The sequence below is a fragment of the Anastrepha ludens genome, chromosome 4 (assembly GCF_028408465.1).
Source record: "Anastrepha ludens isolate Willacy chromosome 4, idAnaLude1.1, whole genome shotgun sequence".
Classification (NCBI taxonomy): domain Eukaryota; kingdom Metazoa; phylum Arthropoda; class Insecta; order Diptera; family Tephritidae; genus Anastrepha; species Anastrepha ludens.
Window position 1 is genome coordinate 21,413,269 of NC_071500.1, and position 144,179 is coordinate 21,557,447.

Sequence of the window (144,179 nt, forward strand, 5' to 3'; positions counted from 1 at the left end):
ACGCGAAATTGCTGGAATTTCGGCCGATTTATGCAAAAGAGTGGTCGAAAATTGGGTTCAACGATTGGACTTCGTAAAACGTGCACGCGGTGGTCATGCAAAAGAAATCGAATTTCATACTTAAATGTATATGTTCAAACTCGATAATAAAAAAAAAATTTGTTAAAAAAGTCAAACCGTTTGTGTTTTATTAAAAAAAAAAAAGTTGAAGCGCTCTTACTGAAAAACGCTTTATATTTCAACTTTTTTTCACATGAAGGTATATACGAAACTACGAGTCGCAATTACTCAATAAACATCTTCTTCAATCTTTGAACCAGCTTTTCTGCGTAGCTCGTCGACAAATAGGATTAGATTTTGCGAACTTGACGCACGAGTTCCTTTAAACCATGGACTGGCTTTCCGGCAAGATGCGTTTTCATAATTCCACACACTTTTTCAATAGGGTTGGCGTCTGGTGACTGGGAAGGCCAGTCCAATATTGTAACGTTACTTTCTTGTTTTGTTGTTTCTCAATGTGATTTTCTGAGAGCAGTGGTTTTGATGATGTCGGACCGTAGGATATGTTCGCTCCTTCAGTCAACGTTCGATGGTGTTGATACTCACATCTATTCCCTTTTTAGCAAGAATTGTGCGTGCTTGGCGTAGTCACAAAGAAGGGTCCCGCTTAAAAGGTTGAATGATTTATCCTGCTTTTTTGTCGTCACTTGCTTCAAGCCGCGCTCGTAAAAGGCATCAACATTTTTGTACACTTTATACCGCTGCTTCCACATCACAACAAACTTTTTGGATTTTTTAATTACTTTTGCAGCCGCGGCGTAAGATAATTTTGGCCCATTCGAATGCGTGCATAAAAATACCGTCTCAAAACGCTTCGTGTACTTTTCACTCATTTTTGTTTGGTTACGTTTACGGGAAAGTTTCGAACGACAATAACCTGAGTTAGCATTGGCGTCGTAGCCCTTGAGTGGGACTATTGTGCAGCCTGCTTTTATATACTATAAATATATACTATATATATATTTTTTATATATAATACTATATATATAGTATATCTTGAAGTTACAAGAAAAAAACCGGTGCCTTGCTTCTGACACAGACTGTATGTATATGTCCATATGTACATACATACATGTATGTATGTGTATGGATATTGTTGTTATTTTCATTATATATTTCAGTTATTTTATTTGTGTAATATATAAGCCGTTATGAATTTTGGAAGTAAAGCCAAATATGTATTTAATTTCATTTCATGTGCGAACATTTCTTTTGTGGAGATTATTTTGAAATTTCACAAAATTCTATAGACGAAGTTACAGTAATTAAAAAAATTAAATAATTACAATTAAAATAAATAAAAGAATTTAATCTGTTTTAGCATATACAAACATATACACATGTGACGTGAGGAATTTGTTTGCCTGTAGCCTATAGAAATGGCACCGGCCATGCCTGGTGATTTATCTATGCTTTCCATACGTTTGACTGCAGTTTTCTTATTGATGTTTGCTTTTGATAATTTTGATAACATAACTGCATTCCGTAATGGTCATCGCACGATTAGTGAACCGAACGCATATCACTCGCCATACAATGCACTAGAACGGAGAGAGAACTGGTTCGCGCAAAAACTTGATCATTTTGATAAGGAACAGCAGAATGTAACTTGGAAACAGGTAAGAATTTTTGCATTCATCTTTGATTTGTTGGCCATATTTGCTAAACAATTAAATTTTTACAACTGATAATATCAACGTCAATATGAATGGTATCCTGTTGTCTTTAGCGATATTTTATGAATGATATATTAAGTTTTATCGGAATGGTAGCGATGCACCTATTTTTCTTACGATTGGTGGTGAACTTCCAATATCGTCACGTTGGGTAGCAACCGGAGCTTGGATTCGATTTGCAGAGCACTTTGGAGCGTTTTGTTTTCACTTGGAGCATCGATTTTATGGAAAAAGCCGTCCAAAAAGGTGAGAACATACACATTTACAGTATGCACATATGTATGTATGTATGTATGTTAAGGGGATTTTCATAATCATGGTGAAATGGGTTTTTCAGGTAAATGTTAAAAATATTTAAAAACAATACGCTCGATCACTGCATACTTCCAAGCTTATAAGGGGTGATCAATTTAGTGGTATCGGATTTTAAATTGAAAGAAAAGAATGAAAATTCCAATTGATTGTGCAATCTTTATTACCATATTTATGGCTATCCGTAAGCACCAATTTTGAATGACTCGTTGGAGGACTTTGGTCTGTACCTCGTGAATAACTGTAGTTGTTGTTGTTGTAGCAGTAACTTTGCCCTGCCAGTGTAGTGTAATCACCGGTCGTCTTCGTCTAGCTCATCTAACGGCAGGCCCAGGAAATTTGCTGTTTCGACAGGTTGGGTCCATAGTTAGAGGGGTATTAGATGAGCGGGTTTGGTGGGGCATGTGAAAAGGTGGTTAGTGTCGTGCGGGGTGCCTTCACATGCAGGACATATGTTTGGTATGTCGGGGTCGATTCTGGATAAGTAGGAGTTTAAACTGCTACAGTATCCAGAACGTAATTGTACCAATGTTACGCGGGTCTCATGGGGAAGCTGGAGCTCTTTATCTGCTGCAGACGGTGGTTGGACTCCGATTACGGCATTCGGTGGTCGGAAGCTTAAGAAGGTGGTAAGGATATCTCGATGAATACCGTTTATTGTCTGTTTAAACACTGTCTGGTCCAGTAGTTGTCTGTTCCTTTTGTCCTGGGTACCGTCGGCATAATTGAGAAGGTGTCTCCTGATGTGCTTTTCTTGAATGGCGTAGGGTTGCTCTTCAACCCAAATATAGTAATTTTGTTTATTAACGTAGCCATTAAGCCAAAAATGGGCCTCCATAAGTGGACCATACGTTGGCCTGAGCACGCGACGAATGCTTTTCATAGAGCGTCGATTTTCATAATCCAACGTTGTAAACGTTGCTGAGGGAGGTGAGCTTCGCATCAACTTAGCGAGCGCCGGACAAGTATATAAACAAAATCTCAGCACCCGAATTTCGTTGGGTACCCTTAAAGGACATTGGCCGAGAGGTGTACATGCTGTAAGACTCGGCATTACTTCGAGTCCTTTTTGCGTCAGGTGCATGGAGGATGAGGCGGAATCATCTCAGCACTTTCTCATTAACTGCTCTGTTTTCGCAGGTCTAGCCCAGAGCCTAGTATTGAGAAGAGTAGCGGTCACAAGATATCTTAAAGTCGAAGTGTTAACCTCTATTTTCATTCATTAATTTAAAACAAAGGCATGCACTTTTAATAAATATTAACATTTTACATTGAAAAAGTCTGATCTTTCTCGATGCGGGCAAGGCAAATGGCGTATACTGATGGGCAAATGCCAATCATATCCGACAAGGAGGTCCCATTTTCATCTCTAGAGATTAGTGAAAGATGGACCCTCTAAAATATTGTAGATGATGCCATGAGCTTAATCCAGCTTTAGCTTTTCGATGTCTCCCATTGATAGAAGAAAGTTGTGAACGGAAGTTTTCTTAGATAAGTATGCGGCTCTTCCACCAGCTTTTCTTCTATGGTGCATAAAAAATACATGGAAATATCTACAGTATTTCATTCGATAAAAATATGTTTTTACTTTCACTTAGAGAGAAGCGTAGTAAATTTAAAACTGTTTTTCAAAATTTTTTTGATTTGTTGAGTTATGATGTTCTTGCCACAAACAACTGATATGTACGAAAAATTAATAACATTTTTTTTTATTTTAATTACTTTGAATACTACCACTTATTCCTGTTTTAGCTAATATTTTATATTTCTTTACAGTGATCTTTCATTTGAAAATTTGAAATTTCTTTCCTCGAAACAAGCACTTGCTGATGTGGCCAATTTCATTCAAAGCATGAACAGCAAATACCAGTTTAATACGAAACAGAAATGGATTGCTTTTGGTGGCTCTTACCCGGGTGCTTTGGCTGCCTGGGCGCGCGAAAAATACCCGCACTTAATACACGGCGCCATCAGTTCAAGTGCCCCGCTTTTGGCGAAAGTGGATTTTTCTGGTAGAATAGCATAAAAATCTCTCGATTACTTTAATTAGCTACTTTATTTTAGAGTTTTTTGAGGTAGTTAAAGCGTCTTTGAAAACACATTCCACGAACTGTTTGGAGGTTATCGGGCAGGCCATTTTGGAGATGGAAACTCTCACCCGTCACGAGAGTGGCCAGCGTAATTTGGATGAAAAGTTCAAGTACTGAAATTTATTGTAGTGCTTGAGGAAATATTGTTCAACTTTTAAATATTTTATATAGCACTTGTACGCCGCTTAAAGATTCAGTTGAAAATTCTTTGGATATGTCGAATTTCTTTCAAATATTGGCCGATAACATAGCTAGCGTGGTGCAGTTCAATAAGAACAACCGACTCGATGTCGGTTCCTCGATCGATGATGTAAGTACGGTTCAAAATAAATATAAGTACATATCGCATGTACAGGGTGAACGATATGAAGTGTTACCTATTCAAAACACCATAACTTTTTTGTGTGAAATTAGTTTTTATTGATTTCAAAGACAAAATTGTTCAAAAATGATTACAATTTTAACATATATTCACTTTAGCTCGATATGACCACCTTTTGCTTTGCGCTTTTTTCACCGCACCCATACTGTCATATTTTTTAGTCCTCACCTTGCTCTCCAAAATGGACCAGGTGGAATAGTCCATCGGACTTGCGTCTGGCGAATTCGAAAGCCATTGTGTGGTCGAAATGAAGTGTGGAACATGATTTTTTAACCATTCTTGGTTCACACAAGCTTTATGAGACGGTGCCGAGCCCTGTTGGAACGTCCACGGTCTACGACCAAGATGTTTGCGTTTCTACGGCTCTAAAACAGTTTCCCGATAATAAGTCGCATTCACTTTGACACCTGGCTCGATAAAAACGATTAGAGAGCGTCTATCAGCGGTCACTGCGGCTCAAACCATTACTTGCCATGGGAAATTGCTTCGAGTGGCCATACGCAAGCTCAAATTCTCGTATGAGCGTTCGGTCAAGTAAACACGATCGTTTTGAGTGTTTATGAACTGCTCAATTGGGAAATTTTTTTCATCAGAAAACACAATGTTAGGAAATTCGCCACGTTCGTGCAAGCGCAACAACTCCTTTGCTCTTTCTCATCGAACTTTTTTTTGCTGGGGTGAAAAATCGTGTACTTTTTGGAACTTTTAAGCCTTGACCTTGAGCTCATTTTTCAATATGCGTCGAATGCTGTCTTCCGATATTTTCAGTTCTTTGGCCATTTTTCTTTCACTTCGACGTGGATTTCGTTCAAGTCGAGCCTTCACTTTCCGAACCATTTCTGGCGTTGTTGCAGTTTTTTTTGGTCCACCTCGATAGCGTTTTGCAATGCTACCAGTATCATTGTAACGTTTTATAGTGCGATACACAAACATTTTATTCACTTTGAGGTGACTGAGCTCACGAACAATGGCTGGTTGTGATTTTCCAGCCAAACAGATATAACACAATCATACTATTACGTTTGAATTCCATCACAGAAAAAAAAAAATTCAACAAAACTGAAACGCAAATGCTTTTAATGGCTTATAAACAATATTGAACTGTCATTAGAACAATTTTGACGTTGATGTCATGAGCTGTTTTACAGATACAAGTAGTGTGAAGTTGGTAGCACTTCATATCGTTCACCCTGTACATACATTTAATTGATCAACTATGTTTTAAAAGATTTGCAATGTGATGGTAAATACAACAATTGGATCCCCGGTTTCACGCTTGGGCATGGTCAATGGCATGCTTTTGAATGAGTCAAAAGAAAAGTGCTTCGATTATAAATACGACAAAATGGTTGCTGAAATGAGGAAAACCTCCTGGTTTGCTAAAGCAGGCAACGGTAGGCGACAATGGACCTATCAGACATGCAATGAATTTGGTTTCTACCAAACATCAAATAATAAGAATGACACTTTCGGTGACAGATTTAAAGTTGACTTTTTCATAAAGCAATGCATGGATATTTACTCAGAGAGGTACTATTAAGGGGTTATATAAAGGGTTTTCCAAATAAGAGGTGTTATTCCCGTAAAAGATTAATGGTTTCGTTATTTGTGTGGCACGTAGCGCCGTCTTGTTGAAAATAAACGTTGTCCAGATCAATACTATTCAAATCCGGCCATAAAAAATCGAAAAAGTAACGTCCAATGACTCCGCCGCACCAAAAACCGCACCAGTCACACGTTGAGGATAGAGAGGCTTTTCAACAATAACTCTTGGATTTTCTGAGTCCCAGATCCGACAATTTTGTTTGTTGACGAAGCCACCGGAATGGAAATGGGCCGCATCACTCAAGAAGATTTTTCGAAGGAATTCCGGATTATTTTCATGCATTTCAACGACCTAATTAGCAAAGACACGAAGTTGTTGATGATCGGCCGGCTTGAGTTCTTGTGTTAACTGGACTTTATAAGCCTTAAGACCCAAATCTTTATGCAAAATACGGTGTAATGACGTTTGTGGAATGCCTAGTTCCAAAGAACGACGAGGAATGGACAAACTTGGGGTTTCTTCAACACTTTAAGCTACAACAGCAATAATTTCGACTGTTCTTGAGCGACGTTTACGGGTTTTATTCTTCATATCACTAACTTGTCCCAACAGCTCGAATTTTTTCAACAATTTCTGTATTGCGGTCCGACAAGGTGCTTCACGATAACCCAAAAATGTTTAACGAACCGTCTCTGTCAAATTTTCACCTTTTTTATAGTGAATTGTTTAAGCGTGTATCATTCCAGTTTTATTAATGGCGTAGTTTCTACTTGTCAAATATCAAGAAATGACAGCTTCAAAAGTGACATCTACCGAAATAGCGGGATATTCAAAATAACATCTGTTGTTGAAAAAGCCTTTATAATTAGAAGGCCGAAAAAATCGAATTTTCCGGAATTTTGTTTCGAGAAAACTTTTAAATTTATTGATCTAAAAATTTGTACACATATTATTATATGTTATGATCTCCGGGAGCTCCTCTCAAAAAAGACGTTTTGCGGTGACCACTATATCTCTGAACTGGATCCTCTGAAATTAAAAAACCGAACAGATTTCGTTAAAGTAATTTTAAATTTAGTAATTAATCGAAGGAATTATCAAAATAAATTCTTTTGCCAAAAAGGCGTTTTCTCAAAAAAAAAAAAAAATCGATTTTTGACCAAAATTTCAGCCTTAAATTGTTTATAAAAAAACTACAGGGTGGCTGATGAATTTTGCTACATTAAGAAACTCAAATAACTTTTTTTTTAGTGTATGGAATTCATTTATTTTTTTTTTTCAAGTTGAAGGTCATTAAATTTTATTAAAAGGCGCTTAACTAGTTTTAAAAATAATTGAATTTAAATGCCCCCCATGCTCGTTGACACAAGTGCGGCAAGAAAAAGTCAGGTGCAGTAAGATCAGGCGACCTGGGGGGCCAACGAAATTCGGAGTTTCTTGAAATCAGTTTATTGGGAAATTTTCGTCGCAACTCTGTCATAACAGTCTGGGCTATGTGAGACGTTGCCCCATCTTGTTGAAACCACACAGAGTTGAAAGGAATTCTCTTTCGGCGTAGTTCTGGATAGAAAAATTCTTTCAGCATTTTCAAATAACGGTCTCCAGTAACCGTAACGGTGTGACAATTTTCTTCAAAAAAATAAGGCCCGACAATACAGCGTGAAGAAACCGCACACCACACTGTCACGCGAAGAGGATGCAATTCCGTCTCGTGGAGTATCTGTGGGTTAGAAGTACTCCATATTCGACAATTTTGTTTGTTCACATTGCCGTTTAAATTGAAATGGGCCTCATCAGACATGAAAAGGCAGTTTAACATGTTTTGGTCTTCTTCCACCATTTGCAGGATCTTCTGGCAAAATTCCAAGCGAATCGGCAAGTCTGCTGCATTCAGTTTGTTATCCATTTGAATTTTGTAGGGAAATAAGTCTAAATCTTTGTGCATTATTGTTTGCAAAGACTGTCGGCTGACACCAAGTTGAGCAGATAAGCTTCTTGTTGAAACCCTTGGATTGCTTTGTATAGCTGCAGCTACAGCAGCGATCGTTTCCTCCGTCCGAACTGGTGGGTTTCGAAGATAAGGCCTTCTTGCGACTGTTCCTTGCTCAGCAAAATTATTCACCAGTCTCATTATGGTCCATCTGCTCGGGGGATCGCCGCCAAACATCCGCCTGTACTCTCTCTGTACCAAAACTACGGACTCCAGTGCGTGATAGCGGCGGACTATCCAAATTCTTGTTTGCGTGTCCCAGTTATCCATTTTAATAAATTTTAAAGATCAATCTGCAAATTAAAACAAAAATGGAACAGATAACTTAAAAAGAAAAAAAGTTATTCAATTTTTTTTTGGTAGCGGCTTTCATCAGCCACCCTCTATTTATCGGTAAGAAAAACTCTTCCATTAATTACTAAAAAATATTTTAAGAAGCTCGTGTTAAAATTTGAGAGTAATCGGTTTAACCGTTTTCGAGTAATGTTGGACACCGACTTCGGAAACTCCATTTTGAGAAAAACGCGTTTAAAATTTGAAAATAACTTTCAAGCGCTCTGAAACGTCTTTTCAAATTTGCGTGTAACTTCGAAAATATTCACCGTAACGATATTAAATTTTCTGTGTGTATCCTTAAATATATGCACATTAAGAAAAAAAATTAAAAAAAAAAAATCGATTTTTTGAAAATTTTAATTGTATATAACCCCTTAAATTTCAATTTTCAAATCACTTTTTTCTTTATCACTGAAAAATCTATATCTATTCGCCACAGCATGAACGCAAAATTCTTGGAACAGGTTGTTTCACAGACGAATGCGTACTATGGAGCTCTGCATCCGAACACAACCAATGTGCTCTACGTCCATGGTTCCATTGATCCATGGCATGAGCTCGGTTTGACCACATCTAAGAATACGGAATTGCCCACTATTTACATTGAAGGTACATATCTCTTTTTTCAAAATTTTTTTTTTATAATATTAATAGTTAAATGATTCTGTTTTGCAGGTACTGCACACTGCGCCGATATGTACGAACCGGCTAAAACCGATCCACCACAATTGGTGGAGGCACGTAATAAAATAATTAAATATCTTGCGCAATTGTTGGACAATTTTGAAAAGGAAAGAATTTAAATAGATATGAATATACATACAAACATTTACATATATATTTTTAAATTACAATAAAACCTAAAGATAATTGAATCTGAAACCTTTAAACGAGGCACTAAAAAAAGTTATTGATTTTCAGTTGTAAGCAGGAGGCCGCTCTCGCTCATCCAACAACACCACACCACACGTTGTTGGGTTCCCGGCCACTCTGGAGTGGAGGGAAATGAAAGAGCTGATGAGTGTCCAAGGATAGGTTATGAGCTGGACCTTCAGCGAGCGGTAAAGGATATGAGCATTTCTCTAAACGTTTTATACACTACGATTGACCTGAGCGTAATCGCGGCAACCAGTAGAAGATGGTCTAACTGCAGGGTCTTCAAAGCGCTCTGGCCGAAACTGCATCTTAAAAGTACTAAATATCTGCTTGGATTCAACAGATCAACTACCAGCGTTCTCACAGGTGCTATAACGGGTCACTGCACTTTTAGCACCCTTGCCAGTAAAATGGGTGTAGCTCACAATGACTTCTGCTGGAGCTGTGGAGATGAAAAAGAAATTGAGTCGGTACAATGTCCTGCACTTCAAAGAAGCCGTGCCAAATATCTTGGCGATTCTTTCTTTGAGGACCTAGGAAATTAACAAAATGTCTTACTGGAGGGACTAGTTACGTTCTTAAAAAGATCTAAGTAGTTTAAGCAACTTAGTTAGGGGATGGAAATCAAATGCAGGTATCACAATTTGTCTTAGCGCCACCGAATGTCTTGTGCTAAACAAGCAATCTGACTAACCTAACCTAACCTAATGGTAATAGGTAATGGTTGTACGGGTTAGGCTAAGGCCTTTATGCACTGCGACCAGATTGATCTATTGTGCCCCCCTAATTACTTAATTATAATTATTTAGTATACCAAGGAATCGAACCAGCTCCTTAGGAGGGAGCAATTGTAGGTCTTCCTCCTCTAGTAGGTACGAGCCCACGATTCTGTGTCTCCTGTGGCCTAATGCCTCACAGTTGGTTATTAAGTGTTCCATAGACTTCTCTTCATGACAGCAGAACCAGCATGATCTTTTACTATTGTGTTAAAGTGACTATTACAAACAAAGTGACCTGTAAGTGCTCCACAGAGTAATCTGAGGCCCTTTTTATCTAGGGTTAGAACAGATTTTTCTCTGTTGGCATTGAAGTTAAAAACTTTATACAGGTGACATTTTTGGACCTATAGGGTGTGTATCGTTTTTCATGCGCGGAACTCATTTCCTATTAGGTATGTCCTTTCTTAGCCAAAGTTACGAATTATTTAAACAATTAAATAATAAATGATATTATGTGAAGTATGTGCCATTGGAAGCTACAACTTTACTCCATCTTTCAGGCAGCATACGGATTCTTCTGACGAAAAATTCGATTTCTTTTTAGTTGATCCATTTTGCGATAAGAAGCCATTGAGCCAGTTTGCGATAAGAAGTGAACCGTTCTCTAATAACGGCTGACTGCGTTGATCGGAACAGATGGTAATATGAAGGTGCGATTTCTGGCGAATACGGCGGGTGGGGACAGATTTCCCAATTCAATCCCTCTAAATATTTTTTAGTTCTTAAATATTTAGCATCGTACGGCTTGGAGTTGTCATGCAGCAAAATCAGTTTGTCATGTCTACCGTCCCACTCCGGCCGCTTTACTTTGAGAGCTCGATTCAAACGCATTAGCTGCAGTTGGTAACGATCGTCAGTGTTGGTTTCAGATGGTTTAAGGAGTTCATAAAAGATGACACACTTCTGATCCCACCAGACGCACAACAGAACCTTTGAAACATGCATTTTTTTCGCTGTCGATGGACCTGGTTCACTTGGCACGCTCCAACTTTTTCAAGAAGCATCTCACACGTCACCAAACACTTCTCGATATCCCTCCCCTCCAATTGATGTGGCACCCTGTTACCTGCTTTCTGGACCATTTCCATAGCGTGCAAACGTTTACCGACGGTTGATCTGTCAACATCCAACTCTTCAGACATATCATGAAAGGTTTCACATGCGTCTTCATCCAATAATTGTTGTAATTGGGTATCTTCGAATTTTTTCAGTGCCTTTTCGCGATCTTTATGCCTCACGTCCAAATTGTCACTTTGGAGTCTTTACAAGTTGTATTTGATGGAGATGTGATTACCCTCTTTTACGAGGGCGGACCTCTAATTCCTATACTCCATAAAAACAATGTACACTTTCTACATTTCTCGAACTCCACAACGCTTATTTCGTAAAGGATACACTTATTTAGCAGCTTTAATTTTTTTTATAATTTGCCGATTACGCTTTTGTTAGACATACAGTATACCAAAAAGCCGATGACTCTGAGGTATGCAGATGATGGTGACGACATTAGCCTCGTCAACAGACCCGTTAACGTAGCTGATGCATGCACCTCATTAATTATTCCACTTTCGGCTTTGAACAGCTCAGCCGGGAGAACGTCGCACGTTGGGTGTGGGGCAGGACGTGTTGCTATTGAGTGGGGTCATCTCCGAATCTCAGGTATAATCTGCGCGCCTGTTGGCAAACAACAATTACAAATTTTTTCCTACGAACTAAATCCTTCGTTTGGCAATAATGGATATTCAACGACCCATTGCAATATAGAAGTATTACAATAACGTTTAGCTTTGATCGATATTCTCCTTTCTTTAACATTATTTGTTTTTTATTTTAAATACAAAAGTTTTATTAAATATTTAATATCTTTTTTGTTTTTTTTTTTTAAATATTAAAAATTGTAACATGAGTACTAAATATTAAGATCGTCCACTCAAATACATAATATGTAATAGCTAACTAAAAATGAAAGTGAACTTCACATAAAAATAATAAGTGACAATGTCTTCTTGTCAACATTTATAAATGTAAATGTGTAAATGTTTCTGGCTCTTCGAAATCGACACACAATTCACCACTCCTTCTTAGCCTGCTCCATTCGTTCATGCAATCGCTTCCAATACCATTGTACGGAATCATTGGCTACAATGTGGGTATCAATAGCTTTTTTGGTATTAAAATAAGTCCATATGCTTATATCCCAAATAAGTGCAAGCACACGAAAAAAGAATCTTTCTACTTGTTTACGATCTGGCAAACTGAGGGCTGGGGCATTTGGTGTCGATCTGGAGCTCTGTTGTTCCCGCTTGGCATCGTCCGCATAGAAACGAACGGCTGTCGGTGCACCTGGAGCAATCAGAAAAAATGATGAAATGCATACATACATACACACATAATTTAGTGTTGTTGCGAATTAATTGTATTTAAAAGCGCTTGACTTACCGATCAATCCATTGGACAATACTTTGTTTGTAAGAATCAAGTTCCTGTGTTGTTCAAGACTTGCCACTAGACTTGGGCCTCTAATTCTGGCTGTTGTACTAACCAGGGTTGGCGCTTTTCGAACGGATTTTAAGAGCAACATTTCTCAGTGGTTGTTTACTATTTATAGCTATGTAAAAGGAAAAGCAAAACTATTTATTTTAATTGTTGAAAATCAAAATAAATTACAAAAAGAAAAAAAAAATAACATTTACTTCGTGTACGCCTCAGCCGGTTTAAAATAATTTGTTTTTGCGGTGATGAGATCACTGAACAACTGATTTTATTTGCACTTTTGCCTCGCTTCTGGTGTTGCTTTCGGTTACGCGCTGCGTTAGTTTAATTGAAACTTCTGCTTCGTCTGATTTTACTAATTTCTTGTTTTCTTTTTGCTTGTAAGAAGCTATTTACAAGTTCACAATTTGAGTGCTTTTGTGTATACACTTTTTCTAGCTTTTGACAAATTCGTTTTCAATTAATTTAAATTTCTAAAGCTACTTAGTTTTTTGTAATTTTTTGAGGAATTATTATTTGTTATTTACGTATACAGTTACTAAACAAAATAATCAAGAGGCGTTTTCTACAGATAGAAGAGAAAATAAGGGTATTTTTTTGCTGGGTCATGTCATCCGAATGGATGCAAACGCTCCGGCTCTGAAAGTATTCGATGGGGTACCATCTGGCGGTAGTAGAGGAAGAGAAAACCTCCTCTGCGTTGGAAAGATCAGGGGTCGAATCGTGACAGTCGTTAACGAAACGACAATCGTTCGAACACAAATTACGTGAGTCGATAATCGAATGAACGAGTTGGGATCATAACAGTCGAAAGAAGACGTATCGTAATTGTAATTTTGTTTATCGATTATTTTTCTCATCTTCTTCGTTTTTTTAAGTCACAATAGAATTTGAAGTGTCAAAATAAACCGCAGAAAGTAACGAAAATATAAAAAGTTTAAATGGATCCGAGTATTTTCTTTTATTTAAGTTCCAGCGATGAAGAAAATAATGAAAGAGTTGTGCGAAAACAACTTCGAGACAAAATCAATCCGCTAGCATTATCAAACAATGCGTAAGTACTTTATATATGACGAAAAATAGGTAATAAAATATCCTTCGATTTATAAGTTCCTCAGGTTTATCAAAAGGTTTCGCTTAAGCAAAGAAGCATTTAATTATGTTTTAAATAATATAAATATAAATTGCCAAGACACAAAAGCTGTCCCGGCGGTGCTCCAACTGGCTGCGTGTCTCAGCCTACTCGCAAGTGGTGGCTATCAGCATGCAATAGGCAATGACTATTTGATAGGAATATGCCAGAGCACTGTCTCGAAATTAACGGGCAATGTTTTGGAAGAAATTGAAGCCAAATTGTGTCCTAAACATATTAAATTTGAGCCAGATGATTCGAGAAGGTGCAAAGATTGGTTTGTTGAGAACTATCAAATTCCAGGAGGTAAATTCAATCCATGTTTTAGCTGTGAAAAATTTATTTAATGTTCGTTTTTTAATAATAGTGGTTGGATGCATTGATGGCACCCACATTGGACTACAAAAGCCCACGGTCAACGAGCACATGTATTTCAACAGGAAGGGTTTTCATAGCATAAATGCGATGTTGGTGAGTTTTTTAATAAAGAGATGGAATGTTACTTTAAGGTTGTTTCTGTTAGATTTGCGACCACACTACGAAAATTCTCGCAATAAACTGCCAATATGGGGGTGCAGCCCACGACTCATTCATATGGAAGCATTCAAACGAACGAATGGTTATGGAACATCGTTTTTTGCACAATAGGAGTGACAATGCCTGGCTGCTAGGTATGTGTTATACATATATAATTACAATTGATTTAGATTGTGCTAAATTACGTGTTGTTTGTTTTCAATAGGGGACTCTGGATATCCACTTGAGCCGTGGTGCATAACACCGTACAGAAATCCATCGGACGGATCAGGTGAAGCAAGGTTCAATGAAATTCATTCCAAGGCACGGTGCATCATTGAACGAACTAATGGTGTACTGAAAGGTCGGTGGAGAATCCTAGAATACAACAAAAGAGGAAAATATGATCCTATAAAAGTGGCTAGGTTTGCGAATGTGTGTGCAGCGCTTCACAACATTTGTATACAATTCAATGTGAGCTTTACAGCAACAAATTCAGAGAGTCAAACCGCATCTGACATAGTGTCTGGAGAAGGTCAGTATACTAGAATCGGCCAAACAATCAGAGATCAAATTAAAATCTCGTTGATGAACTCGACATAACCATCTTGTTTTCATATTGTACTATTATGCTATGCATTTAATGCTTTTTTTTACTCCATTTAAAAACGTAAAATTTAGTTAATTTAAACTAGAACAAAACTTCAGGTATAGTTTTTTAAAAAGAACTGAAATAAATATTCAAATGCATATATACATATTTACAAAAACCTTAAATAAAACTTAAATATATACATACTTACAAAAACTTAAATAAAACTTCAAATATATATATACATAAAACTTAAGTACAACCTAGAATATATACATATTTACAAAAACTTAAACAAAACTTCGATCACATATATACATATTTACATAAAACTTGAATAAAAGTTTGGAATATATACATATTTACAAAGAGGATTTTAATTCAGAAGGAGGGACACTATTTTTTTTCTTTTTCATTGACCTTCAATTGGTTTAATTCAATACTCTTTATTTTCAAATTAAGTTCTTTTACAGCTATTATAGCTCGGTGCTTCTCCTCCTTCATCGCCAAAATCCTCCTAGAGACAGCTAGCTGTCGTTCACTTATTTCAAGCTGCCTCTCGTCAATCTCTAGTTGCCTCTCCTTAATTTGAAGCAGCCTATCGATTTTTTGCCCCATAGCTTTATGGTGATCTGCTGTCAGTTTTATGTTTTCTTCCAGCAGCGAAGCTTTATTTATTGTTCTTCTTCGTGGAGTTGGAGCGACTGGACGAGAAGGCGTACAGGAAGCAGGGCTGTTGGAGGAGGAACGACTTGGAACACTACTAGTTGAATGGTTCGAATTACGTCCACTGCTCCTGCTTGAGGCCGAAGCACTTGATGCTGGTCTTGAAGCAACTGCGACTGGTGCAGGTTGTGAACTACCATATGTTTGCATCATGCTGTTTCCTGAAACAGATGCTTCAAGACCAGCAGCTTCAACTATTACCTCCTCAGCTGGAGTTAAAGCCCTCTGCTGGTAAGGTCCTCCGCCTGTTTGCCTTTTTGAAATTTTGTTGAAGGACAACTTTCTTTTCGCATTGTACTTCTGATCTGCGTATACCTAGAAAGAAACTAATAAGTTTCATTTTAATAACATGATTATAATATATGTACTAACTTTTTTCCATAACTTCGCATTTTTTATTGGCGGTCCTTCCGCATTTAACTGCTTGCTGAGCTCTTCCCAAAGTCGGTTGGCAGTCGACCTTCCTTGTGCACAATTCGGCAAGGAATTTTTGGGCAAATGTGTGTGCTCACTCATGAAATGTGCCAATATATCCTTCTGCTTGTTGATTAATTTATTACAGTTTGTCCTGAAATTATAAAACTTCATTTAAAGTTACACAATTTACATATATTTTAGTTATTCTTACATTTTTCGTTAATACTTTGAAATTCTGCGCATTGACGTTTATAAATAACCGATCGAATGACAATTCGAACGAACAAGTTGTTCGATTACTCGATGACGTTTGTCATCATACCGAATTACGATAGCGATAACACGTTCACGATAGTTATAATCCGATTTGCGTTCTTTTACGTGACGACTTGCTCGTTCACGACTGTTACGATTCGGCCCCAGGTGGAGAAGGACTTGGCTTCACTTGGTATGTCCAACTGGCGCCGGTTAGTACCACAAAGAAATGCTTTGTTAAGCTCGGTCAAAATCGCGTAAGCGTTATCGCGTCAATTAAGAAGAAGAGAAGACTATATTGAAAAATAAAAAAATTATTTTGAAAAAAATGGTGTCTTCACTTCTAGCACGGGTACTTATTGTACCAGTCTCGTATATAGTTTAAAAACAAACTGTTTCCAAAATATCGAACTCGCTGATTCATCATCACATGCATAGAGTACCCGATTTCGGAATATCATACGCTACCACCACAAACTTTTTAGTTAAAGCGAAGGTATATTTATATGAAATCAATGACATTTTACCTATTTAATAAAATTTTATCGACATTAGATAATTTCTAATTTGTTACCTAAAACATGGTTATTGTTGTCATTATACTTTTTACAAATCTCTACCAACGAAAATATGATTTATTTTTTTTTTGTAAGAGCATAAACATTCCCCCTACATATTGCTGCTGGAGTGACATTCCTTGGCCGCATATAAATCCGTTAACGTAGAACTGACTCTCGTGGGAACCTCTATTCAAGTTTGTGTGAGTTAGAAATATCATTAGCTCAGAAAAATGGCGTCAAGTTTACTTATTTAAAATCACGTTCTTATTTCCACTAAATTTCTTTAAAAATACCTTTATTTTCTCTTCTATCTGTAGAAAACGCCTCTTGATTATTTTGTTTAGTAACTGTATACGTAAATAACAAATAATAATTCCTCAAAAAATTACAAAAAACTAAGTAGCTTTAGAAATATAAATTAATTGAAAGCGAATTTGTCAAAAGCTAGAAAAAGTGTATACACAAAAGCACTCAAATTTGGAACTTGTAAATAGCTTCTTACAAGCAAAAAGAAAACAAGAAATTAGTAAAATCAGACGAAGCAGAAGTTTCAATTAAACTAACGCAGCGCGTAACCGAAAGCAACACCAGAAGCGAGGCAAAAGTGCAAATAAAATCAGTTGTTCAGTGATCTCATCACCGCAAAAACAAATTATTTTAAACCGGCTGAGGCGTACACGAAGTAAATGTTATTTTTTTTTCTTTTTGTAATTTATTTTGATTTTCAACAATTAAAATAAATAGTTTTGCTTTTCCTTTTACATAGCTATAAATAGTAAACAACCACTGAGAAATGTTGCTCTTAAAATCCGTTCGAAAAGCGCCAACCCTGGTTAGTACAACAGCCAGAATTAGTGGCCCAAGTCTAGTGGCAAGTCTTGAACAACACAGGAACTTGATTCTTACAAACAAAGTATTGTCCAATGGATTGATCGGTAAGTCAAGCGCTTTTAAATACAATTAATTCGCAACAACACTAAATTATGTGTGTATGTATGTATGCATTTCATCATTTTTTCTGATTGCTCCAGGTGCACCGACAGCCGTTCGTTTCTATGCGGACGATGCCAAGCGGGAACAACAGAGCTCCAGATCGACACCAAATGCCCCAGCCCTCAGTTTGCCAGATCGTAAACAAGTAGAAAGATTCTTTTTTCGTGTGCTTGCACTTATTTGGGATATAAGCATATGGACTTATTTTAATACCAAAAAAGCTATTGATACCCACATTGTAGCCAATGATTCCGTACAATGGTATTGGAAGCGATTGCATGAACGAATGGAGCAGGCTAAGAAGGAGTGGTGAATTGTGTGTCGATTTCGAAGAGCCAGAAACATTTACACATTTACATTTATAAATGTTGACAAGAAGACATTGTCACTTATTATTTTTATGTGAAGTTCACTTTCACTTTTAGTTAGCTATTACATATTATGTATTTGAGTGGACGATCTTAATAATTAGTAGTAATAATTAGTACTCATGTTACAATTTTTAATATATAAAAAAAAAAACAAAAAAAATATTTAATATTTAATAAAACTTTTGTATTTAAAATAAAAAACAAATAATGTTAAAGAAAAGAGAATATCGATCAAAGCTAAACGTTATGAAATCATGTCATTTTTCAATCGTATAATTTTTTTTTAATTTTAATTTATTATAAAGTATTTTGTACAGTAAAACTAAAGTTACGAAATTCTTCCCTATCGTAAAATATGAACTAATTAATTATGAATATTAAATAGCAAACTGCACTTACATCTGCAGTAGCAAGAATTAATATGTATTACTTAAAAATAAGATGTCGAATTGGTTTTATTTTGCAAAATAAAAAAAAGTAAATTTCTTTATAAAAAATATTAATATTCGATACACTTCACTTCCTTATGAAATGGAACAGATATGCGATGGAATGCAGAAAAACATTGATTTTAGACTATACATAATAATTGTTCATGTAAAAATTGTTGTTACAAATTATGCACATATGCTCGTACATATGTATGTAAAAATTTCTATGTGGGGTAAAGCGTGGACTGTATAAGAATGAATGTATCTAAATATACATATATTTTTTTGACTCAATAAATATTTTTGTTTTGCGTGTTCAACTCTTCGTTTGACCAGAGCAAATTATTGTCACACCTTCCGGGGAGTAATAATAAGACTTTGCGACGTTTTTTCTACTTAAATATCTACACAAAAGCTACAAATTTGAAACTGCATTCTCAAGTAGTGTTATTATAATACTTACATTACATACATACATATATTTTAATGTCATATGCATGCCTATGCAACATTCAAAGACCTCGAAAAACAAGACCTTTACAAACAGATCTGTGCTGGTTCTCAGCACATGCCGTTAAATAATTTTGAGGTACATACATAAATACTACCTATGTAAGTTGTAGGCATAGTGGCTTCAGGCGATTTAATATCGCTAAACCATTGGAATGTATAGATAAATGAGCTTTAATGAAAACCAGCTGACGCATTGAGTTTGCAATGAAAATTGCCACGATAAGCATACATAAAGCACTACTCAAATACATACATACAAACGCATTCATGGTTATGCATGTGCAATAGTGTGGAGAAGACTGACTTAAATGCAAACATATCAATAAGTGTAAATGTGTGTAACTTAAAAGAGGCCACAATCTCTGAGATTGTTCTTAATGATAACATCGGTGACGACATCGAATACAAAGCGTACGTTGTTCGTATCGGTGGCACATGTTAGATGTGTATAAATCTCTTTCTGATCTTTTCGTTTGTTGAGACTTTCGAATTTGATGCGTATATAATTGGTAGCGTCCTCAAATGTGTTGGGGCCTGGAAAGGGTAATCAAATTCAATTAATTTGCATGGCACTTGTTTGAAATTTTGCACTCACCTGTGTACTCCGGAAAGCAGATGGTGAGTGGAGATCGCTTAATTTTCTCTTCGAATAAATCTTTCTTATTCAAAAACAATATTATAGATGTTTCCACAAACCATTTAGAATTGCAAATTGAGTCGAAGAGTTTAAGCGATTCGATCATACGATTCATTTCCTCGTCTTCGGCAAGCACCAAATCGTATCCTATAGTGAATAAATAAAAGTTATGAACATTAATTTTTGTAAGTATATCGTGAGCGAAAAATAAATTTTTGACAGAATTTCTGATCGAACTCGTTATATTTTCCCTATTCCTGCTCATCGCAGCTTTTTTCTAACAAACATTTAATGACCGAATAGTTAAAAAACAAAAAAAAATCATAATAAATCGAAAACGCGCTAATATTGGGTTTGGGAATAAGTTCATAGCGGTTTTATATTTTCTTTCATTTTACACCGATTTGCTTGCTGTTGGGCAAAGGTCTAAGTATTCATTCGATAGAACTCTTTCTGCTCTGCAAGAGTACTATATGTCAATCGAATCGTAGAAATGGAATACCCAGGAGGCTAAAATCAACACATTCGACACCTGTTCTTCCTTGCTTTTCATCGAGGTCAATAAGCTGCCGAAGCGGCCCGGGACATATGCGAGCCTACAGTACGGAAATGGTATGCAAAGTTCAAAATGGCGACTTTGACGTCGATGACACGTCCCGCAGCGGAAGACCTTCTGAATTCGATGAACAACATCTTAAATCACTTTTGAAGGAGAACGGTCGCCAAAGAAGTCGTGAATTGGCGGAAAAAATGAACTGCGATCGTAAAACGATTCTTAATTACCATTCAATGGGATTTACCGAAAAATTGGGAGCCTGGGTGTCTCATGAGCTCAACGAAAAAAAACAAAGAAAATTATTTCTCAGCATCTCGCCCGCCATCGAACAACACTTTTTGTACCGAATCGTCACGGAAGATGATAAATGTTGCCTATAGATCAATATGAAGCAAACAGAGGCGTGGGTAGCTCCAGGAGATACGCCAAAGCTGAGAGTGAAGCGGGATTGTTTCTAAAGAAGAGCTTGATATGTGTTTGGTGGGGCTGGAAGGGCATGGTATACTAGGAAATGCTAGAAAAGAATGCCACGGCCAACAAGGAGCTCTACCAAAACATGCTCCTTCATTAGAACGCCAGACCCCATGTTGTACAAGTCGTCAAAGCCGCACTCCAAGAGCTCGAATGAGAGGTCTTTCAACATCCGCCGTATTCTACGCACCTTGCATCGACCGATTACCATCTTTTTCGCTCCCTGATTGTTTTTTGTTTAAATAAAACTCTTCGGTAAAAACGCTACGAAGTTATTCCTTCACTCATGCCGACGAGTTCGGCCATTTTGAATATTCAGTTAATTGTTGATAGCTGCTTTGCTTGCACGTGTTCCGGCTTGTCTTCGATTTTTACCTATTCAAAAAGATGTATCAAAGAACCTATATCAAATTTTGTGTGAAAAACGAAATTACGTTTATCGGTGGTACAAAATGTTCTCATAAGGCCGAGAAGATGTGAACGACGAAAAGCGTGTCGGATGCCCGAGCACTTCAACAACAAACAAAAAAAATTGACGAAGGGAAGAAAATGATATTGGCCAATCGTCGAATTACCGTTAGAGAAGTTGCTGAGGACCTAGACATATCGATTGGCTTGTGCTATTTGATTTTTTTCAATGATTTGGGCATGAGACGGGTCGCCGCAAAATTCGAACCAAAACTGCTCAATTTCGACCAAAAGCAACATCGCATGAACATTGCTAATGAGATGTTGGACTCTGTCCGCGACGACCCAAATTTGCTCCAGAGAGTCATAACTGCCGACGAATCGTGGGTTTATGGTTATGACGTGGAAACCAAAGCTCAATCATCTCAATGGAAGCTGCCGCACGAACCAAGACCGGAAAAAGCGCGCCAAGTTCGGTCGAATGTAAAGGTTTTGCTTACCGTCTTCTTCGATTGCTGGGGCGTTGGGCATCATGAGTTCTTGCCACAGGGTAAAACGGTCAAGAAGGAAATTTGCCTACAAGTTATGCGCAATTCGCGCAAAGCAATCCGCCAGAAACGCTCGGATTATTGGAAGAACAAAAATTGGGTATAAATATATAGATTAATTTGATGGCATAAATATCATTATCGTTAATACTACGGTTGAGTTTAAGGCGTTATGGTATGGCCCACCTCTACTTTGAGCTAAAACTCGAGTTTATGGGGCAATGTGAACATAATTTATTCCTCTTGCATTAATGGCTTACACGTCAAAGTGTTTTGCATACTTTCACGCACAACGAAAATATAATTAATAAATAATTTAAGGCAAATGCCGCCTCAACACATTTTTACTTTTTATCTATTGGACTATTGCTATTTTTACTTACCCGATAATGCGACACAAAATATAATTGCCGTTACACCTTCGAAGCAGTGAATCCATTTCTTGCGCTCCGATCGCTGTCCACCAACATCAAACATTCTAAATATGTTTACAATAAAATAGTTAAAAAACAATTCAATACATTTTTTGTTTATATTCCTTTTACTCACTTGAAATGCATGCCTTTACATGTGAAATGTGTCTCCACGATGCCCGTAGTCTTTACACGTGTCCGCAACACATCCTCCAACGTTGGTATGTAATTTGGCTTCGAGATTTCATCCAACAAATTCAAGTAGTAAGCAGCCGAATCGTTCAATTGGTATTCACGAGAACGCGAGAAGGACTGTTGCACGCCGGCATCGGCCCAGAGTTTCTTCATGAGCAATACAATTTCCGGTAGTAGTATGCCCTCCTCCGCTGTCGATGCATATGTGAAGAATTGACGTGCGATTTCCGTTTTCGAAGGATCCGCAAAATCGATTTTCAAATGACCCATAGCACGTATGATAGCCATCATACTCTGTATGGTGTTGCTGTAGACAACGCGACGATACTGTTCGCACTCCTCTTGTGAGTAGCCTTTGTCATGGATGATTTTCATCTGTTTAACAATAGTGGATTTTCCAGATTCGCCAGCACCTGAAAAAGGCGGGAAAAGACGGCATTTTACTACGCTCTCAGTTTTAGAAAAAAAAATTATAAATGCTACTGATTTAAACTCCTCGGGCTCGCTAAAAAACGGTGCTTAGAAAAATTAGACTATAAATAAACTGTAATATTTTACTGGTTCCCGATTAAAGGTATTTTAACATGACTCATGCGAAAATGACCAGAGAATAACAGAAAAGGGTAATTTTTCCATTATTTTGCATCATTGATACTTGAATGTCCAACTAAATTCATCCATCAAAAAAAAAAAAAAAAAAAAAATTGCCTATCCCATTGCTCATGACAACTGAATTTAAAACTTTTGCTCTCAAAAGCTGCGCATTTCAATGTCGACGATTTCAGCCACATTTGCCACACCTTCGTGATCGAATAACATGCAAACATGCTGTGCATGTATGTATATATGTATGTATGTACTATGTACAATTTTTCATTCAGACATTTTTACTGTTTTTGGGTGATCTTCGAGTATACCCGCTGACAACTAATTAGAAACGTGATACAGTTTTGACTACGTTTATTTTGCTTTTTTTAATTATCATTCATTTTTAATAAAAATAAATTTTATTTAAATATCATCTGCTTCAAAATATAGAGCTTAGTACAAGATTTATAAAAAATCGAGAAAGTTTCATTTAAAACCAAGTGCAAAATGAAGTCGTTTGAAATTCTCGTTGTTTTCTGATCATTTTTTTTCGCCTGGGAGTAGGTCTGTTCATGAAGCAAATTATTTGTAACTAGTGCTCATGTATCCAAAAAACTTGCAAAGTACGGGAAAGTGAGAGAACAAAATGATATTTCATTTTGAGGGGAAGTTGCAAGTTTTTACTGGATACATTTTTGCTTGTAGGAATCTGCAAGTGAGAAAACCAGCTGATCGCAAAGCAAAAATAAATACGAATAAAAATTAAAATTCCCGAACTAAGTCAGAGTTCTAAATTTAAGTAAAAATGGCGATTGAAATAGAGAATGTAAGTAAATCTACCATATTTTAGATACAACTTATATAGTTTATTTTAAGTCATATATTAAATAGGAATCGGCAAATGATATAGATGTATGTACTTCTGAACCACAGCCCCCAGCTGCCGTTGCTGCAGTTTCCGAAAAACAAATCGAAAGAATTGAAGGTATCTTTTGTGTTTTATGCCTGCACTTCCTAATTATTAACGAATATGACAAAATGGCTTTAAACATCATCAGGCCGGTACATCACCAAGCGGCGCGAACGAGTATTTTTACACTTCGCACAACTTCAATAAAAAACCTTTTAGCAGAGGCTGGCCTATCAACAATTGAAGAAAGAATTCATCAGATTCAAGCGAGACTCAACCTTAAACTTCTTTCCCATCCAACTCAAGCATCGACAAAGACATCTCAAATATAAACCGATCCAAAAGTCCACAAAAAGTTACTTCTGTTATGCATCAAATATTTCGCCAACAAGCTAGAGTTATCCAAGCTGGTGGTAAACTACCAAGCAAAAAACCCACATTGGGAGATAACGAAAGTATTCTGTGACCGCAGCCTATCCAAACTTGCAAAAAAAAACTACATCAACCGAAGCATTTCATTCTATATTCCAGGAGAGCAAGACATGATATGAAGCTGACAATTGGACTTTGTGGTTCACAGATGGAACAAAATCTGATAACGTACCAGTCAGCTTTGCAGTGGTTGACACAAACGGAGACAATCTACAGGTGCAAACTTTGCTGGTTTTCTGTTTTTACTGCAGAAGCAGTCGCTGTTTGTCATGTTCTAAACATGGCATTGGAAAATGGTTGTAAAACCCTCATATGCACCGACAGCAAATCTGTTCTAAAAGCAGTTCTAAACCTTCTATCCAATTCATCCACCATTACTTTGGATACCAAGTCATGTAGGAATTCACGGGAACGAAATGGGAGAGAGTGTGACCAAACAAGAATCCTTAGCTCCGATAACAAAAGATCCTACATGCGAAAAGAGAGATATTCTGTCAGCAATTAAACGATATCTCAACACCAAAACGAAACTAGAGTGGCTAAACTAAACCCATCACCACTACACTACCATAAACCAAGAGCATAACCCCCACAATAGCCCACCGGCATAGGGAAAACAAAAATCAAATATTTCTCCCGGCTACGTCTTGGCCACACTACTGACACATCAATACATACTGACTGGGGAGCCATCTCAAGTTTGCGCACACTGCGGAGGAGCTTTCTCTTTAAACCCTTTATTCCAGTATTGCCCCGTTTTGGTAGACACCAGTAACCATTACCTGAGCAAGAACTGGATTAAATTGTTAAAAAACCCTACATTCGATAATATCATCGTTATCAACAACTTTATAAAGCGCATCCGAGATCGAATTTCAATTAAGTATACATTTTTCGTATTTAGTTTTTTGTATATAAGTTTATAAGTATCATACATACATACCTAGACGCGAGCAAGGAAAATCTGAAGAAAGCTGTGATTTCCACAATACAATTGCTAAAGGAATGTTCTTCAGCTGACAGCGATGATGAAATGGGACAAATTATTTTGGACAAAATAAAATCATGTGTTGTTAAGCTCATTATTTTGCATTTTATTTGCTTTATTTGTAGTGCCCCTCCTACCCTCGAGGGAAGACTGGGAACGGGACATGGTAAGACAGGGCGAATCCATCCTTGTATACACAGATGACTCAAAGCTCGATGGCAGGGTGGGAGGTGTATATTCCCAGCATCTGGGGATCTCCTTCAGTTTTCGGCTTCCCAACTACTGTAGTGTCTTTCAGGCTGAACTGATGGCAATAATGAAAGCCGTTACACTTGTACAGTGTGATGCGATACTTGGAGATGATATCTACATTTTCACTGATAGCCAGGCGGCGATAAAATCCTTCACAAAACAGTCGACAACCTCCAAGGTAGCCATGAAATGCCGCCTAATGATAGCATGGGTTCTATTGCGACATTGAGGCGCACTGCAGGGCCGATGAATTAGCGAAAATCGGTACCAAATTGACTGATGAGTATATAGACAATGATATAGGCATACCCTTGCAAACATGTAGACTACGTATCTGCGAGGAAATTGTAGCGAGTAGCGAATGAAAGATGGCGTAACGAAGCCACTTGCGAAATAGCCCGACAGCTGTGACCTACTCTCAACTGATTTCAGTTATTACGGGGCACTACCCAATCGGTAGGCACGCCCAGAGAATGGGTGTGCAAACACATGACTTCTGCAGAAGTTGTCTAGGCGAGGAAGAGACGATCCTGCACCTTCTGTGTCACTGTCCTGCTCTATCCAGACGTAGACTCGCAATTTTGGTCTGACATTTCTTTAACGAATTAGAAGACCTCGGCTCTGTCGAAATGAAGGATCTTGCGAAATTTTTGAATAGTATGCATTGGTTTCAGGAGGGCTAAGGGCTAATTCCCCACGCAGCAACACAATGGGGCATGAGCCTGAGTGTGTCCTACAATGGACAACCGCTTTAACCTAACCTAAGCTAGAGCTAAGTTCGACATTTTTTGCACAAAGTTTTGGGTATATGGTTTTTGTTGTTAATTAAAAAAAATATTGTCGAAACTTGGCGAAATGTCATTGTGCTATTATTGTGACCACCGCTGTACGTACATACCCAACATGTACATATGTATATACTCACCCAAAAACAATAAAAAATATATATAAATTTATGAATGAAAAAATGTGGCTTTCCATGAATGAATTTAGCAATTCCTTAAATTAAAGAGTTCAAAGTGGCAAAGCGAGAGTAATTTACACAACAAACAACATTAAAAAGAACAAATGAAACTGCGCCAAAGTGTCCAAAGGCACAGCTAAATTAAACCATTCCATCGAACAAAAAGGGGATGGAGGGGAGAGCGCGGGAGAGCGAAGTGCTACATCAGCTACAATCATGAGACAATACAAACCTATATGTAGGCGAACTTGTTAGGAGCGACAAAGGCGACATGAGATACTACACTAATTACATTCAAATACTGAATGTCTGGTTAGTCAGCAGCTTGGAAAAGCTACTGGTAATTTCATGCGCTAATCATATGTGCGCACTCGCGTTCGCCTGACGCTGACTGCGCATATGTCAATTGGCCTCTGGAGACGATACAGCATGCTTGACTGAGCTTTGTGTGTGTTAGTGCAGTCGGGTGTCGTCGTGTCACACATACTTGTTGTCGGCTTTTGAATGATGAAAATCAAAAATTTTAGATATTAGCGTCAAGCACCCGACACGCACACATATAAAGTTCTTGTCAAAAATGTTTGACCGTCTCCAGAGGCCAAATGACTAAGCGCGGTGCTGAACAACACATCGACACACACAGGCGCACGCACAAGCACAAATACACATAAGTTGAGCGAGCAACTGGACCGTGTACAAATATGATAGATTAAATTCGCCCGAATCGATCTTCAGCGGCGCAATGAGTACGTATTATAATATATATTATTGGGGTGTGTACATAAAATTTGTAGAATATTAAAAAAATATAAATGACTCAATTAATTTTGTAAATTGTAAATAAAGTGGGGAGCATCATCAGCGCGAATGAGGTACTTTACCAAAATATTCAAGGGATAAGGGGAATTCGTATCAAAAGGGGAAATGGAACAAATTTCGCAAAACGTACAGTTTTTTAGTTAAAAAGGTGTTAGTTAAAAAAAAATTAATACTCGTAATAATGCAAAATAAAATGTAGACTTGAATTTGTTTAGTCAGAATAGGCATGAATTTAAAATATGAGTTGCTCTGGAGACGAAACTTGAGTTCTTCACTAATGTCCTGGTTTGATGCAGTGACACAAAACTGTAGACCCCCTCAGAATTTCAGAATGATGGCTATAGTTTTTCGATATTCATAAGTCTTTTTATTGGCCGATTATAAGGACACAAAGACAATAATACTCCCGTGCCAAGATTCATGTTGCTCTGGTTATCACCGAAACCACACTTCGAAACATGGTAATGGTTGTACACGTTAGGCTAAGGCCTTTATGTACTGCGACCAGATTGATCTATTGTCCGCCTCTAATTACTTAAGGGTTATATACTTTGTGAGCCCGAAAAAATGGACGATTGTCATATTTTTTTTAAATATGTTTTAGAACTTTTATTGAAATGAGGCATACATCATACTGAAGGGTAACTCTCGAAGAATACATTTTAGTGTTTTTATTTTAAAAAGTGTTATTATTTATTGTTGATATCGCCCCTCCCCCGAAACGCCGTCTTTTAGAAGAGGCTTGCGGTGATCACGGTAGCGCATGAGCAACTGAGATCAAAAAAGGTAAATGATTATTGTAGAAAAATGTGGTTTTGTGAAACTGAACGGTTTATTTATAAAAAAAAAAAAAATTTCTCGATATGAAAACCGCTTTGCACCAAAAAACGATTTTTGAGGGGTTGAAAAAGTAAAAAAAAAAATTTATTCCAAGCGAACTATGCAAATATTTATAAAAAGTGAACCGTTCAGATTCACGAGGTTGTAACTTCGATTAATTTAAAAACAGTTTATGCAAATCGGTGAAATAGTTTTTGATAAATAATATTTACCGCGATGGTAATTTTCCAAAAACACGACTTCGAGATAATCGCGTCTAAAGTTTTGCGTGCACTTCATTTATGGATAATTTGCGAGGAATCTACGTTCTAGTGCTCCGATCTTTATGATTTTTAGAATTTATATTTTTAAGATAATGTACTTTTAGAATTTTCCATAAAAATAAAATTTCGATTTTTTAGTCCAACACAAGGTATATAACCCCTTAATTATAATTATTTAATATACCGAGGAATCGAACCAGCTCCTTAGGAGGGAGCAATTGTAGGACTTCCTCCTCTAGTAGGTACGAGCTCAGGATTCTGTGTCCGCTGTGGCCTAATGCCTCACAGCTGGTGAATAAGTGTCCCATAGACTCCTCTTCATCACAGCAGAACCTGCATGATCTTCTACTAGATGACCCTATTGTGTTTATTACAGGCAAAGTGACCTGTAAGTGCTCCACAGAGTAATCTGAGGCCCTTATTATCTATGGTTAGAGCAGATTTTGCTCTGTTGGCATTGACGCTCAAAAACTTTTTGGAGTCATTAAGGCCGCTTCTACCGTTCCAGTGTTCCCTGATTTGGGTTAAAGCCGAAAAATGGAGTTGGTCCAATAAACAGCTCTTCTTGGAATAAAAGTCTGTCTTTTCGTTTCCTTCGTGTCCATCATGTGCTGGTACCCAAATCAGTGAGACCTGACTATGCGTGGCCAGTTTGTTGAGTGCATTGTTACACTCTATTAGGACTTTTGACTTGAATGTGAAGCTTTTCAAGACTTTGAGCATCAATTGGCAGTCTGAAAGTATTTTAATTTGTACTTTCCCATTTTTGGGATATGATTTACACTGCTTCCATTATGGCGAAGAGCTCCGCATGGAAAATTGTGGAAACATTTAACCAGCATCCCTATAGCCCGATGTTAGACCCTTCGGATTATGATTTATTTTGAAAAATTAAAAAAGAGCTTTGAGGTAAAATTTCACTGTTGAAGAAGCGAAGGTCTAGACATCGGTTTTTTTTATTAATAGAAACTTTCTGACAGATCTGCAAAACGTATCAGACTTAAAGCGTATAAATGAAAAAGTAATTTCATATTTAATCTCACACTATTCTCTATTCATTCCACGCACTTTGCAGCCCGCTCGTAAGTTAAAAATTATTAAACTCATCTCAAGGGCAACTTGAATCTAATTCGGTGTAATATTCAATGAGATCCGTCCTATTCAGATATCAGTTGTGAGAAGTTGGAATCGATATGTCACGCACAATCACACTTGAGTACAGTAGGACAGGTTTTTTCCCATCAAGTATATGCATTTTCTTTATGGTAAAAAGAAAAATGGTGAAATAAAACTTCAGAATGATGCAATGCGACATAAGATGAAGAAATACTGATCAGCAGAGGGTTAAACTTAGAAGTTAGTTAATTAACTCATTAAAATTTGTACACATATTATGTTATCTGATGCTGATCTCTGGGAGCTCTTCTCAAAAAAGCCGTTTTGGGGTGGCCACTAATCTCTGAACTTGATCCTCTGAAATTAAAAAAACCAAACAGATTTCGTTAAAGTAATGTTAAATCTTGTAATTAATCGAACGAACAAGCAAAACACATTTTGTTTTTGAAAATTTCTAAAAAAAAAATCGATTTTTGATCAAAATTTCGGCCTTAAATTATTTATAAAAAAAATATTTATCGGTGATAAAAAATCTTCCATTAATTACTCAAAAATATGTTAAAGAAGCTCGTGTTAAACTTCTAGACTAATCGGTTAGCCGTTTTCGAGTAATGTTGGTCACCGTCTTTGATAATACCATTTTTAGAAAAACGCTCTGCCGCTCCGGCCTTGTACTTTCAAGCACTCTGAAGCGCCTTTTCAAATTTGTGTGTAACTTCAGAAATACACGTCATACACCAAGCTTAGACATATGGTAAAGAAACTGCTTCGAAACATTAGTGATTTTGTTTTGGTATCATATACTTTTGGTTTTGTGAAAATGTCTGATTTTGTGCCGAATAATCGTCATTTGCGGAAAGGAAAGTGTTGATTTTCCTCTTTCATTCGAAAAAACCGGCGGCTGAAGCGCATCGAGAGCTACGAAAAGTTTATGGAGATGCTGCTTTAAGTGAAACAACAAGCCGAGATTGGTTCCGTCGCTTTAAAGACGGTGATTTTAAAGTTGACGACCGTCCGCGTGAAGGAAGTCCAAAAACCTTCGAAGACGCTGAATTGGAGGCATTGCTCAATGAGGATCCGTGTCAAACGCAAGAAGAGCTTGCTTCAGTATTAGGAGTTACCCGTCAATCCACTTCCAAGCGATAGCGTGCTTTGGGAATGATTCAGAAACAGGGGACTTGGGTTCCTTATGAGTTAAAACCAAGGGATGTTGAACGTCGTTTTTTCGCCTGTGAACAACTGCTCCAGCGCAAAAAAAGAAGGGGTTTCTTCATCGCATCGTGCCGGGTGATGAAAAATGGATTTATTACAACAATCCAAAGAAAAGAAAGTCATGGGCCATGCTTCTACGTTGTCGACTCGGTCGAATTTTGTGGAACCAAGTTGCTGTTATTTATTATGAGTTGTTAAAACCAAGCGAAACCATCACTGGGGATCGATATCGACTTGATGCAATTAATTGAGCCGAGCACTGCGCTAGAAGCGGCCGCAATACGCGGCATGAAAAAGTGATTGTACAGCATGACAACGTTCGGCCTCACGTTGCCAAACCCGTTAAAACCTACCTGGAAACACGGAAATGGGAAATCCTACCCCACCTGCCATATTCTCCAGATATCCGTCCGATTATCACCTGTTTCGATCGATGGCGCATGGTCTAGCTGACCAGCAGTTGCATTCATATGAAGACATCTAAAAATGGCTTGATCCGGATAGCCTCAAAAGATGAACAGTTTTACCGCAACGGTGCACGAGATCTGCACTACTTTCAATGGTTCACTTGTAACAATTTTTTTAGAATAAAGTTGTATTTTCATCAAAAAACCGCGAGAACTTAGTTGCGCACCTAATAAAAATGTATTTAAACAGCAAGTGCATCCTTTACTTGCGAATGCCTAAATACTAACGCAGACGTAGTGCGAAAAAATGCAACATAAATAATTTTTACCTCAGCACACAACATATCTATGTTGTTTTCTGTGGTCGGCATAAATCTACGTAAAGCAGGATCAAATTATTGCATCTGTTTTCCTCAGTAAATAATAAATATGACAGTGCACGGCATAGTGGCAAAAACAACACCTCTTCGCCTCTCGGTTACCACAAAACAAACTACTGGTATTGTATGAGCTACGAATACCTACTCATACAATAAGTGGCAACACACGCGAAGGGCTTATTAAATTCCCGCATTGTTATTATTTAATTACATGTCACGTATTAAATTGCCATACTTAGCGCAATTAGTCGATGTCAAAACGTCCGACCAGCCAGTCAGCCAGCTAGCCAGCCAAAGCCACAACCAGTGGCACATGCGCCTAAGTGGCGAACGAATCGACCGCACCATAAAAACTCAGCTACACGTATTTTATAGATTGGGGGTCGCGGGGCCCAACACTGCAGCACTCGGTGTTGGGTGGATGTCTCAGTACAATCAAGTAAGGCTAATATAAAAAATAGTTATACTTTCACTTTTTGCTGCGATGTGCTGATATTCATTGGTATATCTGTACGTATGCATTCACACGACTGTACATATGAACATAGTGCATAACATAGCGTACATAAAAATGTATTGTATTGGCTTTTTCCTCAATTGTTGCTGCGCATAGTTCCACTGGCTTTTTGTTATGTTGTGGTGCATACTTGTTTACAATAAACGACCGATTTAAATACGAGTAGCCGTTGGCAGAGGAGCATTGTTAGCGATAGCGTGCACAACATTTGAATACTAAAATTAAAATTAAATAACCACAAAAAATTGTATTGAAATAAGCTTTAATCGTTGTTGTTGCAATTACATACATCTGAGGTTAGGTCAGTGCTGTTGAGCAGTAACACGAAAGCAATCTGACTGTGCACCATCTATGTGGAAGTCAAGGGTACAGCAACACGGCCAGTGATAAAAACAATATTTGCATCAAAGAAGCTCTGGTACAATGCGTCGCTCTTGATCACAGACAAGTCTGTTATCTAGATTTCCCCCAACATCTGCGCTTATTACTCATGAAAGCAGTTCTTTGTTGCAAATAGTTATATTAAGTTGGATTTATACTAAGTATATAGTATATAAGGAGGACCGAAAAGTAATGTCGTTTCTGCGCATGTCAATGCTTCTTTACCTTTTATGAGTTCATTGCATGGTTGAAAGTCGTGCCAGGGATATTTCAAAGTTAAAGCGCCTTGTTTAGTTTAGTTGTAAAAGCTTTAACTTTAAATTTTCTTTCGCTATTTTGAGTGAAATGGCTAGCCATGCTTTTGGAGTTTCACCAGGGTAGTTAGTAATGTAATAGTTGTAACAGAAGTAATGTTCGTAAGGCCAATAATCCGAATCAGGAATCATGAAGTGGATCAGCGATTATGTACGCAATTTACATAAGGGGAGACCATCGCCCTTTAGGTCTAGAACGCTACAGAACTGCAAAGTAAATATTTTGTGATAAGCCCGAACAGAAAACTGTCCCACTTTCTTCTAAAACTTGAAAGAAAAGGAGTTCGGTATGATTACAGAACACAGACAATGGGGTCAACATATGACCACCATTGGAATCATTGACGACCCGATTTGCAGGCTTTGCTTAGAGGAGACGGATAGCACTGAACACTTACTCTGTGAGAGTCCTGCAAATGCTAGAGCAAGGCTGCGAATTTTAGGTTCCTATGTCATCAGTACGAGTAAAATTCGTTCTCTCAAAGTGGAGGATATTCTCAGATTTACCAAAGAAACAGGAAAATTCTCACAGGCCTAAGTACCTCTATTTCTCTATTCTATCCTATCTTTTTCCTTCTTTTACTTCCTTCCTTTCCTTCTTGACTATCTGCCCTTTCACTTTCCAGAGCCTAAAACACAATGGGCTTTTTAGCTTGAGTGTTTTAGGAGTTACCAAATCTCTCGGAGCTTCTTGGTTCGACTTTTCAAATTTCAATTTTCAATGTTCGTAAGCGCCAAAAGTGGTTTTCTCCGTTCAAATCCGATAACTTCAATTTTTCCGACTCACATCGATCAGCAAGACCAACAAGTTGCGTATTAAAGGTGAAAGAGGAAGCAAATCCGTGCCAGATAATCAAAGAATTTCTCGACCGTCGACCATCCAAGAACATTTGCTACAAATTTGTGAAATAAGTAGAGCACGAGTTTGGGTTCTGCATTATCTGTATGAAGAAAACAGAGCTAACCGATTCACGACTTGCAACTTACTGCTTCAACAGTACAATAAAGAACTGATTTTCGATTGCTTGATCGCTGGAGATGAAAAATTGTATGATAATCCAAAACGCAAAAGGCAGTGGCTCTCTACGAATGAACCGCCGCGAAGGACTGTTTAGCCAGGTTTACATCCGAAAAAGTACTTAAACCTGGAGAAACTGTTAAAGCAGACCTTCTTCTTTTTTCGCAGCATTACAACGCGGGATGCGTCAAAACTTCCTTTACAAAGCTCCTCTAAAGCGTTCGATCTTAAGCTTTTGCTTCGTGAGATCGTTTTCCACTGTGTCTATCTATCGGTTCCTCGGTCTACCTTTAGCTTTTACGCCCATTAGCTCTCCTCTCATGACTTTCTTCACGGCACAGTCAGCAGGCATGCGGGTAACATGACCCAGCCACCTTCTGCGCTCCGGTTTCACAAAACGCACAGCTGGCTCGTTCTGAGAGAGATCGTTTGGTTCAGCGGGCAGTCAGAAACTTTAAAGACTCCATATCTCACATCCAAGGAAAAACTGTTCATAAAAAAATCCGGAAAAAGGAAGAAGACGTCCATAAAGTTCGGAAATACTGATCAAGTTGTTATGATGAATATTCAATATTATTTGGGTTTAAGAAAGCAAAAAATTTAACAAGAAAAGTTGTTACCTTTAGTTAAATCCCAGCCACATTGCTGCTAGAATGCTTCAAGAAAACTCATTTAAAATATATTTGACTACATTTATTCAGGTTGCATTTATCTTTTAACGTTAATACTGTCGGTCGCACGAAAAATATAACAACGGTCCCCAGCGACCGAGGTCGCGCTCAACGTGTTAACGAACCATGGATATATTGCCGGTACTCCGCTATCAATCCAATGACTTCACGTAATTATCTGCTACATTTTTAACCTCACAGTTCAAGCAAGTCGCAATTTGTGTTATTCTTTCGCTCAGCTAGGGTACATATGCAATTCTCAATATATTTCCACTTAGTGCGTGCTTACCAACTCTACTCTGACTCGCCCCCCAAACGCCTACTCATAGTGAATATTTGCTTAGCAACCCAAGATGGTGTTGATTCTTAGAGCTTTTGAACTGAATCGCTAAATGTTTAATCTCACCAAGAAGTGCGAATTAACATACTTCCGCTTCAAGTTCATCGTCTTAACTTAAACAAATTAATCTTGAAACATTCCATCGCAAGCCATTCTTTTAACATAATTTAAACGAACGCCACATTTAATAAAAATGTATTTCCCTAAGTGCTGCTGATTATGCAATTCGTTGAAAATAAAAATAATCATTAAGTCTTATCTCCCCATATATGTGTGTTTGTATGTAAACGTATAATGTGCTAAAAATATGATATGCTATTGCAGTATATGTAGTTACAAACGTCGATAAAACAAACTGCAACATAAACAAATAAGAGAAACACTTTTTCAAGCGCCAATAAGGGATTACCCGGCTTGGTTACTTAAGTGAATGCATTGTGTGATTGTGTGGTGTGTGCAAAGGGAACGAGTTGTTCATAAATTTGATATTTTGACGAAAGTGCTTTGAAGTGCAACAAATAGCGGCAACGCTGTTTTTTCTATTCAAAAGCACTTTTTTGTGACATTTCTCGATGTAGTTGTCTGTTTTTTCGTCAAGTACTTACTACCACTTACAAATCACGTACACACATATACATACATACATATATATGCACAAAGTGTAAAAAAGACAAAATAGCTTCTTGGAGAACAGCAGAGATTCTATTGTATTCCACCCAACTCCCAAATTCAAGATATTTCAAGTGGATCTTCTAAATAAAAGAAAGATCTGTGGGTCAAAAGTATTGAGCACGCATTGTTGACTGGTGCGGTTATCGCAAAGCAGCCGACAATATGGACCAATCGAAAAAAAGTAATTGCATAATTTATTGCCCTATTACAATGGTTCGGCGAGAAACAGTTAACTGCGTTAACAATAGTCGCCAAGTGGCGCACAATAAACAACAATGCGGGTTCAATACTGCCGACTTTAAGTTAGGCAACAAACAATACATCAATACATACAAATATTACAACAAACTCTTAATACATCATATGTGAGCGCTCTTTTGAAATGTATATTTACACATATGTACAAACACCTGTACACATATGCAAATGAATATTAATGACCAATCATCGCCGATCCAAATTATAGGTCAGCTAACAATCACTCTTTTGTTAGTTACCTCCTTTAGTATGGAAAGGTTAAAAAAAAGAAATAATGAAAATAAAAAAATATATGTATATATACCGCTTTGAACCTAACTTGCCGGCAAAACTTAAACACGTGAGTTTAATTTTTCATTAATCTATACTATAAAGGTGAATGTCTGTACGTTGTCCGCGCATCACTACGAAACGACAACACCAAATGACGTAAAAATTTGTATACATTCATCTTTTCACCCAATGAAGGTTATAGGCATGTTTTTATGAAGGAACTCCCTTCCTACAGCACCCAGGCCGCGCCGCCACTCTCATTCGTCACTAATAATCGAATATTTGCTTAAATTTAATCTAAAAAATTTTAGTTTTTCCTAATTCCCACTATTTATAGCACACTCTAGACTTCATAATTCGCATAAGCTGTTCAACTATGACCCAAATGCAAAGTTCAAAAACGGTTTGAGATAGAAAATTATAAAAATAATTTTGCTTGATATTTTTCTGATTGGTTGTTTTGATTTTATTCAACGAGGCATAGCAACGGATGTCGGGTATTGCAATAATATAGTTATTAATAAAAAATGATTTTCTATGAAATTATTGTTTGTAATTCTTTTATATACATATCCTAAATCCCTCAAAACTACTCCTACGCGAGAGGGGCCGCGGGTTAAAGCGAGAATTTATATTTTTACAAAACGAGTCCATTAGGTGGTGCATAAAATTTATCGTCAGTCGAAACGAGACCAAAGGTGTTCTAAGAACCACTAGTAGTAGTAATATACGAGTATATTTATTTTTCAAAAATTAAAAAAAAAAAGTACACTTCAATGTGCTTATAACATAACTATCCAAATATAAATAAAATAAGCAGAACTCTGCTATCAAATAATTTTTATAGCTCAAAGGTGAATACAAAAAAACCTAAAATGTTTCTCTAATTTTCATTGTTTTTCTCTAAAGTTTCTATATTTTCTTTTATTTTACAACGATTTGTTTGCTGTTTGGCAAAGGATAAGTATTCATTCGATAGAGCTCTTTCTGCTCTAGAAAACTATGTTAATTGTATTTTTGAGTTATTTAATTTTTTATTAATTTTGAGGTTTAGAAATGGAATACCCAGGAGGAAAAAATCAACATTTTCACCACCTTCCTTTACTTTTCATCGAGGTCAAAAAGCTGCCGAAACAGCGCGGGACATTTGCGACGTGTATGGAGAAGTCTTCATAGCCGAATCTACAGCACGGAAGTGGTTTGCAAAGTTCAAAATGGCGACATGACAAATTGAAATTATGTTGGTGCTATAAGAAAAAATCAACGCATCTACTGCTCATTTTACTGCGTTGCGGTCTGAACAACGACTGATTGGAAGAACGTGAGAATACGTACGAAGATGGCAGGCACAATTCTACTACGGACTCCCCTCTACATGGCAGCCGAAGTTACTCTCATATTTTTGCTTAGGATGGCCAAACTTTGTAATCTATCATCCTTGAGGAAGAAACAAAGAGAAAATTTGACAGATTTTCCAGCATCACTATGACAAAGTGAAAAATCGAATTGAAAATTATCGAATACAACAGCAAAGTGGTTATATTTAGTAAGACGGCCGTCGGAGATGAAGTGAGTAAATTGAAAGAATCTTGGAGTGGAACATGTGCGTACTTAGTACATTTCTAGTCAGAAAATACTTTGGCGGCATTTGCATAAGGCAGAAATCAAGAAGCACGATGTATGGGTGCCACACGAACTGACGCAAAATAACTCTTCGAACCGAATTTAGGCCTAAGACTCTTTGCTGAAACATAGCGAAGTCGACTGGCCTCAAATAAGGCTTGTCAAAATGAGCTAGTCAAGTTTTTTACCGATAGGATTGGTTTACTTCTGCTATTGCGGCATCATAAAATTACCTTCAAAATGTACAAAGTTTTTCAGCTTCATTCCCTTAAAAGTAACTGCCCTTTTCCTATTTTAATGTTTCTTCCAGCCTAGAATCGTTTTTAACTTCTGCGAACTATTTTTTTTTACTAATTTTAGGGTATTATAAAGATGAGAAGAGTTGATTTATCTCTCCTTCCGTCCGTGCGCACTATAGCTCGATTAATAATTAATATTTTTCAATGAAATTCGTTTAACGTAGTTAGACATACCTTCCATATTTAATTTTCAAAAAAGAAAAACGTGTTATCTCTGTTATAAATGAAGCAAAACTAATTACTTTATGATAGTAATAGAAAAATGCGTTTATCTCGATAACGGCTTGATAAAACTCATCAAAACTCGATACCTGCATTGCTACCTGCTTTAGTTAGATCTGACATAAATATTATATTATTGGGACCAAATAAAAACCATGCCTCTTTTTAGATGTTAAAACTAAATTCCCGTCTATCAGTCCATCCGCAAGATATACAAGCTAAAACTTTGCCCACGAGTTTGTATAATTCCAAAAATTAATAACTTGTCCATAATAAATTTTACTAAACTTTGCACGGGTATATAAAATTCCGTCAGAGCCAAATTTAGCACTTCCTCGATGCAGCAGTGAGACATACATACATTAGGCCGGGTCGATTTGTGAGGAGGCAAAAAAATCGCCCATTGCTGTTCGACCCAAATTGGGTGACATCAGAATTCGTTTTAGAGGTATGGTTCCTTCGGCAAAGTTTCTTATTTTGATCCCTAGAATATGATTTTCACAGAGCAATGAGCGATTTTTAAATCGATCCGACCTAACATACATACATTCATAATAGGCGCTTTACACCCTTTTTGGGTGTTTGGCCGAGCTCCTCCTCATGTTTGTGGAGTGCGTTTGATGTTGTTCTACAAATGGAGCGACCTACAATTATAAGCCGACTCCGAACAGCAGATATTTTTTATAGGGAGATTTTTCATGGTAGAAATAGACTCGGAGGTTTACCATTGCCTGTCGAGGTAGTCACGCACCAAACCATTCGGCTACGGAGGCAGCAATGAGACAACTTATGTTTATTAAAACACCACTATGCAAAAACCATTAAATACTTGTACAGAAACGAGAGAAATTCGGTTCCGAAATCACTAGAGGGTTATCAATTTGGTTTGTGTATACGCTTCAGTTGACGAGTTAATAGAATAATTTTATGGATTATTAAGGGGTAACACCACTGTACACGCGTATAATAAAGACGATTTTTAAAGAATTTTTTTGTATAGAAGGAAAGGGAAAACAATCACTCTGATTTGGGAAGTTATTACTTATATACTAAAATACAAAACTACAAAGTTTGATCGAAAAATTTTACAAAATGGCGGCATAGGAGACATTTTTGTAATGTGGTTTCTCTTGAAAGAGCTCCGCGGCACGCAGCACAGAGGGTGCAAATTTTAATCTGGAACAAAGAAACATTTTTTTTCTTAATCTAGATAAGAATAGCTAGAGAAACACGTAGGGGATTTAAAAAATATTTATTTTTGTGGAATTAGCAAGCATTTGAAGGAAAATACTCTATTTTGGGCTAAAAAAACGGCACTTAAATAATTATAACAATCGTTTAAATTAATCTATCGAAAATCCCCTACGCTCTTCTCTTAAGAAGGTTATTATACAGACGTAGTGAAAACCCTGATTAAAAATATTTAAAATTGTTTGAGTTATGCTGCGTGCCAATTTCAGAAAACGTGTTTTGAGAAAAACGCGTTTAAAGTTTGGAAATTTGGAAAAGTCGTTAGGTAGCAGTCACTAACGCTTGGTTAAAAGCTTAAAATATGTATGAAATAAACTTCGGTAACGTATAAAACTTTTTGTTCTGTATTTTAAAAGGTTCAAAGAATTTTTTAAGCTTATAAAAAAAAAATCAATTTTTTGAAATTTCTACAGTGGTGTTACCCCTTAAGTGTCTATTTTATAATGTTGAACGACATTGCTTATCATACATACTATTTCCTAGAAATTAGCAACGGGTGTTTTAAATTATATTTTTGATATTTCAGTGCAATATATTATGGCAAATTTTCACATTCAAATACTTATACAATGTTTATTATATTCACTCGTGTGGATAATATTCGCCCAATACGAGCTCGAGCTAAGTATCAAAGAAGCAATTGTTGCTGTAGAAGTGAGTGCAGAAGATTTTGAGGAAACATATAGCCCTACATTCGCAGAAGAGCCAACTGATCAAGTGAAAATCTATTGCGAGTTAAACCTCTAAACTATTTTTTAGACGTTGTGCTCATTTCGGGCTGTTACTGTTCGTTCCCGATGAACAGAATGCGGAGGTGTGAAAACCATCCGACCGTTAACCGGCTATCAGCGATTTTGAAGCAAACAACTGATTGGCTGTTGTAATCGGCGTCATGAGAGCGGCTTATTTACGATAAAACTGAGATTGTGTTGGTGATATACGAAAACTAAACAACACAGCCAGTCCCTATGCTACTTCGTAGCCGTCTGAACACGACTGATTGGACGAGTTAGTGAATACGCGCGAAATGAGCGGACAGAATTATGCTGTCAAGTACCCGGTGACGTGGCAGGCGAAGTTACCTTCACAATTTTGCTTAGGATGGTCTAACCTGGTACTCGTAATTTATGTAGTTTGTAATTATAGTTTGCCAACTGAGAGCATCAGTGGTCCCTACCTTTTCAAAACAGAAGACGGAGCTAACGTTGTCGATAATCGTGTTACAACGCGCTGCTAAATTGTTTTAGCAAGCAGATGACTTCTTAGAACTATTGGGGTTATGTCAAAGCACTGACCTTTCCTAATAATTTAGGTACGGACTTGAAAGTAAAAATTCGATGAGTTATTAGCAGGAGAAACTTGGTTGACTTGAAACTCAAAATTCAACGAATTATTAGCGAGATAAGGCTGGTTATTTAAGTGGACGTACCGTTTGTGTACCACTAATCAACCGATTGAATGACTTTCAAAAGACACAGTCGAGTCAGAAATAATCACTAAGGCACATAAAACCAGAATATTTGCCATCTCATAAATTTGCTTAAATTTTATTAAAAAAAAAGTAAATTATGCTTTAAAAAACGGAACACACCTTATCTAAAAGGTGAAACAATATTTACTTCCTTTGTCATGCAAGTAGGTTTCAAGAAAAATATATCATAAAAAAAATCCATTGGCATTTATGTATGTGTGTGTATTGTATGTATATTTGTCTTAGATAGGATAATTTTTAGTTGTTAACATTTTTGAGTTAACATTCATAAATTACTTTCAGAATTTTATAATTAATATTCATCATAATTACTTAGGTATTCCTGCGTCATCTCTTGATAGCTGGCGGGAAATAATCTATTAAATAATTTCTGCCTCTCTTTCGCGCTAACATTTAAAACTGATAAAATATGCGAACACAAAACATTTGTACTTAGAAAGGAAAGCATTTACCTTCACCTCTAATCAGGAAATCAGCCGAGTTCTACTTAAATAATGGATTACTTTTACTAGCAGCACAAGTACGCATGCGAGGGATGATATTTTTATTTTGCAACTGAGCACTGCTGGTCTTGACACATGCCATCTAAAATGTTCATAAACCGTAAGCTAAGAGCCATTCTTTACGACTGGTACTTCAGCCAGTGTCTATAAATCTACTCGTGGTTTTCAGAAATCGTTTGTTGTGCAGAGCAACACGAAGTGTTGTGCAAAAACTGATAGTACCAGATGGCTTTTGGCGTATCTAAATCGTACACGCCTCTAGGTTTTTTGCGTCAAATAGTTCCAATTTCTCAGATCCTTACACTGCCTTACTCATTTTTCGTTCGGCCCAAGCCGGAAAATACTGCATTTATTTGGAGACCTCAAAATTTCCCATTGATAGAATAGAGCGTATTCAAAAGATCTTCCTCAGATACATATGTCTTTATATACAAGGTGGCGCAAAATTAATACACGGGCACCAGCTGTCTGTTAGTTGGCTAAATGACAGTCCAGAGTATTGTTTGAAAGCGCGCGGAAGCATTTTGCCGAGAGCAAACGCGAAAAAAGAGAATGAGTAATGGATTTCAAACGTAATAGTGTGATTGCATTATATTTGGCTGGAAAATCACAACCAGCGGCTGTTCGTGAGCTCGAGCACTTCAAAGTAAATAAAGTTTTTGTTTATCGCACTATAACTCGTTACAATGATACTGGTAGCATCGCTAAACGTCATGGAGGTGGTCATCAAAAGACTGCAATGTCACGTGAAATGGTTCAAAAAGTGAAGAAGCGACTTGAGCGAAATCCCCGACGAAGTACCAATCAAATGGCGAAACAACTGAAAATATCTGACCATAGCATCCGCCGCATACTGAAAAATGATCTGAAAGTTAAGCCTTACAATATCCAAAAGGCGCATGATCTCACGCCAAAGCAGCAATAAGGCAGCTTGAGAGAGCGAAATAGGAACTTCGCTTGGCCGAAAGTGGTCAATTTCCGAGCATTGTGTTTTCTCACGAGAAAATTTTTGAAATTGAGCAATTCGTAAACTCACAAAACGATAGGGTTTATTTGGCCGACCGTTTGAGTCATCGGTTGGCCACCAGGAGGCAGCACCCGCCACAAGTAATGGTTTGGGCCGCTGTAACCGCAGATAGGCGCTCTCCAATCGTTTGCATCGTGGGCAGACAAACATTTTTGTAGCAGACCATGGACGTTTCAACAGGACTCGGCACCGTCTCTCAAAGCTCGAGTGAACCAAGAATGACTAAAAAAAAACGTTCCGAACTTCATAACATCCACACATTGGCTCTCAAATTCATCAGACGCGAATCCGATGGATTACTCTCTTTGGGCCATTTTGGAGAGGAAGGTCCGATTCACCAGTCTCGAGGCGCTGAAAAATGTCATTGCCCGCGAGTTGGCCAAAATACCTGAAAATCACATTCGGGTAACTTGCAATTCGTTTCTGGACCGTCTCAAGTCCAGAGTCAAAGCAAAAGGTGGTCATTTCGAGCAAAAGTAAATTTATTCTTAATTTTGTATTATTTTCACATATTTTTTACTTTGAGTTGAATAAAAGTAATTTTCCAAACAAAGTGTATGGCCTTTTTAATTGGTTACACTTCGAGTGCCGAATCCTGTACATCTTGATGTTGATTCACGAGAGGAGGGATCTACAGTTTTATGACACCTCTTTTTTATGAGGAGATTTTGCTAATAGCGGTCACCATTCGGCAAGCAATGGCAATCCTACGACTGTATATCTGCCATGAAAATGTACTCATAAAAAATATCTACCGTTCGGAATCTGCTTAAAACTATAGGTTCCTATATTTGTGGAACAACATCAAGACGCACACCGCAAATAGGAGGAGGAGCTCGTCCAAGCACCCAAAACGGGTGTAAGCGTCAATTATATAATATATGTATACTTTTCCGAATAAGTCGACAATTCAATGGTGGGTGAACAAAATTTCAAGAAACTAGTTTTTTCGAGAATAGAAAAAGACTTCCAGATCAAAAACAATGAAATTAAATAACTGTTTGTCAAAACGGAAATAAGGCAGTGCTGTCAAATCATATGCAATGTTAGATTGAATGAAATTTTTTGTTTTATTCACTAGACAGGTATTAGATGAATGTAGAGAATCCAGCTTTTAGTACATACTTAACAAAAGAAATTGTTTTGAGTGATGATGTCTAGTTCACATGCATACGTCAAGAAAAGGGTATTTCAGTAGACGCGCCTAGATGTTGTTTTAAACTAATAAATAAAACATGTTAAGATTTATACTCTTTCAGGTTTCATTGTTTTTATTACAAATGCAGCTTTTAGCAATTATATGTGAAAAATGACATCATTTAATTGTCCACCATGAGCACGTCTACAGGTAAAATCCGCCAAACAGACGAGATCTCGATGTTGAAGGTTGTTGAGCAACACTTCGCACTATAGCAGCAATATTCTTAACAGGACTTCCGGTTTTTGGACTGCCACTCCTAAACTGTTGTTGCTTTCACAGTAGAGAAGTGGTGAATTGATAGTAACTAGAATTTGCCTTGGAAGTTGGCGATGAAGAAGCAATAATTGCATTTGAGAAAAATCGCTTAGCGCTTGGAATTTTGCAGATTTTTAGTGGCTTAGCAATAGCGAATGCTGGGATCTGGCTGCAGGGCTATTATGCATTGGTTTCTCTGAAGATTTATCGCATTTAAAAATAAATAATATATTATGATTTTTTTATAATACGTCATTGGCTCATTCTGGCTGCGTGACTACAAAAAGCGCTATTTATAAACAAGTTGTGGTAATCTAAATTTTAAGTATGAGTAATTTTGGTTTCCAGCGAAGGCAGTCTTGTTGGGTTGTGACGACATCAGGCTGATTGTGTGCATATTACACCGGTGGCGAGACATTGATATCTTTGGCGGCGCGTCGCCAATGTGTAAACATATTGCTTCAGCTTTCTGAGACCAAATAGTGGAAAACAATAATAGTAAGTAAACAAATAAAAATATGCAGATTAAAATAACGAGTACAACATACAAAATAGTATACCTACAAAATTTTTAGAAATGCCAACGCCACATATAACATTTTTGGTTTTGTTTTGGTGTCGGGACAGACTAGAAAGTACAGTACTCAGACAACATTAAGTCCATTGTCCATTACTCATTGTGCTGCACTCGTATTCACGGTAATTTTCTTTAAATCTATCCGACCTCCGTGAAATCTGAGTAGATCTTGTGGTGCCAAGGAGCCAACGTGGAAGCCAAAGACCTCAAGCCTGATTCGAACGAAGGCCGCGCAGGCGCGCAGAAAGTGGTACGCCGTCTCATCCTCCTCTCCACATGCTGGGCAGAGTGCACTGCTTCGCCCATAGAAAATGGTCTGGTGGTTTGGTTTAGTTCACCTGCTGACGTACTCACTTTAATGCCAAATAATTTTCTTCCATTTAACCCTTTGTCCGATTTCCGATTAGGGGTAGGATAAACTCTCTGTGGAACCTGACAGTCAATAATCTTCTTCCGGAACTTGAAAAGGTGGGAGGTAAGAAAATTTCATATAACTTTGGTATAAAAGTCGAGGACTAGAAGTAAATCCGGCAAAAAGGAACCGATACTGTTAGACAAGAGGTAAAAAACGCTTGCTCTTAAACAAATATTCTTGGGAGAAAACCCCTTTAGATAAGCAGAAAGGGATAAATAGAAAGCCTTGTACTCAATAGGAAGCTAAATTGAGGGCTCACGGTCGTAGATAGAGTACGCAAAGCTATGGCGGCGACAAAGCCAGAATGATACATTGGCTCTACACAGCGGTGGATAGACCAATTCTCTTCAGTGGTATTGTAATGGTGGAATGGCATTGAGAAGGAAGTGAATATTAAAAGAGTTGATAAGGTTAAAAGATTCGCATCTGTTCTGATAGACTATGCAGACGCGCCTACACTTGTCATTACAACGTTCACAACCTTCCTACCCTGAAGGGATGACAGGACGAATCCATCCATGTATGCACAGATGGCTCAAAACTCGAAGACAAGGAGATACATGGAGATGATATCTTTTTTTTCACGGATAGCCAGGCGGTCAGGAAATCTCTCACAAAGCAGTTGACAACCTGCAAGTTAGCTAAGATGGTAAAAGATAAGTATCGTTCGGTAATTCGCTTTTTGTTTTCGGATGGGAAAAATGCGGGGAGATAAAAGCAAAGTTGGATGCTTTCTATGGACACGCTTCGACATCTATTAACACTGTTAGATACTAGTTCAACGAATTTAAACGTTGGCGAACATACGTTTTTGAAGAGGAGTGACCAGGACGTCCGGCAGACGTGGTTACTTACCGAGTAAATCATTCGTCGAGTTGTCACCGTTGATGAAACCTGGATTCATCATTACACAGCAGAAACTAAACAACAAAACAATGGATTTCCCCCGGTGAATCTGCTCCAAAGAAGGCGAAAACAGTCCCATCGGCCGAAAAGGTTATGGCGACGATATTTGGGACGCGAACGGCGTCATCGTCATGGATCTTCTAGAAAAACGAAGAATGATCACTGAGCAATACTACAGTGAGTTAAATGGGATCGCTTTCACAAAAAATTGAAGGAGACATGGCCGCATTTAACGAAAAAGAAGGCACTGTTTCACCACGATAACGCACCAGCACATTCATCCGGAGTTGTCGCCGCCAATCAGCATGAATTGCATTATGAATTGCTGACGCACGCCCCGTGTTCACTCGACCTGGCTCCCTCAGACTTTTTCGTTTTTCCTAACATGAAGAAATGGCTTGCGAGTAAAAAAATTTGGTTTAAAAAAATGGCTGGAGCGTTGGGAGAAGTGTATCTTTATAAAAGGGGATTACGTTGAAAAATAAAATTTGTTTTTTGGAAAATAAAGAAAAAAAAAATGGTGTCTTCATTTCTAACACGGCTACTTATTGAACCCCATCAAGCTACTTATCTTTGAGAAAATTGTAAAAGCAGCGAATGAGAGATGGCGAAATGAAACCACATGAAGAAACGCTCGACAATTGTGACCGACTCTCAATGCTAAGCGAATATATTTTATGCTAAGCCGATTTCTGATTTCAGTTATAACGGAGTACTTCTCGCACCTTCTATGCCATTGTCCTCGCAATGGACTATGAGCCAGAGTGCGTCCCACAGTGGACAACCGCTTCAACCTAACCTAATCTAACCCCTTCTCTATCGCCAAAGAAAAAAAAAATGGCATTACCTACCATCCGTATGGTAGTTCCCTCCAGAAAAATTTTATTAGCTTTACAAATTACACAGGTCTGCAAAAGAATGAGTTCGGAATGTCCTATAAAAGTGTAGTGTCATTTCCGAAGTAATTTTTTGCGTAGAATCCGAATCCGGGGTTTAAATTGCTCTATCACGTCAGGATTTTGAGATATCCTAACCTAAAAGTGCAAAAAACGCTGTTTTTGCCCATTTTTGAGGTTATGTAGCTACGAAGATTTTGATCTTCAAAAAAAAAATAGATGTGGTATTTTAAATAATAAGTCTTCCTCTTTTAAATGCCGTTGAGTTTGCTTAAATATCTTAATTTTTCACTGAGATATCGCATTTTGAAGTCTCCATATTTGTTTTTTGTGCGACTATGTAATCGACCGTATCACGTCTCATGTTATCTCAATGGATTTTCGAATATCGAAAAATTCACAAACATGGAAACTTCAAAATGCGATATCTCAGTGAAAAATAAAGATATTTAAGCAAACTCAACGGCATTTAAAAGAGGAAGACTTATTATTTAAAATACCACATCTATTTTTTTTTTGAAGATCAAAATCTTCGTAGCTACATAACCTCAAAAATGGGCAAAAACAGCGTTTTTTGCACTTTTAGGTTAGGATATCTCAAAATCCTGACGTGATAGAGCAATTTAAACCCCGGATTCGGATTCGACGCAAAAAATTACTTCGGAAATGACACTACACTTTTATAGGACAAAACATTGCCGACTTGTGTTATTTTAAAAAAAAAAAGAAGAATATTGAACTACATCGCCGGTAGACAAAGGGTTAATGGACGCGTGGTTTTTTTCTTTTTCAGAGCATTTTTGCTTTTATAAAAAAAGAAAGGTAAACCATGCAATTATTGAAACTTATCAATACTGCATTTTTCCCCCACTTCACCGCCCCGCATACGTATAAAAACACGTACATACTTCTTATCAATATTTATTTTCCTCTTCTTTTGATTTGATTTCACTTACTGGCTAAGCCAACTCAGCTCAGCAAATAAGTATTCTGAAATGCTTGCGCGTACGTGTACCGGCTACTTTTTTCAGTATCTTTGTAATAAATTTATCAAATCAAAATACCTACGTAGATATGTAATCAGTTAAGTAAGTAAAATTTTTTGTGAAGTGCTTGAGCTCAAATGTAGCCACTGTATCTCGGTTTGCGTTCAATTTATTGGGAGCTGTGCAATACTACTTCCGTGGCGACTTGAATTGATAAGGGATTCTGTGGAAATTGACTTGAAAAAGCAAAAGCGGTTAATACATAACATTTTTCGAGATCTCGCTATGATTTAGAGATATGAATTACATTAAATATTTTTTAGCTGGGAAATATAAACAGTCATGTGAAGAGTAATAGGGACTCTCGAAACAAAATATTTCAAACTCAACGGCGTTTAAATTAAAAAAAAATCGATTAAAAATTCCATATTAAATTACATACTGGGCATTGATGAAGCATTAAAATTGATAAGAATGTCAGCCTTGAAATCCAACGTAGAATCTGTCTTGCCAACAAGTGTTACTTTGGACTAAGCAGGCAATTGAGTAGTAAAGTCCTCTCTCGACGAACAAAACTTACACTCTACGAGGCTCTCATAATGCCCGTCCTATCGTATGGCGCAGAAGCTTAAACGATGACAACAACACTTGGAGTGTTTGAAAGAAAGATTCTGCGAAGGATTTTTGGACCTTTCCACGTTAGCGACGCTGAGTATGGTAGGCGATGGACCGACGCGGGGTATGAGCTTTAAGACGACATAGATATTTTTTTTTTTTTTTTTTCCCATTTATTTTATACATCTGTCCTTTGACATTAAGTATGTTGTTTAACAATTTGGTCAGGATTTATATACATCGCTTAATGGCCAGTGTCAAAAGCGATAAAATGTAAATAAACGAAATAATAGCAATTAAATAATATACAATAATACAATACAAGTTTCACTTTACATGATTACATTTTAGAACTATTTTAAATTATTTTTTTTTTTTTTTTTTTTTTTTTTACATATTTATGGTTTTTTAGCATAGATAGATATAGCGCAGCGAATATAGATTCAGCGGCTGTGTTATCTGGGTTATAGTATGTCGTTCGAATGGATACAAACTCTTCGGCTTTGCAAGTATTCTATGCAGTATCAGCTGGTGGTAGCAGAGGAAGAAGAAGCCCTCCTCTGCGTTTGAAAGATCAGATGAAGAAGGATTTGGCTTCACTTGGAGTGTCCAATTGGCGCCAGTTAGCACGAGAAAGAAACGACTGGCACGCAAAATCCATTGTTTTTATCATTATAGAATGCAAAGGTGTGGTCAACATATCGGCGCTTAGCGTAATTGAAGGAACCAAGCTGATTTCCTGATAAAACAGGGGTTATGATAGCGGAGAGACTGATATTGTGTTGATGATATACGAAAAAATCAAAGCAGCCATCGCTTATGTTACTACGTTGACGTCTAAATAACGACTGATTGGAAGAGCGTAAGAATGTACATTCTGACAAAAAAATATCGGGAATTGTTCAAAAAAACGATGGATGAAAACGTCGACAAAGTCAAGGAAATGGTGCTGGAAAACCATCATTTATGTTTGAGGGAGCTAGCTCGTGACCTTAGCGTGTTTTACGAATCAATTCGCCACATTTTACGCCATCAATTGGGCCTGAGAAGTGTGGCTGCTAGACTCGTTCCAGGACAGTTGAATTTTTTTCAAAATATTCATTGGAAGAAGGTGGCTGAAGAAATGCTTGAGCAAGTGAATTCGGACGCAACGTCAATCCAGCGCATCATAACAGGTGATGAGACATGGGTATATGAGTTTGACATGCAAATCAATCAACAGGCGGCTGAATGACGCTATCCACATGAGCCGAAACCCAAAAAACCACGTCAAAGTCGGTCAAAGTGAAAGTCATTCTACTCGTTTTCTTAGATTGTGGTCTGGATCATGGTGTTGTGCACTCGCAATTCGTTCCAAATGGTTCTACGGTAAATAAAGAATATTATTTGGAAGTTATGCGATGTTTGAGAGAGAAGGTGCGTAGGAAACGGCCCAATTTGTGGAAAGAAAACTCATGGATCTTGCACCATAATAACGCATCGTCTCACAAGGCTCATATTGTGAACACTTTTATGACCTCAAACTCGACAAATATCATCGAACAACCACCGTATTCACCGGATTTAGCCCCCCTGTGACTTTTTCCTTTTCCAAAACTAAAATTGCCACTCTGCGGGCGCCGTCTTGAGTCGATAGAGGCCATTAAGGAGAATTCGCTGAAAGAGCTGAAGAAGATCTCTTCAAACGCGTTTAAAAGGTGCTTTGATGACTTGACTAATCGTAGGCATATGTGAATTGCTTCGAATGGAGCCTATTTTGAAGGGGGCCAAATAAATTTCGATGATCAAAGAATTATTTTGCGTTTTATTGAACAATTCCCGGTACTTTTTTCACAGTATGTTTGAAATGACCGGGCACAATTCCGCACAGCCCAAGTTACCGTCACAATTTTGCTTTGGATGGCCTGATCTTGTATTCTATCATCCTAACATCAATACAATCGATGTTTTTTATGCAGATAATACTCCCTAGAGTTTTACGACGACATAGACATAGCGCAGCGAATAAAGATCCAGCGGCTACGTTGGCTGGGTCATGTCGTCCGAATGGATACAAACGCTCCGGCTTTGAAAGTATTCGACGCGGTACTAGCTGGTGGTAGTAGAGGAAGAGGAAACCTCCTCTGCGTTGGAAATATCAGGTGGAGAAGGACTTGGCTTCACTTGGTGTGCCCAATTGGCGCCGGTTAGCACGAGAAAGAAACGACTGGCACGCTTTGTTAAGCTCGGCCAAAATCGCGTAAGCGGTTATCGCGCCAGTTAAGAAGAAGAAGAATACACCCTAGTTTCAAGTCAACAATTACGTCTTCGGTTACTAGGTTATGTTGCAAAACAATGTTTATAAATCCATGCAACTTCTGGTTGCTCCTTAAATTTAAGTGCCCATTCGGATTTTAAACATCGTTACGAAACAGATTAGGAAGAATGAATAAAGATTTTATAAGTTATCGCTTATCGACTAACTTTTTGTATTACACACCCCCATACACACATATGCACTTTCTACAATCTATTATTATTTTTAATATTAAATTGGCACTCAACCGACATTTACTGGGAGACCTACATACATAAATTTAATTTTAACTAACCTCAACTAACAAGCGGCCACCCTAAATAACGTATATTTATTCAACGGTGGTGCAGAAAGTCACCATTAAGCGTAACGGAATTTGAGATTCCCGCACACACATACACACACACAAAACAGAAAACAGAAAACTAAAAAAATAACACAAAGTGACTTCCTGATGCAACAATTGCGAAAACTTAACTAAATTGAGGCTAATATATAGAAACTACAGCTATGAGCAAGCGAACCCAAACATGAAAATTTAATATAACGGTTACAAAAACAAAACAAAAAAATATTTCAATGTAGCCACACACGTCTTATATAGTGAAATTTAAACCCTATTTGGCAATAAAGCCAATCGCCCGCGTAATGGGAGAACAAATTAAATATTGCTGCGCTGTAAAGAAAAAAAAAACTAAATTTATTTCGAATAAAACTTCTAGTTATAATAATAAGAATACTAAGAAGAATACCGAGTCCAGTACGAGAAGAACATGGGGTTTATCGCATGAGATATAACAGCGAGATAGAGGAATTCCTGCAACGCGAAAACGTTGTGCGGTTTGACAAATTGCAGCGCATCCGATGTCCAGGGCACGTTTGCAGAATTCTAGATGAAAGAATCCCTCGCAAAGTTCTAGATGCGCGCATGCTTGATGAAAAGCGAAGAAGACGGCAGCGGTAACGATGGTTAGACGATGTTGAGGACGACCTCAGAAGCATAGGAGTGACCAACTATCGTGGTCTGGCTATGGACCGAGAAGCATGGACAGGAATTTTGGAGGAAACTAAGACTCACAACGAGCTGTGATGCTATGAATGATAATGATGATAATAATAATAATTCTCGACCATAGCTTTTTCAATAGGTTCCAAAAATTATTTAGCATATACAGCGAAACCTCTCTTGGGCCGACAATCACGGTCGGTCAGCTTTTGTCTGTTCAAGAGAGGAGGTGTCTACTCAAAAGAGCGTTACTTCTTCCGATATAGTATAGTATAACTTTGGTATAGAAAAAAATGTCTGCTAAAGGGAGGTGCCCTTTAGGAGAGGTTACACTGTAAACAACATAAAATTATTTTTACCACTTAAGTAGGGCAAATTGTTGCAAACACTATGAATTCGTAAAGTTTTTTCTGCCAAAAATGTTTTATGTTTAGTAATATCATTTGCTATCTGTTAATCGAACCTAATCTAATCCATGAACGAAATTAGTTAAGTAAATCTTGGCCGAACCCTCTAACCAGCTGAGCATCTTAATAACCTTAAATATTTATGTAAAGCTGCAAAAATTTAGAAAAAAGTGAAATATTATAATATTGCTGATAAATAATATAAATTTTGTGTGGAATTGATAATCCCCCTTTTTTAAGGCCGTTAAAAATGAAGTTCAACGGCAACGGTCGCCGCGAAAATCTACCGAGTGAATGATTTTTTGTGCAGTGGGAAGCGTTTGCGGCTACTGTAACATCGAGCGAACAGCATAAATAGCACTTACGTGCACACACAAACATACATATGTATGCATAAATGTTAAATTAAACTACAGCGCTTCATTTTTTCCCCTTTATAAGACCCGAAACAATGCAAATACTACTAGTGTGGGAGATACCCGAACATGGATGTACATCTGTATGCATGTATGGTAAGTATTAAACAGCAAATGAAAATGGCGTAAAAAATGTATATAAAAAAAGAAGATGAAACTTTGTGCAGCGTGTAATTTAAATGAATTTTGCTACTCTTTATGTGGTGAAAAATTAGTGCGGCGTTAGCACTTTGCTATCGGCGTCCTTACCCACAACTGCGGCCACAACATCGTAGCGTACTTATGTATGTACATACGTGTAGGTAAATTGGTTGATATGCTAGTGTGGCGCATTTCCATTTAACTTCAATTTATGTGTTGTGACGAGTCTGTCAGAGACAAAGATTGTAGTGTTGATTATGAAGACTACAAATTAAATAAATAAGACTATTTCCAAAAAAACAAAAACGTTAACCTCCATCAAATAGCGTCGTTGTCAGGATCAAATTGAGTGAAGGCGGTTAAATTGTAGGTGATTAACAAAAAAAACTACCCGACCTATTTAAGTCCAATCCAATAAATGGAATGGACTAAGAAGTCAACAATTACAGCCGCATTGCATATAAAGAAACCATCATTTATTTTATCTAAAGTAATTTGCGTGTTTCCTTGGGTTATCCAGCTCAATTCCCGCTGGAACGATAGGGTAATTTTTATGGGTGTTTGCGCCACGGATATAAACTTGGTAGTACGAAGAAGACGAAAAACATAAACAATTTGTTACATGCTTCCACAAGCATTGTTGCCGAAAATTCATTCGAGATGCCCAAAACAAGATTCAGACTAAAGATTAGGTAGGTAGGTAGGTGGATAGGGTGGCTGCCGCAATGACACACTTAGACTTGTCGTAGGTGCATTGTGATACCACTGGAACTTATCGTTACACTATGGATCCCTTTTCAACCCATTTGGTAACTTTAATAAACGAGCAAAGCTTCGTTAGTTTTAGATGCGCTATGTCCGCTACATCAGTTAAAAATGCCGTATCAAGAGTGCGGAGCCTCTTTATAGCTAAGCTTTCACATTCACAATAAAAGGTGCCTCGACTATTTCCTCTTCTTCTGTGTTAAAATAGCTTCTACAGAAATCATAGTACGGGAGTCCTAACCTTCTAGCGTGGCTGCCTATTAATCAATGATCAGTTATACTGCTGATTACTTCAGAGAAACTTGGAATTACTAATACAGACTTGGATCGTTAAAATATTTATATGTGGGTGATTTGTAGAGCACATTTGCAGTTCGGAAGATGACAGCATTGAAGATGAAGGACCTATAAAGAAAACATATTTTCAAAGAAACGATATTTCGTCTTCTAAGCTTCTAGCTAATCGCTTCAAAAACCTTACTGAACATGAAATTTATCTCTGATTTTTATAATTTATAATTTACTTCATATAACTTCATCTTCAATCTTCATTTATGTATGCAATCACTTGTCAGTGCTACCAATTACAAAATGCTGTGCTGCCAAACTAATGAAAAACAAAGTGAAACGAACAGATCATAAATGGAACCAGATCTTTATCAGGATCACATCGTTGTTGTTGCATTTGCGTGTAAAAGAGTTTGCGGATCCCGCTTTTTGACCACTGGAACACGGCCATTTTTTGTTGCCGCACTGGTTGAATGCGATGAAAAACCAACCGAAAAAGCAATAAACAAGAAATAGCTCGATAATAAATTTTTGATTGCTTTCAATGGCCAGTTTCAATGAAACTGCCGATCGCGAGACGGCAAATTGAATGAATGCATTCAATCAAATTTGACAGTTGTTATAAAATGAGCAATTGAGTGTTGAGCAATAGTCTAGACTTAATTCGGAATTATATCAGGAATTAAGTGCAATTAAAGCGGATTGGTAATTAGACTTAATTCTAACATTGCGAGGAATTGCAGTTAATATTTATTGTGAATGAAAAATAAAGGAATATTTAAAGATTAGAACAAAAAAGACTGCAAGCAATGCTAGTTTGCACTAATACGTCCGAAATTACTTAATTGTTTTTGTCGTTTTGTTTTTGTTTTTTGTATATAAATATATATATTTTTTTTGGTACCAGGGCAACTAATACCCGTACTTGTTGCCTGCGGTCTATCCTTTACTGACATAACTATCCAATAAGCAAATCAGCTGTTCACTAATCCGCGTAACAACCATCTGTCACACTACAATTTTAATCAGAATTAACTGCGTCGGTAATCCCGAATAACTATAGGCTTTTAAGAATATACTGTCACATTTTTGGTAGGATATTCCCAGTATTCCCGATTCTACAGCCGTTTTAGCAGGTAGAGTCAGATTTGTCATGCGGCCACTATCAAAACTTTAAACTCAATTATCTCAAAACTAATTTTTTCGGCCTATTGTTGTAAAAAAAAAAAAAACTATTCAACAAAATTGTCTGGAATTTTAATCTAGAATCATATTATTATATCAATTACTTCGTTTTTTTTTTTGTTTTTTTGATTAAAAAACTGAAAAACCCCGATTTTTAGAGTGTCAAATTCAAAAACTCGCCATTTAGTGAAATTTTCAGATAAATAGAAGAGCCAAAATGGATAACACCATCCAGGTCCAATTTTTCGGGAGGGTCAACTTCAGCAACATTTTTAAAATTATTAAAATTAAAATTGTTTTTTTTTTCATTTTTGTATGAAAAAGAAGGTTAATAAAAAGCTTAAAAAATCTAAACATCGTTTTTGTTTTTGTTATTGTAAAAAAAAAATCCTGAAAATACCCTAAATTTTCGTGCTAAAGACCACCGGAACCCCTTAAAATACGTCTTTCGGTCAACCCTGTGTTTTCTCTGTTATCGGTAATTATTAGTACGAATGAAAGGAGAAACGTCAATTTAAAAACTAAATAAAATAGATGCTGGCAAAAAGCGAGGTTTCTAGACATACTTCTATTAAAATTTTTGTTAGATATTATTAATTATGCATTCACATTACAGAAAAAATCGTTTGTCCATAGACGCTTTGGCCTGTTATTGCTTATTATGAAATGTAATATCGAATTTCGCTTGCGTATTGCTGCCATAATTTTTTGCAACCTCAGTTGACGCCGTTTACGGATTTCCTCCAAATGGCTATTACTAGCTGCAAATTTTGCAATTAAATTGCTAATTGCTTCGCTTTGCGTTTTCTTCATATCGTTAATAATAATTAAAAAACCAAAGACACTAAAATATTCCACCAAACCAATTTCTATGAAGTAAACCCATTCAAAACAGTCTCGACGGATGATTGCCAATTTTGCAGCTAATTCGCCGTATGTGAACGGGAGATTAGTTTTTCTTGAGTTATTGATAATCATTGAATATGTGAACTTACTTTTAGAGGGTTCAAATGGTAGTGTCTCACTTCATGTTTTATATAAGATTCATATCTAACCCCCCAAAGGCTGGGCCAACGAACTAAAAAATGTCCCGTCGTGCCTTTTTTTTTCAAGACAAGTAGGGAAAATGTGGTTGCCATGTACATATGGTGTCCACATTCAGTACCAGTCGCGATACCACCGCCATTGCTTGTCTAAAAAGCTTGGAGCAGGACCCTTTCTAGCCAAACAATCAGATATCTTAGTCAGATTAAAAACTCCCATATACCAATACTAAGCTGTAACTTAAATTGCCTAACCAGTTAAAATATCGCGGAAATGCTTTCCAAGCTCTGGCTTTTATTTGCAACCAACTAAAAGATATTCTCAATATTTTAAGTAACTCCCTTAATATACAATATATTGACTCTGTAGTGAACAGTCAAGATTTGCTTCCATAAAATGTACTAAAGGGTTTTCCAATAACAGGTGTTATGAATGAATGAATTGCGCTATCGATCTGGACAACGTTTATTTTCAACAAGACGTCGCTACGTGTCACACAAGCAACGAAACCATTGATCTTTTACGGGAAAAGTTTCCGGACCGTGTTATCTCTCAAAGAGGTGATCACAATTGGCCACCGATATCTTGTGATTTAACACCTTGTGACTTTTTTCTTTGGAGCCACGTGAAAGAGATGGTCTATGGCAACAGCTCAGGGTCGGTTTAAGACTTCAAAGATGGATTTCGTAAGGCTATCGAGGACATAGGGCAGCCACTTTGCAATTCGGTTATGGAAAATTACTCGAAAAGGATATTGCCCTTTAAGCGTGGTCGTGGTGGCCATTTCCACTATTAACGGTATACCTTCCCCTTTATAATGAAATAAACATCCGATCATTTATATTAAAAAATAGCATTTTTGTTTGAATATCAAAATAACACCTCTTATTGGAAAACCCTTTTATATGCTCTACGTACATTTAATGTATTTAGGCTACAGCAACTGATGTGCTTTCTTACTTATCGTATTGCGATTTCCTCACCGGCTACATATTTACACCGATTTATTTATTGTATTTCCTATCTCTATTTCTTACTGTTGAATACATAAATTAGCTTTTTACTTAGTAGTGCATACATACATAACTACATTCATGGCAAATTCCAGATGTATTTGTTTTAAAGCTTTCCATTGTTCAGTTTGAATTGTACGTGCACACGAGAGTAGTAATAATTAAACTTACTGCTACTTCACTCACTATCTAACCTCTTGAAGTTTCGGGGTCAATGAAATTAAAGCGAAGATTCTTATCTCTAACAAGATCAAAAGTTTGTCATGGTAACACCTTCACTGGAAACTGCATAATTCATTATCCCATAAAACAACAAAAAGCTTCACAAAAATTCCGCCAACATTTACTTAAGATTTATCAGGGCAACAACAATCGAGAAAAGACGAAAGCGATGGAGGTTGCCTCCTTTTTGATAGTTATTAAATGAGTTTTTGAGTCACGCTTAAGGCATTCTTAGGGGAAATTTTAGCGGCTTAAAAAAAAGGAAAATAAAATAGTAGAATGCGTATACATGGGTGTATGTATGTATGCATGCATGTATTCCAATGCACTACATCTGTGCTGCTCAACACTGAGCTCATCGTATATCAACGAGTAGTATTGCGAGTACCATCAACATTTCCCCTTTCTCCTTTATTCCCCCTTAACATGCAAGTGTACGTTGGCAAATATTTTGTAAATAAAAATATAAAAATTTGTATTGTTTTCTATTCGGTTGTTGGCAATGAAATAGTTAATTGTCGTTGTTTATCTTGTAGATTCAACTTTTGTAGTTTGTACAAAGGCCCAAACAAGTGAGACTTGGTTGCAACTATAACATGCGCACACAGTGTTGCAATAAATTGTAGAAGCGCAAGATGATATTAGGATTTTTTTTTCTAAATTTCGTAGATATTAATATTTTAATTTTTTATAATATATTATATTTATCTAATATTATTTGAGCGGTTTTCAATTCCGGTCTGAAGCAAATATACGTAGTAAAAAAATAGCTTACATAAATGCAATAAAGTTAGTAATATTAACCGCATAAGCATTTCGATCTGACATCTTACTAGTGTTAATGCCAGGTAAACGAAGTCTCTTCCTATTTCCTAAATATTACTAGTAACATTCATACATCTAACATACGAGCAAACAAAAAGAAAAATTCCCACGACGATCGATTCTACGTTATTAGAACGTTTCGGATTTTCATATCGGGCTAAGGACTGTCACGTCAGTAGCACTTCATAAACATATGACTGTTTGATGACAGAAGATGCTTAATTTCCCATTTCTTCAGGTCCCATCCGCCTTGCTTTTTCCCCAATTAGAGCAGGCAAATTGATTTTTTACGGTTGTTATAATGCACGCTCTTGTAGGCTAAAGAGGGGCATGATAGATTTAGTTCTGTAGCTTGGATTATTTTCACCAACATCAGATTGGGGAAATCGAATGAAAGAGTCACTGTCACTCTATCAAACGGCTCGGAGAGTTTCTTCCAAATCCTAATGATGCTGTTGGCTTTTCTTATAGACGTTTAAAATTTGTCAATATACAAAATTCATACATCACCATTTCTCTGGTCGCTTAACGAAAAAATTGTTCATACGAAAGCTTCTCGAAGACGATTGAAGCGCACAATGCTTGCAGACCTTATGGAGAGGGAATAGTGTTTATACTGTAAAAAGCTTCTCAAAACAAGTTAAATTATCAAATTAAAATTGTTTATTAGCATCATTTTTACATATGCTCGGCGCAATAGTACAATACTTCTAAAAGTATAAAAAATCGTTTATAAAAAATAAAATCAGAAATTAAACAGGCAGAATTCATTCTATATTTTTAATATTTCTACTTTTCTAAGCGAGTGTTTAAAGAGCTTAGTAAGTAAGCACTTTCCTAATTCAGTGCTTCCCAGTACATATATGTACATATGTACGTCTGGTATTGCAAAAACTTGGCTTATCTGGAACTGCCCACATGTAGTACAGACACCTGCACAGAGCCCACATCTCAACGTTATGGAGAATTTGTGGTCAGTGGTGGAAAATAAAATAAAACACCACAATATTTCTAATGCTTCTGATCTGAAACGGGTACTACAGCAAGAATGGAATAAAATTAGTTCCGATTATACAGCAAACTTGTAGAATCTATGAATTCCCGATTAAAAGCTGATCTGAATCAAAAGGGATACCCCACTAAGTATTAGCCGTAATCATGAACTCGAAAGATTAATGAGTTAATGTTTTTTGAATACTTTTAATTTAGTGCACCATTTCAGCTGTGACCTTAAAACTGTAACTGAATTATTTTAATTTGCAATATCATTCTTATGAAGAAATATTTTTTGTTATTAAATAAAACATGTTATTTAACAATAAAAAATATATTTTAAATTTTTTTCTGTAATGGAAATACCATAATATATATTTTATATTTTAATATTTTTTTTTGGCTGCTGTGAGTCCCTGCAGTATATATAGGGATATTATATTATTCGTTGCCATAGACATAATTCAGTACTGCCATTATTAAAATATATACAACAAAAGAGTTTTGTTTGATGCGCAACTTGCCAAGTGATAGATAAATCGAAAACAGCTGATGCAATAAAAACACTATGAACAAAAAAAAAGAAAAAACAAAATTACTATTGTATTTTTTTTTTCGAATCGATATACCCGCGTAAATTTAATTGGAAAGTCTGCAGTATTTTTTTGTTATTTACTAATTTCAAAAGGTTTTGAATACTAAACGGAAATATTTAAATTTCAATAAACAAAATTAGCCAAACATTTCTATTAGGTAATTGAACAAACTGCAGTAAGTCGCTGCTTTTATTGTCCCCCTCAACAGTGTAGCCAAATACAAAACCAAATTTATGTGTATGTATGTTTTAAGTGTGTGAACATTTTTTAATAGCGCATTGTATGTTAAGAAACAACCAGCTGCTGCTTTTATACATATTTGATCATCAACACACTTGAGATCAAAGTTGACCATTGTTACAAATGTGTGTACGAGTATATAGCAACCAACAGGTGAATAGGCAATTGCGTGGTGAAATTGAGCAGCCAAAAAAAAAAAAGCAAGCAAACAGCTGCATAATTATAAGTACAGTGAAGTAATTTAAATTATATTTTAGATTCGTCCTTCTTTAGTATTAAAAACAGTTGAGTAACACCTGTGTATGCAATTGTAGGCAATGAGGCTGAACGACATACATTGGTTTTAGGTTTGGCAGCCGCATCGCACATTGAGACAACGCTGCCACTTAGACCACGAAATGGGTCCGTTGTGAAAACGACATCCATACGTTTTTATATTTTACTCTTAACAATACATATGTATGAACTTCCCACGACATTCGGTTCAACGTTACCGAAACGACCCGAATTTATATCCGGTCAAGGACTGGCACTTCGGCACCAAACATTTATGGGGAAAGCTAATGCTGTTACAACAGCTGTTAAAGTGAATGCATCAACCTGATCCAAGGCGAATTTATTACAGGTGACAGCAAACACGTATAAGTAAAACCCTACATGTATTTGTTGTTGCGTTTGGGCCAAGCATCACGTCAAAATCAGCAAGCAAATGTAAACATACGAATGTAAACATACCAATACATACAAACAAAGCATATCATTTTGACGTAAGCCATACCTACGGCGAAAAATTCAGCTGGGTGAATGCTGTCACCTTAATAAATCCACCTTGACCTGATCTATGCTTCGTATGGACAAATGTAGGCCGACTGGGATCAATAATATTGCAAACTGCGGCAGAAATAGCCTTCATTCTGTAGGGAGCGTTATGTGAAAGTTTGAAGCAGAATGTCAGCAGACTGATCGTATTTTATCAGTGTGACCTCTGACATGATCTATCTACTCTAATTGCTTTTTACTCTTTTTCCCCCGCTTAAGTATCATATTGTTTATAAATATGCGTGATTTACGTGGCATTTTATTAAATAATAAAACGGCTGTAGATAATTTAAGGGGCGTTGATAATTAAAAATTTACTTGATGATAAGAAATATGAACACTGACAGCTCGTTGATAGCAGCAATGCCTTAAAATACCACGAGACTACAAGTCAGTATATTTTTCTTAATCTGTTTTTTTTATAATTTTTTCATATTTTTCATATCACCATTTATCGACAAAATTATTGAAGTCCGCCAAGTTTCTCAATCTACGTGCGATATCACTGTGAGTTGGCGGACATAGAGTACCGGCACTAATAGTTCATATCATATCTTGCAATATACTAGCTTCTCGAGAGCGATGCCATATCGAGAAGACATAAGTAAACATCTCGACCTAGTACGGCCGGAAAAGAGGTACATGCGCTCCGTCCAACTCAATTCAGTCCTAGGTTAATTGAAGAGAAGAAGGCACAACAGATCGTAAGTTTAATGTTCCAACCTTTATTCATTCAATCATATTCTTGAAAACACGATGTATAGCTTATTATTAATCTAAAATTAATTATAATACATTTTAAGTAAGCATTTTTTTAATTGTTACAGTTATTCAAAAATATCTATGCAAATGGTCATCAGATTGGGCGTACTTTTCCGAATAGGATTGACATTTTATCATGGAAAGACTTACATCTCAACAAGGATTACAAATCGTATAATTGTCTCAAAAAAGGGTTCGTGAGGGCCTGAGCGCGCAGGTCAACTTCAGCCCATTTTTGGCTTAATGGCTACGTTAATAAGCAAAATTGGGCTGAAGAGCAATCCCAAAGCATTCAAGAAAAACCTTTACATCCATTGAATACAACCGTTTGATGCGGCCTATGGGCTGGAGGAATCATCGGTCCATATTTCTTCAAAGACGAGGCTAGCGCAAATGTCACAGTAAATGGTGAATGCTATAGCGTCATGATAAACATGCCATGACTTTTAGAGGCCGGAAATTGAAGACCGTGATCTCCACAACATTTGGTTCCTACTTGCTATAAAGCCCGGAAGTAATTACTTACAATTTATGCGTCGTCGTTTCGGTGAGCTGATTATTTCTCATCTCGGACCAATGGATTGGCCACCAAGGTCGACTTTTATTTGAGGGTGTATGTAAAGTCTAAACGCTTCTTGGATAAACTAGCTTCGATTGGGGTATTAGAAGCCAACATTACTAAAGTTATTCTGAAGTTCGACTGAAGTACTCCAGCGAGTCATTCAAAATTGGTGTTTACGGATGGCCGAATTACGGCGCAGGTGCGACAAACACTTGAAAGAGATTATCTTTATAAAATAAGGGTCATGAATAGTTCTATACAAAATTAATAAAGATTGCCCAATAAATTTGAATCTTCGTTGTTTACTTTCAATTTAAAATACCTCTAAATTGATCACCCTTTACATACATATATCTCCCTAAATTATACTACAGTCGGTCGCGCAAATAAGATTTGCGTATATTGAAAGTTTATTACCTAATTCACGTTTTATGAATTACTACCTTCAAGTGCAGGGTGGTTCGAACAATTTTTTTTGTTTTTTCATACATTTTTGTTAAGATAACAATAACAGTTGTTTCCCCGCTGAAAATATTGACAGATAGATATTGGCTTTCCATATCATATCTCCGCGGAACGCAATGACTTTTAAAGTCAATGAGAATTATGGAGGAATTATAAACCATTTTTTTGGGGCGGGAATTTAAGAGATGGACTTGGACGATCTTTGATTTTAGCAAAACGGCGCGCCATGCCACCATCGATCTCAAGTACGTTGTGATGAAGAGCCGATGTTATGCAAATAATCCACTAACAATTCAGGTCCTTAAGGCGAATACTGACCATAGCAATCGTAAGATAGACCCAGAAACTGTCATCAAGGCCTAGGAAAACTGCGTTCATAGGATAGGCTACTCCGTTTCGATAATACTCTTTCGGGTTAATCCAAAAATATACCGAAAGAAAATGATTTTTGCAAACTTCGTAAAAGAAACCACGCATGGACTACAAATCTGTGCGTCTATCAGCATTTGAAAACAGCTTATTTCTGTTTGTTCACTGCGGGTTCCAGTAATCGACAAAATTAGGCTTATACGAGCACAAGCAACGTTTAAGTTAAGACACATTAAACTGCTAGCAGCAGCAGGGTTGCAATTTTAATTTTTTCTATTTATTTAGCCTCTAAATTGTTAAATTTCGTTTAAATTACTCTAAACTTTCAAACTTTGTTTATAGATTTTTACAATACATTCTTTTTTTGCTCTGCTGCTACTACCTGTTTAATGTGCCTTGGTTTAAGTATAACAGCACACGAGGATGACATCTTTCAAATACTTCAAGACAATTACTTACACGACAGCACTACATTTGGGGTGCAGGAATTCAATTGCCGACGTCGTCAAATAAAGTCTATTCCTAATTTGGCCGGCGCCAGTGAGCCGATGTAGTGCTGCCAATTCAAATCGACTGATATTTATTTAAAAAAAAGCATAAAATAATTATGCTCCATTAAATGAAATAACAATCAATGATTTTAAGCAAATAACTTAGTTTAGTTTCTTTTTCTTACACTAAAGGTTTGCTATAGCGCTGCCGCTTCGAAAATTTTAAGCAAGTGGTTTTATGACGACATTTGTGAAAAAAGAAATTTGTCGCCCCTCACTTCGTGAAATGTCATCTTCAAATGTATTTATACCTAAGTACATTACGGACCCATATCAATATCACTGATACCTTTCTTCTTAAAACTGTCAAACTTGTGTGGACAAGGCTCTGTTCCACAGATTACTTGCATGACTCAATAAAGTAAAAAATATAAATTCAAAATTTTGTGATATATGCCAAACTATACAAGCCCACAGTCACCTGGGCAGGTTGGACAAAAGGTTGTGCCATGTATAGTATGGTTGTACAATAATACAAACGATTTCCATGTTGGCCCAACGGTTGCATGAAAATTAAAAACTTTTATTGTATTGTAATTTTTGGGGGGAGGAGTTAGCGGTGGTGCAAGGAGTTTGAACGTGTATACGCAGATTGTACAACCAACTTGGCTTACGGTTTTCTTTATAGATATTTACACAGAAAATAAATTTAAACAAAATAAAAATAAAAAATTAGAAAAAAAATTAATAAATTAAACAAAAAAATTAAAAAATATTTGAACAAAAAAAAATTATTAAAAAAAAATATAATAATAATTAAAAAATAATAATAATTAAAAAATAATAATAATTAAAAAATAATAATAATTAAAACAATTATAATAATTAAAAAAAATAATAATAATAAAAAAAAATTTTCTTCAACTATGATTATTGAACAAATTCCATTTCCGAATGGGGTTGGCTTTCCATTGCTACCACGATAAATTTACTTATAATGTCTAAGTGCGTAGATCGAATTTGAAAATTATAACACACAAATGTAGTCACTATATCAGCCCTTTGATTTATAGTACTTTTTAAAAGCTACCATTAAGAATTAATAGTAATATTTAACGTTAAATATGTTTAATTTCTGCACAAGCCTGAACAACATTCCCTATTACAGACTCTTATTTTACTTAAATACAAACACAGACAAGTAACAATATTTATTTATAAACCCTCCTTATTAATTCAAGATATGATTTAAAGATATTTTTACTCAATAATACTACGAGTTTTATTAAAATTCGTTTATTATAAATTTTGTTCTAAACGTTTGTAATACCGTGCAAATTAAATGTGCGAGACAACTGTCAAAGGAACGATAGTGAGAAAAGAATAAAGTGAAACCCAAAAAACTCAGTCAACCGACAATGAGGTTCGATATAACTTTTGTAGTTTTTAAAGAGTTAAATTAACCTTTGACCCTCGGTATATCATTATTTCCGAAAATAGTGAAAATTTGGACTAAAAAATCGCGATAAAAAATATTTTCACAAAAAGTGAATATTTGGAATACAAAACCGCGCGATGAATCGATAAATCTCTATTTTCAAAATAGTCAAAATTTGGACTCAAAAATCGCATGATTTTTATTCCAAATTTTCCCCTGCGGCGCTTTTTTGTTTCGAAATGCACAGATACAGGGCCGTCGGGGTAAATCCGGAAAACATTTCGAAAGCTCTGGAGCAGTAGCGTTAAGTCGAAAACCGCTGATAAAGGGACATATTTTTAGTGTATTGTTTCCCGATTGACATTGGAGTGCCGGAGTAAGTACTAGTGAAACGATGAGTCGAGAGCAGGACAGAAGAGCTGCGATACTAAAGTCACTTCGCGCCGGAAAAAGCCCTAAAGAGATAATTGAGTGTTTGGCTACAAAAAAAAAAACGCAACCCTGGATGGACCGCGTGGCTGCTGGAAGAGACTGTGTTTCAGCAGGACTCCGCACCTGCTCACAAGGCAAAGAAGACTAAGGCTTGGCTCCAGAACAACCTACCCTACCACTGGTCACCAGATTTTTGGCCACCTTCAGCCCAGACTGCAATCCTCTTGATTATTACGTGTGTGGCACAGTTGAAGCAAAAGTTAACGCGAAGCCTCATAACACTAAGGACGCTCTGAAGACAACCATCGAGGAAGTGATGACACAATGGACAAAGAGGAGGTAGCTCGCGCATGTGGGCGCTTCAGGCCCCGGGTGGAGCAGGTAATTGCACGAGATGGAGGTTACATTGAATAATTTTCAACTATGATATGTGTACTCACATTATACAAAGTTAAGTGCAAATAAAATTATTTTTGAGTAAATATCCAATAGTTTTGTTTTTAAGTTCAACATTCCGGATTTACCTCGACTGCCCTGTACACATGTTACAAAAACAAAAATATATTTACAAATAGTGAAAAATTGAAATAAAAAATCGAACGTCCTAATTTTCGTCTGTGGCGCATATTTGTTACAAAAACAAAAAAAAAATTATAAAAATAATAAATTTTTCGCCAGTGTCACTTATAAATTTTTCGATAATACAATATTTTCATAAATAGTATGAATTATAAAATCTAACTTAAATGCTTGCCGGGTTAACAATTGCTTTTTACAGTTCTCTTTAACGATATTTCAGTATAAGATGCAAATATGGTCGTAAAAACCTAATTTTTAAGCTTCTTCTGGGGGTTCTATAGCGATCCTAGGAGGTTGGGACTTTCAGCGTTATAATGGTGTGACCTTGCTCTTTCTATTGGGTGTGATGGGTGGTGCCACGCCCCCTATCCCTGCGCCCCCATCCAAATATATCGTGGTAGTAATGGAAAGTTTTCCCTCAATCTTCACTACCACGAATATGAGAATAATAAAGTTGGGAAACGCGTTGTATATCTTATTGGAGCGTGTATACTCTACATTGCAATTTGGTCAGTAAGTAACTAAGACATGTGCAGCAGTTGGGCAACAATCAAACATTTTTCTAACAATCTGATAACGTAAACTTCAACTAGAGATGACTAGCCTGATAATAGAAACAAAAACGAAATTTTATACTAAATTAAAGTTCTGCTTTTTGGACAAATTTAAATCTCAAAATCAAATGCTGTGTCGAAATGGACTCATTCTGGCTGGCCTATAAATCCTTTCTGGTTCAGTATTGTAATATTTGTAAGGAAATTAAAACATATATTATACTCGTACATACACATAAATACGGCACAAGTCGCTTGCAATTGAACTTGCAAAGTGTGTATTTTTGTTCACTGTACTACACAGGCCAAGGCGAATTTATTACAGGTGACAGCAAACACATATAAGTAAAACCCTACATGTATTTGTTGTTGCGTTTGGTGCAAGCATCATGTCAAAATCAGCAAGCAAATGTAAACATACGAATGTAAACATACCAATACATACAAACAAAGCATATCATTTTGACGTAAGCCATACCTACGGCGAAAAATTCAGCTGGGTGAATGCTGTCACCTTATTAAATCCACCTTGACACAGGCGCATGCGCAAGCTGCAAAAACAAACAAAAAAGAAACGGCAAGGCAGATCTGAATTCGCCTACGGCTGAAGTGAGTTCAACATTCTCACCACACCCACCTTTCTCATCCAACTACAAAATTTTCAATTTTTCCCATACGCTAAGTGGAAATACGTAGCTATACAACAATGTGCCCCTCACAATTTACATGCGCGGCAACAATAAGCAAATATATTAAAAACAAAAAAAAAACCACCTCGACCGATAAGGCAATAATGCCTTTTTCATCGGTTTTTTTCTTGTGTTTCTAGAACCCAAATAAGTACACACATATAATAGTAAACAATAAATTTCTGGGAATTTGTATGAGCAATTTTGAATTTCACTGGTACTCAGATAAAAACACTTTGCGCCAGTTCAGAAGCAGTACGCAAATTGTAGAAACAAATTTAATAATCGGTATATTTAATTACATTAATGGAAAATAAAAATAGACGCACCCAAGAGTAGTAATTTCACCTCTGTAGCCGCACGTTCGCCATCCATTCGAAGCGCTCGATCGATGCTTTTCGAACGTTCCACCGCCTCCTTATCGCGCGATGCACTCACAGCACAACCCATTTTTGCTAGTTAGCGGCACTTTAACACGACACTTTACACTTCACTCGGCAAAAAGAGATCACCACCAATAAATGATTTATGCTTGAACTACAACGTCAGCCAAGTGTTCACAAAACACAGTCTCCGATTTTAATTGCAATTAGGCCTTCGCGTGTAAGCTTGTCGATTTTATTTTATTTTTTTTTTAATATTTAATTTTTTGTTCAGTTTTTCGCCAACTCCTCTTTCACGGCGCACGCGATTCTTTTCCTTTCCTTTTTGGTCGTCGCGTCTGCGCGTATCCACTTTCCTTGCTGCTTCTGCCAATCTAGCAGCTTTCCTTTTGCTATATTTCACTATTTCTGAGCTTTAGATTTTCACTTTTCATGTGAATTTGTTGCACTATTCGCTCTGATTTGCAAATGCACAATTTATGATTCACCACTCGCTAGCTTGTCTCACAAAACAAATCATCCGACCACTTAACACCAAATTAATATTTCATCAAATGCTCGCGTCATACTGCTGATCGAAACCAGTGTTGCTATTTCAATAGGGTGAAAAATGTGTTTCGAGGCGAGTAGGGGAAATATGTGAAAGGGAGATTTACGAAATGGCTTTACTTATGCTGTTATTTAAATTGAAATCTAGGCATTTATTGTAATTTATACATATTATCAGTTTACAAACAAAATATGATTTGAAGTCAGCATTTCCTTGGAAGTTGACTAATTTTATGGGAAATTTCGCAATGCTAGTAACTCTTATCAACCCTATCGATCGATGTGCAGTGTTGGCATCACTGTTCTTATGTTTCACAGCGTATTCACCACTCCATCTGGCGATAATTAGTTTGATTTGCTAGAAAAAAACTAGTAAACATACTTTATTAAACAAATTTCTAATTGTCTAATTAAGTCTTGCGTCTAAAAACATTTACTACCGACCAAAACAAATTTGTTTGCAAGGAATGCATATCGAATGTGGGGAGTTGACATTCGGTTGTGTTCTTTGCTAAAGTGCCGTTGATTTATGAAAATGTGGTGGAAAAGTGTTAGTTTATGAAGTTGGCTGCCATTGCGTAACCAGGTCATGTTCAATTAGTGAGTTCTGAAATATAAAAACGATTTATTTAAACAATTTCAATTGTAATTTATACTTATTTTTATGGGCATATCGTTACAAAAAGTACCACTTTTACGAATAGGCAGTTGCATGGACGAAGGGGTTGTATACAAATAGAGTTTTCAAAAAATCAATTTCTTCTAATTTTTTTAAGGGGACAGATACCTGTAAACGGCCATATTTTCCCTGATTTTCATTAAAATTATTTAAAATGAAGAAGTCAAAATATTTTTTTTTCAAAATTGGCATACGTTAAAATAATATAATACAATTTTTTTTTTTTTTAATCATTTAAAATGGCGGATGTGCACTCAATTTTTACGGGAAGGTCACAGCGGGGCTTCTCAATCGGTGGACATTGTAGCATCGGCGTCACTGACCTGAATACAAAAAGCCTAAATTTTTTTGGTTTATTAATGTCATAATTTCTATCTGAATTAACAATAAATGAAAAATAAAAATTCGCGGAATAAAATGCTTAAAAAAATGAATTTTGGGGCGAATTTTCCTAGTATTTTTGCTTCGATAAAATTATTTTTTCGAAAACTTGAAACACATGGAAAGTGATATAAAAAAGATGTGTGCCAAATTTCAGAGAGATCGGTCAATAATTTTTCGAGTTATCGAGTACGCCAATTCGAAAAATATAGTTTTGCGAATAATGCTTCTAAAGTCGGCAACGTAACTATGCCTCTCTCAGCGCTCGAACGCAAAGAATAGAGTCGTCACGGTTGACGATCTATAATATAAGAAATACAGGGTTTGATTGAAAAATAATGCGCCTTATTTCTTTTAAGCAGTTTTATTAAACCTTTTGGCTTATACAACTAATCTTCTTCAAAATAGGACCCTTGAGCGCCAATACACCGCTGGTAGCGTTCAATTCGGCTGTTACAGTTTTTTGGATCGCCTTCTTGGGTCGTGGCGACTGGCTCGTGTGCCACTCCGCACTCCCTCTTTTGCCCTCGGGATCGTACTCAAAGCACCAGGTTTCATCTCCTGTGATACAATTGTCTAAAGTTTTATCCTGTTCGTCACTTTCCAATACTTCACGACTCTTTTCCACACGCAATTGCTTTTGTTCATCAGTCAAAACCTTTGGAACCAATTTGGCACACACTTTGCGCATTTCAAGTTTTCCGGTCACGATTTCCCCCACATTGTAATAAGTTAAATTTAACTCTTCACTGATCTCACGTAGACTAGCACGACGGTCAATGTTCAAAAATTCACGAACCCGGTCATATCTTCGTCTGTTCGCGTCGTCGAAGGCATTCTAGATCGCTGTTCCTCTTCGACGTCCTCCCGGCCTTCCTTGAACGACTTGTGCCATCGTTTTACCTGGGCACTGGACAGAGATTGGTCCCCGTAAGCCTCCTTGAGTAGCCCAATGGTTTCGGTACTCGTTTTATTTAGCTTTACGCAAAATTTGATCGAGTAACGTTGCTCCAACGATCGCTGCATTTTTGCCACTGCAAAATCCTAATACACAAAATCCTAAAACAGCTTTCACGCGCGGAGCGGTTTCTAGTGGAAGGGGAAAGTCCAACGATAATTTTCCCCCACCAGCCGATTCGGTTAATCGCTTGGCAGACGCTCCGCGCGGGAAGTCACATTACTTTTCAATCAAACCCTGTACTTAAATTTACGTTCTAAACTTTTTTTGACATATTTTTTTTTTCGAAATTTTACAGGTATCTGTCCCCTTAATGCACATATACTTAAGAATACACACAGAAAGTTTAATATCGTTCCGGTGAATATTTTCGAAATTACACGCAAATTTCAAAAGGCGTTTCAGAGAGCTTGAAAGTTATTTTCAAAATTTAAACGCGTTTTTCTCAAAATGGAGTTTTCAAAGTCGGTGACCAACATTATTCCAAAACGGCTAAACTGATTAGTCTCAAATCTTAACACGAGCTTCTTAAATATATTTTTTAGTATTATAATATAATTAATGGAAGTTTTTTTTTCATCGATAAATATTTTTTTTATAAACAATTTAAGGCCCCAAGTTCGGTTTTTGAGAAACCGCCGTCTTGTAAAAAAAATTTATTTTGCTTATTCCTTCGATTAATGACTAGATTCAACATTACTTTAACGAAATCTGTTTGGTTTTTTTAATTTCAGAGGATCAAGTTCAGAGATATAGTGGCCACCGCAAAACGTCTGAGAAGAGCTCCCGCTTCAGCAGTAGCTCCTTTCCAAATAAATATTTTTACTAATACATACTACATCTTAAAATACCGTTAAAAGTAACATAATATGTATACAAATTTTTAGATCAATAAATTTAAAAGTATTCTCGGAAAAATTCTGGAAAATTCGCTTTTTTTCGGCCTTCTAACTGTATATAACCCCTTGGGGAGAGAAAAAAAACAGTGCTTGCTTTAATATTCTGGTATTTTTATTATAATTTGCAAGTAGTGTAGACATAGATGCCATCATAATAGAGCAATTCGTATATTTGTGTAACTCTAATTTGGTTGATTCCGGGTACGCTACGCACCGCGGACTAAAAACATTAAATTATTTGAAAGTTGCTAGTAAAATTCGTCGCCACTATACCATAAAAATGTTCTCATAAAAACCATCTACCTTTTGTTGGTACATAGAAACGTGCGTCCGTTATGACAATATGAGCACGAACCAAAATTGGTGTGGAGAGAATTCAGAAGGTGAGAACATCAGACCGTTAACAGTCTCTCAGCGATTTTGAAGGGATCAATTGATTTGCTGAAGTAAGAGAGGTGAGTGACAGCGATTTATTTGCGACAAAACAGAGATTGTGTGTTGATGTAAGAAAAAATCCACGTAACCATTGCTCATATTACTTCGTGTCTTTTTTCAAGAAAAACTAATTGGAATAGCGTAAGAATATGTGTGAAATGGGCAGGCACAATTCTGCTGCCGAATCCTCTATGACGTCTCAGCCGAAGTTAGCCTCACAATTTTGCTTCGGATGGGCAAACCTTGTAATCTATCATCCTTGCAAAATAACTAACTACGACTTAGAGAATATAAAAGGTGGTGCCTACCGAAAACCGATACTGTTTTAATGACGAATTTGACAATTGAGTAACGTCAGTACCGAAAATAAACAAACCCCTGTGTTTTTTGTGTTCGCGACTTATTCTATCATTCTTGGCTTTCCACTCACTTTCAGAAGACTTTAATGCTACGCCATTAGGCATAAGCTATTACGGCAGTCGGCTACCGGATTTATATCTGGGCCAAAAATAGCAGCAGCATTCCCCAAATTGGTAACATTTGAACTGATTAGCGTTTGAAGAGTTTTTATCACCCCTAAAAATGATCCGGGTTGTTCTCGTGAGAATTATACACCACGAAAATACCCTTGATTTTTTCTTAACAGAATAGGCAAAATAAACAGCGAAAAAATTTACAAAATGTCTTTTATTCTTTTAATTTGCTCCCTGTAAAGTTTACATTTTTTATAGAAAATATTAAATTTGAAACGATCAATCAAATTCTTCGAAACCATTAGGCCTGTTGAAAAGTAATGTATGCCTATGTACATATTCTGCAGGGACGCCGCAGGATGGTGTCCTTTCGCCTCTCCTTAGACTTGGTTCTAATGGTATAGGGACCGTTTCCTTTAGTCATAATTGAGATCTTGGAACGGTCATTTGCTGTACTCTGTCGCTGGGCTACCTCTTGTGGGCTCAGAGTATATTCTGATAAAACGGAGCTAGTGCTATTTACTAGAAAATATAATCCTCCAAACTATAGACTTCCCATATTAAATAACCACGTTCTTCCGCTTTCATCGGAAGTTAGGTATCTTGGAGTGATACTTGACTCCAAACTCTATTGGAAGCTCTACATTGAAATGCGGGTAAAGAAGGCCAGTAAAGCTTTTTACTCTTGCAAATCTGTGCTCGGCAAAGAAGGGGAACTCACGTTACAGGTCATTCTCTGGATGTACAAAACTGGAGAGGGTGCAAAGTACGGCTTGTGTTGGCATCACCGGAGCATGTGGAACTTGTCCCAGTGCTGCCCTACGTTTTATGTTAATTTCATCGCTGTTCGGAGTGCAATCAGGTTAAAGGAGGTTGGAGGCAATCTCTTAAAGGATTTGGTAGCGTTTTTAAGCAGTTAACACCGCATTTCTCTGAACTTCGTTCTTGAGGGTCCCGCCCGGGCAATCTTTCCAAGTAGGCAGGATTGGAACGAGGGGTAAATCTGTACGGATGCTGGTACCTCTGTCTTTACTGACGGTGTCACGATGGAATCGGGAGTCGGAGCAGGGGTTTTCACTAAATCAGCCAATTGACCTATTTCCTTAAAACTGGCGAATATTGCTAGTGTTTTTCAAGGAAAAGTCTTTGCGATCCAGCAGGTATGTAGAATACATACATAGAGAACGCGGGAGCGAGGGAGATATAAACATTTTTTCCGATGGTCAAGCCGCGATTAAGGCATTGACGACGCCATGGTGCAGATCGGAACTGGTCAACTCCTGTAAGGGGGATCAGAGTTACAGGGCATAGGAATATAGCGGAAAATGAAATTGTTGAATAGCTTGCCAGGATGGGATTGATTGAATTGGCCTCAGAGACCTCCTACCCGGTTATCGGCATCTCCCTGACTGTTGCTAAAGGTCAATTGTACAACTTATTTCTTTAAGAGAAGGAGTCTTGTGAGCCTTTTTCAAGAAAAGTGTCGTTAAAAGACATCCAAAGAATGCAGTAGCATTAAAAACTGCAAAAATTGAGGAATGACAGAATAGTCCGAGCGAATTAGGAGAGAAGCCTGCAAAATGTTATTGAAGCTAAAGCTATTTAACAAATATTAAATTAATCAAAAAATTACGTACTCACATCATGTATTTAATAAAAATAAAGTCAGTTTTAAAGTTTGTAGGTAAAACAGTTTATCGACAGTGTCGAAATACTGTGCTATTTATTTTTGTTGCTTTAGTTGTTTTTTTTCCACAGAATTTGAAGTATTTTTTTATTAATTCCCTTTAAATGCTGTGAATAAATATGAATCACTACAAAAAAGGAGTCAAACATAAATAAAGAGTGCTATTTTTGCTATTACAGTCGAAAACTAAGTTTATTGTCTATGTCAAAAGTCATTACAGACTGTACATATTTTGAGATTAATTTGGATTTTCTTCCGTGTAAAAAATTTTGATTTTGTCACCAAACAGAACTGACTACATAGTTCAATTTCCTTTTCTTATTTCTTCACGCTTAATTTCTTCAATTCTTAAGGGGTCCCGGTGGTCTAGAGCTCTAAAATTTAGGGTATTTTCAGGAATTGTTTTTTACAATGAAAAAAAAAAAACGAAAAACGATATTTACATTTTTTTGGCTTTTTATTTAACTTCTATTACATACAAAAATGAAAAAATGAAAAAACAAATTTATTTTAATAATTGTAAAAATGGCGCTGAAGTCGACCCTCCCGAAAAATTGGATCTGGACGGAGTTGTCCATTTTGGCACTTCTATTTATCTGAAACACAAAAACCAAAAAAATTATTAATCAGTATGACTGTAGATATGTCCCGTACTAGAATAAAAAATAAAATTGACAAAATGGCGCGGTTTTGAATTTTCACTTTAAAAATCGGGTATTTTCAGTTTTTTAATCAAAAAAATACGAAATAATTGAAATAAAAATATGATTATAGTGCGGGCGATTGCCATTGATGTTGCGAGCAACATATTAAAATTTCAACGATTCGGTTGAATAATTTCTGGAGTTGTCCAGGCCGAAAAATCCGTTTCGAGATAAATGAGTTTGAAGTTTGAGGTACAGGAGCGCTCGGACCGCTCTCTACCTAGTTGATAGGCTGTATAAGCTATAATATTGGGTATTTCCGCATGAAAATTTCACAGTATATTCTTAAGATACTATACTTTCGAAATATCGAAAAAACAGAAAATGGAGTTTTTGAAATTTCTAGACATTTCTGTCCCCTTAAGTAGTTTCTAAATTTTTCAGCTGTCATTCGGTACATTTTACAGATTTTCTTTGATAAAGGCGAAAATGCAAGCCAGGCCGTTTAAATTGTGAATGGTATTTATGGTGTCGATATTTCAAAAGCTAATTATGTCAATAAAATCACAGAAATAATCAAAGCTGGCCGGCATGCTAGTAGGCGCAGCATCCCCTAGGAGCTAAATATCGACCATAAAACAGTTTTAAGCCATTCACGCAAAAATAATGGATTTCCTTTCCCTTAAACTAATATTATAAGGATTTTTTCCCACAGGGTGAGTCTTTCAGGCGATCGCCAGCGTTCATCAATTAGTACTAGTAAAATAATAAAATAATTAGTTAAACCAGTCGACATGAAGAATATTTTTGTATTTGAATATTAGATGCAATAGGCCTCAATGAAATTCTATTTTTCTCGCTACTCAATCGATAAACATCCGCTACAAGTAACCCGCTGATTTCGGTTTCAGCTATTTTTATTTCTATTGATCTTCTAAGGCACCTTTTGCTACATCCAACGACTCGACGCGACAAATATGAAATGTGTAAAATTTTAAAACCAATATGTGGCGATTGCTTGACGCTTGCCCACTGATTCTCCAAATGCTTTGCACCCCATTCTAAAGTTCAGCTCATAAAGTTTAAGACTATCTGTTTATTATCATAATTTTTTAATCGAAAAAAAAAAAATCTATATTCCAATATTCCTCTCTTCCATGTGATCGCAAATTGTTTTTCGATATGTCTCGTGAGTAAATAAACAAAATATCTTGCGAGCACGCAATTCACTACACACATAAAGTTGTACATACTCGTACATACGTAAGTACGTTTGTGCGGCGATCGAGATTATTGATCGACGTTGTTCCGGACGGCTGGCCGGCCGGCATTGCAACGTTTACGGTGGCCCACAACGCTCAACGTTGAGTTGTGTCTTCGTTGGCATAAGGATAAGGGGATGAGAGTGTAGATGTGCACATCTTGCAGGAAATAAATTCCCAGGCCTGTTGCGCGTTGCATTCATTGCAACACCACCCGTTCATTTCGTTCGCTGGCCAATTACGTTCGCGATGATCGCGTTGATCATGTCGATATTACTGATAATTATGTTCGTACGATGCTAAAGATAATTTTAAGTATTATAATTTATGTTCACACTTTCGTATGTTACATCTGTGTATGTACGCATGTGCTTAAATGTGTATAAATTTGGCATGTTTGTGTATGAAAAGAAACATTTTGTAAGGCATAGTCGTTGTTTCGTGTTAGGGTCGACGCTATCTTTGTGGCCACCAAATGGTCGCAGCGGTTATAATTATATTATTATTTCCTTTGCAGTGTTATTTATTATTTTTGCTTGAATTTGTGTGATATTAGTGTTTCTTTGCCGTTGGGATTCTGTAATTTTGTGCTTTCATAAGAAATTATACAGGGCAATTAAGCAGGCCACAGACGGAAAACAAATCGAAAAAAGCGTTTGAAATTTGAACAGAAGGACACGTTGTGTGGCGCTGTTGGTGAACCGAACGAAAATTGACACAATTTTTTGTCAACTTGCAATCGGTTGCGTTTGTGTGACGAAGTTGTCAATTACAATTCGCCTTGAATCTATTAAACTCTGTGGCAAATTACAATACGTCAGTATAAGTACGCCATAATTTCAATACTGTCGTGTAAATGATCAGCCAAGTAAATTATTTTCAAACGATTGCCGATTAAATCACGGGAATGTCTACGGAGAGGCACGCGCGGTGCCAATATTAACATTCTCTCTGACAGTCAATCAGCTCTAAAATCGACGGATAACTTCTCATTCAAATCAAGGTTGGTCTGATAATGTTTTAAAATCCTTAACACTCTAGCATCAAGAAACTCTGTTTCCTTGGTGTGGGCTCCGGGACATGAGGGGCATGCAGGGAATGAAATTGCGGCCACTTTAGCGAAAAAGCGGGCAAACACTCCCTTCATAGGTCTTGAACCTTTCTGCGGGGTAAATAACAGCTTCAAAAGTGCCTTTCTACGTGAGCAAGAACAACGAGGCCTAATGGACTACTGGAGAGCCTAATCGGGCATGCGGCAGTCGAAAAGACTCATACTCGTAGATCCAGAATGGATAAAGGCAGAAGCAATCCTTAACCTAAGCAGAAAGGACATACAACTTTACAGTAAACTACTAACAGGACACTGTAAACTTAATTATCAAATGAAAAATATAGATGCGATAGAAAACGATTCCTGTAGACTCTGCAAAGAAGCACAAGAAACAGTAGAACACGTTCTATGCGACTGCACAGCAGTGGCACGACGCGCAATAATTTGCCTGGGAAATGGGGCTACAGATCCAAACCTCCTGGTAGAAATCAAGCCTACAGCCTAAAACGGTTTGAGTAGGCTACATGGCTGCACAATAGATCTCTTCGGGTCGCAATGCACAAACAGCCAATCAATATTAATAAATCACGGGAACACATTATTCCACATACATTAAGTGAGCCCAAAAATTAATAGGCTTAGCAATTTATTTTCTTCCACTTTGAAGTATCTGAATGTAATATATAACAATAAATTCTTGAACTTTGTGGTCGGAAATAATAATTATTCAGACAGATTTTGGATTGAATCTGGGAAAGACTATATAATTCCTCCCGGTAAATCGAACGAAAGGCAACATTGTCGATTTTGCAAGATTACTGATTTTAATTAGTACACTACGCTCGAGTTGATTTGCGAACTGGGTGTTAGATATACATACGAGTATATGGACCTTTACATAATACATCATTTGTTATGTGTTCGGCGGAGCTCTCCAATTTTTGACAAGCGTCTTGAGATTCTCCTACAAATAAAAGGCACTACAGTTTTATGCCGACTTCAAATGGTTCATGAGTTTTCATGAGTTTTATGAGTTACTTTCTCATCACATTCGGAACTTACCATTCTTTGCCAGGGGCGCACAGAAAAAAAGTTTTATGCCCACTTGAGGGCATAGTCCCTGTTTCAAAGTGCTAATGTAAGTACATATGTCTTTTTCACTTAAGATATCAGGTCAGTCCATTAGTTCGTGCGTATTTTACACATAATTTCACTTTTGTACGATTTTTGCATACAAAAAATTATTCGCGGAATATAACGGAACTATTTATATTTTCTTTGATATATTGTGCATTCAACAAGTGATTTTAATCGCGGATAGAAGCACGTGTTGTTAAAAAGAAAAATTGAATCTTCGAACTCGTATAAGAGGCATATTTTGTATTTTTTTTATAAAAGTGGTAAAAATGCAACAACTGCTGCTGCAGAAATAAACACTGTTCATGGAGAGGATACCGTGAGTGTAAGAACTGCGAAAAGTGGTTTTCAAAATTCCGAAGTGGTAACTGCGACGTGGGGGATGACCCGCTTGCTGGTCGTCCTGAAGTCTTTAACTCCGACGCCTTGCTCGAACTCGTAGAAGCTGAGCCAAATTTGACAGTCGATATGATAGCTCAGAGGATAAATTCTTCGCATGGAACAGTTCACAGGCACCTGGTTTAGTTGGGAAAAGTTTCAAAGCTGGGAAAATGGGTTCCGCATAGACTTTCCATCGCCAACCTTCAGCAGAGAGTGAATGTGTGTTCTCAGCTGCTGCAAAGGCTTGAAAATGAAAGTTTTTTGAACCGTATCGTTACTGGTGATGAAAAATGGGTCCTTTACAATAATCCTTTTCGCAAACGCCAATGGTTAGATAAAAATGAAACACCAGAACCGACCCATAGAAATGACCTTCATCCCAAGAAGATTTTTCTGTCTATTTGCTGGGATATGGCCGGTATTGTTTATTATGAACTTCTGGAACCAAACCAGACGATAACTGCTGATTATTATTCCCATCAGCTATCAAACCTGAATGAAGCACTTAACAAAAATCTGAACGAGCTCGAATGGGAGCTAATGCCGCATCCACCATACTCTCCGGATATTGCAACTTGTGATTATCGCCTTTTCCGTGGACTTCAATCCCATATTAACAACAAGAACTACTCCTCAAAAGAAGCTATAAAAAGGGATATCGAAGCGTATTTTGGCTTCAAGGACAAACAATTTTTTGAACAGGGAATTAAAAATTTGCCTAATTGTTGGGAAGACATTGTAAATAATGAAGGAAAATATATTATTGATTAATAAATACTTTAAACATCTTTTTTATTAATTTTAAAACCACCTTTAAAAAACGCACGAACTTATAGACTGACCTGATACTTTGACAAGTGTAACAGAGCGGGCCAGTCGTCTTTTCTCATGCTAACCGGCACCAGTTCAACACACCCAGGGAAGCCAAGACCTTCTACACCTGATATTTCCAACGCAGAGGAGACTTTCCTCTTCCTCTACTACCACCAGCTGGTGATGAATAATTTCAGAGCCGGAGTATTTGTATCCATTCGGACGATATGACCTAGCCAACGAAGCCGCTGAATCTTCATTCGCTGCCTATGTTTATGTCGTCGTAAAGCTCATACAGCTTAACGTTCCATCGCCTGCGATATTCGCCGTTGCCAACGTGCAAACTTCTCAAACTATTCTGTAGAGTACTCCACACACTCCAAGCGTTGGCAAAAATCCAAGCTTCTGCGCCATGCAATAGGGTGGGCATGATGGGAGCTTTATAAAGTGTTAGTTTAGTTCATCGAGAGAGGACTTTACTACTCAACTGCCTACTTCGTCCAAAGTATTACTTGTTGGCAAGCGAGATTCTCTGTTGGATTTTAAGGCTGATATTTTTATCGGAGTCAATGCTGATTCCCAAATATAATAAATAAAATCTTTTAGTTGGTAAGTAATTAGTTGGTATGTACATCTTTGAAAAGCGTAAGACCTAATATACATACATACATACGTGTCACATTTGGTCATGTAGCATGCAAAACCACTTTTACAAGGTAATACGAGCATATACAATTAATATTATTCATATTCGATACCTATTAAATACTCTGCTGCTGTCATATTGAAAATATCATTTTGTTGTTAATTTTGTGATTTAGAGGATACTTCGTGTTCAAGTCCTGCCTTCAACATCTCGCTCTTTTTCGTGTCCTAAATCGATTTCAAAGTTAGATAGTTGAGTAAAAAGTTAAATCTCATGGGAGATTTTCCTTAATTCGATTGGAGCTGGTAGTTTGTAGTACCAGTTTTCGATATAAAAATTATTATAATTTAAAAAGTAAGTTCCATAAACCGGATCTACCAAATCTCTAAAGTTGAGTTATTGAGCCAATACTCAACTCAACAAATACTCAGTTTTGCATTTTAAATGTGCAAACAAATCGAGGAGCGCTCGAAATCGGCTTGGATTCTTTTTAAAAGCTTCAGATGAACAAATATTAGGCACACTAAGAGTCGACATACATACATAATTGTAAAATCATAGTCGACAACTAGTTCTGATAAGCGCCTCACGCGTTATTCTGCTAAAAGGGCCACAGAAGGCGTCATAAGACGAATTGTCGGTAAATAATTTGGAAAATTATCGCCATATTAGACAAGTTTTTGAAATTTACGAGTCTTTCCCCGCCAGAAAAATTCCTCACGCACGTTTAAAGTCATTGCCATCGCGTGTCACGGAAGATTTCGCTACCATCGCAATGAAAGAATGTGTGCACACATGTATTGCTACATAAATATACATACATATGTACATATGTATGTACATATGTATGTATTTACTTAAAAGAGACACATCTTTTTCGTGATTAAAGATCGTTCCCTTCTCGTCGCCATCTCGATCCGGGCCAGTATTTCATCAAAGCACTAAAACATTTTTTTTGTATTTCAATTCTAAAGAAATCACTTTCATTCTCGTATTAGCCCCTTTGGTTCCTCGTCAACAAACTTACCTCGTTCAAGGCTGCTAATGCCAATATTTCTTCTTACCAAATTTTTCCTGCCACATCAAGTAAACAATGAAAGATCACCCCAATTTTCGAGCCATCATCGACATCGTACGTCACACGTTGATATCGTCGACGATGTTGGCAGCTACTATACATATCTATGCATGTACCATATGTACGTATGTATGTATTTGTATAAGCTAACATTGATAGTACCGGCATCCCCATAGCCCAACAGTCCGACAGCAAGACGAACGGACATGATTTACACATGTTTACAGCACAATCAAAAACGGCGGCAACTTCAGCTACACATCCGCACCAACAACAGCCACAGCATCAATTGACGTAGCAATAACAGCAACAATTCTATGTAACAATTCATCAAATAACAAGCAACAGACGCCGAATGAGGCGGAATGCTCCCAGTGCCTTTTTAGTCGCTTACATATGAACAATATTTGCATATAAGTATGTATGTATGTACGTAATATCTGCAGATCACTGTTTGTGTGTATGTAGACAAGCACATTGTTGTAGAGCACTCACACTCCATTCGATTGCTGTGTTTGACTGAGTAAAATGTGGTTGCTGTGGCTTTGAGGGAGAGTAATTTTGAGCACTTTGCCGGCAGCAACGTCGACGGTGGTCGCTGCAGCGTTGCATAAGCAGCTACGCATCAAAAGTTAAAAGCTGCGGCGGCTCATTGGGTGGTCCCTTCACTTTACCACGATATGCATACGAGTATAAAAGCATGTGCTTAAGCTCATATGCACATGCATATGTATGGCTGTATGAGTGTAGTATGTACGAGCATATGTGAATGAAAGAGCTGGTTGGCGCGCGGTGGCATAGACATAAAAATTTAATACCATCTTTCAATTGTGGTCGCTGCGCTTTTTTGATAGTTTTAGCAGTCGATGGTGTTGTTGTTGGTTGGATTACCGCTGCCGACCGATCTTTAGCTGACAACAGCATTAAAATTGCTGCTACGCTTCCAAACACACTACACTTTGCTGTTGCTGATGCCAACAAAACTGACTGACGGCGACGGCGAACTTCAATTGAACATCTCAGCTGTGGAATAGGCAAACCAGAAACCAATACCAAAAATTAAAAAAAACAAGAGGCAACCGAGTAATATCAGCAACAACAGCAGCTATAGAAAACAGTTCAAGATTAACGCAATTGAACACGAGTGACTTATCGAAATCTATTTTGCTCACTAAAACGAAGCGCGATGGATGCCCTGATGGATGAACGAATGGATTTTCTTTGAATGACGCGAGATTTTCGTCACTTCTGAAATATGTATGTATGTATGCGCATGGCGCGAGTATGTTGATATGTTAAAATGTGTTATTCGTTTATCCAAGCAGATATTCTACATTAAGGCGACCCATATGGATTCTAAAATCTGCTTCACAGTATAGAGTATTCGAGGGCAGGTAAATGTAAGCCTAGAGAGCGACCGAATATCGACTTTTAAGGCCGAACTGAAGCGCGTCGATCTTCGGCCAATTTCAGCTATTTGAAGCTGTAAAAGGAGCAGGGGAAAGCATATCGCAAGATGTTATTGATAATTTAATACCTTAGATGCCTAAAAAACGCGCTGCAGTCATCCAAAATGAGATATTTTCTACGAAATATTAGCATAGAAACGTATTTGTTAGCACCAATAAAGCGGGTGCTTTAGTTTTGTCCATTGAGTTTTTGACTACTATGAACTATGATATTTTATGTTAAACTTTTGAAATAAAAAAAGTTAGTCACAATTATGCTGTTTTACCAAAAGTGAGAATATAAATAAAAATTAAATGCAAACAAATTTTATTTCTGATCTCGTTGTCTTGAGATAGTCAGCAATCGCAAAAAATGTGCTAGGGGATCCAAGATTTGGCCATTATGGTACATGAATTTAAATATATATAATATATATAATTGACGCTTACACTCTTTTTGGGGGTTTGACCAAGCTCCTCCTCCTATTTGTGGTGTGCGTTTTGATGTTATTCTACAAATGGAGGGACCAACAGTTTCAAGCCGACTCCGAACGGCGGATATTTTTTATGGCAGAAATACTCTCGGAGGTTTGCCATTACCTGCCGAGGGGCAACCGTTATTACAAAATACTTTTTCTTCATTTTTGGTCTTTCACCGAGATTCGAACCTACGTTCTTTGGTTTTGCTCTTAGTGAGCCTAATATTTATTCATCTGAAGCTTTTGACAGAAATCCAGCCCGATTTCGAGCGCTCCTCGATTTGTTTACACATTTAAAATGTAAAGGTGAGTTTCTGCTCAATAACTCAACTTTATGGAACACTCGTTTTATGGAACTTACTTTTTAAATTTTAATAATTTGTACACCGAAAACTGGTACTACAAACTACCATCTTTTGAAACTCCGATCCAATTAAGGAAACCCTCCCATGAGATTTAATTTCTTATTCAACTATTTATTTATCATAACTTTGAAAGCGACCAAGGGCGAGGTATCGAAAGCGGGTGTTGGGCAAGAAGAATATGGAATTTATATTCTTGTCTTTCCTTGTAAAAGTGGTTTTGCAAGCTCTATGGCCAAGTAGGTCTTACGCTTTGCAAAGATGTAAATACCTACTAATTACTTGAAGTAGTATGAGACTTTATTAATTGGGAACCAGCATTAGCATCGATAAAAATATCAGCTTTGAAATCCAACAGAGAATCTCGCTTGCCAACAACTGATACTTTGGACTAAGTGGGCAATTGAGTAGTAAAGTCCTCTCTCGACGAACAAAACTAAACTTTATAAATTTCTCATCATACCCGTCCTACTGTATGGCGCAGAAGCTTGGACTTTTGACAACGAGGCATGGCTTGGAGTGGGGAGTGAAAAAAGGATTCTGCGGAAAATTTTTGAAAGTTTGCACGTTGACAGCGGTGTAACAATGAGCTTTTCTTCATTTTGGTGTTTCACCGAGATTCAAACCTCCGTTCTCCCTCTCAATTCCGAATGATAGTCGCGCACCAACCCAATTAAAAAACAAATGTCATTAATGGTTCGCCACACAAATAATAAGAGTGCCCTATTAATTAGAATTTTCGATGTTTTATTTCTGTTTAAAATCCGATACCTCTAAATCGATCACCTTTTACTTATGTTTCTTTTCATGCCTCAACTCAATTACTGAGTTTTTAAGTACTAAAAAAGTAAATTCCCACATTAAGGACACTCCTAATGAGCATAACATAAACACAAATTATTGCTTATACATATAAAAGATCTATGTTAGGTGTCTAAGTTTATGAACGCAAAATTCTTTGCTCGAAATCAAAGGAAAAAGTGCGGCGAGTAATTGGAGATCATCAAGTGAAAGAGATGATCCATGACGGTTGAGCGAGGTGTTGAGAGAGCAATTTTTTCGTTTTTTTTGTTATTTATATACCTACATGTAAAATTATAAATTTAAGTTAACTAAAACCACTCGTATGTAAATCAATATGTAAGTCTGCTAAATAAGTTAATCTTTAAAAAGTATGTTGCCTTTAACTCGCAATTTCACACGTAATTCTAATTTTGAGCAAGAAAATTCAACTCATTCTAGTCTACTCAATGTTGGATTGTTAACTAGAAGACCCACGTACTCAGAATGTTATTGGCTCCATCTTGACTCTTTTAAGCTAGAGAGAGGACTGTACTGCTAAATTGCCTACTCAGTATTGGGTTGGGGAATAAGTTCGCATCGTTTTTACCGAAGACTTTCATTTAAACAAAAAACAGTAAATATATCAATTAATCCATTACATACATATATACTCGCCGTTGCTTTTTACAACCTCTCCCACCTCTCGACCAATTTGTTGATGCCGTTCCGCCAAAAATCGCCTGGTCTGGTGTCAAATAAGTTGTTGAGTCAGTTTTGAGCATCTTTGTTATCGAAGGTAACGCCCTTCATACCGTTTGAGAGGGAGCGGAAAAGATGGTAATCGGTCGGTGCAAGGTCCGAGGAATACGGCAGATGCTACAGGTTCTCCCATTCGAGCTCTTGGAGTGACTATTCGGTACAAAAAGCGCTGCTTCTGGCCGCGTGTTGCTTCATGGTGGGCGAGATGCTTAGAAGCAGTTTGAAGGCGACTTTCTTTGTTTTTTTCCCAGGCTCCCAATTTCTCGGTAAATCTCATTGAATGAAGGTGATTGAGAATCGTCTTATGATCGTAGCTCATTTTTTCCGCCAATTCACGCCTTCTTTCAAAAGTGATATCAGACGTTCTTCATCGAATTCAGAAGGCCTTCCGCTGCGGGACGTGTCATCGACGACAAAGTCGCCATTTTTGAACTTTGCAAACCATTTCCGTGCTATAGACTGGGACACTTTCTCCATACACATCGCAAATGTCCCCGGCTGCTTCGGCAGCCATTTGACCTCTATGAAAAGCGAAGAATAGCAGGTGTCGAAAATTTTGATTTTTGCCACCTGGGTACTCCATTTCAAAGCCTCAAAATTAATACAAGTTAAATAACTCAAAAATAAAATTAACATAGTTGTGTAGAGCAGAAAGAATTCTATCGAATGAATACTTACCCCTTGCCGAACAGCAAAAGATTGGCCAAGGAATTGTAAAATAAAATAAAATAAAAACCGCTAAAGAGACTCTTTATTGGATTTCCAAGCTGTTATCGGTGTTAATGCTAGTGCCTAGATAAACGAAGTCTCTTACAATCTCGAAATTATAACTGTCAACAGTGAAACAGTGACGCGGGTGCCGATATTCGAGTTTGGTAACAGGAGGTATTTCATTTAGTCCTCGTTCAGCGATAGACGCATTTGCTTTGCTCCTTTATGCAGTTTGGAAAAGACAGAACTAACAGCGCGTTTGTTCAGACCGATTATTTGAATATCATTCGCACAACTTAGCCCCACGTTTTTCGCTCGTGCATTTACATATTTGTTGGTGGCGGAAAAAGTAAAAAAAAAAATCTTTTAAAGCAATCTAGAAAAAGAAGCGTTCAACATATATTACATATAATATATTCATATGTATGTATGTACCTATGTGTTTAACTACATACATATACTATATCGATATTGTAAGCATCACATAGAGTCGGAAAAAGTTAAATTTGTTGATTCATTTGCAATGGCGTAAAATTTTATGTATTAAAAGTAAATTAAGCAACTGAACTCGGCTGATCGATTTTTTTGAAGGTCAATTACCATGCGAATTGGACTTTCATCCGGTAGAAATATATTTACTAAGTGCCTAGAAAGTGTGTACATACATGCACATGCATATTTATCTACCCATATATGTATGTATGTACATACATACAAGTAATTGAATCACTGAAATACTTTCCGCTGTCTGTAACCTGTGCTCATCTGTGGCATCTCATTCGCGCATACTAAAACTGCTCAACGCAACAAAAACACATTATTGCCGAAAGTTTGCCGAAATACAGTTTCGTCATTGTTGTTTCAGCTAAAATAGCAGCCAAATAGGTAGAAAAGAAATGTAAGCGCAAAAAAATTAAAATTCAATGTGATAAACAATGGCTAGTTATCACCTATTTACGAATTTGCCCTACGTGAAGCTGGAGAATATCACTGTTCCACATATGCATGGAAAATTACGAAGATTCACTTTCGCTGCTTTGTTGTTGAGGTAGCGCCAATGTTGAAGATGCCGCATGCTACTGGTACTCTTGGTGGCAATTAAGAAAAAGGCGCACATGCAATGCCAACTAATTTTACGATTATATTTCAGCTTCTCCTTTTTTCAGTGTTAAAAAACGCCTAGAGTAAACAAAAAGCAACTATTTTCCACATCGTCGTTTTTTTTTTATGGTACATCTGTGTAACGCGTGGCGACTTGGTGAGTGCGATGGGCGAATGCATGCACGTGTGCTCATCCGCGACCGCATAGTTTCCAGCAGCCTTAATCATCAGTGAAGCAGCGTCTGGCTGTGTAGTTTGGAGAGTAATTATTTTTCATAGCCGAAATCCGTTTGCTTGGCTCTTTAATCAACAAATGTTTGTAGTTATGTATGTGTGCATATACTAGTAGTCTGCACTATCTGTCTGCCATACGTCCATATATACACACACACATTCATGCATATACGGTTCTCACTCGCTGGGGGTGCCGCTTCGGCACTTGTACATTTCGAATCGGACCAAGCATGTGCCGTTAGCGTAGGCTCCACCGCCAAGTGAGCAGGTTCTCCGTGGTGATCAGCTCTGCTCTTGCTCTGCTCTGCTCCGCTCAATTTATCTGCCTATACGAATTGGTTTAATTATTACTTTCCTTTTAATATAAACATTTCTAAATTTAGCACAAATCATTTCACTCCTTTTTTTAGCATTTTTTGTTTTAAAATTTCCTTTTTTTGTTTGTGAGCAAAAGAAAATTTACATTTACGAGTATGTTGAGTATGTTGAGTACGTTGGGCACGTTGAGTTCGACAATGCTTTATGGCTTTGAAATTTTGATGGTAAAATAGCACTTTTTCCTAGTTAATGTGCACCGTTTAATGGTTTTGTTGCGCAGAGCTTTGGAAAATGAGCTGTTTATGAAATGTCGTAAATCTAGTGTGGGACTGAAGTTATGCTTTGATTTCTTCAGCCGTATTTCTCGGAAAATTTCTGAAGTGTGAACGCAATCAATTATAGTAGCACTAATAAAATCCTTCTCCTCATAGCTTCTGACAAGAGTCTGCAGGTGCGTGGGAAACAACTAAATGGAATAAATGTAAAGTATGTTTGTATGACAAAAGTGACTGCTTTATGCAACCCATCGTTTTGTAAAAATCCTGCTGAAAAATGATGCCAAACTCATCATGTCAATTTAAACTAATTTGATCCAGGGCTTAGTTGATTCTATCAGCCTCACACAAACGGATATATTAATTCAAATACAAGTACATACAAGGTGTATTCAAAAAATAAGGCAAATTTTCGTTTTTCTCAAAAAATATTTATTTATTCATCAATTTCTATTTTATCTCCTTTAAAGTAGTCCCCCGCAGACATAATTCACTTGTGCCAGCGTTTTTTCCAATCCTTGAAGCAGTTCTGATATGCACTTTTTGGTATGTCCTTGAGCTCTCCCAGCGTTTTTATCTCCTCAATCGTCGCAAAACGCCGTCCTCTCATGGGTCTCTTCAATCTTGGAAACAGGAAATAGTCAAATTTGGCATGATAACGGTGTTGTTTTTGGCCAAATTATCTCTCACAAGCGAAGATGAGTGAGCAGGTGCTTTAACATAATGCAAAGCCATGTATTTTTTCTCAATTCCGAGCGTTTTTTCGTATTGCTTCACGCAAACGGCGCATATCTTCAATACTCTTTATTTACTGTACGACCTTGTGGTAAGAACTCCTGATGCACTACGCCATGGTAATCGACGGCTATGAGCAAAACCTTGAGATTTGATTGAACTTGGATGGTTTTTTTGGTCTTGGCTCTCCTGAACTTTTCCATTGGGACGATTGGGTTTTGGTTTCGATGTCATAACCATACGAGTATACCCATGATTCGTCCCCAGTTATGACCCTTTTAAGCAAATCTGGATCATCGTTGACGTCATTCAACAATTCCTGAGCGATGCTCATGCGACGTTGTTTTTGGTCAAAATTCAGCAATTTTGGAACGAACTTCGCTGCCACACGCTTTATGCCCAACATTTCCGAAAAGATTGCATGGCATGAACCACCCGTTATGCCGTCATTCTCAGCAACTTCCCTAATTGTGACTCGACGATTCTCCATAACAATTTTCTTTACTTTGCGATGCGATTCGTGTCTTCTAGCCAACCAGTAAGCATTGGAATAACACCTGTTAAATGCATCGAAACCTATACCAGTAGCCCGAGTCTGTAAGAAATCGACCAAATTGTCTATTACAATGACGCACCAACGATGCGATCCAAGTTGCTCGATTGGTTGAACAAAAATGTTTCTGTGAGTATTAATCGAAAAAATGGGGAACAGTGGGGGAAATGGTCGATTGGCGTCGACAAGAAATGCGAATGAAATTGAATCAACAATTGTTTGTGCATTGAAAAAAGTAAGCAAGAAAATCTTAATGTATACGAGTATATAGAAAATATAATATTGATAAATAACTATTTGCACTCCTGCAAAAATGTGCAACCATTTCGGGTTGTTCTAAATAAGTAGGAAGTGCGCCCGACGTTTGTACTTGGGAAAGCGGCATACCATATTAATATACCTAAATGAATACACTGCCAATGACTCTGTATTGGTCTGGTTTGCTCGGAGACACTGGACATCCGTATATAGCGGTTGTTAATGGATGTGTGTTTGAGAGAAAGATTCTGCGGAGGATATTTGGGCCTTTGCACGTTGGTGACGGCGAGTTACGAGCGATGGAACAATGAGTCTTACGACGAGCGACTTCTTAGGCTAGGTCATGTCATCAGAATGGATGTAAATACTCTATATCTGAAATTGTTCGATGCGGTACCAGCTGATAGTAGCAGAGGAAGAGAAAGACCTGCTCTGCGTTGGAAAGATCAGGTGGAGAAGGACTTGGCTTCTCTTGGTGTGTTCAACTGGCACCGGTTAGCGCGATAAAGAGAAGACTAGCGCGTTTTGTTAAACTCGCCCAAAATCGCGTAAGCGGTTATCGCGCCAATCAAAAAAAGAAGAAATTGCAAGTCCATTATATGTCCACTTAGAGAATATAGCAAAAAAGTGTAAAAAGTACCGACTAAAAAATCTGTGTTTCTATAGCCTCATCCGTAGTGGAACATGGGAAACCAATAATATACTCTGACTTAAATAAACAGGAAAAAAGTAGAGTTCCATAGATTACAAAATTCGTTCCTTGCTTGTGTTATAAAGTATGCACATACCTACATATATGTATGTATGCATCTGGAGTTTTTTTTAGCTGCATGAGAACTATTGATATCTATAACAATGGCTTGACAGCTGAGAATGGCAAACTGTGTTGACATTTCTGTTCAGTAAGGTTTGACAAGTCAGAACAACGCTTCCAACTTTGAAAAAATAAATAAATCTGTTCGCGAAGTACATTCAGCACTGGCGGCATCATCGGCTATTATTTTTTTCGAAATAAGGATGGTAAATGGCGAGCGCTATCGATAGGTATGCTGACTAAATTTTTGTTTCTTCTTCTTAGCATCACAGTTCTTGGTGAACGATTCCTTCATTCACAACCTTTCGCCACCCTTATCTATCTAAAGCTACCTCCTGCCACCGCCGAACGTTCAACTTTGTCTCGCTCAAGGTCATCTCCACGTCTACGAGCCATCTCTTTTTCGGGCGTTTTCTTCTTCGGTCTCCAACAGGGCGCAATTCAACTGCTTTTCGAGTTGTTCTATCCTTGGGCATTCTAAACATGTGTCCAAGCCATCTTATTATCTGAGATTTAACAAATCTTATCACAGTGTCGTGTTTTGATAAAAGTTCCAGCTCATGATTACATATATCTTATTCGACAAGTACCGTCCTGCAGACTTATTGTCCATAAAAATCGTAAATTTTTTCTTTCGAATACTATTAGCTGATTAATGTCAGAATTTTTTAGTGTCCATGTTTCCAAAAACAAAATTTAGCATCAGCTAAACATCGACCACATTTGGCTCCAACAAGGCGGCGCAACTTGCCGTGCAGCGCGCTTAACAGTCGATTTATTGCAATATTCAAGCTACCACTGACGGCATGCGGCCAGATTTGTTGGAAAAAGTAGTCGAAAATTGGGCTGATCGAATGGACCATGTAACTCGTAGCCGCGGCGCACATATGCCGGATATCGGATTAAAAAAATAAGTGCCATGAAATTATCTGCCAGATTATAATAAAAAAAGTTCTCAAGCTTTTAAAAAAATACGAGATATATGTACATATATTTATAACGAAATGTATTCTACCTTAACCCTTTCGGTACGGAAAGCCGCTAACGGAAATACAAATTATTTTATATGTTTAATAGTTGCAATAGGTGAAATAAAAGTCTTTTGTCCCATCAAAATTGTATCCGGTTAAAAAGGGGCGGTGGGAGGGGCTGGGACATATATGTCCCCTCAGTATTTTTATGGACGCATTTGTCTCGTTTAGTATTTTATGATCCATTATCGTTTTATATAAAAGTTTGTTTTATTATGAATTCAACATATATTTAGTTTCAGTAAAGTGAAAAGAAGAAAACAATGAGCAAGTAATACAGTATAAAAAAATTGGTTTTTACTTATGGTAAGGAGCAAACAAGAATACTTATGGGACACATACGTCCCACCAGGATAAAAATGCCAGTAGTTTTTTATATAACACAAAAACTTTTACTCACTTACCTCAATATACAATAATAATAGAGCACTAGCACAATAAATAAATATATTTTCAGTAAACTTTGAAGAAACCACGAAAAATCGCGAAAAAACCTACCACTTGCAAAATTCGCGTTCACTTTTGCGTTTGTTTTTTGACTAATGAACACGTGTTTACCATTTAACTTCAAATAACGGAAGGAAATACCGTTAAAAATGGCATTAACTACGAAATGGGATAAATAAAGTCCATTAAATTCGCTTAATTTCCCTAGGTATCTTCAAACATGTGCCGGGACATATAAGTCCCGTTCGGACCGAAAGGGTTAAGGGTGAAGGCCAAGTGAGAATATTTCATTTCATTTGCTTACAGCAATTTTTCAATCGAGTATTCGTCAGTTGTCGATCCACAGTTGCTCATAGTTTGTCTCCACCATAGTCCCGATTTACACACAGATACATCTGGCAGGGAGACACTGGATATTTTCTTCTGATGTTTCATTCGTGATCACTCGGGCAAAATTGTTTTCTTGTTATTGCAAAATTTGTTGCTTGTCGCGTTTACTTCTTTAGCATCTTTTGTCATTTCTCATATTCGTGCAGCCGTACATTTTGTGATTTTATAAAGTGAAGAAAATAATTTGTTTTAAATTTAGGGCCAGAACAATGATACTGCATTTCAAGCCATTAATTCCTTGAATTTTAAGTGAAGTATTTATGCATGAAGTGTTTGTAATTACATTTTTTATTTTTTTTTTATTCAAGTACAAAAATTTATATATTAGAAATTTATATTTAAAAAATATTTTTTTTTTCTTATTTAACCAATCCAGTTTGCCTTCTTCATTGAAATACTTAATAAACTGTTGACGAAGGTTCTCCGCTTTACAATTTCGCGAATTGTAGAATATATCCGAAACGGTTGGGCGGTTATTGTTTAAATGCAGTCTCACTTTTTTTTTGTGCTTGAGTATCTAGAAGTGGAAAACAATTTTATATTCAACATAAACATGTCCCATAAGTTTTTTAAATCGTACCTACTTTACTAGCAAAAATTATCCTGTATCTTCCAAGCAGCTTTCTGATGTTTTTCATCGTTGATTACTCCCATTTGATTGAAGCCAGCAGAGAACTTTCTTACACAAAAGAAGAAAACGAATGAAGCAATTGTCAAAAATTGTTTTGCAGCCAACTTCAATAGGAATATTAAGCACAAATCGTTCCGGCAAAAACACCACTCTCTCTTCCCGATCGCCCTTATCCCACGAACAAAATGTTTCCCTTCTAAATGTTTCCCTGTGGGAATCGGGACTTAGACTTCTCGAACACGAGCTGCTTCATTATAAATACGCGATCTCAAAAAATTATGCACTGTTGGAATAAAATAAACAAAATTAACTGGAAACTGTAGAAAGGTGCGGTAAGGAGATGTGGTGGCTTTTATTTTAAAATAGAACCACTCCAATTTCTATTATTTTGCGGCATTTATTTTAATTTAAATGATTGAATTAATTGGTTTTGCATAAGAAAATATGGTTTTAAAAGTCACTTTCACTGTTATCATTATAATATGGCAAAATTATCAAAAACTCTATGTAATTTAATAAAGATGCCATGGAACATTTTTAACAGCAACTGATAATAAATTTTCCAGTTCACAGTTTGGCAGTCTCAATGTCTTAAAACGATCATAAAAGTAGTCAGTGTAAAAAAAAATTAGACACATTTCAAGTGAGGCAACGATATGCTATTCAAGCTACATCCAGCTTATCTGCATGCATTGCAATGCAAAAATGAGATATCACTTGAAATACGTACTTAAAAAATTACGTATCTCAGCTACTGTTAGTCCAAAGGTGGGACCACACATGAATGGATGTGCTTACACAGGCAGAATACGGCGTTAACTCACAGTAAAATATTGCATATGCATGCGCACATATACATACATACATACATATGCCCGGTTATGTTCGAGTTCTGAAATTGGGCTGGCGCCAGGCACCACAAATTTAGCCACAAAGCTGACACAAAATTTATTATTCTCCTTAAAAACTCTCGTATGAGTTAACCACGAAGCCTCTGAAAAAAATATAAAAAATACCCTACTAAGTAACAAATAGGAAGTCAAAATATTGTCACTTCTCGTTAGAAAACAAAGCAACAGAAATCATTAGCGAGTTCAATATTTACAGGCGTCGATGGTGTTTGAGGTTTGGGTCAAGTGTTACATTAAACTATAATTGAGCCTAATTTTGTGTGTACGAGTATAAGAATGAAAATATTTTATGGGAATGTGTTAGTTGACATTTGGTAAAAGCACATAATTCGATTTAGCATTCTTCAACAACAAAGTACTAAACTACGAGTTGCTAATGAAATTTACATCCATATATACATACAAATGCATGTTTACAGAGGAAAAGAAAAGCTTTAGCTTTGGGTGTGAAATTTTAATAATTTTGTATCAATTACCCATTGAAATAACAAAGATTATTGCCACTAAAGTAAAATTCGATAATTTCAGTTAGGTTCTTTTGTCAAAAGTGTGTAAATGTATATGAAAATACATACATACATATGCATGTATACCATTTTACTAAACACTTTTTTTATATTCTTATTTGATCTCAAGTGCCGACACTTGACTCATTTGTTAGTGAAACTGGAGTAGGGACACCAGAGCGCAGCCTGAAATTCGATGCCTTCTTTATCCTACACCCAATGCACGTCAATGTGCTCTTCTATACTATACATACATACATAAGCACATACATACGTACAGAGGTATAATCTTGAAGTGCTGAGTTCGCGGGTAGTGTCGACACGTATCGAAAAAAAATCCAGATTATATTTGAGGCGCAGAATAGCCGTGTGTTAGCGATGAATAAAATCCGTTCACTAGCTTGAATTGACCCAATTGAAAAACTCAATTTTTATATTATATTTTTATATTATAAATCAACTGAATAAACGGGTATAGATGGAGAGAAAAATGGACCAACAAGAGGTGCAAGATCTCGATGTGTTTGTTAGGTAACCCTGTATGTCCCTTTTGATTAGATTTTGAATTGTATAACAAAACATGCCAAATACCTATGGTAATATAATAGTAGCTATTGCCAGATCGAAAAGCCGGAAAAGAGTACTTTTAACTAATTATGACGGAAAATTTCGAATCTATTGCCACTAGAGTGCCAGAAGTCATCGAACAACATAATGCAAATTACTGAGTGACTTACATATTTTATTTTTGTGGAAGTCGCGTCTTCCACTTCAATCCAACTAATATTTGTTGCGTTCGATAACACAAAAATGTCTAATAGTTGTTCCTAATTTTTGCACATACATATGTACACATGTATGTATGTCGATATTCGATAACACTAAAAAATTATCCATCACATAAAAATTGAGAGCGCAATGTGAGTTTTCGATGCTAGAGAGACGTTCATTTTGTGCTGGAGAAATGTGAGCCAGTCATATCATTTAAAAGCAACAACTTACACATTATTATGAATTGTTAGAAAAGGTAGAAGAGTAAATATATTTTCGATAAAAGGAATGCCCCAGCCCGCTTTTATTTCAACGAAATCACTAAACGAGTCAATAACAAGAAGACTAAAAAATATCGTGACCGAATCTGTCCCTTGGCTGTAAATGAGATAAAAATGGCTGCAAATGGATGAGATTCTTGAAAAATAAGACTTATAAAGTGTTCTATAAAACTTTTTTAGATGATTTTCAATTCCATCTACTTCCATTATAAACCAGACTAGAATAGTAACGGAAGAAAAATATTAACCATATCTTCTTCTTAATTGGCGCGATAACCGCATACGCGATTTTGGCCGAGTTTAACAAATCGCACCAGTCGTTTCTTTCTCGTGCTAAGCGGCGCCAATTGGACACACCAAGTGAAGCCAAGTCCTTCTCCACCTGATCTTTCCAACGCAGAGGAGGCCTTCCTCTTCCTCTGCTACCACCAGCTGGTATCGCATCTTTACCACCATATACCCCCTAGTTTTTCACGAATATTTTAACAATCTCAAAAATTTGAAATTAAAAAATTGATTACTTTTCAAAAAAAATTAATAAATATTCATGAATTATTTCATTAACGTTATTGTTTCAAATAAAACTCATAGTTACTTATTGCTTTAAGACATTTATAGGATCTTCAGTTAATTTTGAAAAAGTCAAATCCAACTTTAAAAACAACGTTATGGTATGAAATGTCTTAATCATATTCTTATTCGTAAATTTCGGTTAATCAAGACTTATAAAAATCTAAATAAAACGGTCGCATAAAGTAATCATATTTTTTTGCAATTCATTAAATATCAAACCAAAGCAAGCAATATGACTTAGACCACTTTCATAATTACGGGCACGTATGATTGAACAAATTTATTTTTTGGCGAATCTGGTCTTTTAAACATTTCTGCCCTTGCGAAGACCTTAAAGTTTCAGTATATGTTCAAAAGTGATAAAATAGAAAATTTAACAATAAAAAAGGACAGTTTATAAAGTACAATACAAGCATACATACATATGTAAAGAGTGATCAATGTAGAAGTATCGGATTTTCAATTGAGAGACACAAACAAAAATTCAAATTGATTAGACAATGTTTATTATTTGAAAGACTCACGACTCGCTGGGGGACCTCGGTCGGTATCTCGTGAATAACTTTAGCAATGTTGGGTTCTAATGCCTCAATCGGAGCTGGTTTACCCACGAAGCATTTAAATTTTACATACCCCCACAAATAAAAAACCAAAGGTGATGTCCATGATCTTCGTGGCCAATCCACTAGCCCGATATACATATACACTACATAATTATATATATAACTGGCGCGTACGCCCGTTTTGGGAGTTTGGCCGTGCTCCTCCTCCTATTTGTGGTTTGCGTCTTAATGTCGTTCCACAAATGGAGGGACCTACAGTTTCAAGCCGACTCCGAACGGCAGATATTTTCATAAGGAGCTTTTTCATGGCAGAAATACACTCGGAGGTTTGCCATTGTCTGCCGAGGGGCGACCGCTATTAGAAAAAAATTTTTCTTAATTTTGGAGTTTCCCCGAGATTCGAACCTACGTTCTCTCTGTGAATTCCGAATGGTAGTCACGCACCAACCCATTCGGCTACGGCGACTGGCCCGATATGAGAGAAAAATTGCTCACCGAAGCGACGACGCAGTGAATCCATTGTTTCACAGCTGCATGGCAAGTAGGAACCAAATGTTGTGGAGATCACAGACTTCAATTTCCGGTATCAAAAGTTCATGGCACATTTATCAGGGCACGTTTAATAAAGCGCGATAGCGTTCGTCTCTTACTGTTACATTGGCGCCAGCCTCGTCTTTGATTCTTCCAAACGGTTATTTTCAACGGATGTAATGGCTGTTTTGAATAGCTTCGAGTTGCTCTTCAGCCCAAATATGGCAATTTTGCTTATTGATGTAGCTAATAAGCCAAAAATGGGCCTCATCACTGAGCATTTATTATTGGCTTGAGCGCGCGATGAACACTTTTCGTAATTTACGATTTGTAAACGTTGTTAGGGCGTAAGTGTTTCCATGTTGAAATGTCAACCAATACTGAAAAAAAAAAAATTATGTATTTATTTAGTTTGACAGTAGTCACACTTGATCTGTCAAAAACCCTATTGGAAAAAGTACCTCTAATCTCATCACCCTTTATAAGAACGAATAATAAAATTAAGAAAACTATTTTTTTGTTTAAGTAATATTTCTGAATACATTAAAATCATTGAAAATTGAAGAAAAATATTAAAAAGCATTTCGAGTATTTGAGTTTATTTATGTGTACATATACGTATAGGAGGAAAAATAATTTAATTTGATACATGTACATATGTAGGTATACATTAAATTGTACCGAAAAAAAGTTCGCTTAAACCCTTGAGTCTGAAGTACTTTTGCAAGGGTATTTCGAAAGAGAATATTTTTTTTTAAGTTCATGTAAAAAGCTGTAAAAGTAATGTAAAAGTTTATTCGTTTTTGGCGTGCTATATTTTACTGACATTAGGGTGGTACGTTAGGATGCTGGGTGGGTAAGTACTGGAAGAGGGTACTTGATGCCAATGAACTTTGGAGCAAAAAATTGCCCTAATGAGGCAAAAACATGAATATATCACATTCTAAGATTCGACTATAAATGTCGAAGATAACACATGGACTGAAAAGGCCGGGGCCTAACAAAGAAAACTCGTTTTTTTGTTCTAAATAAGCTTTATTCATCAACGTAATTTCCATCATTCCAGCGTCGCTCTAATATTTAAAAACCCCTTTTTGTAGGAAAATTCATCTTTTGCCTCAAAATAGTGCTCAGTTTCAGCGATAACCTCTTCATGCAAGCCGAATTTCTTACCGGCGGGCATTTGTTCAGGTCTGCGGGCAGCCAGTAGTCGCTGGTAGCCAAATCTGGCGAATACGGTGAATGTGGGAGCAATTTGAATTTCAATTCACGTAGTTTTACCATTGTTCAGAATCACGAACACGTTCTTGTTTTTGTTCAACAGTGGGCAAACACGGCTCCTACTTTGAATAGAGCTTTCTCATAGTCAAATGCACATGCAATATAAAGCCAAAACGTTCTTTTGATATCTCTACGATGCGTTTTTGTGGATTTTTTTGATATTTTCTTGTGTTACCGCCTAATTTGCCCGTCCATTGCGTTGTGCATCATCGGTGTCTCTACAGCCACGAGCCATTATAACACTTTTCAAGCCATTGCTTCGCTTGAACAGTATTTTTTCACATCAAGAAGTACTCGTAGTATAAAATTAAAACACGAAATCATTTTTGATCCATTGTTTTGAAAAGTAAAAATAGTGTCACTCTTAGCCCAATAACGCGCGAACTAACGAATAGAATATCATAAAATTTGAATAGCTGTCTCTTTAAGATTAGTACTAACTGAAAAAGAGGTGATTGAAATAAAACTAGTGCTATCTACATATGTGCTAGAACTGGGACTTTAAGGCCATGTGTTAAGATGAGAAATGTAGAAAAGCGACCCAAAAATATAGCAAAAAAAAATATTAATTACCTTGCAAAACTATTTTGGACTTAACGACCTTTTTTCCATGCACTGACTAATGAATATATTTTTGTATATACTTGGAGTCTCAATACTAAAAACGTGAGTCTAAAAATAAGTTATTTTTGCTTTATGCCTTAGGCCAAATGATGAAGTCGTTCAATGCTGCAGGCGGAACCACACCCCTTACATTTAATTCGCTACCAATTGCCGCTAACAGACACACGAGCATAAATAAAAGTGTATACATACACACATACATATATTATTAATACATAGTTGTGTCCCCCATTTTGGCATCGGCCGCAAAGATTTGCTCAGCGCCATAGCGTGTTCCGCATCAACTACAGCCAACTGCAGCCAAAACGCGGCAGGAAAGGAGGGCGGCGCAATGTTGCGTTCGCGTATTTTCATTATAGACGCGCGGGTACTTGGACACCAATGGTGGAATTAAGGAAACGATCGGTTGTGCTGTCTTTTTGGAGCACATTACGTATTGGGCTATAGGATGAATTTGGATCTGGTCGCAATAGTCATAGTCGCTGTAGCTATTTTTAGCACTACAAAGAGTACACAAAAAAAAAAGAGATCCGGCATGCCATCGTGGCATTTTCCACTAAATGCTGTCGCCTTAAAGCAAAGTAACAACAACAAGTGCCAATCGCCATTGCCGTGGTCGGTGACTGGTGTATGTGGCAATGTGAATATGTGAAGCGGTGGCTCCCAATGACGACAACGGTCGCCGATTGAAATGAAACAGACGCCGCCTGCCGTGGCCCCATTAAACAGCGCACCAACACCAAAGGCTGCTTGCCTGTCAGCACACATTCATACACATACATGCGCACACATACACAAACCCATGCACACATGAGTCACTGGTGTTGCGTTTGAAATTTGGCTGTTAAATTCATAATGATTTAGCATCCATTAGCGGGGAAATTTTGGCAAGGAAAAATTCTATTAATGACTGCAGGAAATTCCGTTTCCTTTGCACATTTCGTTTGGCCAAGATAAATCAATGACTTTCTTTTACGGATTTTCGGTTTACAATTTTCAGGTCCAATTGTGATATATGGTTTTCTTATGTCTAACAACAAAAAATATACGATTTAGCCGCCTGAAAATTTGAATAGATTGAAATGGCGAATTGACCTTCCCACTTTGTTGAGCAGGGAAAACGCGAATGCTAGCGAAAAGCATTAAATTTAATTGTTTTTCAACGATTATTTCCCACGTTCAATGTTCGCTTGATTTGCTGTTCTGCTTGAATGTTTTCCTTTTGAGTTGCACAATGCGCAGCCCACCAATGATCGTCTTCGCATAAACGCCAACCGCTAGCAGCCGACTATAAATCTTTGAATTTTATTACCGTAAAATTGGAAATTCGTAGAAATAACGACATTTAAATTGCGCGCGCCAAGAGCAACAAATAAAGTTGAACGAAAAAATACCAAAGCTGAAATAGCAGGAGTACATACACATGCATGCATATTTACATACACACGTATGCACGAGTATGTACAAATGTGTCGAAACTCTCAGCTTTGACTTTTATTTCTCTATCGCTTGCGATCGCCGTTCGATCGATCTGCTAAAGCATTCAAGTGGATTTTGCAATTCGTATGGGTATTTTTGTGTAGAACGGAAAGAGACTACAATGAAAAATTCTGAATCCGCCGCCATTGGCTCGGCCATCTTTAAAGTTTCACATTTTTATTGCTTTTTCGGCCGCATTTGTTGTTGCATGCCATCGCTGCGCTATTCCATTTGCAATTCTCTACTACATTTAATTACTTTGCTTTACACGCACTATGGTCAATTATTGCTTTCCGGTGGCATACATACTTGCATACATACATACATATGTATCTACGTACAAGGCATACTGCGTTGCTTGCTTTAGCCTCGGTAGACTATTGGAAAAATTAGTGCGTACGCCATCTTTTGATGGCAATAGGTGCCGTTCTAACACTTTGCAATAGAAGATTTGTTTTCTCTAAGATATGTGGGTGTGTATGTAAAAAAATTTAAAAAAATTATAAAAAATTCCAAGCGGTCTTGTAATTCCCATGGGGATTGCAAAACAGGAAGTAAGTAGCTATCCCGCTTTCAAAGAAAAATAGTGCAATATTTCATTCTGTTGATCGCACACAGGCGCGCTTTGTTAAGCTCGGCAAAAATCGCGTTAGATGTTATAGCACCAATTCAGAAGAAGAAGATCGCACACCAGCAAAATGAGCGCGAATCTATTATTTTTGCTGCACGGTTTTGTTTTTTTTATGAATTTTCTGTAAAGCTCAAAGAGCAGATAGAGCGAGATTTTACGACTCGTGTACTGAGCTTTTAAATCTCAGGAAAAGTCCCTGCGATTATCCCTTCGCCATATACGAGTATACGAGGGGATTCAGTAAGTACCCGTGCTAGAAATCAAGACTCCATCCATTTTTTCAAGAATTTTTTTTTTATTTTACAACATAGTCTCCTTTTAGAAAGATACACTTCTCCCAACGCTCCGGCCATTTTTTTAACCTCTCCGGCGATGACTTCCTCGTTTGAACTAAATTTGTTTCCCGTGAGCCATTTCTTCATATTAGGGAACAATAAAAAGTCTCAGGGATTCAGTTCGGGTGAATGCGGGGAGTGCGACAACAATTCATAACGCAATTCATGTAGTTTGGCGGCCACAACTCCGGTTGCATGGATTGGCGCATTATCGTGGTGAAACAGCACCTTCTTTTTCCCCAAATGCGGCCGTATCTCCTACCATTTTTTGTGAAAGCGGTTCAATAACTCAGTGTAGTATTGTCGTTCTTCTTCTAAAAAGTCCATGAGGATGACGCCGATCGAATCCCAAAAAATCGTCGCCATGAACTTTCCGGCCGATGGGGCTGCCTTCGCCTTTTTTGGAGTAGATTCATCGAAGAAATCCATTGTTTCGATTGTTGCTTAGTTTCTGGTGTGTAATGAGGAATTCAGGTTTCATCAACGGTGACAACTCGACACAAAAATTCCTTCGGATCTCGCTTAAATTGCTCCAAATAGTGCTTCGAAGTTAACAGCTGCATCTGCTTGTTGTCCCCCATGAGCAATTGCGGCACGCATTGGGTGGACAATTTTTTCATCGCACTTATCATGTAAAATATTATTTGCCGTTCCGGTCGACACATCTATGGCCTCTGTTACTTCGCACACATTCGTCCGTCGATTAGCGAGAATCATGTCGTGGACTTTTTGAATGATTTCCGCAGCAACCACGTCTGCCGGGCGTCCTGACCGCTCCTCATCAAAAACGAATGTTCGCCCACGTTTTTCATGTTTTTGTTTGCAAGAGACCAAATCGATGGGTTTCGAGAAAAGTGGCACAACTCAAAAATACAAAATACTGAGTTTGGTCAGTTTTATAGATAACGCGCCAATTCGATCATCTGACAAAACGACACTAACGCCGTCTCTCAGAATTGCTTCAAGATTCGCTTATGACGCTTTTCCAGATAAAAATATATAATATAAACTCTGTAGTTGATTTTTGCTTTTAACGGCAAAACTCCGAATTTGAGTTAATTTTTAGTTGTGTCGCTTTTCTCGAAAACCATCGAAATGTCTTTATCTGCTCCATTGCGATTTGAGTTTCATTTTATTTTTATTTTATCATTAAAACATGTTTTTCTGTTGTTTTGTTAGTAATTTTTTTACAATATTGCAAGTATTTTGTGGTAAATTGGTTAACCAAATCATGCCTGAGATTTGCATGGCGGATGAGTTGGCTAGGAGGGACTGATCTTAAAGCAGTCAAGCAAGCTCTGCATCAGGCTGGTCCAGATCGTGCAAGACAACACTTGTGAGATAACCAGACAGGTTTGACCCAGAAGCAATGAACACAGAACTAGGTCCCACATCAATCCCGATCGTTCTTCTGTTGGTACGGTGGTGGGTATCATCACTGGGCAGTGTCTAATGGGAATACATGGGAAATGTATGTGTTTTCATATTTATGAGTATTTATGGTTTATCCGAGAGACCAAGTTACCATATTAGCAATTAGAGGCGGATTCGAATCTAAACGAGTGGTATCACAAAGGGTCTCAAAGGGCTGTTTTCATTTAATGGATTTAACCAAATAAACAATTTATTTTACAATAGCAAAATATTAATATATAAAATGATTTTATTACAAGTTTTATTAATTAGGTAATTGAAAATGCTAATATACATATATGCTTTATGGAGAGTGGCAGCCATCGTAGCTTAACCTAATCTAGGTAATCACATTTACTCAATGAGCTTTCACTCCACCCTTCTGCAATGACTTAATGGTGCTCTCACTCACCAACGTAAACGTACGCCCGTATCAGCTGACTCGATGAAACTAATGAGAACCCCATGCAAATGAGTTCTTACCACCGTTCCATTCCGTAGTATCGCAGATCGTTGTTTCATCGTGTCAGCTGATACGGGCGTACGTTTACATTAGTGAGTGTGAGCACCATAAGTCATATTTGGCGGACAGATGGTGCGAGGTAAAAATTTATGGACTTTTATCGAACCACTTTGTTGCTACTTCAGGGGTCCTCCAAGGGATCATTTTTATCAATGACATAAGCAAGTGTTTTACTTTTTCTAATTGTTTGCTCTTTGCGGATGATTTAAAAACCTTCGATCATCTATTAAGGACTCAGTGGATGCTCAGAAGCTTCAACTCGACTTGAACAATCTTCATCGTTGGTGCAAGTCTGCCGCGATTGTCTTTAAATATTAAAAAATGTTTTTACTTAACATTTTCGAGGTGTGAGTACAATTTTAACACATCCTGCACCATTTCTAATTATGCATTACGGAGTGTATCAGAGTTTAAGGGTCTTGGAGTCTTGGTTGGTTGGTTTAAGTGGTGATTCGTCCAGAATCCAGCTAGCGCTTCCACACCACTTTATTGCCACATCCTCGTTAGCAGCTTGTTTAACAGTTATTTACAGCAAGTCTATATCCAGTCAGTGCGGTTCAGGAACCTTATCAGGTGGTTGACATCTAAGCCAGACAGTTTCAGCTGCCATGTAAAGGAGCGCAAATTCGGTGTCGCATTTGTTGTGGGAGAGAGACTTCGTCGCCAAGTACTGTCGTTCACGCCGGTGGACGAGCGTCTCGCGACAATCCGCATCAAAGCCCGTTTTTTTAACATCTCGCTAATTTGCGCCCACGTCCCAACGGAAGAGAAGGACGATGCGACCAAAGATTCCTTCTATGAGCGCTTGGAACGTTCTTATGAGCGCTGCCCCCGCCATGACGTAAAAATCGTGCTTGACGACTTCAACGCCAGAGTGGGCAAGGAGGGAATTTTTGGTCCCACAGTCGGAAGATTCAGCCTGCACAACGAAATATCTGGTAACGGACAGAGGCTGATCAACTTCGCCAGGGCCCGAAACATAGTAGTCTGCAGCACCAGATTCCAGCATAAGAAAATACACCATGCAACGAGGCTGTCTCCTGATCGGCAAACGCAAAATCAAATCGATCATGTTGTGATAGATAGAAGAGACGCTTCTAGTGTTTTAGATGTACGTACGATCTGAGGACCTAACATCGACTCGGATCATTACCTTGTTGCAGCCAAACTACGCACACGCCTCTGTGCAGCGAAAAGCTTCAATCACATCAGACAGCCAGAAGATTCGCCACTCGACTCTCACTCCTGTTCTCAGAGTGTACTGCCCAACAAACCGGCATGCACGAGCAATGGAACAACATTTCCCGTTCTCTACGTACCGCCGCAGAAGAAGAAGTTTTGAAAACAATTTAAATTTAGCTACTTAATATTGTATTTATCTCGAGGCTAATATTTTCTTCTTTTCTTAATTGGCGCGATAGCCGCCGCTTACGCGATTTTTCACAAGTTTAACAAAGCGCGCCAGTCGTTTCTTTTTCGTGCAAACCGGCACCAGTTGGACACACCAAGTGAAGTCAAGTTCTTCTCCGCTTGATCTTTCCGACACAAAGGAGGTCTTCCTCTTCGTCTGCTACCGCTGGTACCGCATCGAATACTTTCAGAGCCGGAGCGTTTGCATCCATTCAGACGACACGACCCAGCGAACGTAGCCGCAGGATCGCTGTGCTATGTCTATGTTAGCGTAAAGCTCATACAGCTCATCGTTTTATCGCCTGCGATATTCGCTGTTGCAAAGGCCCAAAAATCTTCCGCAGAATTTTACTCTCAAACACTCCAAGCGTCGTTCATCGGATATTGCTGATATTTCAGTTGCCAATTTGGCTTGGTTTTCTTTACAATTTTGTCTAGTCTGTAAGGTAATTTGTACTGCACATTATTAAGACAAATAAATACGTAAAGTGTGTAGCAAAAGGACTAATAGGTATTGAGTCTACATCAAATACATACGCACATATATTTCGTCGTTATTTGTTATTTATCTGCTTTTGCTTTTGCCAAGCGAGCTGCTCTGATGCGTGAACTGCACTATCCTTCTCCATAGGAAAACATGATAAAAAGTGGACCCTCGAACACAATAAATTTACCAACTTTTTTCTCATGACTGCCTAAGAACGTGGACAATTTGTAGTTATCTAACAGATATGCACACATACATACATACATAGACATTATTTATGGTAGTTTAAAATATCTACTTAACGATGACCTTTGGGGTATCCCTCTGCGTACAAACATATTTAGTAAATATCTAAATATTTACAAGTGATTCAGAACGGTTAGCGCCGCCAACTGAATAATAATCAAAATGTGTTTATTTGAAGAAATTTCTGAACACCGTAACAAATTTCTACACTATGTACGACTATAACACACAAACTGATGAGGAAGAGCAACAAAGGAAAGAAGAGGAAGCATCAGAGCAATAAGAGTTCGGTTTTTGTTATTTGCTGCAAGTATAAATATTTACAAAATTATACTTAACCAGCGGCAATGAAACTTTTTTTGTACATGCACACACACACCTATGCACACATCTATGTAAAAGACGATGTATTATCAACAACATCATCTGTGGCAAGTGGTAATAACAACAACAGCAGCAGCAGTAGCTGCAAATGATCGTCACGAGCTCATTAATATGGATGGCCATTGTGGCATAACCAATTAACGCCATTCACGCCGCTGAAGTTTGGTCAAAACAATGAGATAATTGTTTGTTTGTTATTCGGAAAACACAATTTTTCAAAATTTCCACGAGCTAGGAAAGCAGTTGGAAGGAAAATGATGCAACACGTGAGCCAACTACACGCAAGCTGCACGACCAGAGAATAACACTTTTATAACATACTCGTGCATATGTACATATGTATGTATGTATGTGGTTTCATGTGTAAACAAGTATTGCAAACATACAGTTTTGCAAATTATACTCGGTAGGGAATACCTACCTGAGCTAGTGAAAACAGTTGTTGGTTCAAAAGTAATATTTACTGGCTCGCCAACTGCTACTTACTTCACCATTTCTGGGGCAACATTTCTTTTTTTGTTTTTCTTGTTCACTCCTCTCAGGAGCATATGGCCTGGACAAGATTCTTCCATCGTACACGGTTCTGTGCTGTTGTTTTTGCACCGTCCCATGAGATGTCGGCATCTGCTAGTTCGCGGAATGTGTTTGGCCAGAATATTCTGCAGATGATGCAGAAGCAATTGTTGATGACGGGTTGTAGCCTCTGTGTGATGGTTTTAGAGACCAGCCATGTTTCGCTTACGTATAATAATACGGACTTCCCGCTTGAGCCGAATATTCGTAGTTTAGTGTGCCTGGAGATTTGCGAACTCCCACATACTGTATGCATTCGTCCGCATACTGCGCAGCCGAAAAGATGACAGAGGAGGCGACACACGGATATCAAAATAGATTCCGTTTATACCCGATAATCTACTTTTATTTACGTATGTATTTCTTGGGTTTGAGGGCCTGAAATATATGGATTAATAGTATGTAAATTTGGAGTTTGTGGGAAAGCCTGCTTGCGGTTATGTGGGTTAGCCTGCTCGCGGTATGATAGGGGTGGTTTCTAGGGGTTAGGGCTGTGTGTGACTCGGTACCCAAAGGTTAGATAGTGTAGGGATGTGGTGAGTCAGCACACTTATGGTGTGAGACAAAATTTTAAGAAAAATAAGACTCAATTCAAGAAAATTAGTAATCGAATATATCATGTCTATGTTATCTTAATCGATTTTCAGGTGTAGGAAAATTTCGAAACATGAAAATTTCAAAATGCGATATCTCTGCGAAAAAAAATGATATTTGAGCAAACAAAACGCCATTTGAAAAAAGAAGGATTGTATTTAAAGATGCCATCCTTTAATTTTGGTGAAAGAAAACATCTGCAAGGCTACATAACCTCAAATATGGGCAAAAATGGGGTTTTTTGCACTTTTAGGTTAGGATATCTCGAAAACTCAAACTAATAGAGCAATTCTGAGGCCAGATTTGGATTCAGCGCATCATAAACCTTCGGAAATATATAGTCTGGTTTCTGGGTCTGAATGTTGGTTAAATTTTGTCGGCCTGTGTAATTATCATTAATCATGACAACAAAATTTCTGCAGAAATCGGCCACAGAAGCCTTATGGCCAATCACTGCTATTTTTCGCTGTATCAACACCTAAAGAGTCGTCTCCTAGACAGAAGAACAAAGATTTCACTGAATCGCTAAATTACATATTATTTCCATCTTGCTATAGGGTAGTAAAACGTGGACACTCAGAGATGCGGATAAACAGAAGCTGCTGATTTTCGAGAGGAGAGTTCTGCGAAAAAATTTTGGCGCGATATGTGATAAAGGCGAGTGGTGGAAACGCTGCAATCATGAACTTGAACTTAAAACAATATGCGCACCCATCAATGATAACCACAATCATGATCAACAGAGTGAGACGGGCAGGTCAAATACTCGTATTGCGGGCTGGCACGGATTACCCACCTCAACAAATACTCTAGACTACAAGAAAGGGCCGCCCGCCGCTTAGATGGATTGACGGTGTAGAAGAATACGCAGCCGTATTGGGATTTCGGGTATCGAGGACTCAGGCACGTAACTGAGGCAATTGGATACATATGCTACAGCAGACGAATACCCGACCAGGGTTGTCCAGCCAATAATGATAATGATGATTTTTATTTGATTTGTTTATTTATTTATTTACCCACATTAAGATGCTGTCTGTCATGGTAAAGAAAGTGTGTTTTAACTCAGTTCATTGAATAAAAAACTTCAAATTTATACCAAATTCGGTATAAAATTATCGCGTTCGCAAGCCTCACATCGTTCCTAAATATTTTCGAAATCTGTATACTGTTCTTCTCCTTCTTCGGTCATAACCGCTATCCTATTTACCAGAGTCAGTTTCAACATCAAAAAGTCACACATATCTATGCATATGTGTATGTGTATATATGGTATATAAGCATATAATTTCAGAGAGTTAACCTGCCACCTCCCAAGTGTTAGCTTATACCGACGACATCGTCGTGATTGCGCAAAATGAACAAGAGCTTAAGAAAATATGTATATGTCTAAGCGATTGAAAAATGCAACTTTCGAAGTGGGTCTATGAGTAGAGAGAAATAAAGGATTTTCCAATAACAGATGTTATTCGGTGCTATTGAGAGATGATTAACGATTTTTTATGGCCGGAATTGGATGGTATTGATCTGGACAACGTTTATTTTCAACAAGATGCGCTACGTGCCACACAAGCAACGAAATCACTGATATTTTACCGGAAAAGTTTCCGGACCGTGTTATGTCTCGAAGAGGTGTTCACAATTGGCCATCGAGATCTTCTGATTAACACCTTGTGACTTTTTTCTTTGAGGCCACGTGAAAGAGAAGGTCTACGCCAACAGCCCGGGGTCGATCGAGACCTCAAAGATGGAATTCGTGAGGCTATCGAGGACATGGGATATTGTCCTGAAAGCGTGGTTGTGGTGGTCATTGGCCTGGTTCATTGTTTCATTTTTCTTTGAATATCAAAATAACACCTCTTATTGGGAAACCCTTTATATGCACTTCGCAAAGAGACCGAATGACGGTGCACACTTTGAAATCGATGGTGGATGCATTCAGAGGGTTGACAAATTTAAATACTTAGGTCTTTGCACACAAAATTATTAAAGTCTTGATTGTTATCAAAAGCTGAAAAGATGGCAACGTATAAAGCACTTGTATGACCCATGCTAACATACAGCAGCGTGGTTTGGGTACTTAAAACAGCGGACATCGACCAAATATTGAGGTTTGAAAAAAAGATACTGCGAAAAATATACGGCCACTCCCGCCGAGATGACGGAACATATCGGTTAAGATACAATCACGAACTCAATGCATTGACTCAAAATGGAAATGCAATTCGCTTAATAAAAAGTCAACGGATCAGATGGCTGGGTCACATTTACAGAATGCCCAAATCGAGAGCCGCCAGTTTAGCGTTCTATGGGCAATTGGTTGGACGGAGAGGTCGAGGTAGACCAAACAAACGCTGGATTAATGAGGTCACAACTGGCTTGCGGAAAATGGGGATGGCAAACTGGAAAGGTGTATCAGGAACAGAGAACCGTAGTTGTGGAAGCACAAGACTGTAATACTATTGATGATGATGAACCTGCTAGCCACTTTTCGTTGCTTGCGTCACATGCATTGTGTAACTACCCTTGTAATTGATTTTCAGAATTCTCCAGCTATCAGGAATGTTAAAAACAGTCTCAAGCGAAAATTTTTGTTATCCAGTCCTGTTTAGGGCTCTAGCTTATAGAAGCATAAAAGAAAAAGTGGAAACTGAGAGATTGACAACATAAGTTGCAACAGTAACAAAAAAGGGATCTGAACAAAAAAGCCAATGGGAGGGTATAAAAGGAAAATATTAAAAAAACTGATAGAGAGGGATAACTTAAGGAGTATAACTTAAGGACGCTGCCAGACATCGTGTAGGTTAGGTAGTGCTGGCTGATCTTTTTACAGATCTCACTTAGATCCTGTGCCACCAGTGCTAGATATTTGGGGTCGAATTATTATTTTATGTGGCAGTGGCAAAGTAGGTGTTCCAAAGTACCCCTAGCAGTCGCTTTGTTACATGTTTGTTTATCCGAGTATTAAGAGGTGTTAATTCCAGATCCAATTCAGTTGTTGGAATAGGGAGTCTGAAAGTCTATTCGAGATAAAATTGCGGACAAAAAAGCAGCCGCTCCTACTCCTTCCGCCATTTTGGACCCATTTGTACATAAATTGCGTGAATGATATGTGGATTCTAGATATCGTGTGATTCGACGATTCTCCATAACAATTTTCTTCACTTTCTCAACATTTTCATCGGTTGTTGATGTACTGGGGCGTCCAGAGCGAGCGTCGTCATTCATATCTTCTCGGTCTTTTGCGAAAAGCTTCTGTACTCTCACCGTATGCCACTGCCAACATTTCAAGAGTTTTTGAGCACTTAATTCCAGTTTTTACACAAAATTTGATGCAACTTCTTTGATCCATGTTTTCAATAGCAGGAAATCGCCGAACACGCAAAACACTTGTCTTATTTATGCCTCCTACAAAGCAAACTAAACAGGTGAACATATCTTCGAGATGAGTGTACCAACATAAAAAAATAATAATCGAATATCGAATGTACGTAGCCCACGAAATTTTAAGTCTTCACCTTATTTTTTGAACACACCTCGTATGCTCGCAGCAGGTATATTTGTCTACTCTCTTCTTGCTTAATACAAATTATGTTGTTTTTGTTGCTTGGTATGTGAACTTGTGTCTCTTAACCCGCTTGTGCAAACAGTGCATTTAGGATAGGTTAGGTTAGGTGGACCTGGCTGGCTGAAAGCCATCACATAGACCTATTGATCCTTAGTGTTACCAGATGCAGCTAGACCCTTACGTTCCTTTGTAGTAGACATCTTGTAATACGTTTGCGTCTTTTGCGAATCTAAGTGAAGCTGTAACCCCGAAAGGCATTCTAACTTCTCATATTGTAAAGCATTTTAATCTGGCTCCAGCTAACGCAGGGCAAAAACATTGAAGGTATTCTAGCGTTTCCCTCTCTTCCAGTTCACAGCAAAATCTGCAGCTATAGTTGTTTATAATTCCTGTTTTGTATGCGTGCGCCTCTAGCAAATAGTGCATTTTCCTGCTGGGCATGGGCACGCACACACATACCTATATATATATTTATGTGCATATGTATCCTACTTGTGTGCAGGCTTTGATTTTGAGTTAAATTGACTTTCGACCGCTTGCTGAAAACTTACAAATCATTTGATTACTCTATCCGATTAACGCATTTCGTAAATATTTAAAAAATACTGCCACTAGATTGTATGGATCACCACAAAAACACATACGTATACACACACATGGTCTCGTCTACAACAGCAAACACCTCTTTGATTCTTGTTAATTCCTTTTGTAAATATTTGTACTATGAATATTTATAATCAAATGAAATCAAATCAAATAGCTTATGATTTTGTATACACAGATGTACCATAGCGTCTGCACGGAAAGTTTTGATCCTCTGCAACAGGTTGTTCTAGGTCAGTGCGTGAGCGAAAACAAATAACTGATCCGCCTAGATAACTTTCAGAATTCCGAATTCAGCTGACGCCGGTAGGGCTCAGTGATGGAGGTGGGTGGGGCAGTAGACTGGACAAGTTGTTGATGCTGTTGTTAGCGTTGGCTATTGCACTAGCGGAGCGGATTATTTTGTTTTACGGATCGTGTATACAAAGTTGGTTAGATTGTTTAGAGATGTATGCTCAGAGCTTAATTGTACATACAAAACAATGTTTACAACCGAGCAAGAGAATGGGTCAGAGAATCCGTCTGGACGCTAGATGCAAGGCACACACACACACACACACACATAGGTATGTATGCGAGTTTTCTCCGTTTGTTTTACAATGAATGATCGACTGATGACGCTGCTGATGATAACATACTTTGTACAAGTAGTTTAAACAATTATTTTGTATATTCGCATGCAAACTCAGCCAAGTGTGTACATACGTACACTTGTGGACTGTCTCGTCACATGCGAATTTTCACGCGGCAAATCAAAAAAATGAGAACCAAGAAAAATCCAAGCATAGAATGGATTAAAATGCATGAATGGGAATGCGCATACCGCTCATGCATATGAATGTGTGTGTGTGTAAGTATATTTGTATGTATGTAGGGTTATGGCTTGCTTTGCTAATTTGTTTACAAATGTTATGAGCATAGTAAACAATTTGGTATTTAATAACATTTAATAAAACAAACTCTATTCGTTTCCAAATATTGCTTGTACATTTACCGAATGGAACCTTATGGATGTATTTGTATAAGTATGTATGTATATATGCGACGATATTTTTCTGCTACTGTTACTTCCAAGGCAGGACCGTTGAACTAATATTCAACTTTTTTTTTAATTAGGTTATTTGTTTAGGTTAATGCTCTTTATTTTCTATTATTTATTCATTCACTATTCTTGTTTTTTTTTTGTGGGGCGTTCCCTCTTACAGCATTTTGGGCTACGCTTAGTGAAAAGAATGGAGAAGGTATTGGCAACATGAGATCGTTAATCGGCTCTCAGCGATTTGTGAGGAATCAACAGATTTGCTGTCGTAACAGGGGATGTGACAGCAGTTTGTTTACGGCAAAACTGAGATTATGTTGGTTATATCTATTCCAAAAAATCAATGCAGCTTTTCATGTTACTTCGTTGCCGTCTAAACCATAGATACCTAAATGCGAAACTTTTTTATCATGAGAACGCTGCCAAAACGTGCAATTTTTATAACTTTAAGCAGTAATGCCACACTGGAAGGAATATGAATTGGGTAGATTTTTAACAAAAGTTGGGAATTTCGCTGTTTCCACACCGTCACACTACACATAAATATTTTTTTATTTTTTTTATTTGTTTTTATTTTTTTATTATTTTTTTATATTTTTTATTTCGAATGGGAAATCTTTCAAAGATACCGTCACATAGACTGCTTGCTAAAGATACACCACATTCGGGTCTACGCCCAGTCAGAAATTATCTTACTGTGCTGGACTTGCAAAAAAGTACGCCTACGTACTAAACCCTGAACTCCGCCTTCTCCACCACTCCCCCTACGGTACTGCTTCAACGTATTACTTCGCAGGGCTGGTTAGCTATATAGTCAATATCTTTCCACTATATCCTCTCGCCTGCTCAATATATCTTAGCTCTCTTTGAGTTCTTGTAACAAATGCAGCTACTTCCTCCCACCTTTCTTCCCATTCCATCATGCAACCGACATGCATTTGGAAGTCTACTTTCTGCCGTAAACTGTGGACAGTGAAAACTTACATGTTCCGCGTCTTCTTCAATGTTGATGCACACAGGTCAGTAAGGGCTATCACCGTGTCGAAACCTATATACATACATATTTTCTAAAGCCTCCGTGTCCAGAAAGGAACTGTGTCACATGATAAGTTGTATCAGGGTTGTAACTCAGGAACCAGTTTATAGGTCTATCGCGGCTAGAGGTATTCATTGAATTTGCTACCTTCTTAGTGAAACAGGTAAGGTTAGTTTAGGTTAAATGGCTACCCTTGCTTAGGGACCACTTGGACAAATATTCAAAAAATTCGTTCGTTGTGGAAGCATACAGCAGAAAGGAAAAGGGAGGGAAGAAGGGACCATGGGATTAGGGAATTATGACCATGCACTTACGACGATGCAGATGGCAGTTGAGGAGAAGGTGCTGAAATGATTCTATCTCGTCCTCGAGGCAACAAATGCAGAATGGGCTTGAGACAATCTCAAGTCTCACCGCATTGACTCCTAACGCAAAATGTCCAGTAAGGATATCCACCAAATCCGAGAGCTGCGATTTTATTAGCCTTAGGAGTTTCCTCGAGTGCCCCCGATCTACCCGTGACCAGAAGGATCTCGTGACTTTACACGTTGCAGGAACAGATCACAGGTTCTCATGGGAACCCCAATCCTCTCATTCTGCGACGAAACCGTCTCCAAAGTTCTCTGTCTAGCCAGCTCAAGTCTTTCCTCTTTTCTCAACGCTTTTTTTATTTATTTCGGGATCAGCGGCACATCTGTCGTGAACTCGTTTAATTTCGCTCTCGAGTATATCCGCTGATATCATGCCAGCCATGTCAAAGGCTGCATCATCCGATATGGTTCTGTAGCCGCAACATGCCTTTAGGGCACTTAGCCTATATAGTATACAGACAGTAACTCTCGTTTGTTTCCTTTAGTTTCGCCGCATTTGCCCAGACTGAGGCTGCATACAGGAGGACTGAAGTAGCTACGTTTGCCAGCAATTTTCGCCTAGTTGACTTTTGGCCACCTAAGTGAGGTATGTAGGATTCTTGAAAGTGCCGCTTGGATGCTCGCCGTTTTCTCTATCTCATACTAAAATTTAGTCGGCAGACGATCATGACGCCTAGGTTTTCCAGTGCGGATAGAGAACAAACTTGTCTAGTTTGCTCTCCCACTCTAATTCTTATATCTTCACATACATATACCCACAAACAATAAAAATAAGCACAGTATAAATTACATAAATGGACAAAAACTAAAAACTTATGATTTAAATGAAATCGTCGAACATTGAAAGACAAAAATAAAGATATATGAAAAGTATTACAATTTTAGCATATAAGATTAAAAAAAAATATATAAAACTAAAAAAAAAAATAATAAAAACAAATTTCTGAAACAACAAACAAAGTAACAAAGCTATTATTAAATATTTACAGCTTTTTTTGTAAAGAGATTACAGTTCAAATATCTCCTTCCCTTGACTTGAGCAGTTGAAAACTCATTGCACCCGAGCAACTTTGAACCCACTTATTTTTTTCTTTTGATAGTTTCTTGCTAAAAAGACAGTATTACAATATAATTTTTTAGCTTAAAACATCAGCCTTGCATCAAAAGACCTCCAACCCTAAGAATTATCAAGCGATTCGCTTATTTCACAGGATAATTACTTTTTTGATAGCTTTAAGCAGTCTGTGGAAAACACTCAGTTCCTAAGGAGTTCGATTTACTTTCAGCATTTTGCTGGGACCGGGCAGTTTCTCTCTATTTGGTTTATGGACACCGCGCGCAGTATCTGGCTTGGCCTGCATTAAAGTTAAAAGATTTTGAATCTGTTGTTTATTTGTGGTTTTTTTATCTAAACATAGAAAATAACTCCTTTCTTTTAGCGCACTGTTGGTTCGGACAGGAATATCACTTTGCGGGCAAGGACATCTGATAGAGTTCACATTCATTGACGAGACAGGGGCGCACCCAATTTGGTGTTCACAGACGTTCAGTAAGAACGAATGTTCACTAATTACTGCCTGCTGATCGTCAAACTAAGATAACTTACTCTTACGGCCTATCATACCTAAAATCATAAAATTTTAAAATCATAGTGAGTGACGATGTGCATCTTCAGAAAGGAGCACCTTAAACGACGGAAACAAGAAGCAAGAAGAGGCTTTGGATTAGAGGATGACAACCAACAGGCGCTAATTACGTTCGTATTAACCGCTTCAAGCTACTGAATTTCACCAGGTGTGCGATGTTTAAACCCACATTATCAAGAGGTGTAGCAAAAAAGTGAAAGCCCAGATGCCTAAATCTTCGTCCGATGAGAGCAGGGAAGCTGAGAAGCAAGTCCTGAGATGATTCCACCTCATCTGGAAAACAGGTTCTGCAGAAAGGGCTTGAACCAATCCCATGAACACCTATCGGACAATGCCCGGTAAGGATGCCTTCCAAATTCGAGTGCTGCGGCTTTGTGAGCCTTAGAAGTTCACTCGAGCGCTCCCAATCTACCGTCCATGGCCAGAAGCGCATTAGCCCAGCGCTCGCTGATTTTAGGTGAGGCGCATCTTCCCAGGAGCTGACCACAGGCTCTCAAGGGAACACCAATCCTCTTATTTTGAGATGAAACCGTCTCCAGGGTCCCCTGTGCGTACATGAAAAGTGATTGTAAGATAAGGTGCCCGCTAAACTTAAGAACGCTTAAGTTTATGCCCTTAATTTCGTTCTACAAAATGTCGTTTATGAGGTGCCAATATTTTTATATCTCTATATGCCATTCACATGGCTCGACTTTGACTTAGAACTCGTTGATTTTTTAGACTGGATTAAAGAAAATTATGATATACTCGTACATATGTTTGCATCTACGTACATAAATGCACAATCTTGTTGGTCACCACTTTGAGCTTGCTTATTAAAAAATTTGTTAACTGTAGACAAAAAGTGGGCCTAGCCGCATCTGTCATTAATTTACGGTAATAATCACATCTGCGTTCCAATATAAAGTACCTTTTGTAAAGCTTGTGGGATCTGTAAAAATCATTGTGCACTGAATAGGATCATTTAAACGTGTATAAGAGCGGTGTAGAGTTTTCAAAGTTGCTCGATAAAAAATGAGTTCTTTGAGAAGCCGATTCCTATGAATATTTCTTCTTACCAATTTAAACGTACACCCTTTTTGGGAGCAGCTTTTTCATGGCAGAAATACACTCGGAGGTTTGTTATTGCCTGCCGAGGGGCAGCCGCTATTAGAAAAACGTTTTTCTTAATTTTGGTGTTTCACCTAGATTCGAACCTACGTTCTCTCTGTAAATTCCGAATGGTAGTCACGCATCAACCCAGTCGGCTACGACGGCCATTGTAAATAATTTACAATTGCCAAAATTATCATCATGATAAAAATATAGACACCAAATTATCACCACTCTCGTACGGGAAGTAAAATTTGTAAATTATGATTTTAATCGTTAATAAACGGTTTTGTTCTTTCTCCATTTTGAACACATTCGGTTTGCTGTCATGCTGGCATTGAGTAATGGTTATAGCCACACTATATTCACGCTTGGAGCTTCCTCCATGTGTTCAATTCATACTGGTGATGTATAATTTATGAGCGATTAAAACAAATAATACTCGACTTTTTAAAATGCGCATTTCGAATGAATTTCCAGTGCAAATTCACCGCAAAAATTGGAAAATCACGCACAAATACGAATGAATGACCCAGTTAAAGCAACACAGCGGTCGCGTTGGCGTTGGCGGTGGCGTTGGGGCTGTTTTCCAAATGGCCAAGAAGAGGCCATTAATTTCTATCCACAGCAGGCAGATTTATCCGGGCTGTACGAGGTCGACCTGACTGGGTAATTTATTTCGCGCACTCACATAAACCGGCATGGAAATACAATTACATATTTACATACATATATACAAATGTATGTATGCAAGTAATTATCAGTTTACACAATTTTCTACTTCTCCAAAATCCGACTACAGCATTTGTAAGAATGCGAAATAAATTAAAATTTTTTGCTGTATTTGCTTTACGCTGATCCATATATTTGCTGTACTTTATTTTTTTTATATTATTGCTCTTTGTGTGTGTGAAGAATTGTGTTTTTTTGGTGATTCTATGAAATACGTGAACCCCACCATTGAAGGCGGACATTCAAATGTGTAGGAGGGCGAACTCAAGGTGTACTGAGCGAGCGACAAAGGGAAACGGTTGGCATAGCCATAATCGCAATTGATATAGATACGTAGATATGTATATGAGATACATTCATGTGCATGTATCTTTCAAGCGTGCCTACGCGCGGCAATAGTCAGTATCCACACCACCAATCTGAACGCTTAAAAACATTCGACAAAAATATAATGTAAACAAAACTCCGCCCCTCAACGCACCATTTACTCAGAATAGCAGGCGATCGTTCAATTGAAATGTTTCCTTGCTGCTGTTGCTGTTGCCACTGCTATACCCCTACTTTGCTGCGCGCTTTAGCAATCAAGATGACAGTCGCACACGTTTGATTCTCCTCTTGACTGCCGATCGATTTGGGGGACGACGACAACCGTGTTGATGAGTGGCAGGCATAAGACAACAGCAAAGGAAATATCAATGACAGCAACCAATGCTGATATCACGCACGAGTGATGTGGCAGTGGTGGTAATAGTACTTGTAATGGAGCCAAAAGCAATGGCGGATGCTTGCGATTACAGTAAACCTGTTTGCGTTCGCTCGATCGCCGGCCTCAATTAATGGCTCGTTTACCACTCGTCGCTGGGCTCACTCAACACGCCATTAATTGTTGGCTTGGCAATAATTGGTCTCACGTCGCGGCGGTGGAACCGGTTTCGTTTTTGTATTTTGTACTTCAAATCTTCTCGTTGAATGCAAAGGTGCATACACACGTTCACACTCTCATACGTAGGCATTGCCTTGTTTCGATTCGACAACAATTGAATATATGTATGTGTGTGTGTATGTCTCTACATAGATACGTACTTATGTATGCAAGTGAATTCGATGGTTGGTGATCTGTTGTTCTGCTGATTAGTAATCTGCAGTTTCACGACGCTTTCCTATAAAGTAGCGTTATTCCTTTGCTTAAATTTGCTCCACTCATACATACAGTGGCACAGTAAAGTCTACATACCCCATTGAAAAGCGAGGTTTGGAGATTTCTGTGAACATTGTAGCATTAGAATATATTCCAAACAAATCCAATCTAACAACAAACAATAAATTTTAACAAAAAAATTTTAATCCAAAAATTTTTATTAACAAAAACAAACAAAATTCATTTTCCAAACACAGAAAAGTCTGCATACTTTGTAAAAAGAATGTGTTTCACTTAAAAGGAAATAAAAAGACAACAGAATTAATACTTGGTGGGTCCGCCACGACTTTCTAGAACAGTATTTAATCTATTTTGCATGGAATTTACCAATACTTTTGTGTAATTATTCGAAATTAAATTCCACTCTTCAAGTAAAGCATTTTTGAGGTCCTGTTTATTTTTAATTGTCCTTTTCCTAATGCGACGATCCAATTCATCCCATAAATTCTCTATGGGGTTCAAATCCGGTGACTGGGGTGGGGAATGAAGTTGATGGGGCACATTATATAGTAGCCATTCTTTGACAACACCAGCGGTATGTTTTGGGTCGTTAAATTGCTGAAAGTACCAACCCGCCGTAAGACCCAGTTTACTCGCGGATTGCTTCAAATTATCTTTGAGAATGTCCAAATATACCATGCGATCCATATTAATATCAATAAATGTTAAATTACCCACCCCAGCCGCTGACATGCAGCCCCAAACCATTATGGAGCCACCACCGTGCTTCACCGTAGGAAGCAAGTTTTTGGGCAATAATGCTTCATTATTTCGACGCCATACTTTCTGTTTGCCATCATAGCCAAACAAGTTGAACTTGCTTTCGTCACTAAATAAAACATTAGCCCAAAAATCTTCGTATGCATCAATATATTTTTTAGCAAATTCGACTCGTTTCTCCATATTTATTTTGCTGATGAATGGCTTCTTTCGAGGTACACGGTTGTGGATTCCATTGATTCTCAATAAATGTCTCACCGTTTTTGGATGCACTGAAGCAATATCCTGATTTTTCAGGGTTTTTGCAATTTCTATTGCTGTTATTCTTGGATTTTCTTGCACGTCTAACAATATTTTTCGCTTAGCACGAGGAGTCAGTTTAGGTGGGCGACCACTTCTTGGTTTGTTTTCTACACTATTAGTGTGATTATATTTCCGAATAATTGTTTGAATGCTTGATTTTGGATGTCCGACCAGTTCTCCAATCTCTCTTAAAGATTTTTGTTCCTTATAATATTTCACAATTAGCTCACGTACTTTAACACAGATTTCTTTACCCATTTTGGTTAAATTAGCACAGCTACAATATTAATATCGAAGAACTAAACTTCTTTCTAACTAACGGTATCTAGTAAAGACGCCTGAAGTGATTGGTAGCACTGTTTGAGTACAGAACTGCATTTTGTGTACTCCACTACAAAGCCGTATGCAGACTTTTCTGTGTTTGGAAAATGAATTTTGTTGGTTTTTGTTAATAAATATTTTTTGATTAAAATTTTTTTGTTAAAATTTATTGTTTGTTGTTAGATTGGATTTGTTTGGAATATATTCTAATGCTACAATGTTCACAGAAATCTCCAAACCTCGCTTTTCAATGGGGTATGTAGACTTTACTGTGCCACTGTATACATACATACACATGCATGCATGTATGTATGTGTAGGTATACTCAAGTTTAAATACATACATACATATTCATGTTCATTAAAGATTTCAATGAGACTTTTTAGTTTTATTGTTTTAATTTATTTACAAAATTATCAAATAAATAACTCGAAAATGTAAGCGTAAAAACATTTTTGGAAAAATAAATAGATTTTTCAACGAGAAGAGAATTATCCTGTATGCGACATGAATATTTATGTATACAGTAGATTTTGCTTTTATGCGGTACATACACTCCGCAAGGAACAGCATAAAAAAAACGGCATAAAACGGCGTTTCAAAAGTGCTAAGAACCGCATAAATCTGAAATAATGTAATAAATTCGCATAAAAAAGGGGTACGAGTCCCATATTATAACTATAAATACGTTCCATAGACCGCATGAATCTGAAATAATTAAATAAAATCGCATAAACAAAAAATTGTATTTTTGAAAATTATACTTTTACTTAAGAAACGTCAGAATCGAAAAATAAATTTACATCGTCAGAAATAAAATCAGACAATACCCGCGTGTTGCGCATTCGTTTAGGATTTGGAAATGTATACGTCTGATCTGGATGGTGATGCAGGCCGTTCCATACTTGTAAGGTTAGCATTTTTAATATAATGTGTGATGAGTTTTTGCTTAGCTGGTTTAGAATTCTTCTTATATGTACAATTCCCCATAGGTCGACATGAATTTTTTAATTTTTAAAAAAACCGCACTATTTTAAAACCGCATAAAAACAGAATCTACTGTATTTGTATGTATGTACACGAGTGTATTGGGCGCTGCCGCCTATTTTGCACTGAGTGCCGTTCAGTTCGCACGAAGAATTATGTACACCGCTGAACGCACATTGGGTAATAGTTGTGGAAATCCGCTACTAAAACGTTAAGTGTTCTGTTTAGACGGTTCGAAAATGTCATTAAGTCGTACTTTGACAATATGAATTGACTATAAAATGAGTGAGATTTGCTGGCTTTGATTAGTGCAAATAGCGAGTGGGACGCTTTTAGCTGCATAAATACACACACACATAAGGTGTTTGCTGATGATAAGGTGGGGATCTAGTCTGCTCGGCGGGTGCTTGCAAAGTTCTCTGGCGGTCGAGGGAGTTTCCGGGGCTAACAAAGCCACACCTCCTGCTGGTGGTATACACATATACATACATAAAGGTATCTTAAACGTCCTGCGTTCGTTGGGAATCCATGTGGTGAGACTAAACAAAACTTTTTCGGTTTTTTTTTTGCAGAGGAGGTTAAAATCGAAAATGTCAGAAACATCATCAAAGGTGCCGTCATACCAGTGGTATTTGGGCCATGCTCTCACTAACCCTATAACATTCCTCCCCTCTCGACTGATTCCACCCTGGGACTGCTAAAAGCAATTTCATCAAGGTACCTGCGTCCAGGTTCCTCTCTTAATTGCGTATTGCGGTTATACGTTACCGATAGCATCCATTGGTTTGTCACCAATGGGGCATCGGAAAATTGCAATATCGTTACTCGATATCGACTTGTCGTCTGTTTGGGTTCGTCTTGAGGCTTTACCTCACGCGTTCGTGCTTGTCGTCTGTTCGTGAATACAGTCACCCCACAGGAGATCTGTTTCAAAATGTCTTCTTTGGGTCACGCATCAAGACATCTCTTAGATATTCTATGTACATAAATATATCGACCGCATTCGCTTTGCTTCTGCTTTGCACTCCCATTCTAAGTTTCGCAGTTTTATTAATATCCTTGCTGTTTTACTGCTTCCCATTTCTCTTTCGAGTTCAGCATTTGCGTTACAAGGTTTTCTGGTGTGGGGACGACGCCGAGGACTTTTGCGAGCTCGAGACTAAGCAGAACTTTAAGCGCTATACTTCTATATGTATATTTTTTTACCTATTATTTTTTTATTATGCACTTGCTTTCTTAACTAAAAATTCTAATAAATTTAAAAATAATTTTTTCGTATTTTCTTATTTTTATTTTGCAATTTGGAATTTCGCGCTGATGATATGAGGTTTGTTCATGTAAAAATTATCCAGTAACTTAATTTCCGCGAACTCGCTCTCAGAGAGAAAAATATCATTAAAAGTACATGAACGCAAAACCCATAACAATTTGCAAGTTTTGCGAACAGCCGTTTAAATTTTTGGTGGGAAAAATCACAAAATTTAAAAATTTTTTCAGTTAAGCTACCTCGCATTAAATTAAAAAAAAAAAAAATAAATAAATAAAATGCAAAATAATTTGTTCCCCAAGAGCATTTCGTAGGTGTGAATCAGGTAAGAAACTGTGAATACATTTTATATATGGATATATAAGCATACGATATATTTGCAGACTGAAATTTCCGAATGCAAGGCATACAACAAATGGCTGGTGAAACTTTATACGAGAAGGTAATTTTTTATGAACACACCACCGAAAGAGATGAAGCTTCGCAAGAGATTTTGTCTGTGGCTAGTGGCAGCAGCGATCAGGACGTTGTCCCAATAGGTGGTAGCTGTAAAAGCCCGGAAACCAAAACTGTGTGGTTGTCGCGAAAAGACTTTCCGTTTTTGTTCATATTTATTATTAATCTCCTAGTTTCGTTTGATAATTCACTTACTTTAGGCGACATTGCAAACTAACTCCGCGAACTTCAACAAATGGCTACTAAAACGCAACTGCCCAAGGTTAAACATTGAATGTTTAACACAATCGTTTCGAAAATAACGGTAAATGCCAACAAATTGTTTACAAATTCAACGCATACTAAGTGTACTAATACGAATTTTGCCTGCAGTAGAAATAGCTACACTGCTACTAAAGCTTTTTTTTTCAATTCTATGCAAATGTTTCGGAGTTTTGTTATTATTCTATTTTTTTATGAATTATACAATACCGCACTACGATTGAAATCAATTGCTTAAAGTAAATTTGAAAATATACGTGGTATTTTTATTTGTAAGAGGGTGTACTAATGCAAACTTTGCATACTGTATATTAATTTAACTCGTAAAGATTTTACGATCGTCGGGGATTTCGCCCAAGTCACTTTTTGAACCATTTCACGTGCCGTTGCAGTCTTTTGATGACCACCTCCATGACGTTTCGGAATGTTACCAGTACCATTGTAATGATTAATGGTGTGATAAGCAAAAACTGTATTTACTTTAAGGTGCTCGAGCTCACGAACAATCGCTGGTTGTGATATACATATATATAATGCAGTCACACTAAAATGTTTTCGCGCGCTTGTAAACAATACTCTGGATTGTCATTTAGCGAACTAGCAGACCGCTGATGCCCGTGCATCAGCTACGCGAGCGGTCTGAAGTTGGTTAAACTTCGAGTGCCGGACCTTGTATTTTACAGGTCAGTCCATAAGTTCGTGCGTATTTTACCCATAATTTCACTTTTGTACGATTTTTGCACACAAAAAATTATTCGCGGAATATAACGGAGCTTTTTATATTTTCTTTGATATATTGTGCATTCAACAAGTGATTTCAATCGCGGATAGAAGCACGTGTTGTTAAAAAATAAAATTGAATTTTTGAACGCGTATAAGAGGCATATTTTGTATTTTTTTTATAAAAGTGGTAAAAATGCAACAACTGCTGCTGCAGAAATAAACACTGTTCAAGGAGAGGATACCGTGAGTGTAAGGACTGCGCAAAAGTGGTTTTCAAAATTTCGAAGTGGTAACTGCGACGTGGAGGATGCCCCACGCGCTGGTCGTCCTGAAGTCTTTAACTCCGACGCCTTGCTCGAACTCGTGGAAGCTGAGCCAAATTTGACAGTCGATATGATAGCTCAGAGGATAAATTCTTCGCATGGAACAGTTCACAAGCACCTGGTTTAGTTGGGAAAGGTTTCAAAGCTGGGAAAATGGGTTCCGCATAGACTTTCCGTCGCCAATCTTCAGCAGAGAGTGAATGTTTGTCCTCAGCTACTGCAAAGGCTTGAAAATGAAAGTTTTTTGAACCGTATCGTTACTGGAGATGAAAAACACATTATTGAACGCTCTGGTATCGTACATATGTATATTTACTTGCATTCCATTTTAATCACCGTTTTTATTTCAAATTAAACTTTGACCCAATTTTCAAATTATAATTATCCTGTATGTTAACTTTGCGATCAGCTGTTTTTCTCACTTGCAAATTCTTACAAGTAAAAATTTATGCAGTAAAAACTTGCAACTTCCCCTAAAAAGAGAAACGTCATTTTGCTCTCCCACTTTCCCCTACTTTGCAAGTTTTTTGGGTACATGAACACCAAAACGTGATAATTTGTGACAATTTTTACAAACAATTGGCAACCAGTAATTTCCCGGCAGAAGCCTCTCGACTGACCTGCTCGAAATGTGGCTATTGCAGTGGAAAATTCGAGTCAATTTGCAAAAATCAGTTCAAGCTACTTTTGCAAAAGTTTCACTTAATGGTTCCGAAGTCCCCCAAAGCGATAGTGTTAAATAACTTGGAGTTAACCTTGATCGTAAACTAACCTGGAATTTCCACATCAAAGAAAAGCAAAAGCAATTTGAAATAAAAAAGTGCACTAGCTTTTGGATCGAAATTCCCAAGACAGTATTGAAAACAAAGTGCGCGTACATACATACATATATAAAACTATATTAAAGTATGTCTGGACTTATGCTATTCAACTTTGGGGTACAGCAAGTAACTCAAAAGTAGAAATTTTACAAAGATATCAATCGAAAACCCTACTAATGCCAAAATTCACAAAAAATCTTAGTTGTATGTATGAATACTTATTATTATTGTTGTTGTTATTGTGTGCAATTGTATTATGACTAGCTGTAATATACTCGGACCATCTATTGTGTTCTATAAAGCTATGTATACATGTATTAGGTAAGTAGATGAAGCCAAACATATGTATGTATATTTAAAACATTCATTGATAACCTTCTTTGTTGCTGCTCTTTACTCAATCCTCTGTACGAAAATTTTCTTTGGCGCACAGAACTCAAAGAAGGGCGCACATGTGTTGGCCCTATATAAACAAGAACAGCAACAACAAGAAAATATCCAAATGATCGCCACTTGAGTGCAATGTTCTGCACATACATAAATTTATACATACCCACACATGTACACACGTGCACACATACAAAGTAATTAGTATTGTAGAATAGCCGCGTACGGATTGTATTTTATGCTCTTGTTTGCCAGCCAAATGTAAACAAAAGAGTTCAATGTGGGAGAATCATCGCTACCAACGTCGGCGCTGCCATTTTTCCTGCTGCCACTATCCAGCACCTCGACAGCGGCTCTGTGTAATTTCGTATGCAAACTCATTCGTCGTGCGCTCTGTGGCTGAAGAAAGGATGTGTGCGCCGTACACTCAGCGACCGATCGCTGGCGCGGCTGGCGTAATTGGAGCGTAACTAGTGCAAAGATTTTTAGGTAAAGATTCCGTTGATTCAATGGATTCAGTTGATCGAGAATAGCGTAAGAGAAAAGTACAAAATCGCGTAAATACTGTACGATCTACGCGCAATTAGTGAAAAAAAAGAATTACCAAATGGAATATATCCAAATTTAAGATACACAGAATATAACAGCAAACATAACTCAGCATAGTTTTCCATATTCTATACGCCATTTGAAGAGTGGAAAGTGTTTATTTCACCCAAAAAGCATTAAAAATTAAAAATTAGTCACTGCAAACTCAGTTTATGAGCCCACTTGTGTTATAAGAATATAATTCGCCGCCTCGTAATTTCCTAATGACTAACAGTTGTCGAGTGTAATAATACAAATAAAATGATAAAAAGCGAGGAAGTTATGGATTCAAACAATCACTCGGCCAATCTTAATGGCCTGCATCACTCGTCACATTTACCTCATCACAGCAACATTTATCGCAATCTGCCCTCGAACATCTTAACCACACCAAATTTCACACCTCTCACGTACAGTGAACAAACTTCTATGCTGCGCATGGCGCAGGAATCACCTGAACTGCAAGAGGAGAAGCCTGACCTCAATTATTTAGATCGCAAATATTACGCGACCATGATGACTCAACCGTCAGTTCATGTCTCAGAGGCCGCGTCGTATGGTCTTACATCACTGCACACTATGTGTGCCTCACCGAATTCATCAAATGAAAATGGCATTGGCATGCTGATGCCGCCATCACCCAACTCATCACCACACAATGAAGGCATCAAAACGCCGTCGGATGTTGAGCTGCAGCATTATGGGGCTACACAAAATCGTGTTATTGCCTCGAAAATGGTGGACTTGGGACAGCAAATGAATCCGCATTATACGCCCACCATAAAATATTGCACCAGTAATACCATTTTCAATACTTCAGAGTATTTGCCACACAACGACAATGACCATCCGCCTCCGCCTTCAGCAATACCGGTATCTGCAGATACAGGCTCAAATGATCTTCTGACGCAATCTTTGCAACGTATACAAAATGTCGGTATGCCCTCAGTGTCTAGTGCGTCAGGTGTTATAACCAGTTCTCATAGTGTTTCTGGACAATTGTGTGCCACAACTGAGACGATGTCCTATTCGAATAGTTCGTCACCGGCTAAGTCGGTGCATAGTAATCAAAGTGAAGGTGGTGCGTTGGGACAACAGCAATCCCAACAAACACAGCAGCATAATCAGCAGCAACAACAACAGCAACAGCAGCAGCAGTCAACTGCATCATCAACGCAGGAGCTCACACCGCCTGATACGACGAAAAAATCCGGTGCCAGGCGACCGGAAAAACCCGCGTTAAGTTATATTAATATGATCGCGATGGCGATCAAGGAGTCGCCAACGGGGAAACTAACGCTTAGTGAGATCTATAGCTTTCTTCAGAAAAGGTAAGCAGATGTGGAATGGTTTAAGTTAAAGAAGACGTTTACTTTGAGGTTCAAATGCGGGGCTATAGTACATACATACATACATACATACATATACTTATATGTATATAAACAGCTGCAATCACAGAAATAGTATGACGCGCTTCCCAAAAGTCTCATCACTTCTATTTTGCATCTTGCGCGATAAAAGTTTCGGTTTTGAATAAGTCAAATGTTACAATTTTATTCTTGAAGTGGTGAACTTTTCTGTATGAGACACTTTGAGCCAGCAGAGAAATAGGTGCAGTAGTGCTAAGCCAATAAATTTATAAATATTTATTAATTTTAGAAAGTAAGTTTTAGCGGTAATTTTTAGGCTCGCGATGCGCGTGCCAAAATTGATTAGAAATATATTAGTCGATATGAGTAGCATCGACGCGTTTTGCTCCCAATGTTAATATTACAAAAATGGAACGTAATTTCCTTTCACAAAAGTGGTATTTTGTGTCATTAATTACTGATTCAATATGGCACTAAATTCCCGTTTTGCAACACAACTTGAATAGTAATTGCACTGTATTCCTGACATTTTGCCAAATATTATTAATTATTTCAATATGTCACTCAAAATGTAAGCACAAAATAAGTGATGCAAACAAATCATCGAAGAACAAGAACTATTGTTAGTTATGGGTAATTGGATAAATTAATATTATTCGGTAAAAATTGGATAATTATTCAGTTATTATCCTATATGGGGCACACAAACAATTTTGCAACTCATTTTCCTTCATAAAGGGTGTTTCGAAAGTGACTCCTAGGTGTCAGTAGCGAATAATTCCTAGACGCTAAAGTTTTTTATGTGATTTTCGATTATTATCAAGTAGGCAGATCTACAATTTTACACGATAGAAAAACGCGCTAAAATTATTGAAACTTATCATGAAAGTGCTCGATCTTTAAGAACAACATATCGCAAAATTCGTAATTTGTTTGATGGTAATAATCGTCCGAATGACTCGCACAACTTAAAAGTTGGTGAACAAATTTCAAGAAACCGATTTTGTCGACGATAGAAAAAGAACTGGCAGACCTAAAACTGGGCGTTCTGTTGAGAATATTGCTGCTGTGGCACAAAGTGTTGCAGAATAACCTTCAACATCGATGTCTCGATGTTCTGAAAGATTAGGCATTCATGACATTTTAGACAAGTGCAAGTTTGGACTAAATAGGTAATCAAGTAGTAAAATTCTCTTTCGACGAACAAAACTGATACTCTATAAGACTCCCATTATACGCATTCTATCGTATAGCGCAGAAGCTTGGACGATGACAATATCCGATGAGGCGTCCCTTGGAGTGTTCAAAAGAAAGATTCTATTGAAGATTTTTGGATCTTTGCACGTTGGTGACGGGGAGTATCGTAGGCGATGGAACAAAGAGCTGTATGAGACTTACGTGAACATAGACATAATGCAGCTAATGAAGATCCAGCGGTTCCCTCATTTGGGTTATGGCGTCCGAATGTGTAGAAACGTTCCTTTCTGAGCCGGAACGTTTCTACACATTCGGACTTCGTATTCGATGCGGTACCAACTGGTGGTGGTAGAGGAAGAGGAAGGCCTTCTCTGTGCGCGAATCAAGAAGAAGACGAATCGACTATTTGACAGATTTTACCTGATTTATGTTCATGGTGGACATTTAAATTACACCATTTTTAATTGTTCAGAGCAGTATTTTGAATAAAAATAGTGAAACCTGAAAGAATCTAAATTGTTACATGTTTTATTTTAAAACAATATCTAGGCGCGTGTTTTGAAATACCCTTTATTATTATTATACTTTTACAAATTACACTTAACAGAGCTACAATTTTTTCCCAAACTATGATGACGGTTAAAATAAACAGTTATATCAAGCATAAGGATATCACCCGTTCTAAAGTTACTAAAGTAGAAAGTGTTCCGCATTATTTGGTGCTTTTGCTGGAAATAAATTGACCATAACTTTAGAACATTAAATTCCTTTTCACTTTTTGTTCTTTTGACTTAGTTTACCATTCGGTTTGATGCGAGCGGTAAAAGTGAACGTAATCGGCAATAAAAATTATCAGTAGTCAAAAAACATTATAAATATGCTAAGAAATAGTAAAATAGAGTGACATTACCAAGCAGTTTTCAGTTCATTTTTCGCTCGTCACACAAGCATTGAATACATTTTTATTAACAATATTTTAAAGTTATTACCAATACATATTCAGCGAGTTTTTTTTGACAAATACAGTTAAAATTTGTATATTACGATGTGTAAAGAGAAAGTGAAAGAAGGAAGTTCGACTCCTAAGTGCCTTTACTTATGTCCATTTGCCTATTGAAACGAGCAACAATATAAACGTTTTATTTTTATGAATGACTTTTGAACGGGAGAAAAAAATCATTTCGCCCCTCCAGATTATTACGCAACGGTTGATGCCCACGTGACTTTTTTTGATAAATTTTCTCATGTATGTACATACAGGGTGGGCCATATAGCGTTTGCTTTTTGAGCCACCTATTTTTTTGAGAATGGTAACACAAATGACATGACAAATGTGTTCATAATTTACTTCAAGGTTTGACATTTACGAAATGGGACGCTATACGCTTGAACAAAATTGGGAAATATTGAAAACCTATTTCCAAAGTGGTGAGTCTTCTACTCAAACTGTGAGAAGTTTGAAAAAAAAAAATCATATTTTCTGATGAAGCTCATTTTCACATCGGTGGCTACGTCAATAAGCAAAATTGTCGGATTTGGGGCTCAGAAAATCCACACGTTACTGTAGAGAAGCAAATGCATCCACAACGAGTCACTGTTTGGTGCGGTTTTTGGTATGGCGGCATCATCGGGCCATTTTTTTCGAAAATGAGGGAGGAGCCGCGGTTACAGTAAATGGCGTGCGTTACCGTGACATGCTCAACGAGTTGTTTCCAAAAATTGAAGAGGATGACATTGACGACATTTGGGTTCAACAGGACGCTGCAACTTGTCACATTGCCAAAGTTACACTCGAACTTTTGGCTTGTTGATTCAATGGTTGAAGCATGTATTCTCTACATAATGGCAGCTCCTTTTTCATTTCGACGGAAATGGGGACTGATGATGCGAAGATCGACGGACTTCCTGAACAAGTTTTTTTTTTTTTTTTTTCAAAGTAGATTTCCACTATTTGGAGCATTTTTCTAGCGTTAAACGATTCATAATGACTTGCCAAATCTTTCTTGTTCACACATTTTGTTATTCGCAGCTGTCATAGTTAAGGATATCGGTAGTTCTCATAGAGCTAAAAAAAAACGATATATATTCAAAGAGGAAAACAAAAACATTTCTAGAAAAATAATAAAATATTTCTAAGAAAATTAATAGAAAACATAAATATTTTCTTGATATTCTAGCCAACATTTGATTAATAATGCATATCATGTAATACAGCAATACATAACTTTTCCTATTTTTTTAGCGAATCCCAGGGTGGGCATTGCAAGGATTATTAGGTGTTGATCTAATTCGAAAAAGGCAGAAAGCTTAGCTTGATGTAGAAAGCTTCCAATGACCATTTCAGAAGTTAGGTAGGTAGTTAGGTGAAATGGTTGTAGTGCCGGTTTGGTACTCCTCAAGTAGCACTAAAGCACCGTTTTGATACCACTATGACACCAACAACAGGCAGATATCTACAGCTTGATTGGATTCGGAAAAATACGGTATTAACTGCCCGAAAATGTTACCATTCCCTTGAGAGATTGCCTCCAGAAGCCAATTTCTTTTAACCTGATTGCACTTTGAGCTGCGATGGAAATAACGAAAAAGTCGATGGGAAGTAAGCGCAAAAGGACATTCAGGGCAGCACTGGGGCAAGTTTTACATGCTCCGGTGATGCAAATGCACGCAGTCCTTTGCACCCTCCCCAGTTTAATGTTATTAAATTTTGGTCCCACGAGTATGCACAGAAGGAAATGGTCCGCCGCGGCAGAGCCGGTATACCACGGTAAGGCACTTGCTATAACCGATCTTGCCTGGGCATCAAAGGGGATCGTTAACGACTGGTTATTTAGGCACTACCTTGTTTTGGTTGGGCTCCAAAAGAATGTGCCTAAGAGCAGATTGAGTCTCTGTAGTGTTACAGTCACTTGCACCTGGGGCCAAACCCCAATTGCGAAATGACACACGAGCACGAAAAGCAAATGTAAAATTACTGTTAGGTGGTTGAACGCTCCAATGACGACAGTGTTTCCATCGTCACCAAGCCGTGTCTGTTTCGCTCAGTCTCCTATCGTTGAATTAACTCATAAGTAACAGGCTGAGGTGTGGATTTTAGTCGCCTCTTTCTGTGTAGACTTCCTCCACTCTGGGTGGGCTCGAGTACAATTCGCTGCGGGATTTCTACAACCACCTTTTCAACTGAGCTGATTTGCTTTAACATAGTCATGGAGGACCAATGACAAGGTATTGAGTCCTCTCTTCCCCAACGTAACCTGACCTAACTTTTTAAATTGATTTACCTATGTTCTGGACTGAAAGATCAGTCTTTTCAAATTTAGTTTTTAAAACTGGTTACTGAAAATGAGAAAATAACTTCCATACAAACTTTGACACTATTGGATTGTTAACACAAGAAACAATTTTTGTTAGCGAAATGATTTTGAAAAAGTACTTTTCTCCCATGTCTCTCTCTCTTCTCTGGCATACAAATACTATTTTTTTCGGATTGGCTGTTTTAGGTGGCTTTAGAAAGGGTCAAAGATTTGAATGATTGATTAATGCTGAATTAGTGCGATTTTCATTCTTCAGTATCTGCGGTTTAAGTTTGGAGAATAAAACAAGACTAATATATATACATATATTATATAATAAATTTACTGTCTTTCAAAAACACAATACTCTTTGAACGATATTTGCCCTCAATTGAAATTTAAGCTGAGAAAGCGTTTATTTTCACAAGAATTTGAGTGGGTCCGAATTTGAACCTTTCATTGCTCTTCTTATGGGCTTTGTGTCAAGCATACAAGTTGGTACCAATTCACCCCAGCATATGATTGTGCACGGTTCACATACGTATATATGTATGTACATATGCCCATACACATACATACGTATGTACACATACAAGCTTTCAAGCCTATAATAATTTCTCATATTCCTGAAATTAAAGCGAAACCAAGAAGTCGACTCGTGCGTTTACTTTTTTCGTTCGTGCCAATGCGTGCACTGACTGATGTCCCAGTCGTCTCTAGGTGGCAGTTGCCGTGTTTACTTAAATAAAATCTATAGTGCTAACAAAAACAAAAATTTAAGTTTATGTAAATTTCTGCTTTCCGTTGTGTTGTTTGTTGTTTTGATTGTTTATATTTGTGCATAAATATTTGTGGTTTGTCATAGGCGCTGTGGGTGCCACTTCGCCACAGTTCAGTTGTTTGTGTGGTCACTTCTAGTGTATTTACTTACATACATATAATATATTTGGGTATAGATTCTTAATGACATTTAAAATCATGGCTTTGTTTATTAAATTTTGCTAAATCAGTTTTTATTGGTCAAAATCCAAGGCTTTTGTGGAGCTTTCATTGGAATCATTTTTTATGCGTGCCTTCCATTTAAGCTGAAATGTATTACTACGGATCTAGAGCCAGAGCAAGGCTGCAGCTTTGGAAATGATGTCACATTCTAAAATTTATTGGAAGATTTACTCTTTGCAATAAACCAAAAATTATTGGAAAACATTAAAAGACATTTTCATAGAACTTTAAAAAGCAACCGGCCAATGGTCCACCTTTTATTAGCTACAGTGGCTCAATAAAGAACTCGGACATATGTACATAGCATGCAGTTTCAAATTTAAATTTTTTGTAAGAAATGTAAATTAAATATTTTTATTTTTATATTTTTCGATTGGGTATTCAAATAGGATTTTAAAAATAGTAATAATAATTTACAAATCCATTACCTTCTTTTTATAAAAAATGTATCATGCAGCATTCGCCAAAATTGGTGTAAAAAAGAAGTCGGAAATTTGGCATTATTGCTATTGTTTTGCACTTTAAAACGGGGAATCCCATAATTGATTCGCTCTCGGTAGAATAGTGCAAAGAAAGAACCACTCGTAATAAATTAAAATAAAATTTCAGTCGAGTTTTTTTGAATAAAAGTCCAAGTTATAAACTTGGGTAGAAAGCGTGGACAAAGCTCAATTCAAATCAGAAATTTAATTATTAATCATCTCGAAAAGGGTAAAACCGTTCCGGAAATCGCAGAAATAGTGGATAGACCCGTTCAACTGAATACTACGTGAAAAAACGTTTCAAAGAAAGAAAATCCGTTGATAATAAGAAGTAATCGGGACGACCAAAACTGTTTTCGGATACAGATGAACGTTGGATAGTGCAACAAATTAAGAAAAATCCAGCTCGCAACAGGCGCCGCCCAACACCTTAATATTAACTGCAACCCCGAAAGTATACGTATAGTATGTATACTAGGCCGGGTCGATTTGTGAGGAGGCAAAAAAATCACCAATTGCTCTGTGAAAATCATATTCTAGGGATCAAAATAAGAAACTTTGCCGAAAGAACCATACCTCTAAAACGAATTCTGATGTCCCCCAATTTGGGTCGAACTTTTGGTGTCTTTTGTGGGGAGGCAAAAAAAACGCCCATTGCTCTGTGAAAATCATATTCTAGGGATCAAAATAAGAAACTCTGCCGAAGGAACCATACCTCTAAAACGAATTCTGATGTCCCCCAATTTGGGTCGAACTTTTTAGTTTCTTTTCTCATGTAAAGGCCAAAAATGGTGATATTTTGAAATGATTGTATAGGGAACCCCCCAGGGGAGTTCCAGGGGGTGTGCCACTGGCATGGGTGGATCGGCCGTCCAAAGTTAGTGGGGGTCGGTCATACATTTGGACTCGATTGGAGCACTCTAAATGGGTCAAAGTGGGATTTTTCGTTCGACCCAAATTGGGGGACATCAGAATTCGTTTTAGAGGTATGGTTCCTTCGGCAAAGTTTCTTATTTTGATCCCTAGAATACGATTTTCACAGAGCAATGAGCGATTATTAAATCGACCCGTCCTAATGTATACCGTTGCGAAAAAATGATTATAACGGAAGAGTTGCACGAAAAAACCTTTCATCAACGAGATTAACCGATACAAAAGAATAAAGTTCGCAAAGCGTCATGGGGATAAGGATTTCGAGTGCTGGAAGCACGTTTATTTACAGATGAAAGCAAGTTTAACACATTTGGGTCAGATGGACAATCATATGTGTGGAGAACACCTAATGAATAGTTGCTGGGAAAAATTTACGTCCAACAATTAAACATGGGGGTGGGTCGATAATGGTATGGGGTTGGATATGTTGGATATGATATGGATATGTCCGCTGATGGTATTAGAAATTTGTGCTTCTTTAACGGCAATAAAAACCACAAACAATTTCTAACCATTATGAAAGAAAATTTGGTCAAAAGTGCTGAAAAGTTGGGAATTAAGTACAATTTCCAGTACTATCGAGGCAACCATCCCAAGCATAAGGCACTTGATGCCCGTCTGTCGCTTATGTATAATTACCCTAAACTACTTGAAACACCTTCACAATCTCCAGACATCATTGTAATTGAAATCTGTGGCAATTTTCAATGCAAAAGCCAAAGTCGTAAAGTTATTATTTATCAGGCAGCATTGGTTGCAATAGCCTATAGTTCACGATATTTGTAAAGTGGAGTTCGGGGAAGTCCCAAACATTAAACTTCTTTGTCATATGTTGATTATTGTGTCATTTGTTGATAAAGGATAATAAAAAGAGAAATGGGCAGACAAAGAGAACAAATCAGTGTTGAAGTGCGAAAATTAGTTATTCATCCTTACGAAAACCAAAAATCGCTTCAGGAAATATCTGCAATTGTAAATCGAAGCCGATCGACCGTGCACAGTACATTATAAAACGGTACAAAGAGTACCTATACATAGAAGTGTTAAAAATAAATCAGAAGATGCAAATAACAAAATTTTCTATCCAAGTCATGAACATTATATTCTCCGGTAAGTCAAAAAGGATCCATTTTCAAGTACACCGAAATTCACAACAATCGCCGAAAATGGTTTGGGGGAAAAGTGTTGCCCACAGACAATTTGAAACATACTCAATAGGTTAGGTTAGGTTGACCTGGCTAGCTGAAAGCCATCACATAGACCTATTAATCCTTAATGTAACCAGATGGAGCTAGACCCTTACGTTCCTTTGTAGTAGACATCTTGTAATACGTCTGCGTCTTTTATGAATCTAAGTAAACTCTGAAGCTCTAACTCCGAAAGGCATTCTAACTTCTCATATTGTAAAGCTTCTAAGCATTTTAAACTGGTTCCAGCTAACGCAGGGCAAGAATATAGAAGGTGTTCTACGTTTCTCTCCCCTCCAGTTCATTGCGAAATTTGCAGCTATCGTTGTTTGTGATTCCTATCTTGTATGCGTGCGCCGCTAGCAAATTGTGGCCTGTCAGCATACCTACAATAGTTCTGCTTTCTTTTCTAGACAGAGCTTGTGCGAATCGGCGTATTTATCTGCACTCTGTGTACACATGATTTTCGCGGTTCTGCAAGTGGCTAGATTATTCCACCTCCTATCTATCCTTATTTTCATGTCCGCAGCGATGCCTTCGTATACCGTATTTAAATGTTTCAGTATGTCGTTTTCTTGTTCGAATTGTCTGTTAACAGCGCTTTTGGCAATATCATCTACAATTTCGTTTCCTGCAATGCCCTTATGTCCGGGTACCCAATAGATATGCAACCGTCTGTCTGCGGCTAATCTCTCTATGGCTTCCCTGCTTTTTAGAACATTTTTAGATGAAATTTCATATGAGTTTATTGCCTTTATCGCAGCTTGGCTGTCAACGTATATACATACTCAATAAGGCTGATATCAACGGCAGAAGAGCAAGGCATAAGCTCCATATCAACGAACGTAATCGTAAAGCAAGGCTGCGATTTGCCAAAAACATCAATCAAAAGATTTCTCATTTTGGCGGAACGTGCTATTCACTGATGAAAGCAAGTTCAACCTTTTTAGTTCAGATGGCAGACCCGATGTATGCAGAAGATCAAATGAAGCGTTACTTGCCAAAAATATGAAGCCTATAGTAAAAAACTCGGTGGTGGCTCAGTAATTGTGTGGCGTTCATTTTCTGCAGCTGGGCCGGGAGAATCGGATTTTATTGAGCGTTTTATGAATCAGCTGTGTATCTTTGCATTTTAAAAGAAAAATTGACACTTTATAGAGAAAAACTTGGTCTAGGGGAAGATTTGCATTTTTATCAGGACAATGTGAAGCGTATAATGTGCGATCGTGGTTGGTATATAATAGCGCTCATGCCATAGATACACCAACCCAGAGTCCAGATTTAAACCCCATTGAGAACTGTGGAGTTATCTCGATGGGAAAGCTCGCCAGCATAGCATAGGTTGATTATAAATACATTACAAATGGTTATCAGAAGCAAAGTCAAGCATACGAAATATTAACATTTTTCTTTTATACCTATAATGTACGAGTTTCACTTTGGCATTGAATTAAATGAATTTTATTCATTCACCTCACTTAAAATGTAATTGAATTAATAATTTGAGTTTAATTACCTTTTTCTTGATTGATACCACAATATGCAATAACTTTTTTGAACTGTTTGTTTTACTTATGATTTATAACTGCTATGATAGTGCAGAAATTTTTTGATTTAAAACCATATAACTTGGGTGTCCGAGTTCTTTATTGCACCACTACACATATATGTATATGTGTATATGTATCGGGTGTTTTCTTAAGAGCCTGTGAACTTAAAATGGTAATAAAAAAAGGAACAGGAACAATGTTGGATTCATGGCAATTCTTTTTTGAATTTAATATCCGGTATTTGTAAAACAACAAGCAAATGAACAAACGTAATTTTTAATTTTTGCAAGCTTCGAAAAAAAATTGTAAAATATCACAAATTAAATATCACTATTTAAATTCAATTATCTCCTTCTCTTGACTTGGAAAGTTGGAAACTCACTGTCCCTCGATGCATCCCCGAGCCCACTTATTCTTAACTATTGACATTTTCTTACAGGGTCCGGCACTCGAAGTGCAACCAATTAAAAATACCAAAAATTTAGTTTGGAAAATTACTTTTATTCAATTAAAATTAAAAAATGTGTAAAAAATATATTATACAAAATTAAGGATCAATTTACTTTTGCTCGATATGTCTACTTTTTCCTTGACTATGGCCTTGAGATGGTCCAGAAACGAATCGCAAGCTGCCCGAATGTTACTTGCGGGTATTTTGGCCCACTCGCGGACAATGGCTGTTTTCAGCGGCTCGAGACTGGTGAATCTTTAAATACGGACCTTCCTCTCCAAAATGGCCCAAAGCCATGTGAGGGCCCTTGTGTGGATGTTATGAAGTTCCGAACGTTGATTTTAAGTCATTCCTTTCGCACCTGAGCCTTGTGAGACGGTGCCGAGTCCTGTTGAAACGTCCATGTTCTGCCACCGAAATGTTTGTCTGCCCCCGTGTTAGTTTTTTGGGGATACCAAATTCAGACATCGTGGCATACAGATAACTCCTCTTCGTACTGTCGAATGAAGCTTTGAAATCGACGAAAATATGGTGTGTGTCGATTCTCCTTTCGTGGGTCTTTTCCAAGACTTTGCGTATTGTAAATATTTGGTCGATGGTAAACTTTTCAGGTCTAAAGCCACACTGATAAGGTCCAATCAGTTGGTTGACGTTGGGCTTCAGCCTTTCACACAATACGCTCGCTAGAACCTTATAGGCGGTATTTAGAAGACTTATCCCGCGGTAATTGGCACAGATTGCAGGATCCCCCTTCTTATGGATTGGGCAGAGCACACTTAAATTGCAATCGGCAGGCGTGCTTTCATCCGACCATATTTTGCATAGGAGCTGATGCATGCACCTTACCAGCTCCTCTCCGCCATGTTTGAATAGCTCAGCCGGCAGTCCGTCGGCGCCTGCGGCTTTGTTGTTCTTTAGACGCGTTATCGCTATTCTCACCTCGTCATGGTCGGGTAGCGGAACGTCAATTCCGTCGTCGTCGATTGGGGTATCGGGATCTTCACATTCTCTGTGACATGCGCAGCTGTCACTGTTTAACAGGTTCGAGAAGTGTTCCCTCCATAATTTAAGATTGCTCTGGATGTCAGTCACCAGTTCGCCGTCTTTGTTCTTACAGGAAAACGCCCCGGTCTTAAAACTTTCTGAAATAATTTTCGGGCGTTGTTCCTGTTGGCTAGCATCTCAAGCTCCTCGCACTCTCGTATTTCGGCCTCTCGTTTCTTCTGTCGGATAATACGTCTCTCTTCCTTTTTCAGCTCTGTAGCGATCCCACATGGCTCGCGTTGCACCCGATCGCAGCGTAGCTCTATAGGCGGCATCCTTTCTTTCTGCGGCAGCATGACATTCCTCGTCGTACCAATTGTTTTTTCGGGCTCGCCGGAATCCGATTTCCTCTTCGGCGGCGGTACGTAGGGAACGAGAAATGTTGCTCCATTGCTCGTGCATGCCGGTTTGTTGGGCAGTGCTCTCTGAGAGCAGGAGTGAGAGTCGAGTGGTGAATCTTCTGGCTGTCTGTTGTGATTGCAGCTTTTCGATATCGAACATTCTTTGCGTAGGTAGATGTACGTTTTTTGCTGCACAGAGGCGTGTGCGCAGTTTGGCTGCAACAAGGTAATGATCCGAGTCAATGTTGGGTTCTCGGATCGTACGTACATCTAATACACTTGAAGCGTGTCTTCCATCTATCACAACATGATCGATCTGGTTTCGCGTTTTCGATCAGGGGACAGCCAGGTAGCTTGGTGGATTTTTTTATGCTGGAATCTGGTGCTGCAGACTACCATGTTTCGGGCCCCGGCGAAGTCGATCAACCTCGGTCCGTTACCGGATGTTTCGTTGTGCAGGCTGAATTTTCCGACTGTGGGACCAAAAATTCCTTCCTTGCCCACCCTGGCGTTGAAGTCGCCAAGCACGATTTTTATGTCGTGGCGGGGGCAGTGCTCATACGAACGTTCCAAGCGCTCATAGAAGGAATCTTTGGTCGCATCGTCCTTCTCTTCCGTCGGGGCGTGGGCGCAAATTAGCGATATGTTAAAAAAACGGGCTTTGATGCGGATTATTGCGAGACGCTCGTCCACCGGAGTGAACGACAGTACTTGGCGACGAAGTCTCTCTCCCACAACAAATCCAACACCGAATTTGCGCTCCTTTACATGGCAGCTGTAGTAGACGTCGCAAGGTCCTATGGTTTTTTTGCCTTGCCCCGTCCATCGCATCCCTTGGATGGCAGTGATGCCAGCCTTTACTCTTACGAGGACATCAACCAGCCGGGCAGTGGCACCTTCCCCATTAAGGGACCGGACATTCCAGGTGCATACCCTCAAATCGTATTCCTTATTTCGTTTGCAGGGGTCGTCATCAGTGTTGGAAGTTCTTATCCGAGGCTTTGTTGCTGTTTTCATTGGGGCGGCTTTTTAAGTGGCGGGTCCCAAGCCCAGCGCACAACCTACTTTCCCGATAATATTACGTATTTAACTTGACGCCAGGCTCGATGACAACGATTAGAGAGCTCCAATCTGCGGTTACAGCGGCCAAACCATTACCTGTGGCGGGTGCTGCCTCCTGGTGGCCAATCGATGACTCAAATTCTCGTATGAACGGTCAAATAAACCCCATCGTTTTGGGAGTTAACGAATTGCTCAATTTGAAAAATTTTCTCGTCAAAGAACACAATGTTCGGAAATTGACCGCTTTCGGCCAAGCAAAGCAACTCCTTCGCTCTCCCAAGTCTGATTTGTTCCTGCTTTGGTGTGAGGTCATGTGCCTTTTGATCTCGTAAGACTTGACTTTGAGATCGTTTTTCAGTATGCGGCGGATGCTATAGTCAGATATTTTCAGTTCTCTCGCCATTTGATTGGCACTTCGTCGGGGATTTCGCTCAAGTCGCTTCTTCACTTTTTGAACCATTTCAAGTGACGCTGCAGTCTTTTGATTACCAAGTTCATGACGTTTCTTGATGCTACCAGTATCATTGTAACGAGTAATGGTGCGATAAACACAAAATTGATTGACTTTAAGAAGCTCGAGCTCACGAACAATCGCTGGTTGTGATTTTTAGACTATTACGTTTTAAATCCATTATTGATTTTTATTTTCGCGTTCACTCTCGGAAAAATGCTTCCACGCGCTTATAAACAATACTCTGGACTGTCTTTTAGCTAGTTATGCCCGTGCATCAGCTGCGCGAGCGGTCTAAAGTTGGTTACACTTCGAGTGCCTGACCCTGTTCTGAAAAAAAGGTATTACATATTAGCTTCAAACATCAACCTTGCACTAACGTTAAAATTTACCTTCTTTATATTTATTTGGATATAAATTCCTGCAAAATGTGGGTATCACGACACTAACGTTAGAAAGGAACCGTGTTCTTCGGTTATTTTTGACGCCTATTTATGGCAGCTCGTCAAGAACGCTAAATTACCAGGTTTGCTATTTAGCTGTAGCGAAAAAAAAAAATGGTGAGGGGCACTTTGGCTGCCACCTCAATTGGGCGATTCTGCAACCGAATTCTGCATGATCATTTCACATGTACATATTCACACAGTCGTCTAGTCAGTCGTTGCTCAGATAACAACGAAGCAACACAAGTGAAGACCAAGGCGAATTGAGTACTGATAGTGGCGCCTTTTCAAAACAGTTACTTTCTTTTTCGCTATTTCAACAAGTCTGACGTCAGATCCCTTCCCAAGACAAAACAAACACATGTTTGAGAAAATTCAATTGGTAATATTGAAATTTTTAAACTAAACAAATTTATGGAAAAGAAGTGTTAAATTGTGAAAGCATAAATTAATATAAAGTTTCCAAACGCAGTTTGAGTAAATGCGTGTGTACGTAGTATCTGTTGCTATCGTCTTTTCCTACTTCGCAATCAAGTAATTCCCCTTCCTTTTGATCGTTTATTCATGGGATTTGACGACACCGTGAACTCGGAAGGTACAACCATGTATTCTATCATCCTTGAGTGAAGACTGTGTTAATTTTTCTTCATACATCACTAACACAAACTTATCGCCAGCCAAAATCTGCACGATACTTCTCACATATTCACACACTCGTCCAATCAGTCGTGGTTCAGATGGCAACGAGATGTTGTCATTGGTTGGTTTTTTTCATATATCACCAAAGCAATCTCAGTTTTTCTCGACTTATGATGTAAACGCACCGCTGTCATATCACACATGACGTCAATAAATCAGCTGATACATTTAAATGTGCTGAGAAACGACTATGGGTTTGATGCTGGCCACTCCTTTGCATTCTGCACCACCAGCAGAATACGCAGGACCTCTTTACCAATACTCAGCTTCACACAACAAACTAACTCACCCCAATCGTGGTGTTTGGTTGAAATTGAAACTGAAAGGTCGAGCCAAGAAGAAGGTGGCTCCTAAAACACTCAGGCTAAAAAGCCCATTGTATTTAAAGCTCTGGAAAGAGGGTAGATAGTCAAGGAGGAAAGGAGAAAAGTATCAGAGAAAGTTATAGGAAAGAATAGAGACAGAGGTATAGATAGTTAGTCCTGTGAGCATTTTCCAGATTCTTTGGCAAATCTGTAGATATCCTCCAGTTTTAGAGAACGATTATTACTCGTTCTCATGACATCAGAACCCAAAGCCGTGCTCTAGCAAAGGCAGGACACTCACAAATAAAGTGCTCAGTGCTATCCGCCTCCTCCAAGCACGACAGGCACATTGGGTCCTCAATGATTCCAATAGTGGTCATATGCTGACCCCATGTGTTGTGTAATGTAGTGATACCGACCATCAACCGAACGTCTTTCCTTCCAAGTTTTAGTAGAAAGTTTGACAGGTGTCTGTTCGGACTTGTCACAAAACACTTTGCAGTTCTGCAGCGTTCTAGACCGGACCATCGCTTTTTATGTAGATTGCCTACATAATCGCTGATCCAATTCTTGATTCCTGCGGAACTGATTCCGATTATTGGCTCTGGCTCTTACTACCCATTCAGTTTTATTAGAAGATCCCATCTAGTCGTATTCTTTCTATTCAGGCAAAGCAAAATTTTCGAGGCCAAAAATAAATCTATTTTATCTATTTATCAAAAATAAATATTGTGTTTTTCTACTATGGCTGTCTTTATAGATTCGAATTCTTTCGTGGTTCATATGTGGGTTGGAAAAACTCTGTGCGCCACAATCTTAGCCTCAATGAGTGCTTCAAAAAGTTGCCGAAGGGTATGAGTGTCGGCAAACCCGGCAAAGGCAATTACTGGACAATCGACCAGAACTCCGCATACATGTTCGAAGATGAGGCCAGTTTACGCAGGCGACCGCGTGGTTATCGATCGAAACTCAAAGTAAAACCCTATCCAAACACAAACGGTTTTTATGCAGCAACATCCTATGACCCCGGCATGGTACGATTCATGAAAAAAATATATCCGATATACGAAATATAACACTAATAACATTATATTTGCTTTCCACAGGACAATGCCAATTTCTATGCCACACAACCGTATGGGACATATGACTACGCCACTAGCAGCGCCGCCGCCACTACACCCTTCACCGATGCTTGGAATTCACACGCTGCCCACACGCAAGCCACGCTGCCGCAGTACTCAAACATAGCCGCTGCCTCTTCGGTGCTGCACAGCAGCAACAACAGTGCCACACCGCCACTGGCGCACTCACTGACCTCGTCTGCGTTAATGAACGGCTCTGGCAGCCCCTCGCACGTCACTTCGGCGGCTCTTCAAAGCTCAAATCCTGGCATGGATTACGCGACAGCCACTATGGTGGCCGCCAATTATCCGTATGCAAGTACGGCAGGTGGTGGTGGGGTCGTAGGAGGAGGTGCTGGCGCCTCTTATAACCTTGATAATGGTGAGTTGTGCGGGAGGGGAAGAGTATGCATAATACGAGTACACTGCATAATTTGATATGAAGTTGAGAATGAGGTTGGATGTTGAGTGCTGTGCGCATATAATTCACACATACACACATATTAAGATATAAGATATAAGTGGCAGCTAACTTCATGGCGATCATGTCAATCAAAGATCTAAAATGCATCTTAAGCGCCAGAGTAATCCATAAAATTGTTGCACAAGTGCCGAAGTAGTGAGGAAACGCAAGATTGATGATGCCTGCCATGTAATTTTACGAGTTTCATGTGTCGGCGCAGTTTGCAGGGGATGTTGCCAAACTCACTCCTTTCACGCATATATGCATGTACATATGTATGTGTGCACATATATGAGTATGCACATATGCGTGAATGTATTCGGTCTAGCAACTGAATGAAGATCGTTTAAAAGTCGAAAAATCTTGTTTGATGTAACCGGCGAATGTGTGAAATATTAAAACGGGGTTTTCTTTATGGCTGCAAGTCAACACTATTTTTAAGAATTTAAAGAAATATTTTGTATTTGATTTTTTTTTATTCTCGAAAATAACTCCTTCCGTATCTTTCTTTACCAATGCAGGCTTACGCTCAATGACTCTATCGCACATGCATCAACAACAACAACATCATTCAGCGATGACGCCGCCACCGCCACCACTACCATCCAGCTCAACGTCAATGGGCAGTGCCACACTTATTGACCGGAAACCCATCTTTTTGCCCTCCATGGCACCACCCTCGACGGGCAATATGTCCACGCCTCCACTTCATCACCAACATTTGGTTGGAAGCACTAACGGCGGTAGTGGCGGCTACTATGAGCATATAAAGTTTTCAAATTAATGGCTGACTTAGAAAATTAAAATAAATATTAATTAATTACATATACATACACACATGTATGTATTTAGAATTAGAGTAGAGCTTGTGACATCACGAATGGCAATGTACTAAACAGTCCCTAAAAGGGTAAATAACTGCTAGTTGAATTTTAATTCCTTTCATTTTGTTTTGTTTGTTCTTATGAGTAGAATTTGATTTTTTAAGAAAAATGTGTAAGTTAAATTAAGTATAACGTGTAGCGTTTTAAATAAAATAGAAGTGAATATAATGAGGTGTCTAATGATCAGAAAGCATTCTGTTATTTGCATGAGGATGACCGGAACAACAAAGGCCAAGTACACCAGACCAATAAGAAGCGTTCCCAAGGCAGTCGGTTCTACATTACCGGAACGACCGAGATTTATATCCGTCCAAAGACTGTCAATTCAGCAGCATTCGTCGTATATGTATGCGAATTTTTATGCTGATATAACAACAACAACAACAACTAATAAGGAAGCCGAGATTGGGTTCATCGAAATAAACTGGGTAAAGGGTGACAGGCTGGCTTTAAGGGGGGGTAGGGTCACAAAATCGAAATTTTTTTTCTTCACTCATCTTATAGTAAATCATTTCAAGAATGTTGTGTCAAAATTTTAAGTGGATCGGAGCAGAACTCTCAAAGTTATAGCCTTTGTAGGCACTCTACCTCGAATGCGGAGCATCGATAATTTCTCAGAGTCATTTTTTCAAACGCGTTTTTCCCGAAACGACTTCTTAAAAGTCGGTGCCAATCACAACTCCGAAACTATTCAACCGATTCTTTTCAAATTTGGCACACGTTTTCTAAATCAAAAATACCTCCCCCCTACACTGTTTTTTTTTTATTTTTTTTTTTTTAAGGTTGTTTTTCACTTACAAATATGGCGAAATTTTTCGCCAAAAATGCTCGTTTTACATTTTTTTGCCACCAAAACTACAAAAATGAAAAAAAAAAATTTTATTAATGTAGGGGGGAGCATTACGTCATACTTTAACTGAAAAATTCGACTTTTTTAGTTTCAGATGATTCTACGACGAATGCCGATTGGCACCGCAGAGCACCTCTCGAAAAACATATCTCCAAAAAAACTCTGTCATGGGCTTATTTGTCAATATTTTATTATTAATATTTTTTAAAAACTTATTGAAAAGATGTACAATAACATGCAACTGATTTTATTAAAGTATCTTAAGCCATATTTCTGTAAAAAATTCAAAAAAAAAGTGTTTTTTTTTAGCGCTAAACCCTACCCCCCCCTTAAACGGCCTTAACCCAGAGTTCATTGCCATCTTCACTCAAGAATGGTAGAATGAAAGATTTCGCCAATCACGGAGGCGTGACGTCACAGTGGTGCAGTTGCGTCAGGGAAATGAAATGTGAGCTAGAATGTTAGACGGGGGAAGAAATCACACAAACGAAGCATGAATGGAGTTCGCACGTATGATGTGACATGCACAGAATTCGGACCCAAGTACTTAGTGGACATGGATGCTTTAAATCTTATCTGCATAGATTTAAACATGAAGACGATCCGTACTGCACCTTTTGTGTCGGTGTAGTTGAAGATGCAGAGCATGTCTTCTTTGCTGGTCCCCGGTTTGAGCTGGACGGGGAAGATTTGAGTGATAGGGTTGGGACGCCAATAATGGTTAGTAACCTAGTAGATATCATGCTTTACTCAGAAGAACATTGATCCGCTGTCAGTAATATGGCAAGAATGGTAAATACCAAATTGCGTGGCGCTGAATAACAGCGCATATTTTCAGGTAAAATCAATAGGCCGCTCCCTCTCTCGTGAAGTACTACCTAACGGTTGTCCGGGGGGTGGGAAACGGGGCTGGGGTGGGTTTTTAGTGGATGAATCGAAAGACAAGTCCCA

At 37.8% G+C, this 144,179-nt stretch overlaps 5 protein-coding genes and 2 pseudogenes across 5 annotated transcripts; 4 read left to right on the top strand and 3 right to left on the bottom strand.

Annotated features, from left to right (window-relative positions):
* Nucleotides 1–1,224: 1,224 nt before the first annotated feature.
* Nucleotides 1,225–9,292, top strand: LOC128861278 (putative serine protease K12H4.7; annotated as a pseudogene).
* A 2,636-nt stretch (nucleotides 9,293–11,928) lies between these two features.
* On the bottom strand, nucleotides 11,929–14,043 carry LOC128861507 (uncharacterized; annotated as a pseudogene).
* Nucleotides 13,591–14,791, top strand: LOC128861101 (putative nuclease HARBI1). The gene is made up of 5 exons (XM_054098996.1): nucleotides 13,591–13,594; nucleotides 13,733–13,978; nucleotides 14,040–14,143; nucleotides 14,196–14,343; nucleotides 14,415–14,791. The coding sequence occupies exons 1-5, from the start codon at nucleotides 13,591–13,593 to the stop codon at nucleotides 14,789–14,791; spliced, it is 879 nt and encodes a 292-aa protein (XP_053954971.1).
* A 272-nt stretch (nucleotides 14,792–15,063) lies between these two features.
* Nucleotides 15,064–17,219, bottom strand: LOC128860390 (uncharacterized). The gene is made up of 2 exons (XM_054097886.1): nucleotides 15,879–17,219; nucleotides 15,064–15,821 (listed from the first exon to the last, which is right to left on the bottom strand). The coding sequence occupies exons 1-2, from the start codon at nucleotides 16,092–16,094 to the stop codon at nucleotides 15,177–15,179; spliced, it is 861 nt and encodes a 286-aa protein (XP_053953861.1). The 5' UTR covers nucleotides 16,095–17,219; the 3' UTR covers nucleotides 15,064–15,176.
* A 6-nt stretch (nucleotides 17,220–17,225) lies between these two features.
* On the top strand, nucleotides 17,226–18,208 carry LOC128860391 (uncharacterized). Its single transcript, XM_054097887.1, has 3 exons — nucleotides 17,226–17,420; nucleotides 17,505–17,673; nucleotides 17,770–18,208. Exons 2-3 carry the CDS (start codon nucleotides 17,532–17,534, stop codon nucleotides 18,042–18,044), a joined length of 417 nt encoding a protein of 138 aa, XP_053953862.1. The 5' UTR covers nucleotides 17,226–17,420; nucleotides 17,505–17,531; the 3' UTR covers nucleotides 18,045–18,208.
* A 187-nt stretch (nucleotides 18,209–18,395) lies between these two features.
* Nucleotides 18,396–67,899, bottom strand: LOC128860389 (G protein alpha i subunit). The gene is made up of 5 exons (XM_054097885.1): nucleotides 67,084–67,899; nucleotides 22,216–22,687; nucleotides 22,050–22,144; nucleotides 19,642–19,830; nucleotides 18,396–19,580 (listed from the first exon to the last, which is right to left on the bottom strand). Exons 1-5 carry the CDS (start codon nucleotides 67,202–67,204, stop codon nucleotides 19,390–19,392), a joined length of 1,068 nt encoding a protein of 355 aa, XP_053953860.1. The 5' UTR covers nucleotides 67,205–67,899; the 3' UTR covers nucleotides 18,396–19,389.
* A 56,089-nt stretch (nucleotides 67,900–123,988) lies between these two features.
* Nucleotides 123,989–143,550, top strand: LOC128861588 (forkhead box protein biniou). Its single transcript, XM_054099829.1, has 4 exons — nucleotides 123,989–125,428; nucleotides 140,668–140,941; nucleotides 141,014–141,413; nucleotides 142,016–143,550. Exons 1-4 carry the CDS (start codon nucleotides 124,359–124,361, stop codon nucleotides 142,276–142,278), a joined length of 2,007 nt encoding a protein of 668 aa, XP_053955804.1. The 5' UTR covers nucleotides 123,989–124,358; the 3' UTR covers nucleotides 142,279–143,550.
* The last annotated feature ends 629 nt before the right edge of the window (nucleotides 143,551–144,179 follow it).

Coding starts and splice junctions, on each gene's coding strand:
- LOC128861101 (XM_054098996.1), top strand. Junction 13,979..14,039: donor GAACTATCAAATTCCAGGAG/GTAAATTCAATC, acceptor TTTTAATAATAG/TGGTTGGATGCATTGATGGC. Junction 14,344..14,414: donor TGACAATGCCTGGCTGCTAG/GTATGTGTTATA, acceptor TGTTTTCAATAG/GGGACTCTGGATATCCACTT.
- LOC128860390 (XM_054097886.1), bottom strand. CDS start 16,094: ATGAAGTTTTATAATTTCAGGACAAACTGTAATAAATTAATCAACAAG. Junction 15,822..15,878: donor ATGCGAAGTTATGGAAAAAA/GTTAGTACATAT, acceptor GTTTCTTTCTAG/GTATACGCAGATCAGAAGTA.
- LOC128860391 (XM_054097887.1), top strand. CDS start 17,532: ATGTTGCTCTTAAAATCCGTTCGAAAAGCGCCAACCCTGGTTAGTACA. Junction 17,674..17,769: donor ATTGTCCAATGGATTGATCG/GTAAGTCAAGCG, acceptor TGATTGCTCCAG/GTGCACCGACAGCCGTTCGT.
- LOC128860389 (XM_054097885.1), bottom strand. CDS start 67,204: ATGGGTTGTGCTGTGAGTGCATCGCGCGATAAGGAGGCGGTGGAACGT. Junction 19,831..22,049: donor ATTTTGTGTCGCATTATCGG/GTAAGTAAAAAT, acceptor TATTCACTATAG/GATACGATTTGGTGCTTGCC. Junction 19,581..19,641: donor CTGCTTTCCGGAGTACACAG/GTGAGTGCAAAA, acceptor TACCCTTTCCAG/GCCCCAACACATTTGAGGAC.
- LOC128861588 (XM_054099829.1), top strand. CDS start 124,359: ATGATAAAAAGCGAGGAAGTTATGGATTCAAACAATCACTCGGCCAAT. Junction 140,942..141,013: donor CATCCTATGACCCCGGCATG/GTACGATTCATG, acceptor TGCTTTCCACAG/GACAATGCCAATTTCTATGC. Junction 141,414..142,015: donor CTCTTATAACCTTGATAATG/GTGAGTTGTGCG, acceptor TTACCAATGCAG/GCTTACGCTCAATGACTCTA.